The sequence below is a fragment of the Colossoma macropomum genome, unplaced genomic scaffold (genome assembly GCF_904425465.1).
Source record: "Colossoma macropomum unplaced genomic scaffold, Colossoma_macropomum, whole genome shotgun sequence".
In the NCBI taxonomy this organism is placed as follows: domain Eukaryota; kingdom Metazoa; phylum Chordata; class Actinopteri; order Characiformes; family Serrasalmidae; genus Colossoma; species Colossoma macropomum.
In genome coordinates this window covers 17,378,563-17,503,491 of record NW_023494800.1, presented here as the reverse complement: position 1 = coordinate 17,503,491, position 124,929 = coordinate 17,378,563, and the positions used below count along the sequence as shown (strand labels likewise).

The 124,929-nt window shown below is 39.5% G+C and overlaps 7 protein-coding genes across 7 annotated transcripts; 5 read left to right on the top strand and 2 right to left on the bottom strand.

Annotated features, from left to right (window-relative positions):
- The first annotated feature begins 14,324 nt into the window (after positions 1-14,324).
- On the top strand, positions 14,325-18,906 carry npas4b (neuronal PAS domain protein 4b). Its single transcript, XM_036588396.1, has 8 exons — positions 14,325-14,575; positions 15,004-15,167; positions 15,338-15,440; positions 15,619-15,910; positions 16,025-16,134; positions 16,262-16,397; positions 16,731-18,292; positions 18,402-18,906. The coding sequence occupies exons 1-8, from the start codon at positions 14,401-14,403 to the stop codon at positions 18,425-18,427; spliced, it is 2,568 nt and encodes an 855-aa protein (XP_036444289.1). The 5' UTR covers positions 14,325-14,400; the 3' UTR covers positions 18,428-18,906.
- Positions 18,907-21,793: 2,887 nt separating this feature from the next.
- Positions 21,794-23,056, top strand: mrps12 (mitochondrial ribosomal protein S12). Its single transcript, XM_036589101.1, has 3 exons — positions 21,794-21,959; positions 22,166-22,224; positions 22,461-23,056. The coding sequence occupies exons 2-3, from the start codon at positions 22,176-22,178 to the stop codon at positions 22,850-22,852; spliced, it is 441 nt and encodes a 146-aa protein (XP_036444994.1). The 5' UTR covers positions 21,794-21,959; positions 22,166-22,175; the 3' UTR covers positions 22,853-23,056.
- A 2,956-nt stretch (positions 23,057-26,012) lies between these two features.
- On the bottom strand, positions 26,013-32,099 carry nlrc3l1 (NLR family, CARD domain containing 3-like 1). The gene is made up of 7 exons (XM_036588594.1): positions 31,820-32,099; positions 31,223-31,403; positions 29,812-29,931; positions 29,498-29,590; positions 29,264-29,381; positions 28,814-29,054; positions 26,013-28,730 (listed from the first exon to the last, which is right to left on the bottom strand). Exons 2-7 carry the CDS (start codon positions 31,357-31,359, stop codon positions 27,142-27,144), a joined length of 2,298 nt encoding a protein of 765 aa, XP_036444487.1. The 5' UTR covers positions 31,360-31,403; positions 31,820-32,099; the 3' UTR covers positions 26,013-27,141.
- A 3,620-nt stretch (positions 32,100-35,719) lies between these two features.
- Positions 35,720-85,547, top strand: cnksr2b (connector enhancer of kinase suppressor of Ras 2b). The gene is made up of 22 exons (XM_036588812.1): positions 35,720-36,194; positions 49,469-49,632; positions 53,165-53,367; positions 57,345-57,432; positions 60,061-60,102; positions 62,403-62,522; positions 64,579-64,638; positions 64,841-64,909; positions 66,622-66,768; positions 68,539-68,672; positions 69,774-69,967; positions 72,256-72,345; positions 73,772-73,977; positions 74,080-74,128; positions 74,693-74,868; positions 75,176-75,249; positions 75,348-75,419; positions 76,212-76,279; positions 76,663-76,766; positions 79,991-80,516; positions 83,476-83,675; positions 84,680-85,547. Exons 1-22 carry the CDS (start codon positions 36,131-36,133, stop codon positions 84,728-84,730), a joined length of 2,901 nt encoding a protein of 966 aa, XP_036444705.1. The 5' UTR covers positions 35,720-36,130; the 3' UTR covers positions 84,731-85,547.
- A 13,463-nt stretch (positions 85,548-99,010) lies between these two features.
- On the top strand, positions 99,011-111,071 carry sms (spermine synthase). Its single transcript, XM_036588664.1, has 11 exons — positions 99,011-99,183; positions 100,484-100,604; positions 102,863-102,950; positions 103,383-103,447; positions 103,544-103,719; positions 103,815-103,969; positions 105,338-105,427; positions 105,934-106,048; positions 106,231-106,310; positions 106,412-106,527; positions 110,117-111,071. Exons 1-11 carry the CDS (start codon positions 99,138-99,140, stop codon positions 110,145-110,147), a joined length of 1,083 nt encoding a protein of 360 aa, XP_036444557.1. The 5' UTR covers positions 99,011-99,137; the 3' UTR covers positions 110,148-111,071.
- A 4,967-nt stretch (positions 111,072-116,038) lies between these two features.
- ppme1 (protein phosphatase methylesterase 1) lies at positions 116,039-120,921 on the top strand. Its single transcript, XM_036588598.1, has 14 exons — positions 116,039-116,335; positions 116,926-117,019; positions 117,198-117,290; positions 117,445-117,502; positions 117,646-117,697; positions 117,781-117,935; positions 118,644-118,734; positions 118,967-119,032; positions 119,137-119,263; positions 119,684-119,813; positions 119,912-119,956; positions 120,066-120,130; positions 120,285-120,352; positions 120,462-120,921. Coding segments are annotated over exons 1-14 (1,131 nt in total). The 5' UTR covers positions 116,039-116,249; the 3' UTR covers positions 120,463-120,921.
- Positions 120,922-122,202: 1,281 nt separating this feature from the next.
- Positions 122,203-123,153, bottom strand: LOC118820560 (odorant receptor 131-2-like). Its single transcript, XM_036588919.1, has one exon. The coding sequence runs from the start codon at positions 123,151-123,153 to the stop codon at positions 122,203-122,205; it is 951 nt and encodes a 316-aa protein (XP_036444812.1).
- Between the last annotated feature and the right edge of the window lie 1,776 nt (positions 123,154-124,929).

Sequence of the window (124,929 nt, the reverse complement as noted above, 5' to 3'; positions counted from 1 at the left end):
AATGATCCAAACTGCCCCAATGATCATAGTCAGCAACCATATTTGCCAAGTACAAAATGTTATTTGCCTAGTACAAAGAGTTTCTGTTACTACAGGTGTCAAAACAAATTCCAATAAAAATACAGAACATATATAAAATACTCAATACACTAAATAAAATACAAACAAAATAAACAGATGTGCAGCCTGCCAATACATGCTGACGTTGTCTACAGAGAAGAAATAAAGTAAGGTAGATTTGTGTACAGTACTGTGCAAAAGTCTGAGACTATCCCTTAAACTATTATTCCGAGTCAAAATGACCCTTAACTTCAAGCTTTTCATTGTTCAGTGTTACAAAAAAAGCAGAAAACAAATACTACAGCTTCTTAACAGCTACACATCCTTTCAGACCCATAGCATTGCGTTGTCTTCTCACAGTGGAAGGATGGACAGAAACACCTGTGGAGTTTTCAGATCTGAATGAAGAGTGAAGCTTGGTTTTCTCCTCTCTCTTAAAGACGAAAATTCTGTGTATCTGATGGTGACATTTTTGGTGGTCTTCAAGGTTTTGCCAGTTGTCAGGAGTTTCAGCTTCTCTGTTTTGTTTCAAGTCTAGTTTTGGAAACTTCTTTACTGTTTTTTCACTTACTTTGACTTTCATTACGCAGGTAGATTTCTTATATGTGATCTGAGAAATTTCTTCTTTAGCCTTTTTAGAGAAAGAAGTTTGTAAGGCAGCTAAGGTGTGTTTGGGTAGTTGCTTGTGTGAATGACAGTGTCTGTTTGAAGGGGAACATAATATCAGTGACAGTTCTGAGAACAGCTTTTATTGGGAGAGCACAGATTTAAAGTTGTAGTAGGTGCAAAAATAGTGGACAAAGTAAATACTGCAAGATTTGATAAACCTGAAAAATATCCCGCTGGTCAAAAGCAATAAATACTAAAAAAAATATTTAGTTGTTGAGGCTTCTGTGTAATTTTCTATTAAATATGTTTCCTGCTTCTGTTTCTGACACGGAATAACTTGTACTTAATGGCTGTTTTTACTGGAAATTGAATAAACAAATGTGTTTTCTCTGACTTTTGCACTGCATTGTGTGTCCATATTCATATATATATTTAGGAGGATTACAGCCCGGGACATACAGAGATGGTCTGGAATATAATGACCCCCACTGCTTGATGCTTGTGAAACAGTACCCTAGCCTTTTTTTTTGTTCTATTTTTTGTTCTAAATCGTATTTAGGGTGAGCAAATCTCTTGACTGCATTAATCAAATACTTCCACAGGGTGACAGTGTAACACAGACACATAAACTGCTGGAGATATGTGAGAGGCGTAGTTTTCAGAGAGATGGCACGAGTGCAGTACAGCTAGCTTAGAAAAGTCCAACTTTGTTGCCAGATTGAAAAAAGAATAATGTAAGTGAAGACTGAGTGAATCTGTCACTCAGTATAGTATAGAAATATGAAGAGCAAAATGATAGATTCTCACATTTACTGCTAATTGTCTTCAATGGGCTATAATACAGAAATGTTGAAGAGGTGAAATTAATATTTATTTTGTTAGTTCATGTCTGAATAAAGAAGGAAAGGAAAAGAAAAGATGAAAGAGACCTTTGAGTGTGTTTGGATGTATTTAGCTAGCTGTGGGGATCAAATGTCCCCATGATGATGAAAAATCATAAAAAAATTTGACGTTATGAGGAAAAAGAAGGGGGAAATGTTTTTTGTATGAAAATGTTGATGGTTTTGTGGGGACAAGGACAAAATTATGCATTTTATTTCATTTGAAAGAGACAAAGGCCTCCCTTTTGGTTATTATATGTATGTTGGGGGTGTGGGTGTGTGTGAATGAGTGAGTGTGTGTAATATTACACTGCTGCTTATGATCTGCGGTGTGGATGTCCAGCAGGGTGTAGATGAGCTCATTGATGGCTGGTGTTGGCACAGAGGGCTGGTGGGTAGAGCAGCAGATGGGAGTAGGCGGGACATAGTGTAGAGTGAAACCCGGGCCATCACAGCCTAATGGACATGTGACTTACGGGGTATGAAACACATGCTCAGACTGTCTCGTTAACTGCCCTTTCAGGCGTTTGATTGAGGTCTATCTGTTAAGGTACCTACTATCTTTAGATTCACATTTGCTGGGTATTTTTCAACAGGAGAATCCCATAAACCAGTACTTGCAGGGTCTCATGGCAATACATAGACATGCCAGTAGATGCTAATTTGAACCCAATTTGGTTTAGCGTAACAGTAATTACATAAACACAATCAGCTCGGGGTCATTAGTATGTTTATTGTTATTTATCATTAAAAACAATAACAAGAATAACAAACAAACACGGAGAATGTCACAAACAGAGGAAATGTCCCATTTGACTCCAAATTTAGAAGTAAGGCCTTGTTATTTTTACCAGCTAAATGTTAATAAAGGTCTCTGTGTCTATTTCTGTGGGTGTAGAGGGGTAAAGTAGAGCTGGGTCAGGGACGCACTAATTTCCTCTCTGCCCCCTCCTCGCACACGTCACAATCAGGCTTTTAGCGGTATTATCAACAAATTATCACTGACAATCATGAATGGACGAATCGACAGATGAACAGATCTCTCCCTGTGATTGTCAATGAGGAATTGGAGCATGGCTGGAGAAAAACTGTGTCACAAATTACCTTCTTCTGAACCTTTCACCTAAATTATCACATTCTTTCTGTCCTCATCTCAGAACATATAGTACAGTAATGTACAGACCTATAGCAGATGCAGAAAGGAGCTGGCTGGGGTGAGGGGGTGGCGGTTATGTAAACATTCAAATCTTCAGGTTATGCAAACATACACCCGCTGCAAGTGTCCGATCCTTAAATCATAATAAGAGTATTTCTGTCTTCCCACCTTCCGATCATTTCTTAACACTCAGCCACAATGTCACATCCTGCTCCATTATTAATAAAAAGGTTAAATGTTGCTGAGGATTTGATGCGCAGGATTCATGCTGCGTCATTATAAAGAATCTTGCCTCGCATCACTCACAATGAATGAATTTTGTTACTAAGATACCGAATATCTGTTGCCATGGCGGCACAGACATTCAAGCATCAACTTCAAGTGTACACTAACAAAACAAAAAAATGAAAATAATGGAAGGAAAACAAACAAAAAAAAACCAGGTAATTTTGAGGTTTTTAACATGAGTTAATATGTTCTTGTGCCACTAATTGGGACCATTTTTGTCAACAAGCAACTTAACACAGACAGACATGAAAATACATCTAATCAGTGCTGTACCTGAGAATGCACTGAGGCTGTTGTTTTAGAAAGGTGAAAGTTCAGGAATGTGTTGCCTCCCAGGCCAGTAGCCACCACCCATGCTTTGGCTAAATAACTCACAAGGAAAATGTTGCTGTTATAAGAAAACCTTGTATCTCCATAATCTCTGAAGAAACGTTCACACTGTAGTGTACTGCTACACTCTCAGAAATAAAGGTACGAAACTATCACTCTTGTTACTGGGGTGGTACTCTCAAGGGTACAGCTCAGTACCTTTAGACAGAGAACTTAAGTGTACCATAATCCATTGAAATTATATTTTCTATATTGTACTCCAAACACCCTGTCTCACTTTCAGGGTGTTTTTTGTTATTCTATTTTAAAACATCAGGTTATGAAAAGGTACAAATACATATGTTTTACCTTGGAAAAACACATTTAAGGTACACAATTGGACCTTAAAACCACTGTTGTAACTTTGAGGGAATATTTACATTGTTTGTACCTTAGTGAACAAAAAATGTACCTGCACAGTACCTTAATTTCTAACAGTGTACTGGCTCGCACTGCTGTAGAGGCTCGGGAGGCATGGTCATGTGAAAGGCTATGCGAGTAGGCTCTTGGGAGGCATTCACCATCTGAAAATGGGAATTGTTGTTTATTTTTCTGACTGTTATTTTAAAGATGTGTCATGTGTTACCTGTGTTATTGTATGTCGGGACGCAGGTTTAGGTAGGTTGAGTGTCTACCTTGAAGACATGTATAGCAGTTTATGACCTCCCCACTGTGTTATTATGTGCCTTTTCAGCTGGTGTTTAATAAAAGAGCACTTTGACACGCCCTGTGTCTAACTCTACGCCAATGCCACAATAACTCAAAAGGGCCTATATCCTGCATTTTTCTAGCTTGTAATTCATTCCCCCTGAGGTCCATTTATAAAGTTTCTGTGGTTTTACGTACTAAAAACAGCCATAATAAAATTTTAAATGACGATTTTCCAACCTCTTATCCCTTTAAATAAAAACAGGCCCTTTTTTTTCTTACTGTGCCTTTAAGGCTAATGTGTAAGTGAGCTCTATTCTGACTGGCTGGCCTGTGCCTCAGTCTGGGCTGAAACACCCCTTATAACTTCAGAGGGAAAGGCCAGAGCTGAACTGCTGTAGGCTGAATAGGTGACTATCTGTAAATGTGTAAATGTGTTTCTTGAATGTACACTGGAACAAGATTTTATTCGGAGTGTTCCGGACCATTTCTATTTCTACTGACTATTCTATTTCTACCACGAAATGTTTACACAATGTAAGGGCAAAATACAATAAATAAATAAATAAGATCTTGATACAGCAGCATAAATAAGCTTAGAAGAGGCGATGCCTGGCCATATGTATTTATATTTGAGAACAGACATAAATATCAGACTCCAATACATTCAACTTCTGGGAAAGACAGCTTTTTCTCAGTATGCTGTAGATTGCCTTCAGCTCAGGCAATTGCACTGAACATATTTATGTACTTATGTAACAATGTAATTAATCATAGGAATTCATTGAAATGAAAGGTTCTGTGCAGACCCATTTTTCATTTATCAAGGTAGAAAACAATGTAAATGTTCCCTCAAAGGTACAACAGTGGTTTTAAATTCCAATTGCGAACCTCGACCTTTTCTAGGTGAAAAGTACGTATCTATACCTTTTCACAACCTAATGTTTTAAAACAGAACAATAAAATAAAAAGCCTGGAGACGAGACAGGGTGTGTGGAGTCAATACAACTTGGAAAATATAATTTCAATGGATTATGATACATTTATGTTCCCTGACCAAAGGTACTGAGATATACCCTTGAGGGTACCACCCCAGTGACAAGAGGGGTACTGCTCCAGTGATAGTTTCGTACCTTTATTTCTGAGAGTGTAGCAGGACGCTACATTGTGAAGGTTTCTTCAGAGATTATGGAGATACAAGGCTTTCTTATAACAGCAACATTTTCCTTGTGAGTTATTTATCCAAAGCATACTGCCCAAGTGACAGTTTCATACCTATTTCTGAGTGTAGCAAAGCAACAGCTATAAATTACCAGTAATACTTCATGATCTCTCAGTCCTTTAGTCACTCAACAACACGTCTAACAGTAACAGCAGCAGAACAACATTCAAAATCATCTTGCTGGTTAGTGTTAGCAAGCTAACTAAAATTAGCTAGCTAACTATGTATTATTATGTATTAGCTTTAGGAGTTTGCTAGCTAGCTGATTTAGAACTTTTGAATATCTATCTCAATTGTGAGGCTGCGATCTTCTAAGGTCTTATTTCCTGGCCACATACTTTATAAGCACTGTCCTATTTCAAGAGAACGTAGAGGATCCCTAAAATGGGGCAGAGAAACGTGACCGTAGCTTCATTCCATTCCAGAGAGAATTCCAGTGCCGCTTTACCCACACACTTAAGTATGGGATGTCAATTCAGGGAACTGCAGTTGATAAATACCTTAATTCGGAACGTCCTACAGTGTCATAATCAAAAACGCATCTTCAAGAGACCTGCAGTGACTGATGGATAATTTTTCCTGCAACTTCCTGTGAAGTGATAAACTGATGTTCATTACTCCATGTGCAGTTTGAAGTTCGTTTCCAAGGGAATTTTACACTCCATGTGGTTTGGATTCACCCTTAAGGCTCATTTATGCTCAAAGTTAAATACGGATACGGACAGAGCCTTCTGTATTTACTCTGTGTTCATTTCATCCGTATTTGTGCATGTTCTCTGAAAGCTTACAGATACGGACAAAACAGAGCAGTACCACTGGAGGCCATGAGGGCAGTGTAGCCAATAGTTCATGCGAGACACCATGCAAATTTCTTTTATCGGTAATATAAGTGAAAACAATTATCTGTCCGCATGTCACAAAGTATTTAATGGCCTTACAGACCACCACAGTGTACACTGGTGCCTCTTTTGTAGTTGGTACTGTTTCTACCTGATCTGAATCGGAAACCCAATTTGGACCACACACGTGAAAACGTATGTAATTTCCTCCCCTGTTTTATGGCTGCTGCCTGAGGTTTCGTCTAATAAATGTTGCCTATTCATACAGTGTTCTGAGGCACTAAGGCAGCCAGTCATGCCCGAATTGAATGTTTATGTAAAATTCTGCCTGGGTTTCCTCAGTTTGGTTGCTTTTTTGAAGGCAGCATAGATGTATCCTAGCCTTCTTAAAAGACTGGAAAAAAGGTAACACCAACAGCTAGTGGTGAGATGTCATCTTGGCAACAGCATGACGTATTGCTACCTTTCAAAGTGCGTCTTAAACATGATTTGGTTGCAGGTACATTCATAACAAGACTGCCTTCTGAGACACCGACTTTGGAGACGATAAGGCATCAAGACAGCTGCATTCAGTTTTGGGCACAGCCTTAGACAATGCATGATGACATGCCTTTGCTGCACACGTGTGGTCCAAATCGGGTTTCCAGTTCAAACTGGATAGTGACAAGAACATTATTATGACCTCCTCCACCGTTGCCATGTTTATTGTCAAACTTTTTACTCTGGACTGCCCTCTAGTGGATGTACTGCTTAACATCCATGCCAACATAAGGGATGTATGGAAGTACGTGGGCAGTAACGGTACATCGGTAACAGTAACAGTAACGGTAACAGTTTCATCGTTTGAAAGAGACGTGTTCTTTTTCGTACGTGAAGGGAGTATAAATAAACCTTTAAGATGTCTGAATACCCTGTGCACTTTGCTGGGAACTACAAGGGCAACTGGAATGCACCTCTTCTTTCAGCCAAACTTTGAGGATGCATAGATATATATATCTCCTTCTCAGCCCTGAGTTCTCATGAGTATCTATGCCACAAGCTACTACAAAAAAAGAGCAGAGCCAGTTTGGAGGTATGGCGGGATAATTTGTTTTTAAATATATTTTGTCATCATTTGTTCATGAATGTCAGTACCGGTACTAGATATGTATCTTGTCGTTATATGGATGACCAGCTATTATCAGTATACAGTTTCACTCGCAATAATTAAAATATGGTAAAGGGCTCAAATTTTTACATGGACGACAAACAGCGAGGGATTCAAAGCTACAGCTGAAGCCAAAATGGAGCTTTTAGTTAAAATAAAACATGCGAAGACGTGCTAGTGTTACTAGACAAAGCTAATTCTTAACTTACACGAAGCAGCAGATGGGAAAGTCACGTTAAATAATAATATTTATTCTGCTGTACACTTATAATAATATGCTGTAAATTAAATACAGTAATCTCCTGTATTTTTACATAACAACTGTAAAAGTAATGCAACTCTAGCCAATAAGTAACTGTAAGTTGTTTTCACAATAAAATTATGAATGCAGTTTTTGCCGTGAAAAATTATGCTAAATATTGTGAAACATTGGCAATAACTAACATAGAAGACAAACAACCATTTAAAAAATTTTTAACACAAAAAATATCAAACTGGCTGTCACAACTATTTTTGATTAATCCATGGAAATATCAATGAATACAACACTCCTATAGACAAAACCTATTAAAACATACCATTGTGAATCAAAATTTCACAGTAAATGTATAGGGGTTATTTTGACCCCCTTTAAGAAGGGAATGTGATACAACAATGTTGTTTTGTCAGAACCTATGATCAAAAAAAATAGAAATGACATTTGCGAGGCTCACAAGCAAGATTTTCAGAATACTATGGAATTCAACGCTTTTATCAGTAAGTTATTATAAAAATCACGCCCTGTCAGATCAAATTGACCCTCTTTATGCATTCCAGGGTCAGGAACACAGGTCTGCAAAGCCCTGCAGTGTTTGTAGAGCGAGCAGACTGGCAAGTGCACAGATGATGTGTTAAGGACATTACTCATTTTGTGTGATCCGAAGTGCTGCATCAATCAGCAGCTGAGGGAGCCCATCCCCCGCCATTTTGTTTTCAGCAGATGGCCGCACCACCCACGTAATAAACAAAAAAACTCCGGAGGGAGCTCAGGGGTTAGGGCGACAGCTCCCTCTCTGCAGCGCGCTCCCCTGGGCCAAGTCCTCTGAGCTTGCAGCAAAACTTTTCAGCTAAAGCTGAAAGGCCTACCATATGTCCTGACTTACGTCAAGCTACAACTTTTTACGCACATCTTCTCACCTCTATCCCTGTTTCTTTCTCCGAGCCTTCTATTTTCTTCCATTTTATTCATTATCGGCTCACTATTGTTCATAAGGTCAAACGCGCTGTTATTTGATCAGTAATGGCCATAATTGCAGAGCCTGGCGAGGAAAAAATTCTATTAGTGGCATTAGCAGTCATAATGGTAACTGAGAAGCAAACATAAAGTTGGAGGGTACAAACAGGGAGACTTAACCTTAGTGCAAACTGGTATACCTTCAAAAAAAAACAGAAGCAAAATCACCAGCAGCGTAGAGAGCAAATGCATGTACACCTGATACTCATGAGCTTAAATTGCATGCTTGACCCTTTGTCTTGAAGCAGTGGAGGTGCTATTCTATAGATGTCAATCTCCCCACGCTTATAGACTTTATTCAGCTCATTTTATAAAAACACAAATTGATTGAAAAGGAATGAGCTCAAATTCTAAAAATAGCCTGAACAAGCAAGGAGGAAAAAAAGAAAGTACAGTTACAAGGTTGCCGTGTGTATGAGCTTTGTCAACGAAAGGATGGAGGAGGAGGGAAATGTGGAGGCGTTCACTCTGCTCACCTAATCGTTGCTTTTGTGTTTTAAACTTTTGCACACACATACATATGTGCACACAAACACACACATGCACAAACACTGAACACATACACACGTGGCACACGTGTGCTCATACATTCACTTATACAGACACGTTTCCCACGTTCCTCCTTGCTTTATTTTCTTTCACATCTTTGTACAATTAAAGACTTGAGGTTTACAGTAGAGAGAGTGAAGCCAATTGTGTGGCAGAAGTGCACAAAATCCTGTAGATGAGGGCCAGCAGCTTCAGGTAATGTCCATGTCAAATATCAGAATGGGGAAAAAGTGTGATCTCAGTGATTTTGACCATGCCATGATTGTTGTTGCCAGACAGGATGGATGAGTATTTCTAAAACTGTTGATCTCCTGGGATTTACACACAAAAAAGTTTCTAGAATTTACTCAGAATTGTGTAATGAAGAAAGAACATCCAGGGAGTGGCAGTTCTGAGTTGAAGAGAGGTGTCAACAGAGAAAGACCTGACTAGTTTAAGCTGACAGAAAGGCTACAGTAACTCAGATACCACTCACCAATTGTGGTGAGCAGAAAAGCATCTCAGAATATACAACACGTCAAACCTTGAGGCGGATGGGCTACAACAGCAGAAGACCGTGTTGGGATCCACTTCTGTCAGCCAAGAACAGAAAGCTAAGGCTGCTGTGGGCACAGACTCACCAAAACTGGACAGCTGAAGACTGGAAACACATAGCCTGGTCTGACGATTCTCTATTTCTGACATACAGATGGTACGGTCAGAATTTCGCACGGACAGCATGTATCCATGGACCCAGTCTGGCTTATGTCAACAGTCCAGGACGGTGGAGGTGGTGTAATGGTGTGGGGAATGTTTTCTTGGCACATTTTTAGCCTGTTCATATAATCAATCATTACTGGAATGCCACAGCTTATTTGAGTATTGTTGCTGATGTGCATTCCTTTATGGCCACAATTTACTTATCTTCTTATCGATACTTCCAGCATGATAATGCACCATGTCACAAAGCAAAAGTTGCCTCAAACTGGTTTAATGAACATGGCAATGAGTTCAGTGTTCGTCAGTGGCCTTCCCAGTCTCTGCATCTTAATCTAATAGAACACCTTTGAGATGTGGTTGAATAAGAGATTCATAGCATGAAGGTGTACCTGAATTGCATTACGCAATCTCATCAACATGGACCATAATCTCAAAGGAATGTTTCCAACATCTTGTGGAGTCCATGCTATGAAGACTTTGGTCTGTTTAGAGAGGAAAGGGAGGCCTTACCCAGTATTAGTATATTATTCCTAATAAAATGCTTGCCGAGTGTACGTATCATATACTGTATACTCACTGGTCACTATATCGGAAACAACCCTAGGCCCACTTTTCTGGTGGGCAGTGAGAGAATGAAGCCCATCTGTTGCCATTCACAATTTGTGTTAGTCACCCTCTAGCCATTGGTCAGTTTCTCACCACAGAATCACTGGACATTTTTGAAAGGTAGGCCACTTTCAAGCTAGCAGTGACAATGATGTGTAAAAACCTCAGCAACACTGCAGTGACTGATACACTCATACCAGTGCAACACATACTACCACACCACTGTCGTGTTAGTGTTACTGTAGGGCTAAAAATGGTCCACCACCCAAATAGCATCTGGTCAACAGCAGTGATGAATGGGGTAGAGCAGGACTGCCCAAAGTGTGGCCTGCAGATCAAGTTGGAACATGAGGAACTTTGATTTACCATATACTTACACAAACCCAGGGCTTGGTAGTAACAGAATATATATAACTGCGTAATGTAATCAGAATACAGTCTGATACAGTAAAAAAGACAGTAATCAGATAACAGGTACATTATAAAAACAGAATGATTTGTAGCAGGTTTACATTTAAATGCAAATTTATCATCTTTCACCAAAATTCGCTGTTTTAATGATAAATATATCGCATGTGTAGTGTAGATTTGAAGAGTTTTTAATTTGGGGGAAGGGGGTGGGCTACTGCCTGCCAGGACAGAATAATGAAGACCTCCCCACACAGCAGCAGTTACGTTTTTTTATTCAGCCACTCTATAAAATTTTATGAAGTATTTTATTTTTATAGACAGGACTGAGATCTGCATCATTTTCCTGAAGATATTTGAATCAGGTGTTCAATCTGGATTTCCATACCGACAGATTCTACAGCAGCAGACTGATCTGATCAGAAACTCTTTATTCTTGTTTTTTGCTGTGTAAGATTCTACAGTTTGACAGGCTACAAATCAAACTTTTAAAAACCTTTACTTGACAGGTTTAACTAACAGTCTGAAATGTGAAGAGAGAGCGAATTAAGTCTCGTGAGCGGCAAAATTAGTTTCGTTTTTTACTTGTATGATTTCTTTCTTCAGTAGTTTTCAAATGAAAAATATTAATAGGAGTAAATGATCATTATTTGTAACTAAGATGATCAGCTCCCACTTAATGCCTATTTAAACTCGTAGGATTTCTGTGGACTGAAACCACTGACAGCTGATGAGGAAGCATCTAACAAGTACGATCATCAAAGTCCGAGCAGAACGCACCAACATTAAACCTGATGGGCCAGTTCAGCCTTTTAGCAGATAGAACACACGATGGTCAGTGAGAGTTTTAGAATGGCCTCTGTTTATGATTATAGTTAATGAGGAGTCTCAAAAAAAGATTTCGACCAGATTGATCTTTTGACTTTGGCATAATAAACAACAGATTTTTAATAAATAAATCAAAAAAGGAAAGGTCTCGGGACAGCAGTATAGTTTTTAACTATTTTGTATTTGATCCAGTGTACTGGATCATTCTTCCCCTTGTGTTTTAGTGTCAAAGCTTTCAGGCTCAATGTACTGACCTTTTTTCCATTTCCTATTAAAATCACACAAATCAAACAAATTACACTGTTATAAAAATATGTAATCTGTCAACTTAAGAATAATATTCAAAAGTAAGATCAGTGGCTGTTTCTATGGAGCACAATATTTAAGTCAGCTATAATCTCTCACTCTGTTTCATAAACAGTGCAATTTAATGTGTGTTAAGTTACATTCTTGATAAAAAGTCTTGTTAGAATTATTGTTCTCTTTTCTTTACTTAACTAAACATCTTTAATTAAAGACAAGTAATCCAAAAGTAACAGAAAGTAATTAGACTACTTTTTCAATACAGTGATCCATTGGATTAGGTTACATTTACATTTTTGAACAGGTAACCTGTAATCAGTAACCTGGAATGGAATACACTGGGTAAAAGGTGGCAATAAAGTGTGGTGGCCTACGGTCTACAATCCTGCACTTATAAGGTAGGACAAGCTGTTAGGTAGGAGGAGCTCATCAAGTGGGCAGTGAGTCTAAGTAGTATGTAGGTGTTTCTAAGAAGACGATTGTATGTTAAAATGACAAGCTAACAATAACCTCTCTGAATTAGCAAATTGTTGAGGTAATTGGGATACAAACGCAGCCTTAAATGAGACACTGGAAATCTAAATAGCATGAGAGAGTACACAGGTCCATCATGAGAACTTATTTCACCAACATCTTCCATCTCCTCCTGCCTGAATGTTTGAGTGGGAGAGTTGCCAAGCAACAGATTGTCTTTCTTTCAAGGAATGAAGTGAGGACCTTGATGCTCCTGGTTTAAAAATATACAGGAACAAAAAGAAAGAGAAACTATAAAACCAGACAAGTGTCCTTCATTTGGTGCACACATGTCTTTCTCGTGCATCCACGCGTGCTCTAAGCACTCATACCTGGTTGTATAAGAAAACATCTCACATCAATTTTTACAAAGTGCTCTGCTCATCTTTATGTGTGCAGTCTATTCGTGTACAAATATGCAATGGATTTCAGACAAAAGAAGCTTGTGTCCTCAAAGTTATTTATATCACTGATGACCTGTCCACTTCTACATGAGATTGCCTCAGACCATCTATGATCAGCTTGCACCTTGAAGATACAGTCCTGCCTGAGTAACCACAAGCATGATCTTGTTCATTCAAAATTTGAAGCTATTTTAAGAGCACAAACCAATAGGTGTATAACTAGTTTACATTGTTTGCCGCATTGTGTTTGATGAGAGAACAACTGTCTTTGCATGTCACTTTCAGTCATGATAAGATATATATGGATAGTTAGAAGCTTAGTTCGCCCATCAATAAAATGCAGTAGTAGAGAATATTTAACAGAAGGGCTGCAGTACTGCTGTATTCCTTATGCGCAGAGTCTAGTTTAGATGCATGAGGTCACAGGTTTTGGGGTAAGTCTGTCACTTGTGGTGATAGACAGGCTTTTGTCGTGATCCTTGCTTATTTGTGGTGAGCTGAGGAAAAAATGCAGCGGGCTGCAGCTGATCATGGTGTGTGTGGGGGTACAATCGTGGGATAAAATCACTTGTTTGCTTTCACGTCGTGGTTTATTGTTTATTTTCTTTCTTTCTGTGTATGTGTGGTAGAAGTGGTGGGTAGATACGGTGGATGCGACATCGTGAGATACCAGCCTCCTACTGGCACCACTACCTGCAGGCTAAGCACAGCACTGACTGCTGCAGCTTCATGGAGAACTCAATTCAGGGGAGAGGGTGATAAATTAAGAAATAGATAGATAGATAGATAGATAGATAGATAGATAGATAGATAGATAGATAGATAGATAGATAGATAGATAGGCAGGCAGGCAGGCAGGCAGACAGACAGACAGACAGACAGACAGACAGACAGACAGATAGATAGAGAGATAGATAGATAGATAGATAGAAGGATACACAGATAGATAGATAGATAGATTTTGTCTTACTTGGGTTAATTATTTACATACATACCTCAGCCTGGGGTAGGAAGGAAGGAACAAAGCAAGAAAGAAAGCAAGAAAGAAAGAAAGAAAGAAAGCAAGAAAGAAAGAAAGAAAGAAAGAAAGAAAATGGATAATAAGGGCTATTAGGAGAATTTGAGGACCCAAAATGGACCAGTGCTGCTGCAGCTGTCTGACAGAGCTGAAGCCTCTTATGGCTGTATTAGTCCATCATCTTCATCTTCATCATCATCATCATCATCATCATCATCGCGGAGTGAAGGCAGTAACGCAGCCTCTCCTGTAGCAGTGCACGCCCCCTTCTTCAGCATCTTTCTCTATATAAAGGGCCTGAACGCAGCATTTCCAGCAGAACCAGCACACCAAGCAGAAGAAGTGTTCTGATTCAGACAGTGTGTTGTCGTCAGAGAAAGAGGGGCGCAGAAAAACGACTGTGTGAGGAGGAAAATGATTCTTCCTTAAAGTTTTTTTTTCTTTATCTCGCCAGTTTTTCACAACAGTTGTCCCAATGATCAGATCGCCGCCGTTAGAGAGATCTAGCCCCTGAAACTGCGCGCGCTTTCTGTTGCATATCAGCAGCTACTGAGGCCACCTGTAGGCTACAGAGGAGAAGATGTATCGCTCCACCAAAGGAGCTTCGAAGGCGCGGAGGGATCAGATCAACTCCGAGATCCGCAACCTGAAGGACCTGCTGCCCATCTCGGACTCGGACAAGTCGCGCCTTTCATACCTTCACATCATGTCCCTCGCCTGCATGTACACGAGGAAGTCCGTCTTCTTCTCTCAAGGTAGGCTGAGTTTGTTTACCTAGTTGAGTCGCTTTATGAGTAAAGCTCGTTACTGATAGTGATGATGAGGGTTTCACTGAGAGATGGTTACTGAAAGCTGTTGAAGAAGTTCCGGAAAGTAGCCGGTCGCTGTCCAAGGTGCTGATTCCTAGAGGCGCTCTTTTAAAAACACATGACAGACCTTTGGTATTATTCTGACTTAAAGCGAACCTCAGAACAGTCACATTAAGCTGTGGCTGCTTAATTTGAGGTTTACTTACACTTAATTGGTAACTTTACTGCTTATTAATTCAACACTTTTGACATTTATTGTGCAGATTTTTGATACATTCCTCGGTTTGGCGTTTTGAGTTGTTTACTACTTCTAAAGTTAAGCACATTTCGCTGTAATCACGATTAATTCTGTTTACACTTTTTCTCCTGTCCAGATTTAAACGAGGCAGCTCGTCATGAAGCAAGTGGGACCTTCATGTCTATGCCCGAACTCTCCGAGCTCGTGCACACATTGCCGGGCTTCCTCCTCGTGCTCACGAGTGAGGGCAAACTGCTGTACCTATCGGACAATGTCACGGACCACCTGGGTCACTCTATGGTGAGAAGACTCTAGTCATTACATTGACTGTTTATTTTTTTTATTTATTTTTTTTTATTTCTAATGCAACTACAATGCATGATCACTATATCCTAACACTGACCAGCAAACTGAGTTTACTTTAAAGCTCTTGCTTAGTGCCTGACCATGAATTCTCTTGGATGATGCAGGTGGATCTGGTTGCTCAGAGCGACAGCGTGTACGACATAATAGATCCCTCTGACCACTTTATTATGAGGAGCAATCTTGTGCCAGTGACCACACCTGAGACAGGTAACTATAAGCACTGTTGATTCAGTCCAGCTTTCTTTGAATTTTACATCCCACCAAGGCCATTTCTAAACATTTGAGTATGAAGTCCTATTGCATGACCCTGCATCCCATCCAAAGACTTGAATTTCCCTCAAAATCTGAACAAACTTATATTCAGTTCCTGATCTTGTTTTCCTAGAGCGGCTCTTTCGCTGTCGCTTCAACACTTCAAAGTTTGTGAGGAGGCAAGGTTCTGGAAACAAGGTGACTCTGGTACGAGCACGCTGCTTGCCATCACCTTACCACTCATCCTCCTACTGGACGTCCAACCCTGTGTGGGTGTGTTTCTGCTCACCTCTGGAGCCCCAGGTATCACAGTCTTCAACCACCATGAACCCCCTGCCCACTCCACCTCTGGAACAGGCCTTCCTGTTAGCCTGCTTCCAGTCCCAGCACAGCCGGGACATGAGGATTCAGTCTGCCCAGGAGTGGTAAGAGAACCAAGCTCTAAAAAATGCACATGCTAGTCTAGTGATTATTAGCAATATTGGCATTAAAGACAAATGGAAGTAAACTGTTGTCTTTCCTTTCTGGTTCCCTTGCAGTGTGAGTGTGTATCTGGGCTATGATGTGGACACGCTGCGCTCTCGCTCCTGGTACAGCCTGTTGCATCCTCGTGATCTCTCTCATGCCTCAGCACAGCACTGCACCCTGTGTGAGTTTAGTATAGCCATATGACTATGTTGCTATGACTTCAAGCCAACCAAACAGGAAATTTCTAAATATGGTGTAGTGTAAGATTGCAGTGAGCTTTATGAATTAAGGATTATATTCCTCTGCAGTGCGTGAAGGAGGAGAGAGGCAGGTAGAGATGGTGGTTCAGGTGGAGGCAGCTGACCACTCGTGGGTGTGGCTTTATATGGTTCTTCAGCTCCAGACTGGAGAACATCCCATCAGCTCCCAGAACTACGTCATTAGGTACTACAGCTATGCTCTCATCAGCTACGCTCTTAAAAATAAAAGTGCCAGAAATGGTTCAATGCCATAGAAGAATCACCTTTGGTTCACTGATGTTTTTTAAGGCTCTTAAAAATAAAGGCACCAAAAATCCTTCTTTGGAGCAAGAAGAGCCACTTTTCATTCCCTAAAGAAATTTTCAGTGTACATATTCATGCTAGAATGATACATCCAAGCCAATTACTGTTTAGGAACATTCATATCTAAAGGTGAATCTGCTGTAAAAACAGCACTGCTTATCACTATGATACTCTGAATGACACTGACACATCTTTCTCTTCTTTCGTCCCACAGTGAATCTGAAGCATGGTCAGTGCGTCAGCAGCTCTACTCTGAGCAAAACCAGTTAGCCCTCCTGTACCAGGAGGGGTTGGCTCAGCAGTGCTCAGAGCCATCCTTGTCCAGCCCAGAGCAGGTCTTCACACCCAGCAGCAGCGGCCTATCCACCCAGTCCTTTGACTTCAGCTTCACTGCCTCTGGTCGCAGCTCCTCTGAGGAACTGCCCGGCAGCACCTCCCAGTCCGGCTTGTCAATGGGCTCTGCCCCCTGCCCTAGCTTCTCTTTGGATGAAGACAACTTCTCCCAACAGTATGGAAGCCACCAGATGTGGTTACCAGAAGCAACAAAGTTCTCCACAGCATTGGCTCCTCCCTCTCGGCTGAGCCACATAACTAGTAAGGCAGGTCTTTCACATACAGCTAGTCAACCCCCTGTTCCTCCTGCACATCTCCCCAGTTCAAATATGCCCAAACCACCCAGCACGGTGGAGTTGGTTTCTACCCCCCCTTATACCCCAAGATTTGGAGGAGGCCATTTCATGTTTGGTGAGGAGCCCTTTAAACCAGACTCTGCAAGTGCCCCAAGTCAAATAACCCAAGCCATGCCTTCAGCAACTCACCCAACATCCCTCTCAACAGGCATTGGGCTAGTGCTCTCTGTACAGCATTGCCATAGGCATCTGTATGAGAAGTTGCCTCCTACCCCAGATAGTCCAGGCACTGAAAAGTACAACCTCATGGCATTGCCAGAGATAAGAGGGCCCCTGTATGTTGATGTTCCTCATTCAGTCAATCATGGTCCCCCAGAGGGTCTCCTGACCCCAGAGGCTTCTCCTACAGAACAGCCCTGCACAGGTTTCTTTACCCAGCAAGTTGACGATGAAAGAGAGCAACTGGAAATCTCCCTCTTGGCTCAGTATCTCAGTTCTGTAGCTGATGGCTTCTTTCACGACCACCCACCAGCCACAAACTCCCCATCCTCTGTTCTCCAACAGCCTTTACCCACCCAGGACCACCCTGAGCTGCCTTCTTGTGAATTTCCACCCACCACATGCTGGACAGAAGCTCACTCATCAATAGCTCAAGATGAAATCTCTTTATTTGAAGAAGGACTTCTACCAGTTGTCCCCTCCTCCTCCTCCACCCCTTCCCCACAACCCCACTCTCCTCCTCCTCCTGCCCCAATGAGCAGCTGCTCTCCTGGGCACTCACAGGAGGAGGCTTTAGTTGGTGTGCACCACCTCTGTAGCGTCCAGTCGACGCACCGTAACAGCACGGCTGGGGGCAGGCTGCTGGAGCCAGAGTTGACCAATGAGGGTGCTTTAACAGAGAGCATGATGGATGTGGAGCTTTTGCCTCCAGGATTAACCTCCACTCTCTCAGCTTCCCCAGAGACAACACCTGGCCCAGCACTTCCTGACCACACCCCCAGCCTAGCCTGTGCCCAGTCCCTCCTGGAGGAGCTGGTTACCATGGAACCTGTGTTCGAGGCAACCGCCCCGATTACTCCTGCCCTGAGGCAACAACCTGAGTTGTATCAACTCCCTCTTCAGGAGTCACCACAGCACTTCTATCAAGGTGAGAATCAAAAATGTGAGGATTTTTGGGGGGGTTTTTGGCATTTGTTCAGTGTAAAGATTCAATTGTAATTTTCTAACCTCTCTTTTCTTCTCTTTTTCTCTTTCAGATGGAACCGGTGATCACATGTTCTAAAATAAGTCTGTGACTTAATTGATAAAGTATGGCATATTGTCAAGATTTTCTTCTTAGATTATATTAATAACTATAAAACATGAGAGAAATATATTCATTTAATGTTTATACTTCAACAGAATGAATGTCACATGAGCACTTGTATTCATAATGGACTGTCATTTTGGGGAAAAAAAAGATAATACTTAAGAGTATTCTTGTTATGGCAGTTTCACAAAGTGCCACTTTTTGTATTCACTTATAGTGAAGATTGTGTTTTACACGAAGATTCTTCTGAAGATGGACGAAACACGTTTGTATTGGTTCTATTGCACCCTAATGTAGAGTTGTCTACAGTAAAAGTAGAGGATTGATTCCTGAACTCTGTTTATTCACATTGTTTACAAGGAATTCTGTTTGTGTCTGTGCAATTCTATATGAAAAAGCCATGAACAAATCTTTATTTTCTTCTATCAAAAATGATATAAGTATATGTCTAGTGATAATAAATATGTTTATTAAAGATGGTTGCTTTGGTTGATGCTTTTATGCTGTCTTGTAAAAGAAAAAAGTACGTATATGACAATCAATTAAATGCATCATTATCACAGCATAGAGAATCAGCGTCCATATGCATTCATTAATGCTGCCCCCCCAACCCCCAGGAAGTCTATTGTTCTTTACACTTCCACGCTTTCATTCAGTGCCTTTTCAGAGGGTCTCCATGGTTTCGTGGAAGTGAGAGGTACGGACTGACGCACATGATGAGGCGCAAGCTATTTTTCCTGACGCATGCTCTTGACTCAGAGGCATGGTGGAGACAATCAGCTTCCCACTCCTACGCCCACTCACGCACAGCGAACATTCACTCAGCCCACACTCGCTCATTATACCAGGTACTGCATGATGATACCCTATAAGGCCTTTCCTGCCTCTCTCTCAGCTTTCCTCTTAGCCTATGCTATTCGCCCAACTGGCGCAATTTTCTCCGCTGTTGCTGAGGGACTACAAATCCTCCACGCTTTAAGCTCCGCCTCCGCGGCTCTGCTCGCATTATAGTTCCGGTCAAGTTTACTCAGTTTGGTTCCTTTTCATTGACGCTGTCCGATACAGCAGTGACCCACCTACTCTCCCCCAGAGGTCAACGCATCCCCGCATATCCAAAAATATCCCCCCTCCTGTCCACTCTCCTATTGGCCACCGCCACTGCATGCGTGAACGAGCCTCATCTCGCGCTCTCCGTCTCTTCTTCCTGTCCTTGTGCGCGCGGCGGCCTTTCAGCGCTGAAGAGGAACGAAAATAGACGCGGAGGAAGAAAACAAGGGGGAGAGAGAGAGCGAGTGAAAGAGAGGGATGGAGGGTGTACAAGGTTTTTGAAGGTACACGAGGACTTTAGGTGCGCTTTCCACCCACTCCTCCAATCAGTCCGCCGCGCTTTCCTTTCATCCTCCCTCTCTCACACATCTGTGCGCGCTCATTCATTAGTCCTCTCTCTCCTCTCCTTTCTCCCTCTTCTTCTTTTGACTCACCCTCCTCGCCCCTCGCGCCCATCCCTCGCTCCTCCGCTCCCTTCACTCTTTCCCTCCATCCCTCTGCTTGATCATCGTCCAGCCCCAAAACTCACGAACAGCCCCGTGCCCACTTACACGGTAATGCAAAGGCGAAGGATAGACGCTTCGAACGTCCTGTATGCCGAACAACGCCATAAACACAACTTCCCACGTGTTTTGTTTGAGAGCAGATGAGCAAATGTCGTGCCAGCGCCACATCAGTGCAATAGTGAGACTAAAACACAGTGTTCATAAAATTATGCAATGAATCGAAATTAAATCATCTTGTTATAGATAGTCCGTGAATATCCATAGGCTTTAAATGTATAGATGATCTGTCCTTAAGTGTTTGTGATTAAAATGCCAACAGCGGCGCGCTAAATCCAGGCCTTACTCCAGATCGACATCTAGTGGTGAACAAAATTAACTGCACATTTGCAGCGCACTTATAACTTAGTTAAAGGCTTAACGCCCAGATTCCCAACTGCAGTGCCCCCTGTCTTTGGGGACGGGTCAAGGTCTTGTGAGGCCGTGCGAGACCACAAGTCTTTCGACGCACGCTACACTCTAATAATGATAAATATTAAAATATATAATTTGATCAACAGTGGAAATTTGGAAATGTATTTATTTTTTGTTGAGAATAAACAAAATGAGGTATTCTGGCCAAAAAATGGAATTTAATGTTTTTTGTCATGTTATATGATATTCTGTAGCGCAGTTTTGAACTCATCTGCTTCAGTGGTGTGACTGAATTCATGATTTTGCATCGTTTTTATCCGTCATTTTTCTCTCACTACAGTACCCAGAATGCATTACGCAAATACATCATATAGTTATTGGGAATTCCCTATAGCGCTCAACAAATCCTGACTGCGAGCCTAATAAATACATCTGTGGTGCTAGCTAGCATTATAACACTAACTTTAATTGGTTCTCAAAATATCCACCCCAGAGCACTTGGAGTCTTTCACAACTCCCCTTCACCTGTGTGAGGCATCATCAGAAAGATGCTTTCCTCTATAAACCAGGAAAACTCGCTCGAGACCGCTGCAGCATTGCTGTAATAGGCCTTTTGGCCCGAGTGTCCCTATAAGAAGTTCATTAGGTGGATCAGGTGTGTTTGGAGCGGGTTAAACACTAAGGACCGCTGGTTTAACGTGACCTATCTGGCCTGTACGTGCCCCATCCAGCCAGTCCAGACTAATGTGGCTTTACACACTGCAAGGCGCATCGCAGTGTATCTACAGCGGTGTTTAAACTTCACCGTGTTTACCACGCCAAGCTGTTTTAGCTGATCTGCAAATTGTTGATTACAGAAAGTCTAAAATGAATTATAGTAAGATTTACTAGTTAGAATTATACTTTAGCTTGTAAGAATGTAGTAAGAATGTATTGCTTTTCTCGATTATTTTATAGAGAAGTGTTTTTACTAGTGTAAATTGAATTATATTTTAATTTATTAATACAAATTTCAAAAGTAAAAAATTATTTGACATGTTGAAATTACATGTGATAATTGATTTTTAATGGGGAAAACTGAAATGTTACATGCACAATTTCGTTATACATGTCAAAGTATTGGGTTTAGATTTACAAGAAAAATGCACATTACTAAACGTCTCAGCCACTTTAGTCATTTTGTCTCATTTTCAGCTGTGATGTCTTCATTTCACTTTTTGCTATATAGGTCATATATGAGCCCACTGTAGACTGAAACTGTACATTAAAAGCTAAACGGTTTGCCTTGTTTTAGGAGAGAAGGGCGCCTCATATCTAGTTTATTATAGCCCTGCCGTGGTGAAGTCAGTGTGCAGACGAGTGTCCGCTAGATGGCAGCAGAGCTTTACTGGAACAGAAACCTCCCTGACGGAGCTTTCAACATGGCGACCTCCATGGCTAAAACATAAACGCTGCGAGAGGTCAAAATCAATCCTGCTTTTCTCTCACGAAGGAAAACTTAAAATCGAAAGGCTTGAAATCTGACCGTGAATCAGACACAGGTATAGTGTACTCTCTGAGGACTGTGTAAATAATCCTGCATATAGCTGTAGCTAACCATGTTGTTTATTAGCTGATATGCTAACATTGTGACCACGTTAGTCAGCTTTCTTTCTCCTGGCTCACTAACGTCCTGCGGTTTTGAACAAATGGATACAGTATTAGTGATTCATGTAATGTAATTCGTGTTGCTTTGCTTTGTTTACAGTGTGTTTACAATGGCTTTTCTTTCGAATTTGAGGCCGATGCTGTCTTCAGTCTTGCAAGGTGAGTCAATAAGTCATATTGCATCTAACTGTAATTTACATACTGGTTACTGTATACCGACCTATTATATCCAAATAATAAATATTGAAACGTGAGAAGGCTTTGTCAAGTACCCACAATGCTCAGTTTTCTTTTCCATTTTAAATGTATTTTACAATGCATTATATATTACATGCTTACTTTTTTGTTGAGGAGAAATACAGTCAAATAAAATACTAATTATTTCACTCTTACAGCATCTCAGTCTTCATTCCCCTGGTCTGGATCAGTTTTTGCCAGCTTTAGCAGGACCATGGCTACACTCAATCAGATGCACCGCAGAGGTAAACTTCCCCCACCACTCAAAAAGATTGGTGCCACTTTCGGCAGGCCGCAGCTGAAGGCTGTCGTCCTGAAGACCATAATCAGAAAGCCCAAAAAGCCCAACTCAGCCAACCGCAAATGTGCACGAGTCCGCCTTTCCAATGGCAAGGAAGCTGTGGCGTTCATACCTGGGGAGGGACATAACCTTCAGGAACACCATGTAGTGCTGGTTGAAGGAGGGAGAACACAGGACTTGCCAGGTGTCAAACTCACAGTAGTCAGAGGCAAATATGATTGTGCCCATGTAATTAAGAAGAAACAGTAAATTCTCTTGTTTATTACTGGAACTGTTCCAACATTGAAGACCTACAGTCGAGTGCTATGTTTGCTGATGTTTATTTTCAGAATCCTTATATTTTTTTCATTAAAATGACATCCCCATGCTTCGGGAATGTTATTTGAAGTGTATGGATATTCATGATCTTGGCTTCACAGTTGCAACAAAAATAAACCTGTTATGACCCAAACACTTGGAGCATGTGGAGGAACCGCTGTGGCTGTAGAGGCTAGTGTGATGGTTTAAATGGTTCGCTGTATATTTTTGGTGACTATAACTTCCTTCAGGAGATATGTAGAGTAGAAGGGCTCTCCAAGCTGTTATGAAAGAAACTACAACTTTAATAAAGGCTCTGCTGCAGAGCCTTCTCCACAGTCTACTTATGTTGAATTGCTGGAAGCTCAAGTACACCACCTGGTGCTCATTTACAGTCAGAGCTCATGGGAGGAAAGCTACTGAATGGCAGTTTGAACTTTAACTTTTAACAAAATTGATGCAACAAACTTCAGTGTCGGTTTCCAGACAAGGAGTAAGCCTAGTCCTGCACTAGGTTTAATTTTCAATGGGGAACATGTCTTTAGAATGTGGTTTAGTTCAAAATTTAATCCCTGTTCAGGAGACCAACCCCATGAATCTTGCCTAGTTGCATGGCAGTACTTGGTCATGCCTGAGTAATATTTTGTGGTTACTTACAAAATAGTTAATTACATGAAGTACACAGAGATTGTCTATTTATTTATTATTAGTTTGTTGTAATTTTAGAGAGTAGTGCATGACTTTGCTATTGCTGCAGGGTTAAAGGTTAAAATCTATATTATTTTTCCTCAAGAGAGCATCAACTACTTATAAAGTTTGCATAGACGAAATGATAAGTTCAACAAATATTCTGCTTTGATTAGATTAACACCCACCTCTCTAAAAGAATTTTAATCTCTTCACAATTTTAAAGGTGAGTGAGTGACTTGAGTGTGTAACTAAATGTTCAAAAATTTTATGTAAATATAAAACGAGTGGTGCCTTTGTTATTCACTACTGTATACCACATTACTGTTTCTCTGCATCAAAGAATAGGTGCCACAAAAATGGTCAGAAAATGCTTTTAATATCACTTTTTGTATTCTGATACATATTCTTCTGGTGCTACTATTTATGATGGGTGTTCCTGAGACCCAGTGATTTTACATGAAAAAAAAGTTTTTATTTAATCACTTTTGCAGATATGTACTGTTTTTTCAGTTTTCTGAAGTACTTTGGTTTGTTCCTGGAACACACCCAGCCTCCTTTGAGTTCTGAATAATATGGCACAAGCCTAAACCTAAATATAATTAGTATCTAGGACACTTTACATCAGCTTCTTACTTGGGCAATTCAACAGACATAAACCAGGAACATATTGTACTTGGACATTTTTGTAAAGAACTTTGTAACCACCCACCGGCCTTGCAGGATGATTTCCCAGCTGCTGTCTTTGTCTTTAGTCAAAAGTAGCATTCCTCTGAACACAGCCCAGGCTTTTTGTCCAGGTAGTGGCATTTGGCCAAACTGTGTGAAGGATGCAGACTTTCAGGAGCATCAAGCACTGTAGGACTGACTGCACAGATACATTACACGCCCAAATGTTTTTAGACACCTGCTTATCCATGTAAAACCTAATGAAATCAGGGGTATGAATAGGGAGCTTGTCCCCTCTTTAATGCAGTAAAAGCCTGTGTTCTTCTAGGAAGGCATTACACTATATGTTGGAACATTGCTGTGAGGATTGGATTGAATTCAGCCAGAGCGCTAGTGAGGTCAGGTACTTATGTTGGATGATTAGTTCAAACGACACTCCGACTTAACCCTTAATCTACTGAGTGATGCTCCATCACCCCAAAGAATGCAGTTCTGTGGCTCCTCAGCTCAATTCTGGGGGGGCTTTATGCGCTTCTAGCTGATGCTTGGCATTGGATTTTGTGACCACAGTGCCTGGATTGATGACAAGGGCATTATCTGACCTGATAACTTAATGTAAGGACAGTGTACAAAGCCTGGACTTCTTTGATTACTGCAGACATGATGAGCCAAACCAATCATTACTGCCAATACTAATCTTCTATCATAGGTCTAAATTAGGAGTGTAAATCTCTGATTCAAGGCATTTGACTGACTGCTTTGACTGATTGACTGACTGCTTTGACACATTGCAGCATTATTTGTAAAAAATTACAGTGAATACAGAGGATATTGCACTGAGTAGTGCAAAATTGACAATAAAAACAATACAAGTTTTTTTTACATTTGTAAATTGTCAACAGATATATTTTGGGGGGGAAATGAGCCCATAATTCATTTAATATTATTACAATGGATTCTAACCTTCCAAAATGAATGAATGATTGAATATTCACCTTTAGATAGATACATTATTATGCATCAAAGCAATTTTCCACTACTAGACCAAACTCATGACAATGACCAACCCAAAACATCATCCAACATTTTATCATGTCTTTTTTTATTTGAAACTGATTTTTCACTTTTCACTCACATTCTTAGTGAAACTGTAATTATGGTGATCACATCAACTCAACATTTTGACAGGTGAAACATAAGCCAAAATCTCACCAACATGTAGTCAGTAAGCAGTACAAAACTGTGTCAGTCTCCACATTTGATCATATGTTTGGTTAAGCTTTGTATGGTGTCTCTGACAAGAGACGTTTTGGTTGCAAGAATTTCTCAACTTCCCAAATGGACAGCTAAGTACTTCCAATGGGTTCTTCAATAGGAAACACTACCTCATACAAACACTTCTGACCTTCCAATGTACGTCCTTTGGCTTCTGGGCAAACTGTCATCTGTCATTGTCACAAGACTGTCACAAGATGTGTCACAACTTCATTAAGAGACATTTATGGTCATCCAGTTTAAATTTAAGTTAGGCCCATACCATTCTCTAAGTGTACATATGCACTCACCTGCTAGTGGAGAATGTGCTAAAATGTATGTGACTCATCTGACATTGTTTTTTTTCATGAGCATGACTTGCTACCTACAAACCATGTTCTGCAGGCAATCAACACTACATATTCTTAGTGATCCCACTAAACAGGCCTATAAACAAAAGTGGCCATATTTTGAAAGAGAAAAAGAAAAATGCAGAAGCTTCTATATTAAGAAAAGGCTTTATTGTCTTGAAAATGACATAAGCTCAAGCATGCCATACTTAAAGCAACTTGTGTTTCTATATAGAATAGCAGCATACACTAACAGTGCATCCTTCAGCATTTCACACTTTAAGGCAAACAGTTCTCTATGGATTAAGTAGTCAAACACCACACATGAAGTAACATACTGGGAATTTTTGAAGCAAGGAGGAATAAAAGCAGTTCTCTAGAAACCAGACTATCAGTACTGTCTGAACTGCAATATAACTGGCTTATCCCCTCTTGAAAGGAATGAGCTATAGAGTTATACTGAACACCAGTCTATTTCTCTTCCCAATTAGCTAGCGATTTACACTGCTGTTGGTGAGCAAATTCCTGATGCACTATAGAGTGACAGAAAACCAAGAAGTAGGAAAAAGACTGCAACAGAACAAGTTTTAAAGGACTAGAATGTAGACTGTTTCCCGAATGTCTTGAACAAAAAAAGAAGTATTATGTAGACATCCTCAAACAAGAGTGATCTAAGAAGGTCCTGACCAAGAATAGAAGCTGAAAAATATGGTGGTGTCCCTCTTCATCCTGTTATTATCTCACCCATACATGTATGACTGGATATGTCAGTGTTGGGTACATAGCCTTGACTTCTATGCACTTCAAGATGCTTAAAATCACACTCTGTGGCAATCAGATTACACATGTGATAAGATGCCTACAGATTAGAGGAAGCATGTGCTAGGCTCTGGCCTCAAAGATGTATGGTACAGTCATGCAAGTATGGTGGGAACTGGCTATGACAAGTTGACATGTTGACAGAAAATTTCTGCAGATATGTAACATATCAAAACAGTAAGAAAATAAGCAAATGCTATAGTGGCCGAGCTTGGATGAAAATGTAGCACTTAACATACAGCTTGCGCCATAAGAACTAATCAGGAACACTACTGAAGATAATTCTTCTTACACTGAAGTCACATCAGCAAATACACATTCACAGTTACAAAAGCAAAGGATGCTAAGGCTATCTAAGGATCCTATGCTACTAAACAGCAGTCAATAATAAATATGAAGCAATCAACAAGGCACAGAGCCATGGCAAACAACGGTATCCCTTTTGCAATCTACAGAACAAGTTCAGTGGCGTTGAGGCTGAGGAAAAAGTTCATCTAAGCAACACTGAAGGTTTTCATTCTTTTCAGGATAGTGATTCTCCTTAATCTTCTTTCTGATGTAGCGTGCGGTTTCATCTCGGACTTGCATGCTAGGGCCTGTGCTGGAAAGGACGCTCCTAAGCAAGTCCTGATTGGCCTCCACTGACATACCCAGGAGGAAACGCAGGAAGATGTCATAGTTAGCATTTTTGGCGTGCAGTGCTTTGTCTATAGCACTTTTATGCAGCTCCACCAGAGAGGCCTCCTTTGAAGAGAACATTTTGAACTTGTGACCTTCTAGAACGTTCTTCCCATGGTTCTTGAAAGAAAGGAAAACATAAAGAGCAGCTATGTATTCCTGCAAAGTCGGATGAATGAAGCAGTCTACTTTCTCTTGATACATCACAAACTTCTCTCTGTAGAATTGCGTGCAGAGGCCTGCAATGACCACAGCGTCTCGGACGTGCAAACCATATTCTGTCCAGTGCTCTTTCTCGATCCTGAACACATTCTTCTCCAGTAACTGGAAGGCCATCTTCCCAAGCTTCATGAGGAAATCCTGATCACTAAGAACAGGCTCTTCTTTTGAGTTGTTTTGCATTCTCTGGCTGCGCATGCCAATGTGCATCAGCAGCAGGTTGGTGTAGAAATGAGTAATTGCCTTGGGGAGCTCTGTCCCTGCTGGCAGGTTTTGGAGATCTCTCTGAAGCACGTTGTGCACCACCCAGCAGAACTGTGGCATGTGGCACATCAAGTAGAGCGTCTTGCAGGACTTGATATGAGCAATCACTCTCTCTGCAAGCTCTTTGTTTGTGATTACCTTCCTGAAATAAGCTTCCCTCTGTTCATTTGTAAACCCACGAACCTCATGTAACTGGTGGATGCATTCCGCAGGGATGAGGTTGATTGACACAGGTCGTGTGGTGACCCAAACATAGGCAGAGTACATTAGATTTCCCCTGATCAGATTGGTGATTAAAATTTTTAGTGTCGTTGGTTGATTGAGATCACACCAGTATGCAGTTCTGCGAAAGTCAATGGGAACCGTGCAGTCGTCCAGGCCATCACAGATGAACATCACACGGCAGTCGTCAAAGTCAAGGGTATCTACTTCCTTCATTTCTGGGTAGAGCCTGCAGATTAAATCCATGAAGCCTATTGTGTCATCTGCCATCTGGTTCAACTCCTTGAACGGCAAAGGGATTAGAAAGAACACGTCATGGTGCGCTTTCCCTTCTACCCAGTCTAGAATAAACCTCTGAACTACAGATGATTTCCCAATCCCTGGACTGCCTTTAGTTAACAATGTCCTCACATGCCTTGACTTCACAACCTCAGGGCTGAAGATGTCCTTGCAAAAAACCACCTCTTTCTGGCCACGGCCACACTCCTGGAGCTCCTCTATCTGCCTATACTCGTGCTCACTGTTTATTGCAGCATTTGCACCATCTGTAATGTGGATGTCTGTGTAAACAGAGTCAAAAAGGGTCTGTTGTCCTTGCTGGGCCAGACTTTCATAAATGTTCTCGTATTTCCTTTTCAGAGTCACTTTCAACTCATAACGGACTTCATCTGGATAGGAGAAAGAGAAGTACCATTAAGCATTTATACTCTATGAGAAACAAGAACAGAGTAGTATATTATTTGACACTTACTTCTTTTACACAGCCCTTGCAGGTAGTCAGCCACCTTCTTTAAGTTCATTTCTCTCAGGACTATCTGTGTGATCTTCAGGGACACTTCAATGTCACAGATCTCTAGCATTTTATCTACCACGTCAACTATATCCAAGCCATCTAGTGGATCTCGAAAGCACTCTGGGTAGCGCTCCCATAAGTTTCGTTTGAAGATTTTTAACTCATCTGCAGTGAGTTTCTGCAGGCAGCTTTGAAGGGCCTAAAAATGAACAACAGAATTCATTTACCTGGCAAGACTTGAAGCATAGTAATGCAAGAAACTCTCAAGGCAAATGTTATTCAAACATCTAAGCACCGTGTGTTAGACTGTGTCTGCAGAATTTAACATTTTTATCTATTCTTAAGAACTGAAAACTCATGGGGAACCTCATGCAACAATACAACAAAGCAAAAACAAATGTTTCTCACCTTGAAAGTGAAATCAACAGTAAGTGCAGGGTGCCGCTTCTCATTAGGATCTTTTTGTAACTCTGGTTTTGGAAGAGGAGGAGCAGCACTTGGTTGGCTGCAAGATTTTTTCCGTGACCTATATTTTAAAAAGTTTCATCAGACATTAGACAGTTTCATATAGGGGAGTGATCAAGTTTTGAGAGCATGACAAACAGTGAAATTGGATGCACAAATGCTGACACCTGCACTCACTTTCGTTCAGGTTTGCTCTCGCCTTCCACTCCCTCATCGCTGTTAAATGAGAAGCTGCTTGATGCTGAAGAGTTTGCTCTCTCCAGTTGGACCCTGAAGAAAAAGGTTTCAATGGTTTTCAAAAGCTTAAAACATTAAACTGAAAAAAAAAACACTGAAAGCATCTGAGAATTATAGCAGAAAGTCCATAAGCTTTTCCTCTCTCCTGAAAAGTTGATCATGCATTCCCCATTTGTGTTTAGCACATGCTGCAAATACTGCACATAGAAATAGCTGCATGATAACCTAGCCACAACACTGCGCAAATGACTCACCGTGTAGCAACACCAAGTGGAGCTTCTTCATCAGCCTCCTCCAACATGTTGAAGGACCAGTCATCACTGTGCATTGACACATAACTTGGGGCAGGTGATGCAGCTCTTTCTACATCATATCTGAGAAAAATATTTATCAAAAGAGGAAGAAAACATGAGGGACACTTGGTACCCAGGGAATGGTTACAACTCTCTATTGTTAATCATTTAAACCCCAAGACCAATTTCTCACTTTCATAACTATATAGTTTACATATAACGTTCATAGTAATTACTGAGTAATTCAAACTAGTTACTAAATAAGTCTTAGGATAAGTACTTGTGTAATAATCAGCATTGAATCAAGAGTTGCCTAATGTGTTTTAAGAATGCAAAATTCAAGATTAGTGTTTCCTAGCTCCAGTCTTGTACACTGGACAAAGTAATGCATTGATTTTACTTGATTCAAATGTGTAAATTAATAAAATATGAATGCACCAATAAGAGAAATGTGAGCCAATAACAATATCCAATATTCTTCACATATTTCCTGATGCTGATTCCAATGTTGATAGCAGTATAATTAACAGAATGCTCACAGTTTAATAATGTAGTCCAGTATTGCCAAAATATTCTGCTCCTCCAAAGTACAATAAATATATCATCAAATATCAGTTTGAAATATTGGTCAAATCTAAACATCTGTCCATTTTTTAATATCTGCAAATATCAATATCATTCCGATATCATTGTACATCCCTATAAAATATATCATATCAGCACAGTTTTTGCCAAGGGTAAGTGCACCAAAAGACAAACCTGTGTTGGTGAAATATTATTTTATTAATGAGGAATCAAATGGAGTGAAATCAATGCATACAATTTTCAGCGTAGTTTCAGCTTTGTTTTCCCACTTTTATTTCTTAGTCTTTACTACATCTAAATATAATACATATTAATGATGTGTAATACTCCTACTAATAATAAATATTCATATTATATAATATCTATTCATAATTACTTCATATTGTAAGGCCTTCTTGGGATGAATTGGTGTGTTAGAGCAGGAAAACACAAATGTGTGCAGTGTAAGTGGTCTACAGCTGGCCTGTCCTGGTGACCCAACACTATGCACTTTTTTGTGCTTTGTCTCATTGAGCTCATCTGATTCAACTCATTAACTAATTAACAAGTGCCTTGTTTGCTGGGTCTGGTAGGCAAAAATGTGCAGAGCGCAGGGTCACCAGGACTGGGATTTGGGAACCCTGGTCTACAGAACTGTTGCTGGGACATTGCTGTAGGTTTCCTGGTTTGTCCAGCAGGTGTCACATTTGCATGGCCAGTGAAACCATTTCCACTTGTGCACTGGTATTAGATATTACCTGCTGCAGGTAATCATGATTTCACTCACCGCGCATGTGAATAAGTTTACCTGTCTGTTGGTTCCCAGTGTCTCAGATCAAGAGACAGTCTTCTTTCTGGAATAACATCCTCCACGTCCCCGTCCTCGCTGCCGAAAGCGGAAGCACCCTGTCCAAACGGCAGGCTGTTGTCGGATCCAGTCTCCATCTCCGATTATTAGCCTTCCTTCGGCTGCTGTCGTGTGTTGGTGCCTTTGTGAATAAGAAATGCGACAAACCCAAACAGTGTCAGAATCGTCGGTTTTCTGCAGAAACCAGCTGCAACTTGCCACCACCAGAGCGACCAGATTCCTTGTCGTTTTCACTTCCGCATGAAAGAATTAGGCTGAAGCTAGCTTCTTTTTCTTTTTCGAATTTTCAGTTCCACCTTAAATGGCACAGCAGCTACACTCTGGTGCTGCACCGCTTAAGGTGGAACGGGCAAATCGAACCAGAAGCTGGCGAACAGGAAGCTAACTTGAGTTTCTTCTTGAGCGAACGCCATGGTACGAATAAACAGCACACAGATACACATTCATACACGTTATAGAGTAAATTATCGCACACAAACGTGTTTAAAGCACGCCTTTGTTATGTTATGTAGGTTTTAGAAGTATGAATTTACTTACTTTTTCAGAAATGTTTAGTCCTCCATGAGGCGCACGGTAGCTAAAGAGCTCGTTGTCAGAACTCCGAGCTACTGAAGTCCAATAACTTCACTTTGTTTTGAGATTTCCTACAAAGACGTTGTTAATCCTGCTGCTCCAGAAGCGCTCAGTCAGTCTTCATCTTAGCCAGACATGGCCATTAGGTCTAAGACTATATGAGCAAGACAGAGTTAATAAAACTCTGGTAAAACGTTTCAAAATACAAACATCGATTGGACCTAACTGATCCGCAGTCTAGGCCGCAAACTTTACTTTCGTTTCTGTGCGTGTTTCCTGTTTCTCTTAAAGAGACCCCGGTGAAATAACACGCCAGCACAGTATAGTGTTTACCGACTACATCTAGCTTAAACAGTTTCTCAGTCGCGTAAAGCAGCGACCCGACCTAAGCTCAGTCTAGTGCTGCTCTTCTTTAACACTGACTTTCTGTTTACATTGTACTGAACGAGAGGAAGTTGGCACTAGATCAAGGCAAACGTTTTGTAAAACAGTATAGAAATACAGAAGTTAGATTTCAAATCCAGTCTTTAAAAATGTGTTTTGTAACATCATATATTTGTAACTAAAATACTTCAAAATTTAAAACATGAATAAATAAATAAGAATTTTATTTAAAGCATTTAATCATTTATTTTATAATGAATTCATAACCATTTAATTTAAAGTGTGACGTTATGATGAATTGCATTATTTTAAGGTATGATGTGTAGGTGAGAGAGGGTCACTAATGTGCATTTAGTGATTGCTTGTGATTGCTTACTTGGTCATGCATTGTAAGCTAAATTTCTCAGCATGTGCTCCTCTGATGTTCACTTCACTTTATACGTATACAAAAGTTTGTAGACACCAACATATTCAACATTTCTTCCAAATTTATAGTATTAATAGGGAGTTTGTCCCACTTTTCTGCAGTCTCTACAGCCTCTATACTCTTTTAGAAAGGCATTACACTAGATGCTGGAACTTTGCTGGGAGGATTTGATTGAATTCAATCACAACAGCACTAGTGAGGCCAAGTATCTGATCATATCTGTAGACGAACCTAAAGCTGTTGAGGCAGGACTAAAAGCTATACTGTAATTGTTTTAAAGGGCCATATCTTACATTTTCTTGTATTTAATTTTTCTCCCTGAAGTCCACTTGAAATGTCTGGGTTCTATATACCAAACCCACTCATAATTAGTTTTACATTTACATCGTTTTTCAACCTATATATATATATATATATATATATATATATATATATATATATATATATATATGTGTGTGTGTGTGTATGTGTGTGTGGAATTGTGTAAATTGTGTAAATGAGCTCTGTTCCGATTGGTTGCCTTATGTTGTGCCTCAATGGACGTTACTTATAATACTTCAGTGTGAATGGGTGGGGCTTAACTGCTGTGGGCTTTTGTGAGGTCACAAAAGCAATACATGTAAAAAGAGCAGCTTAGTTTTATATATATACTCTTTTTTAAATAAAAAAAATGAGGAAAATGTAATTTTTCATTGGCCCTTTAAAGACATGATGGGTTGAGAGTGGAGAATTTAGTGAATGTGGACATTGTGAGTCTGAATCACTTTCAGCTCTGCCTTTACACACACACACACAGATGCCGAGAGAGCCAAGGGTGAATGGTCAAAGACTGATTAGGGCCACAGATCTTGAACCTGTTCTCCCCCCTCCTCCTCAAGAGCCTCTCTTCAGTGTTCCCAGGCCAGTAAGAATAAAAACATCTGTTGGCAAAACAGACCTTTCTTAACCTCTCACAACAGTGAATATCCCGCATATGTGATTCTGGTGCAAAGCCCAGCACCCCCTGTTTGTTTCCTTTGAGAGCTGAAGTGGATAACTGAATGTGAATAAGGGTTTCTTTCAGGAGCGACATTTAATATTAAACAAGTAGACTTACTGGGCCTTTTGATTCTTTGTTAATGGCAATATGTAAATACAAATTCATCACAGCATTTGTTTTCTGTGCCAATAAATAAAAACAAACAAACAAACTGACCCAATGAAAATGACCCAGATCTAGACTATCCAGGACAAAGGTGCAAAATACAGGGGTTCTCAGGGGGTCCAGGACTTCCGAATTAACCCATTGGACCCCCTGAATGTCTCAAAATCAAAATTCTGAGAGTCCCTGAAAATAAACATGTTGTGACATTTGGGAAAATTAGATGCTCAAATACAGATTCAGGCAAAGGCCATTGTTTAGCTGCTTCTCCCACAATCAGCGAGCTGTATTTGGTATTCTTAACAAACTAGATATGCAGCACTGGTCTGCCTCAGGGTGATGCTGTAGCAAACTGGTTCACCCAGTTAGGTCTTCATAGCCTAGCAACTGTGACTATGCCCAGGATACCTCTGAAAACTTTACAATATGCCATAGCATGTGTAAATCTGAAAACTTATTTCCCCAAGAGACTGATGGAAAGAGTGAATTGTTACTCATTTCACAAACTGAGAACAAAAGAGATGTGTAGGATCTTAATTGATGTGTGCAAGAGCACATTAACAACCTAAAAAAAGAGCATTTCCAAAAGGAGAATTGTTAAACCAAACATTTTGTTGCCATTGAAGCTAGCATCAGCTATGGTGAGTGAGTCAGCAGCCAGCCAACGCTGGAGCAGCAAGCCGACATGGGACCCCTGAATACCAGGGGGCTTTTTGCATACTGTCCAGAACTATCCTAAAACATCCATATAAACTGTAGACATATATTTTCTAATAAGGCTTATTTTATGTTTAAAACTGATCAATGATGATATGATTGTTATTAAATGATGTTTAAGGGTACCTTTGTAATAGCCTCCACCACACTCCTTTTGACCTGTTTGGAAGTGTAGCACACATACTTGTAGGTAAGTTGATCGACTGTAGCATGTATTATATTCTTTATTTTCTATCACCTTCCATTAGTCTATATATACAAATTATATATATATATATATATATATATAAATGGAGACCTGATAAGCCACCAAAACTGTCATCATCAGTTAAGCAGTACTTAACACTTTCATGTTTGAGGGTTCATCAATCTCCACTCTAAAAAAACAATATGGGTGCTAAGGGTCTGAAAGGATGTGTAGCTGTAAAGATGCTATCACTGAGAAAAGGAAATAAACAGAGATAAAAATTTGCTAAGAGGCTGCTGGTGTTCTCAGAACAATGTACTGACCACCACAGAGTCCAGACCTCAGCACCACTGAATGTGTTTGGGATTACTGGGATTTTGCAAAGCAGAAAATGCAACTTCTAGGCCTGAACTTTGGAGGTGTGGAAAAATATCCCTGCAGATTTCTTTGAAAATATGAAAGTAAGTTTCCTGAGAAGAACAGAAGCTGTACAGAAGAACAGAAGTGTGGACACACTAAAAACTAAAATATTTGTTAGAGTTTTTTTTTTTTTTTTCATTAAACATGTGTTTTCTGATTTTCACAAAAACATGAAAAAGTTGTAATTAATTGTACTTAATTAAATGAAAGTGAATTAAATGATCTCTGACTTAACCATATAAAAACAATGAAATGCTTTTCCAATGATAGGTCTTGGTCAAGAACAATTTAAAAGAACCATCTTTATTTTTTCCATTAATACGTAAAGAATGAATTATTTCATGCAGAAATAACTTCAAAAAACCTTCTTTCCAAATAAAGTTCAGTAAAACAGCACATTTTGGTCCTGAAGCCTCCATTACCCGAGGCTGTTTGAATGGTTAAATGGGACTGCATGGCTCAGTGGGCTGCAGTGATTGGACTGCTCAGAATTCGCTCAGAGGTCTCCAATGATGAGAAGAGGGGAGTGTCTCCTTTATCCTGAGCTGCATCGTTCAGATCCAGCCTCGCGGTTCTCCAGCACGGAGCTGTCCATTGAGAGTCTGTCTGAGCGGAGAGAGACAGAGCAGAGCTGCTGTTTACTCCTGACGTAGCGGCTCGCCTCGGACACCACCGTGGAGGGGATCGCGATGTGAATGAAGCCTAGAAAGAGAGAGGAGGAGAAGGAGGAGGAGAGAATGCGGAGAGCTCGCGAGGAACCTAGCGGTGATCATGTGGGCGCCCTCAGCACGAGCAGCCAGGTGAACGTGGGCGCTTTCAGCCAGACACAGGCTGCTCACGCGCCTTCCCCAGGAACCACGCGATGGATGTGGAAGAAGCTCGTTTAAGTCGCGCGCTGTTTTGCAGCTGAGTGTTTGCAGCGAATCTTTTTCTCGCGCACCTTTGTTGTTGGGCACTGACCATAAACAGAATAAGAAGGAGGAAAAAAAAACTTCCACGATGGCTTTGGTCATGGAACCTGTAAGCAAGTGGACAACGAGCCAGGTGGTGGACTGGATGAAAGGTAAGGGGAGTGGGAGATGCCTCAAAATCGAATAAGACCACTGGAGGAATTCGTTTCGTGCTTGTGTGTTTTTCTGTAGTATAGTGGGCCACATATATGTATTTTTCACGCATGATCGCGTGCGTTGGCAATGTTGCTGAGAAACAACAGTTTTCGTGCAGTGACTGTGGTGGGGGGGTGGGGGGGCGGGGGGCACCTAGGCTATCACCTGAGCAGTTATTGCAATGAACGTGTTTTCTGCTGTTGGTATTATAGAGTCTACCCTAGCTGTCAAAACAATGCCGAGACAGCGTCATAAGGCAGCATCGCCCTAAAAGAGCCTTTACTGTTATTGTATTAATGAACAGGGGTGGGCGAGTGGTCACGTGCTCCCATCAACCACAATGAGTTGTGACGGGTCACGTGTAGAGTGAGTAATCAGCTGGGCCTCCCTCACAGGCAGGGGCTCTCCTACCCCCCTATAGAAGGGTTTCCCAGGCCTGGTCCGTTTTAGTGCTTTTCCCTGTTTAAACAATCTTGACTGAACTCTGCTCATTAACAAACATTTGATAAGCTTCACCCCTCGAACCCTAGCCCTGTGTTTCAGTAACGTTTTCTTAAAAAGAAGGTTCTTGGTTGTAGGAAAACCTTTAAACTTATGTAGAACTTTTATATTGTGTTCTTTAAACTTAAAAACTGATCTAATTTACAAAGATGGTTCTTTAAAGAATCATCCATTGAAAGGTCCTTTAACAGTGTAAAATCCCAGGCTTATTATATACTAAAGCTTATTATTTAGTAACTACAGGGACTTCAGTGCAAACTGGCTGAGCTATTCTTAGGTTATAGAAGTGTGTAATAAAACCTTGGCCATTTAAAGCGTTAAGGAACCTAAAGTGATGCTCCAACTCATTTTGAAACCTTTATTTTTAAGAGTAGACGATACATTATTCAGTAACTATGAGAAGGAAGTGTAAGTTATGTGGTTATGAGAGTGAGGAGCTGAAGTGTGGGCTGTACAGGCCTTTGAGGTTTAAAGGGTTAAACTGAGCATGGTAGTCCATGAAAACACTGAAGGGCCAGTGCCAGGATTGAGAAGCCCTGCCTCATAGTCAAAGAGCTGTCCTAACCCATCAATAGCATTATGTCTGTGAAGATTTTCAGTCATCTATGCCATTAATTGTTTGGTAGCAGTAAATCAGTGTTTCTAGGCGTGTGATATTGAGATTATAAGACTCATATAAAAAGTCAGGAGTACAAGGTTCGCTTACTCACTGCTACTAGAGATCCTCTTGACTGTTGGAAGAAGGTTACTGTCCAGGTTTTGGTCTTCCAAGTACCATTCAAAGAAGTACAAAAATAGAGAGTGCTACTGGTAGAGAAATTCTGTTGAATTACAGTAAAAGGCAGTATTTCTAAAATATTAAATAACTTTAATTTTACCATCATTGAGAAAGCACACTTTTACTGTTAATTAATGAGTGTTTTTGGCACCCTTGCTGCTGGACATACTGTTTTTTTGCAGTGTACATTTGCTTTTCCATGGGAAAGGTACATATTTGTAGGAAATAGTTGTAAGTACGAAATTCAAACAAAATGCTTTAACAGGGTGTCAAGATGGCTTAAATGAAGTGAAATACAACTGCAAGTGAATCTAGTACAATCATGTTCCCTAACTAAAGGTACCGAAGACCTATCCTTAAACATTCTAATCCCAGTGACAGTATTTGTACCCTGAAAGGTAGTTTTAGTGATAGTGTATAGTGGTGGAGTCCCTCTGTTCCCTGTCCTTACATCCATTTTAACTGCTCATTAATGAGCTCTTGAGTCTCTCTCTTCACTCTTTACTGCTACTGCTGGCAGAATGGAGATATAAACTGTAGATATAAACTGGACAATAAGAGATATAAACTGGACAGTAGTCATTTTATAGCAGAGATTCTCACAATTGGAGTCCTAAAGCTGGACAGCTGTTGCAGCATGATGGTCGTCTTTCTATTCTTTTCCTCTGAGTCATAATTACAACAGTAACAGTGCCTGTTGCTTTCAAGTAATTTACTCCCTTGTGTGAATGAAGTGGATCGATACCTCATTCCTCTCAGAGACAGTTCAGGCATTAAGCTCCTCCTGCCACAGCCTGCCTGTGCTCTGTGTGTGTGTGTGTGTGTGTGTGTGTACGTGCATACAAATATACAATACTGTGAAAAAGTCAGAGACCACCCTTTTTTTTATTTAATTTCCAGTCAAAATGTCCATTAAGTACAAGTTATTCATTTTTTCTAAAGATATTTCTAAGTAGATTTGATATAAGATAATCCACTTGCATAAACAAAGGGAAAGTCAAAGAAAGATAAGTGAAAAAAGTTCAAAATCATAAAAAATTGCAATAAAAGATAAACCATAAGATAAACAGAGCATAAAGCTTTCTTCTTTGAGAGAAAGGAAAATATCAAGCTCCACTCTTGCTTCAGATCTGTAAAAAATCCACAGGTGTTTCTGTACATCCTTCCATTGTGAGACGACAACTCAACACTATGGATCTGAAAGGATGTGTAGCTGTCAAGAAGCTGTTACTGAAAAAAGAAAACAGACAGAAAAAAGAAGCAAAAGACAATGAAGTGGCTTGTTTTCCCAGAACTGGAGAGTATTTCGTGTGCCAAGCAGAATCCAGACCTCAACGTCATTGAATGTGTTTGGAATTATTTGGATTGTGAGAAGCAGAAAATGCAACCAACTTCTGAGACTGAACTTTGGAGATGCGGGAAATTATCCCTGCAGATTTCTATGTTAAACTGAAAGCAGGTCTCCTCAAAAGAATGAAAGCTGTAATAAAGGTGAAGCGTGGACACACTTAATATTGAAATAAGTTATATTCAGTTTTTGAAGCTTCTGTGTAATTTTCTGTTAAAATATATGTTTTCTGCTATTTTTATTAATAGCTTATTGACTGTTTTGACTGGAAATTAAATCTGTATGGGTGTGTATGTGGTGTGTGCAGTCATATCTTAATACAATCACTCAGCTATGAGAGAGAGAGAGAGAGAGAGACAACGAAGGTCTATTTGCTTCTTTCCGTGTTGTTGTATCCGAAGCTATGCTTGTGTCACATTCAGCATGCAGTGTTTGAGTGGATAAACAGTGTGCCGGGTCTTGATTACAGCTTTACTCCATGCCTTAATGTGTTTATTCACTTACTCATGCCTGTGCTGCTCACACACACACATGTACAGAGCTGATGTGATGGCCGCCTTCGGATTTCAAGTCATGCTTCTCCTATAGAGGACACCCATATGCAGTGACTCATTAGGCGTGAAGAATCTGCACGCCAGCCTGTTTGCTGCTTCAAATCTTTTTCTTTGCTTTAGTTTGTGCTTCTGTTGCTTAAACACATAAAACAGAGGCTGAACATGGTAAACAGTAAAAAAGAAATGGAGGGAAGGTAGAGAGGTATATGTGGAGCTGAACTCTGTCTGTTGCGGAGCAGATGTATGTGTTCCCATGTTCCCATGCATCCTTATTGACAGCTAAGAGAGAGAGATTTAAGAAGGTCCCTGACTCTTGCACACTTTGCCTCTGTCCCAGGCTGATTCTTGGAGTCTGTTGTGCGTTCACAGAAGCTGGCTCAAAGTTTATGCGTTGCTCTACATTATACATCATGCAACCATGCAGTGTGCTGTGGCCTGACCTTTTTTTATGTGGTCTAATTAAATACATATATGTGGTATCTGACAATTACTATATCATCAAGCGATAACTAGGGTGAGTTACGCATTTTGTAGAGCACTTATTCATCATAACCCTCTGCACAACCCTTACCTGATTGTTGGCCTGCATGTATCATCTCAGAGTAAGAGCGCTGATCTAAGATCAAGTCTGATCGTTTCATGGAATTTTATTCAGTGTTAGATAAAAAGCATAAGCTGATCCTAGATCAGTTTGATTACTCCAAGAAGTCTGATAAATGTGAGCCATTGGCTCTTTAATGTGGTTATTTTGTTTTGATTTCTGTCAATAACTCAGTAAACCACTTTAAACAATTTTATTTACAAGAATTGAATTTTTCAGAATTCCCCTTTACTTTACTATTTGCTATAGAACTTTACTATTGGATGTCTGGTGTTTGACATTACTCTCAGGGCCCTGTGTTGAGGCAGGCTACTGGTAGGTGCTTGGTGCTTGTGGCTGTGTGCTTCTCAGAGCCTTATAGTCAGTGGTGTGTATAAGAACTCACAGATACACAGTCCACATGCATGCTTGGTCACGTTGCCGTACATTCTTACACATGTCCTCAAATGTATGAACGTAGCCTACTATCGCTGACATTTCTGCTTGTTTCAGCCTCAGGCTCGCGCATAGTGGTATATATGAAAAGCTCCCATACAGCATGCCCCTGCATACAGTAATCCTAATCCATACTGCATGTGGAGTATGACTTCTGACAGCTGTCTAGGTTTTGCCGCCATGCTCGTTGAGCGCAGCATCTGTTCTTGCATTTTTTACATCTATTTCTTCAGCCATGCCCAGAGGGTGTGTTTTAAGGCTGCTGTCATGCCTTTAATATCTGAAATATTTTGTGTCGCAGAGGCAAATAGATGCTTGACATCTTTGGGTATTTTGCACGGTGCTGTTAGGGTTCATGGTCCATTGCAGCAGTTATTCAGATGTTTTTAGCCTGAATGTGAATGGCTTGGAAGGCGTGGGAGAGGTTTGACCAGCAACTGCCAATGTGCCACCCTGCTCAGCACTTTCTGTGCCTGGCTTCATGGACTACAGAACTGGGAGGAGACCACTTAGGCTGTGGCCTATTTTTTGAACGTGGATCAAAGTGGTCACTAGCCTGTCGTTGATTAAAATCCTGATCTGCGTATTTTTGTTATAAATTTATTATCAGATCATTTCTGTTGCATGGATGCTTAATGTAACTTATCAACTTACTGGGTCTACCTGTATCACAGTATGATAAATATCAATACAATAAACACAAACTTACCTTCAGCTCTTCCTCTTAATGATTTGTGGGTTTCCATCTCTGCTATAGATAGCACAGATCTGATATCCGGCATCAAGAGAAAATGCTGAATCGGATATCAGAGGAACAACAAACAAATCCAGTCCAATTCTGGAACAAATCTAGCCTGAAGTATCACAGAATTCCTTGTATTGTGACATATTAACCTCTTAAATACCATGACCTGCTATCAGGTCCACATTTTCATTTCTCCCCTCTTATAATTTAAGAAAAACTGCATTGTTTTCAATGTATTTACTGAACATTAAGCTTTAGGATGTAGTAGACCTAGGAATTGAAGTGAAGCTGGTTATATGAAAACAGTAGCCACATGCAGTGTAACATTACATCTGAAGTTAAATGTCTTAGTGAAAAATTGCTTATTTTAAGTGTTAGTAGCTTAAAAAAAAACAAAGTTAGAATTCACAATCGCAATTTTTCGACAGATTTTTGCTCTAAACACATGACCAGGTGAACATGCAGCCAGTTTATTATTTTGATTCTGGCTGACCTGTGTTGCTCTTGTGCTGTATTTGAATGCTGCTATACATGTACCAAAATGTAATAGCGTATTTATGCATGCTTCTTTGTGATAAATGTCCAGTTGCCTCTTTCTGTATAACTCTTTATTTGATCTATGTTGCATTCACAGTCAACCGACTGTAAATTTTTGTGTTCTTTGTTTAAGAATTTAGAATGGCAGTTTGGCCCATCAAATAATGCTATTTATATCGTTATATTGTAACTTTAGCTAATAAGCTTTGAAAGTACTGGAAATATATACATAGACCATCTGTAAAACCTGAAATAATTAGTTGAAGGTTGAGGTGTCAAGACAGATTTCACAGTAGTTTTTCAAACCACATTATACGTTGTCACATGCACAGACTCCAAAAGAAGGTCCGGCTCAATGTTTATGTCTCAAATACAAAATCAATGTTATACTGATGAAGATATGATGACAATAGAGGATTTTTCACTTACATCCTTAGAAGAAATGTCCTGCTCCATGTTTTAAAAGAGTTTTCTTTGAATACTCTTTCAACTCATACACAATCATCAGATTCATCTGCTCATGGGGGTCCGAAGCACAGTTGACATTACAAAATGTTCCTCCACACTTTGCATGCAATTACGTATTTCCATCAGGAGGTCTGCAAATTCCCAAATGTTGCATAGAGCTACTTTAACTGTACAATTCGGGCCTTCAATCAAATCGCCATTACATGGACAGCAGGCCGACCATGTTGGCCTCTATATCATTTTTTCCATCGTGGTCTTTTTTAATTGGTCTGTTGCAAACTAACTGAAGGGCAAACCAATTTTCTCCTGTGACCTTAGTAGACAGGTGAAGAAGAGATTAAAGTGACAGAGAAATCGGATATGGAGGCAGCAAGGGAGGAAGAGATTAAAAGAGACTGTGATCGCTGTATACGGATATACCAACAACAACAGATTCGCTTTCATTGTTACTTCATGAAAGTTAAGCCTCGCTGTGACTCATCGCATTTCAGAAAACTCTCATTGTTGTCTGACTTGGCAGTGAATCTCTTGAGCTTCCTGCAGTGAACAGGGAAACAGAGAAATAGTAACGGGCTCAGAGGATTTTGTGCCTCAGATTAGAACACAGTCCTCACACAGATGAATGTTTGAATGGTAATTAGTGCATCATCAGTGCAGACAGAAATCTCACTGGATGCAGACTTTACTCAGTGAAAACGGTGCTTGCTGTGCTCTTACACTGCCTGGCCCCTGTCGCACCGTGATTAGCATGTCTCCACATTAGCATACAGCTTTGTGCTGGTGCCCCAAGGGCCTCTGAGGGCCACGGAGCAGCTTCTCTAAAGCAGGAGAGCCCTTGTGACCTTCCCACAATGCTCTTCTCCGCCCCGCTGTTGTTTCCTGTGACTCACTCTCCAAAACCCCCCACCGAGTGGGGCCCTTGGCATTCTGGGTAGAACAAAGATGATAAATTTAGGAAAAGCAGCACAGTGGCGTTCAAGTATGGCCGTGATTAAATACATGTTTTACTAATCTGTTTTATGATAATGATCAGTTGTCCCATGTGTATTCACTATGTCCATGTAACGCCTAGTCATTGTATAATAATAATCAGTGTAGAACTGCTGATTCCTGCGTGTTTCTTTTTATGTATTTGTTCTTCTTGTCTCCAGTGCTCTGCCTTGTATGAGTAGTATTTGTTCTACATTTCAAAATAAATTTAGATGAGTTCATATTATTCATTGGTAGCATATCTATTGTATTAGGTCATTGATATATGACATCTTGGCATGAATATATTTATGGCTTGACCTGTAACAGGACATGGCATGAAACTAACTGCAGTTAAAACTGTATTTATGACTGTAAATATTGCAGATATATTGTACTCTGTGCAATGTTGTATAGTTTCATGAAAGCAATTTGATCAAATCAAGTTCTGGAACTGTTGTCAGTCAGGGTTAGACTATACTCTTGGCATACTTGATATCGGTATTAATCTTCAAAAGTGTTTTTGGTTAAACTACGAGGCATACTGGTATAAAAGTGAAAAAAAAAACAGAAAACATATTTTAACAGACAATTACACAGAAGCCTCAACAACTAAATGTAATATTTTTTTCTGTGTTTAGTGTATCCATCCTTTGCTTTTAGTACAGCTTCCATTCTCTTGAGGAGACTTACTTCATCAGAAATGTTTTACCATGCCTCTTTTAATCACTTCTAGGTTCAGTCTTAGAAGTTGGTTGCATTTTCTGCTTTTCACAATCAAAGTAATCCCAAACACATTCAGTGATGTTGAGGTCTGGAGGTCTGGAGGTCTAGGCTTCTGTGCTTGACTTGCAAATCATCTTAGTTTATGTCTATTTCCTTTTCTCTGTAACATCTTCTCATCAGCTACACCTCCTTTCAGATATAGTGTTCAGATAGTGTTCAGTTGTCCTCTCACAGTGGAAGGATGAACAGAAGCTCCTGTGATTTTTTCAGATCTGAATCAAGAGTGGAGCCCCATTTTCTCCTCTTTCTAAGTTAAGAGCTTTAAATACTGTAATTAGATGGTGACAGTTTTGGTGGTCTACCAGGTCTTGCACATCTTTTATCATAAATCTTTATCTTTTCCTTTTCCTTATGCACATTGATTATCTCATTTCTAATCTCCTCAGAAATATAGTAAATTTATACACCTAGTATATATACCCATAGTATTTGTGTGTCCCCTTTTAAAAATCTTAATGCCCTTTTTTCCCTGCCTGGTTGTAAATATCCATCTCACTGAGCAGTCCTAAGCTTCCAATCCCTCTTTCAGTTCTGGGTCACTGTAGATGCCAGATATGAGATTCAGGACAGCTCTGGTTTTTTGGGTTAAGGGCTCAAATGGACCATATCCTAATCTGCCTTGGACTGCTATCCATACTAATATTAAACACGCCTCCTTTAACTCGTCACTCACTCACTCACTCACTCACTCACTCACTGAGTCCTCTTTGACTCTGGATGGGTGACCAGTCCATGTCTTTTGAAGGAGATTTGCGACCCAAATTAACATGCCGCACTCTTCTGCGTGACTTTTAGCGCAGCTTAATCACAGTAGCTACAATTACCAGCAGCGTGATGCCCTCCTAATCAGTGAGCTCCCTGTTTGTGTACACTGGCTCTCTGTGAGGGGCCCTGTCTCTCTCCAGAGATTAGCTCATCTGCTTCTCAAGTGCTTGGTAATGAACTGCTTAATGTAAGAATGTCTGAGCCTTATTCTTGGGAGTATTCTTATAAGAAAGATAAGAAACGTCATTTCATGACAAGTAATTTTGGGCACATCGCTATTTTATTCTGAGAAATATTTAGTTTTTTCTATAAGATTCTGCGCAGGTATGGAATTTTGTGCGTTTGTCTAAAAGCACACAGTTAACTGAGGTTTAGTTTTTTGAACCTGTACTACAGTCGTCAAGCATTTCTGCATGAGCAATCCAGCACAAACAGCACAAATCCATCTGTGAATAGTGCTTTGATGCAAGTCTTTGATGCTGCCAAAAGCTCTGATTGTTTGTTGACTTATTCGTCTATTCAGGCATAAATCATACATATACGCCTCTTTTCTTCAGTTTATAATGAGGTCCTAATCAAAGTTCCTTGTCCCGGTGTTGTTTCTATAGCAACACAGAGTGGCAGACTGTGATGATTTCTTTCGTTTCGGACCTGGTTAAGATAAGCCCTGGTGAACGGGCTGATTTGTTAAGCCCCTCAATCGGATGCGAAGCCACGAAACCTCCCTTTCAGCTTCTTATCGTGTTGTTACTGACCCAACTTTTTCTTCACGCTCCATTAGGCTTACGTCTCGGCTACAAACTGCAAGAGATTAAGCACCTGATCTGAGCTCTGATTCCAGCGATCCATGCCTTGTTCTACAGCTTCCCCCTTTTGTTAGGAAGTTTAGGGGGAGATAAGAGGAAGAAAGGAGGAAGAGAGCCTGGGGGAGAAGGCATATGAAGGGTTTGGGATGGAGAAGAGGGGGAGATGGACAGATAAGAAGGCGGAAGGAGTAGGAAGGAATAGTGGGTAAATAATGATGAGAGGAAGAGTGACAGACAGTGTTCTGGCTGAAATTCACTTTCCAGTGTGCCAAACAGCGGTGGGCGGATTGTTGCTATTGATAGTATTGGTCCTAGCGTTTGCTTTGGCGAGTCTCACCTAAAAAATATCAATGGCAGGTGTTTTCTTTTTTTTGTTTTTAAAGGTCTGGAGTTATTATCATCATTTTGCTAAACTATGTAAATGTAATTGCACAATAACATGATTAATTACATAGTTGGTACATTTACATTTATATTTGCTTTTCATTCTGTATTGACAGGTTCAAGTCTGCGCTTCTGACTTTCTCTGTTTGTCATAATAAAATATCATAATAAAAGTAATTGGACAGAATTTTCCTGAGCAACGGGTGAGAAATAATTGACATCAAGTTTACATGCAGGTCAACTTCCTTTTGTTATCACTGACAATTATGACTTTTTAGTGTCAACCAGTAATGTTAATATATATTTTCTATTGACAATTTTAATGAATGTGCATTTGAAACTGAAATGTAAAAAAAATAAATTATTGTAGTGAATGAATTTCAGTCACTTATAAAGTGAACTGTTTGCCCCTCTACTGTCAGTGGAAGTTTTTAGTCTATAAAAGTTTTGACAAGTAGGTTTAATAAATGCCTTTATCCAATTGCAGTATGCATTCTTAATGCAACTTCCAGCTAATGAGATGTTTATGCACTGGCCATGCAGTATTTTGGGGGAATATGTAATATAAAATTTAATTTCTGTTTCTGCCAGACTTACTTGACTCAGTTGTGCGATATGCAGATTTTTCTTGGTCCTCCAGATCTTGTCTTGTCTTTCAGACAGTAAAAATTACAAGCAGAAAGTGTTTACATATCTTTTATAGTTTTATTCTGCTGTGTAAGAGTCAATAATCTTTAGTTTCAAATCTGTGACTTTCTTACCAAAAAAAAAAACCTTCCACCCTATCCCTCCATGCCTCATACAGGGCTGAACGATTTCGGGAAAATATCTAATTGCCATTTTTCTGACTAGTATTGCGATTTAAATCCAGCAATTTTCTATCAATTAATTTTCAGGCCTGTTTTTTGCCAAGAAGAGCGGAATATACACTTTTTCTGGCAGGCAGTTTGAATGCTGAGTGCGTCAGACTACCAGGTAGTTGTGATGGTTGTGATGTCACATATACAGAACATGGGTGTTTTGTAGCTTCTGATTGGTCCAGCTCATCTACAAGCAGTTCACAACCTCTGTGTTATTGTCAACATTGTTGATAGTGTCATATATAATAAAAATTGCAGCTCTTGCAATTTGAAAACTGTAGTCTTTCAAATTGCAATTTCAATAAAAAAACAATCTTTCAGCCCCAGCCTCATACTTATAAAGTCATTATCCAGATATATAATAGCAGGTTAATTTAGTCATGTGATAGACATTATTTCTTGAACCTATTTATTGATGAGCACAATTTTGCAATAGTAGGTTGGTGAACAGGCACGTACAGATTTACATTGTGCAATTTAGTTAAGCCAGATGCAAAGAATATCAAATATATTCTATGGATGCTTGTATTTACAAATGTGGATCATAGAAATTATGCCAAATTCCTCAGTATATGTGCATATGAAGACAATACAGGTATCAGCATTAGTATCACAAGGCTATTCATATTACTGGTATCTCATCTAAAAAGAAGATCTGTATTATTGCCCATCCCACGTGCCAGCATCACTAATACTAGTGTTGCACATCAGGTTTCCCTGTCTATACTGATCAGATCATCAGGACTGCTTTTCATTATCATCCTGTCTTTTGTGTACATGAATGTACGAGAATGTTGCCGCCTCGAGCAGATCACACACTTGTTCTTGCGCTTTGCTTGAATGCGGCTGCTGGCTGTGTGTGGGAACGGAGCACATGTGTGGAGCGAGTAAATATAGCTCTGTTTAGTGATGCTGTCCTTTTCATTCGTCGAGTCTATGAGGGAATGAAAAAAACACCCCAGGAGGGTCAGCGTATGGAAAGTGGGTGGTGTGTGTTTCCTTGGCAACCGTGAGCTTCTGCCAAACACTTCTACCCTTAATGATGACAATAGTCCTTCAAATCTATGGATGTGTGTCCATGACAGCAGGACATTTCTGTGCATGCGTGTGTGGAGTTGTCTATGCACTAAGTGAAGAATGTTTGAACAGCTGTGTGACAAAGCCTTCACATCTCCCCCTGCTGTGTCCACTGCAATATATGTCTCTGTGTGTGTGTGTGTGTCTGTCTGTCTGTCTGTCTGTGTAGCTGTGTGCGTTAAACGCTGTTGTGTGAAAACACCAAAGTGAACGTTCACACACACTCTCACAGCTCCCACGTGAGGAGACGTGTGTGTGTCAGGGGAGATTAGAGTTAGTCCACCTTCGTGCTTTGTATGTGTGTCCACTCTTGTTTGGTCAGAGCTGCGCGCAGCACTTCAGAACCTGCATTACTGCGCTGAATTTGTTCATATGCACATCATTTCCACATGAATGAAATATATTACATCAACACAATTATTAACAAAAGTAAGTAAACTGAAAAACTAAAAATCCATCACATTGCTTTTGTCAGCGTGAGCTTTGTGGCTCATCTGTGGAAACATATCTTCTCCTCTGTTTCTAGTAGTAGTCAAAATTTTGGCCTAGTATAAAAAAAAAAAAACTTATTTGTTTAGAAAAATTGAATTAGTATGTCAAAATTAATGACTTTTTTCAAAATATGATGGATATATTTTAGCACATTTTAGTAATTTAAGGTAATGCTTTATTTTCGTCTGACATACCATATCAAAATAATGAGTTTTTTTAGATTTCAAGGAAAGTGACTTGGAATAATAATTAATTAATCATTGCTGGTGATTATTTTGAAAAATGTAATTTTTTGATATACTATGCCAATATTTTGAGAAAATAAGTCATTGCTTTGACATAGTAGATGACTAATTTGAGAAATATTTCATATTTTTGAGATACTAAGTCAATATTTTGGGAAAGTCCATCTTTATTTTGAAATACTAAGTCAAAATTTTGTCATACTGCTGGCAGAAACAGAGTAGAAGAAAATAATGCAGGTGATTTTTTTTTCTCCTTTATCTGAAAGTAATAGACTTCCATACCTATCAGAACCTGTCAGCATTCTTTGGAAAATGAAAGAAATCCTCTCTAGGATTTGAAGTGTTTACATCATTCTACAAAATCTGTTCTTTACTGGAGCCAGTAAACATAACTAGGATTAGGCATTGTAATGAATTGTGCATTTGCCTGTACATGCTGGAAATTATCCTAAATAATTTAGGTCTGGCTAAACTCATACAGAGTGGGACTTCTTCAAAGAGACAGACAATTACAGTGTAATCCATACAACCATAAAACTATGTTTTAAAAGTATTTTTAGTTCAGAATTTTTCCTATTTTATAAATTACAACTGAAAATATTTGACATGTATTATTCAGTGTTTGATTTTTCTGCATTTTTTGAACAGGGCTGTCCAATGTGGCCCAAAGTTGGCTCTTAAGACTTATCTTATTTTGTAGAATTATTTGGAATGTATGATATTGTAGAGAAGTAGCACCATACTAAACTTATATATATATATATATATATATATATATATATATATATATATATATATAAAATAATAATAAAATAAATAAATACAATAAAATTTGTTTTATATTATTGAAAATATGTAATATGGGTATGCTCTGTCACAGGTCTGGACGACTGTCTGCAGCAGTACATCAAGAACTTTGAGCAGGAGAAGGTGGGCGGGGAGCAGCTGCTGCGCATCACGCATCAGGAGCTGGAGGACCTGGGCGTGTCCCGCATCGGCCACCAGGAGCTCATCCTGGAGGCTGTGGACCTGCTGTGTGCACTGGTGAGCACACAAACGCGCAGACAACATAGTGAACATGTTCTCTAACACACTAGTGGGCTTCATCCAGATGTTTTTGTCTTTGATCTCTAGTTCAGGGTGGTTGGGTGTGAAGTGGATTGCTGTAACTGAGTCAGAAGCTATGGGCTGCTGATCAGAGCTTTGCTCGCGGGCACAGCTTTATCTGGGACAGGGTCAGTGTCGCTCTGTCAGTGCCAAAAGCTTTTGCTGTGTTGTTAGTTGTGCGGATTTCTGTGCTTCTGTCCGCCTTAGTGCTTTCAGAAGGTTCTGAGCATCCACTTTGTTGGTGGAATTGATTTGGCTGAGGCCCCTGACCTCGTTTATTCCACACTGCCGCTCTGTTTATGTTTTTTTGATGAGTTGTAATTGATATTAGCCAAAACAAACATTTTAAATCCCTGAAAATCCCAGGGATTATCCCCCTTATTTACTCCTGTCACCCCACACACTGCCGCTTGCAGGCTGCGTCCCAGCAGAGCGTTTAGAAATAAGGACGAGAGAAAGCAACATACACAGGGAGGAAGAGAGGGAAAAAGAGAGAGAGAGAGAACAAAAGAAAGTGAGCGTGGGAGAGCGGATGGAAGGGTGACAGGAGTAGAGGCGAGGGAAGAATAACAACAAGAAACGAGCAGTGTTAGACAGAAGCTTTGAGCCGCCGGAAGATTGGGATTGAAGGAAGAGAATAAAAAGCATTGGAGGACGTGGATATGCTAGTTTGTCCCTTTTGCGTGTTCTCCAGCCCCGGCCATCAGTCAAGAGCTTAAGCCTGGCCTTCTGCGCTAAATGCCCTTATGTAATGCTACTTTAGGTGGGTCCAGTGTAAGGCCCTGCACTATTAAATATGATTACTCATCCCTCCCCCCCGCTGAGCCTTTCACATGACGCACACCCACAGGCTCTCATGTGCATCAGAGCATTGTGGTAGCGGAATGTCATGGCCTTGCTGCACTTGTACAGTGACAGCTCAGGGTTTGCCGGGGGAAGGGAGGGGGGTTGTGCTTGTGCTGGTGTTTGTGGGTCAGTTTATGTGCTGGGTGCTTTCTTACACTGGTTTTGGGAAGCATTAGTCCTCTCTGAGCCCTGCTAGTGCTGTAAATCTCTCACTTCTCAACAATTTGATTCGGTTGTGATTCTTTAGGAGACTGTTTAGTGCATCAGGAAGTTTCACGTCACTACAATTCCATACAGTTTCATTCACATTGGTTATTTTGGTACGATTCATAAGTACTGAAAAAAATGCTGAGTACATAAATATGACTGGAGGAACTAGTAATGCTGCATTGAACATGAACATTGGTGCTGTGAGCAGCCATGTTCATTTGACGTCATCTGCTGAGCTCAGTGTTGAGGACATCATCCTGACTTGCTGAGGTGGTGTTTTTGTGATTTTTCCTAGTACGAGGTGCAAAATTCGGAGTTACAAGCCCCAGTTGAGCACAGCATTAGTAGTGGAATGTAGACAGTGAAAACAATACACCCACCTTTACATTCTCAGTTCATTTCTTTTTAAGAAGTGACATGTTTCAATATAAATAACATAAAAAATTTAAAATCTCAAAAAATGAGTGCACAGTTTATTGAATATTATATCATAATATTATTATCATAATATGTTATAATCGATTTTACCATTCCAAAATCAATGCAGTCAAATCACCATCTTCATACTGACCAATTTTTGTGCCTCTATATGTTTGTGCAGGTGAGCTAGCAGCTGAAATACATTTTTGTAAACTGTCTGGTAAATTTTTTTGGCCAAAAAATTAGTGCATGTTTCACTGAATATTAGATATCACTTTATCTGAAGGCTGCCTACATAGGGACTTCATAACTCAGAAAGATTACTTTACAAATACCTTATTAAATGCTTAGGCAGGTAGTCTTTAAACAAAGTCTTAACAAATATTATTATAATTGATTGTAATCTATTCTAACATTTTAATATCTAAGCAGTTAAATCGCCACCTCCAGATCATGATGGATCAATGCATTTTACACCTCTAAGCAGCACACAAGCAGAGCTCTTCTGATCTACCAGTGTCTGAGCTCTTCCACTGTGACATCTTTCCTGGGATTTTTTACAGGCTCCTCCATTCATCAGACAGAGGAAGCACTGAGCACCATCCAGTTTGAAAGTTAATTTTGCATGATGAGCTCTTGTACTGATGTAATACAGTATGTTAAGTAGACTACAGAGAATGTGAATGGTACCCTCACTTTACATGCAGTATTTATGGAACATGATATGTGCAATATTTTGCCCAGGTTGAGTGGCACATTGTGAATGTTTCCTCAAGCATTTTATAACTTTCCTTCATACTCATGCAATGTCCCAACACATCAGCTTCAGAAGGCTCGTAATGGAGCATGTGCCTCAGTCTGACCCTCTGTCCTGCTTTATGCTTACCGCCAGCCTTTCCATTATTCACAAGCACTCTCTGGACCTCATGTATTTCTGTATACGTGCCCTTAGGTGCCTGACTAAATAAGGCTAGTAGAATCTTCTCCTTGTGGTTAAAGTGATAGTTACACAGTTTTTCTCTTTACCCCAAATGTAGTTGATTAATTAAGACATTTTCAGTGTCTGAAGTTTGCTTCTTTAGTTTTGCACTGGAGCTACAAGGCTAATGCAGCTAACAAGTACGGATATCTTATACTTTGCCCAAACTGCTTACTTAGATCATCCCATATGTGCCTCAAACTGTGTCAAGTTGTAAAAGGGGAATGCCACTCACTTTTCAGAATTTCTGCATACCCCAGTCATTAAGAATTCTGATTGGTTTGATGGGAAATGTATTCCCTTCTAGAGAAACCTACTGAGCATAGTTCACAGCAGTGGTGATAGGAACCGAAGCACTTAATACCTTTAAAGCTTGCCTGTCAGAAAGTTAATAAATGAAACAGTCACAAATATTTTACCTGGTGCCTGAGGCATTGTTTTAGGACAGTTCTCAGACAAAGTCTTTGCCTAAAATGTATTTTTTAAATCCATTTGTGATGGAAACATTGCCTAAGGCAAAACAGTACCCAAAGACAATGCATTTTTTTAGCATTACATATAAAAACTCAGGGGTTCACTGTAAGTTTACGCATTTTGGATAGTAAAAAAGTGCATTGTAGACATCATGACCCCTTGTTCCTGTCTCCACACTGTAAAGAAAATCATAGTCAATATGTTTCTCTACAATGATTTCACATCAAACTACTCTGAATAACTTTGTTTACACCTTTACAATTGAATTATGCAGAAATTATAAAAAAAAATCAGTGACAAATAGTAATAAAATATATCTTGCTTATGTGGTTTCTGGCACCGTATAGTATATTTTATCTATGCGAGTGAACACAAGTGCAGACAGAATGCGGTCTTCACAATGGCTGCTACTACTGGTTATAGCCATGTAAGATACTTTTGTCCATTGAAAATGACACTTTTATTTGCTGAACTATTGCTTTAACAAATCCGTTTGGATTTCATATTGACATGTATCTCTCTTTTCGTGGCCTCTCTCAGAACTATGGTCTGGAGACAGAACATCTGAAGACTCTATCACATAAGCTCAACGCCTCCGCAAAGAACTTGCAGAACTTCATAACGGGCCGCAGGCGAGGAGGCCACTACGACGGCCGAGCTACACGCAAGCTCCCCAACGACTTCCTCACCTCCGTGGTGGATCTTATTGCTGCTGCCAAGAGCCTTCTGGCCTGGCTAGACAGGTCAGCCCTTGCCCACACAGAAATACACACACACACACACACACACACACACACACACATAAACATGGTCCAACACTTACTAATGTTTAAACCCTTAACAACCGGTGGGCCCAAAGTTTTATTACACACTTCTATAACCTAAGAATAGCTCCATTCGTCCCTGTAGTTACTGAATTATAAACCTTTGAATGAAATAAACCTGGAATGTTAAGGGGGTAAAGATGTTTTTGGCAAAAAGTTAAATTTACACATTTTTCCTTTATCTCAAATGTGAGTGATCAGCCAAGACATGTTTGGTGTCCAAAGTTTGCTTTATTAGATTTGTGCTAAAGGCTAAAGCAGCTATACAGAAATGGAAGATTATTCACTACACCACCAATTAGCATCATGCAAGATGCGTGCCTGAAATCGGTTCACACAAAGTTCAGGTTTCAAGATAGCTTTTACTGCTCTTTTTAGCTATGCAATATACTTTTGTTCATTTTTATTAATGCCATGCAGTCAGAAATCACATAAGCAAGTCTAATTGAGATTACATAAAGGAGACATATTTTAGTCATTTTCATTCAATTATATAAAATGCCCTATGCTTGTTGAAAGAGCACTGTGAACAGTATAAGACAAATAACACCTCAATTCAGTCTTTGTATGATATATTTTACCCTATCATTTACTCCTCTGTGAACAAAAGGTAATTACCTGTGTGTTTATTTTGTATGCTAATGACCACTGCTTCCATTGGCTGGCTTAGTTGAAGGGGGTGAGTGTAAGGTTTTTACAGTGTACTGTACTTTGGTGGAAAGCTCAACAATTGCTGGACAGTATAGAGAAACATGTTCAACTTTCTTGGCTTGTTTACACTGAGAGCTAGATGCTGTCACTAAATCATGTGCATGTGCCACCCAAGCATGCACTACACAGCAGTGTTTGATGCAGAAACCTTGTATTTCATTTTGTAAGAAGCCCTTGGCTAATTTCCACTAGCCTGGAAACAAGGATTTCGGTGTTATGTTAGCTTCAAGCTGACAGTGGTAAATATGCATTTCGTAGCAGATCCATAGATTAAGAGCACATCAGGCATTACATTACTGTTTACATCACTCTCTTGTCCATCAGAGAGGTCCATTGTACCAGCGGCTGCGGTGGTCAAAGTATGAAGGCTGGTTTAGTGGGCATGATTATTTGAGCAGGACAGAACATTTGTTCAGTGTGTGGCAACAGTTCCTAACAGTCTGTAGAATCACATGTCTTCTGTAAAAGGGATGTACTCTTTTCTTGGATGTAGACACAGTGACGAGTAACATACAAGTGAAGTTTTGTTTGTTATGACTCCTTTAACAACCTGAGACTGAGGAAACTGTGTGATGATTTAGGGATGCAGTTCACACAATGCTAACTGGTGGGATGTTACTTCTGTTGCTTGTCAGCTAAGTTAGCCTCATTGCTCTAATGCAAAACTAAAGATGCAAGATTTGTTCATCAAACATGTATTACCTGATTGACTACACTCAGTACTATGGGGAAAACTGTGCAAGTTTGATTTTTCACCAAACAATCCCTTTATTCATACATATGCAAGTACAGTGTGTAACCAAAGCACTCCTTGCTATTGTCCTCTTGGGTCATGTGATTACTTACCCTGGCTAAAAGGCTCTGTTGTGAAGTGATTATCAGTGGGGTCATGCGCAGGGTCACTGAAAACACAATCATGTTGATTTTTTTACATAATGCTTCGGAGCAATCGGTTGATAAACAAAAGATGAGCAAAGCTCTTACGTAAGAGCCTTCTGTTTGGAGGAGTTGGTCCCGAAAGGAGCAAGCACACCGGCTTAGAGCTCGTGTTGATCCGTGAGGAGCGTGTTTGTGTGCATTATTCAAGCTCTCTGTATTAGACCAGTCCATTGGCTCTTCTGCCTAACAGCACATACTCATAACTCCAGAGAGCAATTAATTTCCTGTTCCATGTCCCTGTATTATGGTGGGCCTGGCGGGGCCTCATTCTCATTCAGTCTCTGAGGACAGGATGCCAGCAGGACGTGGCTCAGGGCCATCACTTAGCGCTTATTACGCCCTCATTATAAACTATGACAAGGGATCCCACAGTCATGAATATTGTATATGCCGGCTCACTGCCTCCTCTTTGTTGTCATCATGTGCTTACGTCCCTGTGTCTAGATACAGACATCTCAGACACTCTAATACTGTGCTGTTAGTAAAACAGGCTCTAAATGCATGGAAGTACACTACCATTCAAAAGTTTGGAATTACTGATTATATCTAATTGTATCATAAACAGTGTAGATTTTTTTATGTTATAACCTGAAAAGGTGTTTCATGCTTTATTCAATGTTTCACATGTTTTTATAACAACAGGATTCATTTATTAATAGTATACTATATTATTACTTTCCCTCTTTCTCTCAAAATCAAACAAACAGGCCCTAAAACACATTTTAACAGTTAAATAACAATAAATATGACAAATATTATTATAAAATTAATAATATTCAGTTCTGTCTTTCAGTTTACATTGATTTTGAGTATTAAGAATATACGATATTAATAATGCAACTCAATTTGTAGTTTAAAATAAAGCCTGTCTTGCTGTGTATCAGAGTTTCATGCACTCAGCATGAATCCAAGAGGACAGAAAATCAATAAAAACATAGCCGCCTTATGCTAATTGTTTTTGTTTACTTTTAATAACCAATAGAATGAATCACTATCACAATTTTTGCACTTTCAGCTCACAGACACTCCAGACAAATAATTTCTAAAAAGATATCTACAATATCTTAAGCAAAAAATTACAAAATTTTGAAGGCGCTAGGTAAATTTTTGATTAAAAATTAGTCAAATTCATCAAGATATAAAATATTTGTTAGGATTTACATGTCAAATAATGGTATATCTGAGTAGCCCAGGGACTCCTGAAATTAACAACATATGGCATGTGTGACCGTCTCTTGTAAGTACTTTAGAATTGCAATTGTAATTGTAATTGACCCAAAATACAAAAAAAAAAAATCCCAACAAGTTTAGGTTTCTAAGGGTTAAAGGGAAACTCACAGTGTTCACAGTGGTGGTGATAGGAACCGGACGTCTGAATAATATAATACTTCTAAAAGTTAAATCACAGTTAGTTATTACACAAAATCGTTATAGTCTCTGATGCCTGAGAGTTTGTATGTTAGGTTTTGGCCTAAAAACGTAATTTTCTAAATCCATTAATGGTGGAGAAGTACATGCAGGGCATTGTAAGACAAAAAAGTCCACAAAGGAAGCAAAAGATCTACCTCTATTTTACCACTTTCAAAACTATTTATAAAACGTATTTGTTTATTTATTTATTTATTTATAGCTTCCTAGATCCATGTAAACAAGTAAGTCACAATGATTTTACCCATTTATCTTCAACCAAATTGGATTTATATAATTGAATATATTGATCCTAAACTCCTGATGGGTAGCATAGTTTGAGTAGTGTGCAAGTCAGGAGATCCTCTGGTGACATAATGACAGTCAGTCTGAGATGGGCATGAGTGCTGCCACGCACTGAGCTCTTTTCTACTGGCCTGTCCTCAGTGAATGTGTGCAGTGAACCAAGAAATCTGCTCGCTCCTTTCTTTCTGCCTTTTCTGTCTCTCGCTCATCTTAGCCACTCTCTGTCTCCCTCAGTGCCTTTTTCCTCATCGTGCGCTCCTTCTTTTCCATGAATTTTTCTCTTTCTTTCTTATATTAACCCCTTAAGCTCTAGTGGCTCGTGGATTACCATGGACAATAATTCTAATGCCCTTCCCACTAAATCAAAAAACACTTATTAAAGCCAATTGACAGTTGCTAATGCAGTTGTTTACCAGTCCAGATCTCGCAAATGCTCAAATATACCTCAGCCATTTTCCATTTTTTTTTACAGTCAACACAGCTGTGGTTAAGAGTGATCTAATGGTTAATTCCAGGTGTTACTTCTTCCTCAGGTCTCCCTTTGCCGCAGTGGCGGACTACTCCCTGACCAGGAACAACGTCATCCAGCTGTGTCTGGAGCTGACGACAATAGTGCAGCAGGTATGCCTTCAAATTCACACCAAAACAACAGTCTTCCCACCATCCCCAATCCACTGAGCATAACCTCAATGTTGATATTTGTGCTTTCTGACCTCAAAATGCTTGCTATTTTTTCCCCTGGAGCTGACGTGGTGATGTATTTTAAGTCCGCGAGGCTACAGAGGCTTTTTAAAGGCACGCTTTTGAGAGCCGGGTGATGTTTTCAGGGCAGAGGATTCAGTAGAAGGAGGACATAGATGTTTTTTTCCTTGCTCTCAGCTCCACGCTCTGGATTGAAATAATGTTTCTGCAGCATGGGGCAGTGCGGCTGATGATGGCCTGGCTCCTGTGGGAGAGAAGAGATAGAAACTGCTGTCCCAGAACTTTGAGTCTATAGAATTAGGACATTATGGTGTGTGTGTGTGTGTGTGTGTGTGTGTGTGTATGTTTGTCCTTGTGAAGACCATATGTCCTCGAGTACAGTAAAATGTCAAAAAAAATAATCTTGTTGAGATTTATTTGAAGCTCTCTCCAGTCCATATATGTAAATTAAACTGCAAAAACAACCCATTTTCACTGTTTTAGTGATGTCATGTAAACCAACACTTTATATATACACTGCTGTTCAAAAGTTTGGAATTCTAGTTCCAAATATTGCTAATCAAAAAGCTTTTTTGGTTATTGTATATCAATATGCTACTATAAATAGATAATTACAGTTTTAATTACAGTAATATTATTTAGTAAGATTTTTAAATTACCATGGTGAAATAGTTTAAAGTATACTTTGTACAGTGGTTTGACCTGTCCATTCATATCATAAGGATTGTTTCAGCCCGGACTACTTTTTAATGAGTCACAATACAGGGCAGCCAATCAGAACAGAACTGTTTTACATAGACTTAAAGACACAGTAATAAAAACATCCTGTTTAGTTGTAAAGGACAAAGAGAGAGTGGAAAATGGATGTAAAAATGAATTTAAACTATTTTTGGTACATAAATCATCATAAGTGGACATCAGGTAAGAAATAAAAAACAATAAAAATGTATGATAAAATATTGTTTTCAAAAAATAAATGAAGAGCAACTTTTTTATTTTTCAGTGGTTGCGGTCTGGGTTAGGATTGGAAATGCTCCGTTTAGCCTGTTTTGTATCTGACTGGCATTTTAAAACTGCTTGACGTGCAAAGTGTGTAAATAGATATTATATAATAGCCCTAATTACTGTGTATGTGAGGCCTCATTGAGATGAACAGGCTGTGGGCTGAGGGAGTCTCCCAATATGTTACCTATTAGTCATAAATACAGTCCTAAAGCTGGACAGCGGAGTTCCTCCTAGAAAGCAGCCGTCTCCACCCACACGTGGTCACGGAGAGCTGATGTCTCAGAGGGATGGAGGGAAGAGCAGAGGAGAGGAGGAAATGAGCAGAGGAGAGAGAGGAAGAAGGGAAGTGTTGCAGCAGCACAATGTGGGTGGACTGACTCACCACTCACTGCTGTCTGAGAGGGAGAGATAGCTCAGCTGCCTCCAGCACTTCAGACAGGGTTTGGCTGCAGGATATGCAGCATGAGCACTACGCATACACAGCATTCCCCTGCCTCACCTGCTTCACCTGGCTGCTCCACTGACTAATTAATCTTTTCCTGTTGGCTGCAAGAGCTTCTGCTTCTTATTATATTCCTGTTACAAATGCACGTGAAATTCTCTGCACGCTGGAAAAAAGGCGTGCAATTCAATGATTCTAATGTGTACATCATTTCCAGCAGGCTTTTTTCTAGTTCATTTTGGTCCATAGAGACCATAGAGAGTCCAACAGATATGATTAAATTATGGAAAAAAATGTTTATATATATATATATATATATATATATATATATATATAGGTGTGAATTTAACGCTATTAACTAAGTAATGTTAGTAGCACTTTTAGAGGAATCTTTAATGAACTTGTCTTGGCCATGCATATTATTATATAGCAGCATTTAATGCAGAAATCTTTACTTTATAAGTAGTGTAAATACCACCTCTAAGATAATGACAGTCTAATTTCTGCTAGCTTTTCTATGGGAATTTCAACTTTATGTATCAAGCTAGCGGTAGGGTCTATTCGTTTCCCCGTGCAGAGTTTAGTACTACTCAGGCCAGCAGACATAAGCAACTTGAGCGCTCACTGCTCCCCCTTGTGGAGAATCTTCAGACTGCTAAACACAGCTTTTCAATGACCTGCAGATACCCTGGGCTTCATTCAAATGATCACTAAACTGATTCATCAAGAATTAAAATTTTAATCAATTAATTTTTAAATTGAATAATCAAGTTTTATCTGATAATTGTGACAGCTATCAGGTCTATATTACATTAACCCTATTTACGTTAAATATTATTCTTAGTGTTGTATTTATTCTCTCTAAAAATTTGATCTCCATCCAGTCAGACATTAGCATTCAGTGACGAGTTTCGTTTCATTTAAGAGGCCTAAAAACGATTCAAAGCACAAGTGTGAAATTTTGCGTGGTGGCAGGAATTCAATCCTTTATTTCTTACTTTTTTTTTTTGAGGAAATCTATGACCTGACCTACTAGGCCCTGAGGTGACAAGGAATAATCCTAATCCTAATGTAAAATGTCATCTCTCTCTCTTTTGCAGGACAGCACCGTGTATGAAGCAGAGAATAAAATCCTGCATGTGGTAAGTGAAAAATTGTGTGTGTATGTGAGTCTCTGTTTGTTTGTGTGTGTGTGTGTGTGTATCTCTGTTTGTTTGTGTGTGTGTGTACGCGTGTGTGTGTATGTGTGCGCGTGTGTAATTTATAGAGCTCTGCAGATTGTCTGTCCTACGCTGCAGTGCCCATCAGGACGCAGCTGCCCTCCTGCTATAAATACCAGGACAGGAGAAAGACAGACAGAGAGAGAGAGGGAGAGAGAAAGAGATCTTCAGCCGCAGCACTGAGAACACTCCTGATAATGACACATACAATTCATATTTCAGTCATACACAGACAAACCGAAAGCGCCAGGCTTTCACACATGGGTAACTGGATCCACACACAGAAATAGAGACAGAATGAGAGACAAGATGGGAGACAGATGAATAGGCTGATGGCAGTAGCTCATGACGGCGATCTGTCAGAGATGCTCATCTGATCACATGACTGCCTGCTCACGTGATTACATCACAAGGCATCAACAACATCCCCGCCGTCTCAGCACAGATGGTGTTTATGGGACGTCACAGTGACCACACAATCAAAAGCTCAGCATATTGCAGCCCAGCAGTGGCTCCTGCTTATGAGAGAGAGAGAGAGGGATAGAGATAGAGAGAGAGAGAGAGAGAGAGAGAGAGAGAGAGAGAGAGAGAGAAGGATAGAGAGAGAGAGAGAGAGAGAGAGAGAGAGAGAGAGAGAGAGAGAGAGCCTGCTTCATTACCTGATCCCTATGTTTGATATGAATAACTCTGTTCTCTTAGCTAGCTAGATAGCATATCATCATATACCATATACCATCATATCAAAATCTTTCCTCCGTTTTTACTTTTCAATACAACCAGCTGCTCTTTACATTGTGTGAACATTTTGTGATTAGTGGACCAAAAGAAAAATGCCTGAATTAGTTTAAATAAAATCTCTAATGACATTGACTTGGTCCCACTTTACAATAATTTCCTGCAATAACTGTATTACTCATTAAAATACATACAACAACAATGTAACTACAGTAATTAAACAAGTGTATCTTGATAATTGTAACAGCATATTTTCTCTTATGTAATTACACATTTGTAATAGGCCACTATTTTTCGAAGACCATTTCTGATTGTAACAAGTGTGTAATTACCTACTTTATAAGTACATGTGCTGTGTCTGCATTTAGCTAGCTGTAGTAGTGTGCTTGTGTTGTGATATGGTAACCTAATCAAAGATCTGGCTTTAAACCATTCTGTAATGTGATGGAATTTACACGGCAACAGCAAATATCTTTAAAAATAACTATTATGCAAGATGAAATATGAAAAGTTTTATTCCAAAATGCAACAAATTCAATTGTAACTTTTTTAAAATAATACGTTTTTGAAAAAAAATAACATCTGAAATGTATACATGAATACAGTGGAAAACACATTTTTTTTTTCTAATAAAGGTGTTATTCATCATACCATTCATATTTCTTGTATGGGTAAAGCCCACTCCTAGCAACGTATGTCATGAAAAAAATAAAAACAAAATTCTTTGAAATGGTCTATAATGCATTTTGCAACATAATCCATGCAGTGTCTGGATTACCTGTTATTATCTGTAATTTCAATGTACCCACATAACAACTACACATGAGCTGTCCACTCATGTTTAAAGTGTAACTTTTACATAATTTAATATAGTTACTGTGGAATATTTGTGTCATTAGTACAGCCAGCTAAATGTTGGGAAAGTTGGCATTCCCTATGCAGATGCTGTGGAAGTCATAATGGTGGGTAATTACACATCTCCTGAAAAACAGCAGTTCATACAATTGTAATTACTCACTCTATTATACATGTGTATTTACATAAGAAAAAAAATATGCTGCTACAACTATAAAACACACTTGAGTAATTACATGAGTAAACATTGAGACTGTGTATTTACATAAGCTGTGCTACACTAACAGTGTAACAGTGAATATATCAGCGGTAGTTTCGGTGTTGCTTTATTCATTGTTAATGTGTAACTGCACATTTATTACAGACACTTAATATAAACATAGGAACAAAATCTATGCCTGACTGTCACAATCTTTCTAGAGTATTACGCTCTTGTTTGCATTGTATTTATTCATCTGTATTCATACATTACTGCTCTGTTGATATTGCACAGTTCTCTGAGGGCATTTCATCATCAGTACATAATGCAATAAATAAAGTTTGTTTTTGCTAATGCACATTTTGTGAGTGAACTGAGACTGACCTAGAAAACCATTGGTGCTGAATCTCTTTTCTTTCCCCTCCCTCTGCAGTGTAAGACGCTGTCAGGAGTGTGTGACCACATCATCACGCTGTCCTCAGACCCCATGGTGTCACAGGCAGCTCATCTGGAGGTGGTGCATCTGGACAACATCAAATCCACAGAGGGGCTGGTGGGTGTGGCTGCATTCATGTGGCTTTGTGAATTACATGTACTGGGGTGTCCAGCTCTGGTCCTGGAGAGCTGGAGTCCAGCGAAGTTTGGTGCCCTGCTCAAACTGCCCTGAAATCATGACTGCAGGAGCTCCCCCAACATTAGCATGAGATTTATTTATCTCCTAGGATTCGCTGTTTTTACCGGACAAAACTTAAGTGGTTAAGCTTTAGTCAGAATGAGTGATAGCTGAGTTCTTTTATGGGTAAGATTTAAAGTGAATTCCATCTGCTTCATGAGGCTAACCTGAATACATTGCCACTGTATTCAGAACCTGCTCAAAGATGTTTTAAACCCCTGTTCTTCCCTCCACAGCAAGATGCAAAACAAATTCCTGCCACAGCTGAATTAGTCTTACATTCAAGACATACCATTATCTATAAAATGACTTGAATGATATGTTATGACCTTGTATGACAGTTCATTACTGTCAAAAAAAATAATAATAATTTCTCCAAAAATCTCCATTCTAGAAAAAAACTTACTGAGTCAGAATCGTTCACAGTGGTGGTGATAGGAACCAGACACCTGGAGTGATTAATACCTGTAAAAGCTCCCTCACATAAAGTTATTATATGAAATGGCTATGAATTTGTTACCTGATGCCTGATGAGACATTGTTTTATAATAGTCTTGAGATAAGATTTTGGCCTAAAAATGTTTTTTTTACAAATGCACTCATGACAGAGGGGTACAGACTAAGTTGTAAGGCAAAATAATCCCCAAAGAAACCTTTTTTTCGTTAGTAAATACTATATTTGTGTTGTAGGCATTGTGACCTCTGGTTCCTATCACCATAACTCACCTAACACCAAGTTTCTCAATAATAAACCATCTCACATCAAACCACTCTGAATGACTGTTAGTTTACATCTCAAAGACTGAATTATGCAGAAATTTAGAAAATGTGTGGAATTCCCCTTTAATGTAACTTAATGTAAAGGGATTTTATTTATTTAGATTTCTTTTTTGTATATAGTGCATTTCTATTGGTCTATTCATTATGAAATTTTCATACAATGTATAGGCCAGCTACTGTATTCAAATAATCTAGACAAATTGGAAATAACAATGTAGATACTTTTGAACTTCAACCTTTTTACATTTTCTTGCAGCAATGATTTGCAAAAATAGAAAAAATTTGAGATTTGATCTGATTTGAGGCAAGTTTGTACAATGCTAACTCCACTTCATAGCTCCAGTACAAAACTAAAGAAGCAAACTTTGCACACTAAGTTTTTACTTAGTGTAGATCAATTACATTTAGGCTAAGGGGAAAAGTATGTCAATTTTGACCAGACTATCACTTTAAACCTTAATGTATGTGGGCTCACACTTCAATCTATCACTCTCATAACTATGTAACTTAGTTTCATAGTAGTTAGCAAATAATATAGAGTATCATAATAGTTAGCAAATAATATAAATTAACTACTGAAAAAGAAGTATTAATAACAAATAGTAAGCCTAGAATTCAAAGGGCTAAACATTAGACTGTTGTGATCAGTTGATTCACAGTTGAAATGTAAGTGGAATGGATAGGGGGCGGTGTGGCCTGCTTGTAGCAGCATGTGAGGCTCTGAGAGGCTGGACGTATTTGAACAGTGACAAAAGCAGGACGAGTGTTGAGCAGCACGTGAGGAGCACAACACGCTACCGCTCCCCTGCACGTCACTGTGCACACTCATCAGCACTTAGTCAAGGATGCTAGTTGTAGTGGTCATGCAAGCTTGGGGCTGTAACGCTTCCACACATTCACACACACACATACTCACATATGCACAAACACATGCTGCAGTTCAATGGAGCCTGGACAGAGCTGGATAAAAAATTTGCTCTCTCATGCTTGCTCTTTCTTTCTCCTCTCGCTGGCTGTTCTGAAACTTGTGTGTCAAAGGCTGTTTGAGTGCATGTATCTGACAGCAGGGGGCTTTGAAATAGAGTAGGAGTGTTCAGCGTGTGTGTGACCGGGATTTTCAGGCAATGGCTCTAAAATGTTCCTCTTCTTCCCCCAGGGCATGTACATCAAGTCGACGTATGACGGCCTACATGTAATTACAGGAACTACAGAAGGGGTAAAAGGCAATTTTCATTATTTCAATAATGAAAAAACTGATGACGTGCTGGGAAATGAGGGTGTAGAGCTGCGTGTAATCCCCCCTTTTTCCACCACTGTCCTTTCTCCATCTCTCTCTCTCTCTCTCTCTCTCTCTCTCTCTCTCACGCTCTTTTTGTCTCTCTCTCTCTTTCTACTTCCTCTCTGTCTCTTTCTTGCAGTCCCCAGCTGACCGCTGTAAGAAAATCCATGCTGGCGACGAGGTCATTCAGGTCAATCATCAGACAGTGGTGCGTGCCATCTGTGTTATTATCACTCTAATTTCACCCTGCAGCCTTTGTCTCATGGCATACACACCACTTACAGACCCCCAACACACATGCAGCTAGCCTTCTGTTAATATTTACAGTGAGGGAAAAGTATTCATACACCTTTTCATTGTTTTTGTTTCATATATATATATATAATTAAGGTTAAATAAAAATTGGTAATTGATAATGGTAAGTTCATGGAACTCCAAATAGTATGACCTAAAAGCAGCAGGAACAGCAGTTACACTGAGAACAATAAGCAGTGAACTGCACCGCAATCATTTCCATTCCTACCCCACCTAAAACTCTTCTGCTGAAAAAGAACCAACACAGATGTACATCTAAAATTTGCTCATATAGAACTTTTTGGTAATAATTCTGCTCATTGTGTTTGGAGAAAGACGAGCTGCATGTATGATCCCAAGAACACCATAAGCACAGTGATGGTAAAGACAGTTTGCCAAGAGGAATGGGAGAAAAAATGAACCACAGTGCTGTAAAAAGCTCATTACACAGTGCTGTAAAAGCTTATGATGTCATGGGCATAGGTCTGTGTTTTGGAGGCCTATGTGGCTCATATGTCTCTGTCCTCACACTGATTTACTTTGATTATATTGCTAGAGGAAATGATTTAATGCATCACGAAAGATTTCACCATTAATCAATTCAATTTGGTTGTTTTGGTAAGACTGTTTTGGTAAGAAGTTTTAAAAATACACTAAAAAATACAAACTTTTACATGATAGTGGAAGCAGGGATGGATCATGGTCTTGCACGTCTTTGGAGTTTTAAGGTTATGAGTACTCCAACAGTAACAGGATGAGAATGAATAATATTTCACGTTCATGAGTTTTTTGGATTTTGAAAAAAAACAAAATTAGCCTTATTAATGTGCAGTATCCTACTGTGTCTACATCATAACTGTTCTGTAAAGAATTGAAGATTTTTGTGTAAAATTCTTCGCTTTTTCTTTCAAGCCAAATTGAGTCATAATGCAAAACAGCAGCAGTCTTACACACATGAAAGGGCAAACAGTAACATCTCATTTGAAAGACACTGAAAACAAAAAATGGGCCTGAGAAAAGATAAAATATGTATATTTTTAGATTTATTTTGTAATTTGGGCAAAATTAAGAACTGCTCATTCATTTAATGTTTACATCTGCTGTGGATTGTCCCAAGTTTTTCACCCCTCTCAAGGCATTCAAAGACACCGGGGCACTGGCCCCAATGGCCCAGTCAGTAATCCATCCCTGAATGAAGTATGGACAGAATTTTGAAGAAGTGTGATTCTTCAGTACAGTCAATCCAAAATTTCAACTTTCAAACAAACAAGCATATGACATTAATGTAATGAATTATAATGATTATAATCCTCCAAAACTGATAGGGCAGACTTGCCACATTCACATTGATGTAATATCCACCTACATTTATAATAATATAGATGCCAAAAATGGTTCTTTGGAGTAATGCCATACAAGAACTGCTTTTGGTTCAACTAAAGAACTGTTCTTTAAAGGACTGTCTTTGCAAATGAGATATGTGAGCGTGAAAAATCTTTTTAAAGTCGAAAAAATCTCCACATAATGTAAAAGTTCTACACCAATTACACATTCTACACCAAATGCATGTTCAAGAATCATTTAAGAACCTTCATTTTTAAAGTGTATATTTTTGTGCTTGTGCAGGTGGGCTGGCAGTTAAAGAACTTGGTGAACTCTTTGCGTGGCGACCCCGCTGGGGTGTCTTTGACGCTAAAGAAAAGACCCCAGAGCACTCTCACTTCCGCTCCTGCCTTACTGAAGAACATGAGATGGAAGCCCCTGGCCCTGCAGGTACAGCTGGCATCTATGTGTGTGTGTGTGTGTGTGTGTGTGTGTGTGTGTGAATAATGATCCATGATGGCCCAGCCCCCATGCTGAGGGATGCTCTGCGTTAAAAGCTGCCTCTCTGCCCTAAGGGCAATGACCAACTGGAGCGCATGGCAAATCTCAACCCATCCTCCTCATTCTCTCCCACCCCCCCACCCCCCCCACCACCATTTCTTTCTCCCCTGGCTCTAATCTGCTGCTCATCCATTTCTGCCCAATCCCTTTTCCTGCTCCTGTCTGTCAGGGATTTAATTATTGGCCAAGGAAAGTGCAGGTTTCACCTACACCATCAGTGGTACATGATGTCCAAACACCTTATTGTACTGTATGTATTCTATGTATATGTCTTGCACATACAGTACTATGTAAAAGTCAGAAACCACACTTCATTTATTTCATTTCCAGCCATTAAATACAAGTCATTCATTTTTCAGCATTAGGGAAAAAGGCATAAACGTATATTTAATAGAACATTACACAGAAGCCTCAACAGCTAAATATAATGTCATTTTTTCTGTATTTAAGTTCGTCTACTCTTTACATTTATTACATTATTTTCAAAAATCATGCTTTTGGTTTTTCAAAGAAATTTGTATTTTTCCACACCTCCAGAGTTCAGTCTCAGAAGTTGGCTGCATTTTGTGCTTCACAATTGAAGTAATCCTGTTTAAATGATGTTGAGATCTGGACTCTGGGGTGGTCAGTCCATTGTTCTGAGAACACCAGCAGCTGCTAGTTTTTTTTTTCTTTTCTATCCTTTTTCTTTTCTCAGTAACAGCTTGTTGACTGCTACACGTTCTTTCAGACTTATAGCTCACAGGGGAAGGATGGACAGAAACACCTGTGGATTTTTTTCCAGATCTAAGCAAGAGTGGAGATTGATTTTCTCCTCTCTCTCAAAGATGAAAGCTTTAAACCCATAAAATTCCAGACTTATTACATACTAAAGCGTATTATTCAGTAGCTACAGGGACTTTAATGCAAGCTGGCTGAGCTATTCTTAGGTTATAGAAGTGTGTAATAAAACTTTAGCCCCCTTTTTGGCCATTTAAGGGGTTAAGTGCTGTTTATCTGATGGTGACAGTTTTGGTGGTCTACCAGGTTTTGCACAGTTCTTAGAAGTCCCGTTTTCTCTATACCCTTCAATACTTTTTGAATATGTTTTTCACTTATTTTCCTTTGACTTTCCTCTTTCTTGTGCGGCTGAATTGTCATATCTAATCTCCTTAGAAGAATCTGAAAAATTAATTGTTTGTTCTTGATAGGCATTTCGACAGGAAAATATATAAATGAAGTGTCTCTGACTTTTGACAGACAATGAAGTCTTCTGTGAAATGAGTGCTAAAGGTTTCTGCTTGGTATCAAATTGTGTACAGTGTAGAAATGTTTCAGCCTTTTTAAAGTTTAAAGGACCTCCTCAGAATGTTCCTAGAAATGTGATTCCAAATCAAAAACACTTAAAAACCCTTTATTTCTGAGATTGTACGGTAAAACAACCTAATGAGACAGCTGCAAAAAAAGAGAGAAGAAAGAAAAGAAGAGGGGGAGAAATAAAGAGGAGTGGATAGTGAAAGCAATAATAAACTCATTTCATGATGCACTCTTTAGGACAGCTATGTTGCTATGACTACACAGATATGAATATTAGCTTTCTCACCTCACAGCTCACCTGTAGAGCAGTAATCTGTATGCTAATGATGCTAATGATTACTGCTGCTTCTGCTCTTCTCTCAGCCCATCATCCCCCCCAGCCCCAGCAGCAGTGCAGCCACGCCCTCCAGCACCCTCAGCACACCATCCAGACGGGACAGCTGCGCCCTGCAGGATCTCTACATCCCCCCACCACCAGAAGAGCCATACACGCCCAGGTAGACACACATCCACACAGAGCCCACTGTACATCACTGCTTCATCAGATGATTTATATTCAAACGTCTGGAATTACCACTACATCCTGCATGCTTCTGTGATGGATATCACAATATGGTTTTAGGAATACTTTGACAAACAGTTGTCAATAAACAAGGTTTGTCGCTACATTTATTAATAAAAGCTAAGATTATACTATGCACTACAGAAGCCATGTCAACAATGTCCAGAAATGGGCTCAAGCTTATATAAAATGTACCGATGCACAGTGGAAATATACTGTGGTCTGACAAGTCAACCATTTAGGTTTCTGGAATAATTGATATTGTAAAAGTAGAAAAGGGCTGTTCAGATTGTTACCAGCATAATGTTCAGAAGCCAGTGTTCGTCATGGTATGGGGGTGTAATAGTACTCATGGCATGGGTTACTTGCACATCTGTGAAGGCACTGTTAACACTGAAAGATGCAATATATACACATCTTAGAGCAACATATGCTGCCTTCTAGATGACGTCCTTTTCAGGGATGTCCATGTTTAATTCAGTATGACAGCACCACATTCTGCACGTGTTACAACAGCAGGCTGCATAATCAGAGTCCGGGTGCTAGACTGGCCTGACCGCAGTCCAGATCTGTCTGCGTTGAAAATGTGTGGCACATTGTGAAGCGCAAAATACAACAACAAAGACCTCTTATGATTGTGCAGCTGAAGACTGGTATAATAGAAGACTGGTAAATATTTCTGCTTTCAAAACTGGATCAACTGGCATTGTCAGTCCCCAACAGATTATCAAATGATGTTAAAGTTCATAAGGTGAAATGTCAAATAATGTGTCTTTGTACTGTTTTCAATTTAATACAGGTCAAACAGAATTTACTAATCACTGCTTTATGGTTTTTCACATATCATTCCAACCTTGGAATTGAGGAATTAATATCCAGAAGTAGTGATCAAATCTTGAAACAGAACTCAACAAAACTATTTACAGTGTAGTGGAATAAAACATCTAAAATATTTTAAAAAGTAGATATCTATACTGTATAAGTTATACAAATCTGTATCCAGGATAGAGACACCCCCAGTTTTTTTCTGTTGTAGAGAGGACACAGGAACAGCCAGTGACATGTCCCAGCATGACGTTGCTAAAGGTTCAGAGTCACCGAACTCTTTCCTGGACCAGGAGTGTCGACGGCACTTTCCTGTGCTGGACGAGGATGCGGTTCTCTACTGCTACGAATACGACCAGAACCAGGGCCCTCCTCCTGTGCGCAGGGACAACACCCCAACATATGGTACATGCTTTGAACTGCTCTCCTCAGTCCAGACTGCTATGGTTTGATGTCTACACCACAGATGCGTATTTCCTTAATCAGTCTCGCTATGGCATAGCTCTGTGGCCCATGTTATTCAGTGAAGATCTTTTCTGTCTGAGCCCTTGGACTGATCTGGGTAAGGGAAAATTGCACTGAATAAGGTGAAGGATTGAATTTACGTGATTCAAACATTTACATCATTTCCACATTTAATAAAGTATTTTATAGTACTGTGAAAAAGTCACAGACCATGCTTTTGCTTATCAAATTTCCAGTCAAAACAGCCATTAAGTAAAAGTTATGCCCCAACAAAAGCTGTTCCCAAAGCTTCCTTTAACTACTGAATAATAAGCCTTAGTGTGTAATAAGCCTGGGATTTTAAGGGGTTAACATTCACACAAGCAACTACCCAAACTCACCTTAGCTGCCTTGCAAATTTCTTTCCTATGTACATCTAAAATGAGGAGAGGAAATCCAAAGAAAAATAAGTGAAAAACTAAGAAAATGGAACTCCTAACAACTGTGCAGGACCTGATAGACCACCAAAACTGTCACCATTGAATAAGCAGTACTTAAAGCTTTCATCTTGTGTAGGGTTTCATGGACTGATGAATCTACATTTGTAATATGGATTATTTGGATCCTGAGAAGCAGAAAATGCAACACACATCTAAGACTGAACTATGGCAACGTTTATAAGAAGCACTGAAAAATATCCCTGCAAATTTTTTTTAAAAACTGAAGCAACTGAAGCATGAGCAAGTGTTATGAAATGAATGGAAGCTGTAATAGAGGCTAAGGGTGGACACACTAAATACTGAAAAAATTGACATTTTATTTAGTTGTTGAGACAAGAGTGGAGCCAGATTTTCACAAAGATGAAAGCTGCATATGCTGTTTATCTGATGGTGACATTTTTGATGGTCCACTAGATTGTACATGGTTGTTAAGAGTCTCATTTTCTCTGTTTCTTTTAATACTTTTTAAACTCCAGATTTAGAAAACTTTCATTTTTCACTTATTTGATTTTGACGTTCCCCTTCCATACAGAAGTGATTTATATTATATGGGTCATTCTGCCAAAATGGTCAGAGTTCAACAGACAATTTGGGCTTTTAACTTGGACTTTAAACTAAAATCCTTTTGCTTTGAATGACCTTATGCCTTAATTGTGTTTATTTTATTTACATAAATGATTTAAGATTCCTTTTTGTCACTACTAAAACAATCATAACAAAACTTTACCAAATGTTTCAGTAGTGCCTGTTTTGGTAGTGACAACTTTAGCTAATAGCAAAAACAGCTTTGAATAGTTGTAGACACATAAAATCACAATATTTTATGAAAACACAAACATGTTTTCTTAATTGCAGAAAATATATGTTTTGGTAGTGGCAATTCTCAAGGTTACACACTGATTTGCAGAGTTTACATTGAAAACAATGTACTTAATTTACTTCAAAACAATAGGATCCAACTGCTCAGGGATGCAGTCCCACCTCCTGGTCTAAAATGCAAGGGTGTGGTTTAAATCAGGCTCCACCTATAGACTAAAACTTTTTAGCTGTGTCAAAAACTGCATACTACTATACATAATACACTAATGGATGGACTTCTAGTGATGGTGTACTGGGTTTGACATACTATTTAGTGTGGTATTGTGTGGGTTTGGACAGCATTTTTTGAATTTTGAAAGTTTTTATGTAAAAATTAAAATCACGCTAAATCTATACCGTTTTCACAAGTTGAAAATGGGGGTTAGGGTTCAGGACAGTCTCCCAATATAAAGTATCCTATAAATTATGATTTCATATGATTTCTTATTACTATCTTAATTATTGCTTTGCATTTAAATAGACCATAACATAACCCTTCTAAGCATCTAAGGTCTGAACACTTAAATTTTTTTTTAATGTTTTTTGTGGTGGGGATCACAGTTTAAACTAATTCAGTAGAATAGTCCATATCTACCCCCTTCACAGATATCTCCTGAAAATGAATAACATAATAACTGTTTTGACTGTAAATTAAATAAAAGTGAGGTCTCTGACTTGTGCACAGTACTGTATATAAAAATAATTATTGTCAAATTTAAGCTGAAAGACCAAATTGTGTTGAAGTAATATATTTTATTCATGTGGAAATTATGAACACATTTAAATCACAGTAAAATTCAAAGTACAATCTGTAATTGGCTTTGTGAGGTTTTTTGTGTGGTGCTCTGTGTGGTGTGATTCTGACGCAATTCGTCGGTGTGTGTGAGCCAGGCAGGCTGAGGCCCATCTCCATGCCGGTGGAGTATAACTGGGTGGGAGACTATGAAGACCCAGCCAAGCTGAAGAAAGAGCTGAGGAGAGGTGGGTGAGGGAGGAGGGAGCGAGAGAGGCAGTAGGAGGGCAGGGGGTGTTTAGCCTTCTTCTTTTGGTCATGTTGAACCCATGAATACTGATTCAATTTCCATCAAGTTCCCTCTGACCCTCTTACTTCTTCTCACCACCCTTTTTAATCTGTGGCTTTTGCTCTGTGTCGATCCTCCCTCCCTCCCCTCGCCTGTTTTTTCCCCATGTTATGTTTCTCTGCGTTTGTGTCCTTCTCTTTGTCTGAGAATTTGAGATTTTGTGCTATTCCATTGCCATGGAAACTCCAAGAGGGAGGTCCTGGTAAGATGCTGACATCTGATTGGCTGCGAGCAGCTCAGTGGCAAAGAGAGTAGGAGCAGAGATAATAGTCTATTTAGTTACAGTGACAGAATGCATGTTTCTTTTTCTTGATTTATAAACCAGCATTCTGTAATCATTTCATCCTCTCCAGTATATTTTATTAACCTATTTAATCCCACATTTTTCCCAGTTTTGTGAATACATCCATTTTACTCATTAGACAGCCCCATGACACAAACTAGATGCCTTTTCATGAATAAGCTTTATTCCTGGTTACAAAAGTCAAATTGTAAAATCTACAGAGCCAAAGGTCACATCAGTGGAACAATTGAACCCAGTTATACAAGAACTAAAATAGTTTGATAACAGTAAACGAAAACAAAACAATAAATGCTATGTAGCCTTTACAGGGTCATCATATTTTAGTATGTACAAAACTTAAGTCAAGCTATATGAAATAAAACTCTCCTGTGAGCATGATATAAATGTGGCAAGTACAATCTTAATAAAATATCAATAAATGACCATTTAAAGGACCCATACCATGGAAAACCAAGTGCTCCTCGATTTTTTTAAATAAAAGTAAACAGTGTCAAAATGTCAATTCAGTCCTCAGTCCATGTTTGGAAACTAAGCTGCAAAAACAGCCTGTTTAGAATTCATTGTTTTTTATTACGTCAGCAAGACCAGCACATTTACATGCATACACCTTTTCAGCCTACAGCAGTCTAGTTCCACCTATTCATGCTGAAGTTATAAGGAGTGTCTCGGTCCGGACTGCTATTTGAATGAGGCATTAAACATGGCAGCCAGACAGAACAGAGGTCATTTACATATATCGGTCTTAAATGACACAGAAACAGAACCAGCCTGTTTAATGTAAAAGGATAAAGAAAAGCTGGAGAATGGTCATGTAAAATTAATTAAAAGATAAAAGAGATAAAAGTTTTTGAACCCCAAGTTCTTTGACTAAAGTACATTTCACATTACACTGCACTGTGTATAATGCACAGTGCAGTGTAATGAGTCATGTAGCTTTAGACAATAACCGGAGTACGTTTGACAGTGCTGTTTCTGCATAGTCCACAAATTCGTATTTATGATCATGTTATTGTGCACACAGAAAACTCCCTGCTTCGTTATGTTGGTGAAGATAAGGCGGGGCCTGACGAGTTCCTGATAGGACGCAGCAGCAGTAGGCGGAGCCGGAGGAAGAATGAGAAAGGGAGTAGCCCCTCCCATTACGCCCTGGTCCCTGCTCTTCAAATGGAGATGCTGCGACAGGACTCAGTAACCACGCCCACCTCAGACACTTCTTCCATTTATCATGTGAGTGGCGTGTTATAGCATTCGCAGAGGTTCCAGTGTTAGAGGTGATGCAGGGTTAGATGTGGACAGTGGTTTGAGTAATGGGTCTGTTATGTGTTGCAGACATTCGATCAGTCTTCAGCGCTGTCAAGGTCGAAGAAGAAGTTAAGAGGTGAGACGCTGAGCTGTTCTCTGTCATAGAATAATGCTCTTCTACACTCTTGAATGAAATGTTGTATGAATTTAATTATGCCACACGTTTTCAATCAGCATGAAAGGAGTTTGTTACCTCAACATAAAGTACAATTAAAGGGCCCATGTTGTACATTTTTCTTGTGTTTTATTTTGGAGTTTTGTAGTAAAAATAGTTTAAATTCATTATGTTACATGACTGTTTTCCATCTGCTTTTTATGCCTTAGCATTAAACAGGTTGTTTTTAAATATTGATATGTAAATGACCTCTGTTCTGATTGGCAGCACTGAATTGTGCCTCATTAAAATGGATGTGCGGTGTAATTGCAATGGTTTTCGAAACATCACAAAAAAAAAAACTATTTCAAAATCATCTATTTCCATGTAGACTGTATATGTGTATGTTTTGAACCTTTTAACAGTGTTTCCAAACAACATCAAAGTGTTTTAATTGTTTCTCATTATAAAATCTGAGCTTGGTATTGTTATTCCTGTACCCATTACCCTCTGTAAGCATATTTTTTCTCCTGTTTCTTTTCATAGCTGGCTCCCTGTCCTCCATCAGTAAGCGGCGGATTTCGTGTAAGGACTTGGGTCAGGGAGACTGTGAAGGCTGGCTGTGGAAGAAGAAAGACGCTAAGAGCTACTTTTCTCAGAAATGGAAGAAGTACTGGGTGGTGTTGAAGAATGCATGTCTGTACTGGTACATCAATGAGGAGGTGAGCCTTAACCCCTTGAACACTAGACTTATTATTTAGTTATTAAGCTTAAGACTTATTATTCAGTAATGACTATAAAAGTAAAATGTAAGTAATGTTGTATGTGAGTGTGAGGAACTGAAGTGTGGACTCATGTGGATCATTAGATCATTTTGGGAAATCAAAATTGAAGTTTTGGTTTGAAATTGGGTCTTCAAACCAGTTCATGCTTGAAAATTGAACAACTAATGTTCACTCTGTTCTTCTTTAGATCTTCTGACTGTGTACTCAGACTCAGAGCAGCAAAAGCTTTGTTTTTCTTTTGCAGGATGAGAAGGCAGAAGGTTTCGTCAGCCTGCCGGAGTTCAAAATTGATCGAGCAAATGAATGCCGCAAGAAGTTGTGAGTTTAACCTTTTATGCACAAAAATAAACAGATTTCACACCTCTGAGAGAGTGCTAATGTTTGCTAACATTCTGTTCCTATTTGTTCCACTGAAGCGCTTTTAAGGCATGTCATCCCAAGATCAAGAGCTTCTACTTTGCAGCAGATAATGTGGATGACATGAACAGGTGAGAGAGTGTTTTCAACAAGCTAAAGAGACCATTAAATTTTAAAGAAACTACACAAAATGTTCCCTGATTCACTGCATCTAGCATACATCGTAAGTATATTGAGTATATCGTCATTGAAGGAAAAACAGTGAAATAGTCCAAAACGATAATATCTTGTTACATTAACATATACTGTCTTAGATAAAGGGCCCATATCGTACATTTTTCTTATAGTTTATTTTTTTCCTCCTGATTTGTGTGCCGAAAATAGTCATCACTCATTTTTGCATGACTATTTTGCAACCTCTATTTAACCCTTTGTTACCAAGCCTGGAATATGTAATTGAGCTCTGTTGTGGTTGTCTGCCTTGTATTGTGCCTCATTTAAAAAGGCAGTCCTTATAACTTCAGTTTGAGCAGGTAGGACTAAACAGCTTTAGTCTGAATTGAACTCGAATATATGCAAATGGGATCGTTTTTGTGACATCATATAAATGATGAATTCAAAACTAGCTGTTTTTGCAGCGAAGTTTCCATGTATCGACTGTATGGCTTGGGGAGTGAATGACATCTTTTGAAACTTACTACTGTTTATGCACTACGTCAAACTCTTTCGTTTCTAAATTATGGGCTCATTAGGAATGTTCTTTCTTCTGAAAACATACTTTTTTGGAGATACAAGACTTTGTATCCCCACGCCACCGCAACTTGAGCTCTCAATTCAGCAGCACGTCCATAACATTTAAGGAGCATTATGTTAGCATTTAGCAGCTCCCCAGGTGACTGGTGTTTTTTTCCATTCACACACAGGTGGCTGAGTCGATTAAACATGGCAGCAGCGGCTCACTCGGAGCAGGAGAGGATTCGGCAGGATCATGGTGAGAAAAAAAAAGCCTTCATGCTCCGCTGATCCTGTCAAATCAATTATTCCCATACTCTGATCTTGTGTGGTCTGGCCTATAGGTTCTATAAATATAGGTAAGCCTTTTCTATATTGAGCGATTGACTTGAAAGCACTCTCGTGACAAGGTGACTTGACTGATGAGGATGGACAGACAAAAGATCAGAAAAGCCCATTTTAATATGAATCACCATTTCATGGTGTGTATAATGGTGCTGTATTGATGGAGCAGGTAACTGTCTGTTCTGATCAAAGGAACCAGGAAGCATTACTGCATGGTGTGTGTTTTCATAAATAACACTGCTAATGTCTGTTTTTTCTCTTTTTCCTCTTCTTCTTCTTCTTCTGGTTTGACCTTAGACTACTGGAGTGAGAGTGACCATGAGGATGCTGATCAGATGTCTCCGATGCCTAAACAGGACAGCCCTCCTCCACCCTATGACACCTACCCTCACTCTGCCTTAGTACGTCTCCCAATTTCCACTTCTCTGTGGGAGGAATATCCGCACTAGCACTTGAGATTTTTTGTCTGAACCTGCCAGCAATTATAGCCATTTTATTTACTATGAAAAACAACCAGTGAACCTATGCCTGTCTTCTGGGTTTATATATACTTATATCTATCTATATATCTATCTATGTATCTCTTTGACACAAATGTGCTTTAGGCCATTTATCTCAGAACTATTGTAAAACAATGTCTTGGGCACCTGGCAGCGTATTCATAATCTTTTTATGTAATAACTTTCTATGAGGGAGCTTTTAGAGGCAGACATCTGGTTCTAATCATCACCACTGTGAACAATTCTGACTCTACGTTTCTCTAGAATGGAGCATTTCACATCAAATCACTCTGAATGGCTTTCTTTGTTTTCATCTTAATAAATTAACTATGTGGGAATTTTGAGAAATTAAAGGAATTCCCCAATCCAATTTTTAATCTGGAATGTCACACATGTTAAGCATTATGTAAAGTTTATCCAGACTACCAAATGTTGAGGACACAGTTGTTAAAGTGGAATTTAAGCTTCATTTTGGATAGCTGATTATCAGGTTATTCCTGTTTTTGTTCGTTTATTTATAATCTGATAACGCAACAGACTCTATCACTGGGAATGTGGTGTTTTGTTCGATCTCTGGTGCACTTCAAAAATTGACATCTTGGCAAATTAAAGCACCATAAATATAGGGAGTATACCTAATATTTCTTGTTGTTTGAATCCCTTTCATATCAGTATTTGATGTTATTTTGTACAAATTTAACTTAAACAGTGCAGACTGAAATCCTATAAGATAGACACCAGAATGTGTGTTAAATGTATTTTAAAGTGCTCTGTTCAATACTTAAAGTGTTTTGCATCACTAAATAGTTAATATATAATAGACTGTAATTATTTATATATAGTAATTTCTTGGAAAGTTATCCAACTGCGATTTTATCACCAGTTTCAAATACTTGAAACTGTTATGGTAATTTTAGTATAACTTTATTCTCACTTCATTGTTATACAGCATTCTCAGTAATTTTAGAATCATCTACAGCATCTGTTCATCATCCATGTTCATATAATTTTTCACAGCTTCTTACAAATTTGTAAAAACCTGTGAAGTTGAGTAGAGTAGTTGCATTATAATATAATCATTTACACATGTACCTGCAAAAAAATGGTTTTATATTTATGAAAACAGTGATTCCGAACTTTAAAGTTCTTTCACCGGCGAAGATGTCATTTTTTCACTGTGGTGGACTCAATTTTGCATCCAGGGCTGATTTTCTGAAGATTAGCCTCTGTTTGAAGATAGAAGAGGCACAGGGGAAATGTTTGTCATACAGACAGTACAGAGGAGGGCTTCACACATTAAATATAATAAAGATATCAATCCTGTGAACAGATGGACAGAGAGATGAAATGGAGATGGGAGTGAGGGAGGGAGGAAAAGATGAAGAATGAGGTGTGAAAGAGAAGGAGGAAGAGAGCTGAAGGACATATTAATTATTGAAGCTCGGGAGAGCAGTTTGATGGCTGTAAATTCTCAGACAAAAGAGCTCCCGTGGCAGCTGCCCCCGCTTATCTTAATGAGAGACCCACAAACCAGAACAGTCCTGTAATCCTGCAGAAAAGCTGTGTGTGTGTGTGTGTGTGTATGTGTGTGGACGCATTACGCTTTCATATTCAAAAGCTAACTGATGGTGACAGCTCCAGGGCAGCACAGCAGCATGCCACATTTCTTACTGTGTCCTGCTGGTATCTTTTATTCCTCCGTCGTCATGCTATTTCACCCCTTTTGACTCCTATAAAAGTCAAGAGGACTACATTAAAAAACTGCAGAAGAGAAATAGGTGTGACTCTTGTAAGCTGGTAGAATTAGACAACCAGTCGAACAATCAAGCTAGAAATCCAAAAACCCTCCAAAATGGTAAATATACAGGAAAATGAATAAATGTTCTTAACCTTTAATGCAAGTGAATGAAAAAGATTTTATTCCAAGTAATTTTGAACCATTTCTATTAATTCTTTTGTCACAAAAATGTTACACAACATAAAGGACACTTGCTGTGTTCAAAATTGGAAAAAAACGTAGAAATGTGTTGTTTGGAACTGTGACGATATATAGATCATTATAGTCTGCCTTCCAAATCTTTTACATGAATACATTTATTTATTTAGCACTCTGATAGCTCACCTGACTTCAAAATATCTTGCCCTTTTTCTGTACAGGTTCATACATCACATTTAACTATATTTATGCATTTAGTGGACACTCTTGTCCAGAGTGGTTTACAGCAGTAGGCATCTTGCTCATTGCTTGACATTCTTATTGGTATAGCAGTCAGTCTTAAATGAGGCAGAACTTTGGGCCAGTTTGATCTACCCCAAAATTTATAGAATATTTAATGTTCTTTCCAAGCCTGACCTGACTCGACACACAGGATCATATTTTAAGACCGATCCTGACCTGAGCCCGATAAACTTCTATCCAAACGTGAGCTGACCTGAAGCACATCATCATGTACTGAGTCCGAAACTGACCTCAACCAGCCCGTCATCAACCAAAGTTTTTTATAAAACCTGACAGCACTGCCCTGTATACCGTGTAGTGACAGTAATAGCCTTCACTACAGTGCAGATAAATAAAATAGAAAAAATAATATGCCACAATAAAATAGTCAGCTGTCCAACATCATCTCAAACGATTTTTAGTCTGAATCATTCTTCCATGTTGTGCTGCTCTAACACTGTGCAGTAATACTAAGACTAAACCGCTATTTCTGCACACAGAACATGTTACACAGAACATATTGTTCAGAAGATAGAAAAATATTTGGTCAGACAAAACAAAAGTTTTTCTGGCTGCACTAAAAGTACTTTTCTGAATAAATTTACTGTTTATGTTTTCTAAAAAGTGTGGGCCTTGTGGATGTCAAAGCTGAGTGGTGACTCCAACTTGCTGGATTACAAAATGATTTAAGGTAGTGAAAGTAGTAAAAAATTAACAAGTGAGGAGAAATGCAGGTTAGAATCTGTTAAAAGCCCAACAAATATCATAAAGTTGGAACGTAAACAAAACCCAACAGGAGCACTTTGGTTCTGTTGGGTTCAGACAAATATTTCAAGCTCCATTGCAAGGTGATGGTGTCACCCACTATGTTATCAACCCACTCACTTCTGTCTTTCTTTATTTGCAGCAAATGAGCCCCTACTTGGAGCCCAAACATATCCGGCCGCCCTCCACCGAAACCATCCAGCCCCGTTCCCCTCATGAGGAATTCCTCCCGGAGCCTCAGCGGGGAGGCAGCACGAGCGGCTCCAGCTCCCCTGGCCGCAAGTCAGCCAACCAACGGCGTTCGTGGCAGGACCTGATTGAAACGCCACTCACCAGCTCTGGCCTGCACTATCTTCAGACTCTTCCCCTCGAGGATGCGGTCTTCCTGGACCCCAGCGGAGCTGTACCCGTGGAGTTACGACGGCAGGCCACTCTGCCTGCCCAGCGCGGTCCGCTGCCTGAGCGCTATGGGCCCCCATCGCCCAGAGAGCCAAGTCCACTCAGACAGCCAACCACCACTTCCCGTGGAGGAGGAGTGGGCAAACACCGCAGCTTCACATTGCCCCGGGACAGCGGCCTCCATGCCATCCTTGCAGCCACTGCAGGGGCACCTGAACACAGAGAAGCCCAGCACTACCAGCTAGGCCAACCATTCACCAGAGATTCAGGTAACAGTGTGTGCAAAGAACATAGAATGTCCACAACAAAATTTGACTATCGACAATTTGGTTTAAACATTTGTTGGGCAAAAAAAAGAGTTTTGCTGTTATTCAATCAAAGACGTTTCACTTCGGAAGAGAAAAGTGGACATATGAGCAGGAATGGAGTGATTTGAAGTATATTTTAGTCCACTTCGATTAGTTTTATAAACAGTTAACATACTAGAAATATTGATATAGTAAATAAAGCAATAAAGTAAATAATGTAGTTTCAGACTGTTGTATGTAGTTTCACTATTGTAACGTTTCTTTGTGATAAGATAGCAGAAGCACTTTTGTTTTGTGGGAGCCAATAACCCAGTGCCACCCCTACTCCCACCCCACTCCTCTCCATGGAGCATATGGAGATTATATGACCTTTATTCAGTGTGCGAAATACCCCCTGTTATTCGGGAAGTCCTGTGTTGGCTGGGTGCTAACTCACTCGCCATAACAGCGCTAGCTTCAATGGCAGCAAAATGTTTGGTTTAACAGTTCTTCTTTTGGAAATGCTCTTTTCTAGTTTGGTAGTGCACTCTTCCACACATTAACTGAGACCCGAGGACCCCCTGTATTTCGCACCTTTCCTTTATTGGTCCAGAAAGGCACCATGCCAGCATGCCAAGCAAAGCAGCACTGAATGGGGCAGTTGGGGTAGAGCCTTGCCCAAGGGCACATCAGGAGCCTGGTCATATCTAGCCTTGGTAACCATGGTACTCTCATGGTTACCCAAGGGTGCAGCCCTCCATTGACTAACTAGTTGGGCAAGGCCCTTACGCACTACTGCCCCAGTCAGGGCTGCTTTGCTTGGTGATGCTGTGCTCCTTGCAGTCTGGGCATTGTCTGGGCAAGCCAATTAAAATCCCACCAAAAAGTATAACTTCTTTTGTTGTGAATATTATTCCTTTGCAGAATATAATGTTTGTTAGTTGGCTTTTGCAGTACTGATATTACAAAAGGTTGCTGGTTTGTTATTTTAAACCACTAGACTACCTGCCACCCACAGATATCACAGTTATAAGATGTGAGCCACACTTAAAGCTGGATATAGAATTGTATCATGCTTTCACAACTACATGCTGTTAAAAATCACACTTAAGCTTATGAATTATTGAACATCCAGAGAATCAGACGATAAGGCTGATAAAAATGGGCCACTGTGTAGGAGAGTACAAATGGCTGTTTTTCATTTTCTGTAACCATATTTCAGTATTTTAGCAGGTACAGAACCTGAAACTGTGAAAACAGGTATCTACACTGTGAATCAGATGAAGTAGTATGTCTTGGCTGAATGCCCTTCTCTAAACCCTTCGCCTGCCCTAACATTAGATAGAGTCTTACAAGACGCATCATAATTGACCATAATTTATTCTGACAGTTCTCATCGCTCACACTTGTCATTCCTACATCCCCATATTACCCCACACACTCACACTCACATGCATGCTCATACTCACACTGCACATACAAGCACACAATTTGTCAGAGACTTCATTGTGCCCCACAGCACATCAGGACGAGTCCTTTCAGCCTGTGTTAATGTCGCCTGATGCATAGGGCAAAGGAACACGCCTCCAGGGTCTTTCTTCCCTCTCTCTCCTCTATCTCCTCGCCTTTCTTAAGCCTCTAAAAGACAAAGGCAGCAAATCCTTCTGACATATGGAATAATAGCTTTGTTCATGAGCACAGAATCTCTAATAAGCTTGCCAATATGGACCATATTTCATTAAATGAATGGAACACTGTTATCTTTGTAGGGACACTGTATGTATTGTGCATGATATAGAAATAACTTCTGAGAGCTGTCACACTGCCCCCTTGTGGTAGCCTGTAGTAGTGGAGGCTTTCATAAATGATTGTAGGGGTGAATTCCACAAATTATTCAAAATTTCTCTGTGTTTAAATCATTAAAATGTAAACAAAGATTTGATGTGAAATTCTCTAATTCTAGAAAAACTTACCAAGTCTGAACTGTTCATAGTGGTGGTGAAAGGAACTAGGCCTCTGAAGAGTTTAATGCCTCTAAAGGCTCCTTCACAGAAAGTTATTATCTGAAATGGTTACAGATACATTGCCTGAAGCTATTTTGCCTCATTCACCAACCCACTTATGCAGTTTTCACAAGGATTCTGACATTCACCAATGTTTTCTTTTTTGGGGGATTTGTTCTTAGGTGAGAACAATAGGCCTCATTCATCAATATTTTTTTTTTTCTTTCATTTGTTCTTAAAAAAGTTTCTAAGAAAAAGTCTATGTCAGATTCATGACGTGTTCTTAAACTGCAGGGCTGTTCACATCTTTGTTCTCTTGAGTGCGTTTAGATTCTATTCTTACCTAAGAACAAATCCTAAATTAGAAAACATTTATGAATGTCGGAATCTTTGTGAAAACTGTGTAAGTAGGTTTTAAGAAGAAATTTCTTCTTAGGACAGGTTGGTGAATAAGGCCCAGAATCCACCCATACAATACTGGTGAATGAGCCTTTGGTTTTTAGTTCTAGGATATATTTTTAGCCTAAAACATATTTTTCACTGTGAAATTATACTTGCAGAGCATTCTAAGGCAAATTAATCCCAGAACAAAGCTTATTTATTCAGATTTGCCACTATATTAGTTTTATCAGCATATATGATTTAGAAGACATGTGAAGGACATCATGAGCCCCTGCACCATTTTACGTCAAACCACTTGGAATGACTTTTTTTGTATCTCAACAGTTGAGCTTCTGAATTGAGTTTTGAATTCTACTTTTAATAACTCAGGTTTAACAGCTTGACTGCTGGGTGACCTGTTTTCAGTTTGCCTTTTAACTAAAGGCTGATGAGAGAACTACACTCCTCTCTTTAAATAGCCATACTTTTTATCTTTCCCTCAAGTAATGCTCAGTAATGATGGGCTCCTTACTGTAACTCTGTGATGCCCTCTGCAGGTGTGGAGCGGGAGCGCAGGCAGCAGGCTGATTCTCTGGGTGATCTGTATCGTGCTCTTGAGAGGGCCAATCTGTCCCCTGTGAACGAACACAGGCCCTCTACCCGTCTAGAGTACAAACGCTCGTTTGTCCGTCGCTGTAACGACCCCTTACTTAATGAGAAACTGCATCGTCTGCGTATTCTTCAGAACACATTCAAGGTAACAGATCCTCTGACTGCTGTTTCTGTTTGTTCTTGGTGGTGAGATTTATTCCATTTGTAGCAGGGCTGCAAGATATATTATTAATCACTATAGCAATATTGGCTTTGGCCATACTGATATAGCTATACACTCTATCTGCACATAAGCCCTTTAAGAAATGACAAAATATTTCATAGTGTGCTGTGAGCTACGTTTCTGTGGGTGTTTTGTGGGTTAATCAAGGAATTCACATGATCTAATAACGATAAATAATAATGGTCAAAAAAAAAATGCAGGGTAGTCTGTTTTTAATATATTTTCCAGCATATCACCATTGATTTGTGTAGAAATATAGTACTTCATAATATTATATACTATAATATTTTGGCCATATTGTGCAGCTTTAATTTATAGTAATATTGTGTCATCTATTTTTTTTTCAGCAGATGTATTTTGTGAGAATTCACTGCAGATACTCACTTTGTGTTTAAGAAACATTACAAGAAACATCTATTTTAAGGGCCCACATACAACATTTTTCTTGTATTTTAATATTTTACCTTGTGGTCCACTTAGAATATTCATCTGGTTTTATGTACCAAAAATGGACATTGTCCAGCCTCTCTGTATCCCTTAGAACTGAACTGTAGGCTGTTTTTGTTACTGTGACTGTAAGACTGATATATGTAAATTTGCTCTGTTCTGATTGGCCACCCTGTGTTGTGCCTCATTCAAAAAGCACTCAGGTGAAACACTGCTTAGAACTGCTGTAGGCTGAATAATTAGATATATGTAATTGAGATGGTTCAGCTGACATCACAGAAACAATGAATTTAAAGAAGGCTGTTTGTGTAACTCCAACCTTTAACCCAAAATCTAAACCTAAAACCTTTGATAAGCCACTGAGTTTCAGCAGTTTGTTAACGGTTAAAGCATCTATATAATATATAGGGGACTATCATAATGAAGTGTGACACTTTTTTGCATGATTTTGAAGCCTATCATATATCATTTTTTCATAGGATGTCCCACTTCAAGAAGCAGAGACTAAGATCATTCATCGAGATGTGTAAGGAAAGCCAACGCCAATCACCACAAGTATAGCAGGAGAGTAGCCTAAATAGCATTGGACTATACATCCATACTTCCCTCTGCCCAGTGTTCTTCCTCTTCATCTCTGCCCCCATGCTGAAAATTCCTGCCATAACTCTATACTGTCTTCCTCCTTTTCTCAGTTCGTTTCCATCAAATGCACTAGTGTTAATATGTGGATATGAAGGCATTATTTGTACATTAATATAAAGTCATGGTCTGCTGAAACTGAATTCTGTGTATTGTATGACTTGTATTGACTTAATAAGTACTGGCCTTTATGAGAAGCCAAATGACTGCTGCACTTCCTTTGAGCTCTGCTCCTCAGTCGTGACTGAAGAAGCACCTCTGAAGGGACTGAATGAACAGAACTGCTGGTATTGTTGTTATTGAGCTACTGATTCTATTGTTATTATTTTCATTTGCATGGCCACAGTCAAAAGGTATGAGTTTTGTATGTGGTGTTTATTTAAAGGTTCTTAACTGTATGTGTAAATTCTAGTTTGAATTTAACTAACTTTTCTAATGAGAATGGACTGGATGAGTGTAAGATGTGAAATGAGCTTGTGAAACTGACAGTGTGTGTGGAGAGAGAGAGAGAGAGAGTGAGAGAGAGAGATATTAGTGTATACTACTGTTCATAAGTTTGGAATCACTTGTCATATTATTAATGTTATAACAACTTATACAGTTTAGGTTGACATGTTATGAAATAGATACCAACATGTACATTTATGCATTATTCACATTTTTTTTAAAGTATTTGGGGAACAACTCAACAACCAAAAATATGCTATATTTCTGTAAAAAATCTCTTTGTGCAATTTCTTGTCACAAAATTACTATGAGCAGCTATTTGATCAGCAAGATTTGGTTACCGCTTTTCAAATATGAGGAATTCTGGAAAACTTACGGAGAAATTCATTCTTGATGCTATACAGCTTTCATAATTATGTAATCGCTCTATACAAACTGTCAGTTCTAAACTACAGTAATATACTGGCAAAAATGTACTCAATTAAAGAATAGTACTTATACTGTATTACACAATGGCAGTACTTTATCATATTTCTAAACACAGTTGATTACTGTATTGGTGCTATTTTTCCTGCACCCCAGTGTCTAATGTACAGCTCAAATGTGCTGTAGTGTGAACCCACAACAGTCTGCGAACTCTTAATTTTACCATACTATGTAGTATAACGTAAAAATATATGCAAACAGGGCAATTCTATCTAACTTTTGATGCTTGAACATTCATGCATAATTAAGAGAATTATCACGATAAACAGTAATATACTATTTTATCAATCGCACCGTGAACCGAACATCACATTACAGCAGTTACATACATTTATCTTAAGACTACAAAGATCCAAATATGCTTTGCAAATAACAGCAAATTACTGTAAACTCCAACATTTTAACTTCTTTGACAAGAAGCTGAACCTTTTCATCCCAGAATTCCCATAACACACCATTTTATAGCAGTTGGCTCTATCTACGATTCCTTTCAACCTCAAAACATTTGTAATTTTTTCACCGTCCAACAAGTTGTTTGCAACCTATAGAACATTAGCATCATATTACAATCATTTTATACATTTACCTGCAACACAGTTGGTTTTACAGTATTCAAAACAGTGATCCCAAACCTTTGAGAGTGACTCCAAACTTTTGAACGCTAGTGTAGATCTATTGTGTCGCCCTTGTCCTTGCTTCCATCTGGCTGTCTCCAGTATGGCCTTTAACCCTGAGCCCTGGAAACATCCCATGGTACAATGTTAAATACACAAGGCTGGCAATAATGCTCAAGTAAAACAGTTAACCAGTGAAACATTTGTCTATTTTTGTAAGCATGATATTTATCCAGCTGTTTGTACATGGTTTTGTATGCTGAGCTGTGTCTTATATGAAGATTACTGATGGTGTACACCCCTCTTCTAAATGTTTCCAGAAGACCTTTGACAGGATGAAACTTTCATGTGAAAGCAACTATGTTGTTGTATCTACAAGATAAAAATAATTTTTATCAATAAACTGTTTGATGTTTTGCCATATTTTAAGTCCATTGTAACTTCTGTCATCTAGACTGAACGATTTTTGATTAAAGACAATAACTTGGTATTACCAATTTGCCAATATGATCTGAAATATGTTTATAGTTCTTGTAGTTTTTTAAAACTAAGCAAGTTTGTTAAAAGTACTTCACTGACGGAATGAAGGCACACTTACATGAGCCTTTAGAAATCTCACCATGAAATATGTCTTACAAACTAGACAAGGCTGGTTAGGAGTTGTTGCAAGATGCCTGATGATTGACTAAAAGGTCCAGCCCACAACACAAGCTTCCATCAGTTAAGCAAGAACAAGCTGAACTTGCTCTGTAAAGCCATTCTTATCTGAAGAAAAGTACTTATAATGTATTAGACAACGACAGTACTTTATCGTATTTCTAAACACAGTTGATTACTGTATTGGTGCTATTTTTCCTGCACCCCAGTGTCTAATGTACAGCTCAAATGTGCTGTAGTGTGAACCCACAACAGTCTGCGAACTCTTAATTTTACCATACTATGTAGTATAACGTAAAAATATATGCAAACAGGGCAATTCTATCTAACTTTTGATGCTTGAACATTCATGCATAATTAAGAGAATTATCACGATAAACAGTAATATACTATTTTATCAATCGCACCGTGAACTGAACATCACATTACAGTGGTTACATACATTTATCTTAAGACTACAAAGATCCAAATATGCTTTGCAAATAACAGCAAATTACTGTAAACTCCAACATTTTAACTTCTTTGACAAGAAGCTGAACCTTTTCATCCCAGAATTCCCATAACACACCATTTTATAGCAGTTGGCTCTATCTACGATTCCTTTCAACCTCAAAACATTTGTAATTTTTTCACCGTCCAACAAGTTGTTTGCAACCTATAGAACATTAGCATCATATTACAATCATTTTATACATTTACCTGCAACACAGTTGGTTTTACAGTATTCAAAACAGTGATCCCAAACCTTTGAGAGTGACTCCAAACTTTTGAACGCTAGTGTAGATCTATTGTGTCGCCCTTGTCCTTGCTTCCATCTGGCTGTCTCCAGTATGGCCTTTAACCCTGAGCCCTGGAAACATCCCATGGTACAATGTTAAATACACAAGGCTGGCAATAATGCTCAAGTAAAACAGTTAACCAGTGAAACATTTGTCTATTTTTGTAAGCATGATATTTATCCAGCTGTTTGTACATGGTTTTGTATGCTGAGCTGTGTCTTATATGAAGATTACTGATGGTGTACACCCCTCTTCTAAATGTTTCCAGAAGACCTTTGACAGGATGAAACTTTCATGTAAACAACAACTATGTTGTTGTATCTACAAGATAAAAATAATTTTATCAATAAATTGTTTGATGTTTTGCCATATTTTAAGTCCATTGTAACTTCTGTCATCTAGACTGAATGACTTTTGATTAAAGACAATAACTTGGTATTTACCAGCTTCCGTCAGTTAAGCAAGAACAAGCTGAACTTGTTCTGTAAAGCCACTCTTACTTGTGTAGATCCATTCTACAGTAAGAAACTTGATAGGTTGCCTCCAGCTTCCCCACCTACCATTTGTTTCTAGGCAAACTTCTTGGCCTGATATATGGAAGACTGTACAGACAGTACTCAGACTACAGGTTATTATTCACAGTCATAATATTTTACAGAATTGGGCTGCTGAACTGTGAGTATTTTGATAAGTGTATCTTTCCTGGAATGACTACCCCGTTATAAAGGTCAGGTCAGTGGAAACATTCATTACACATACTGGCAAATGACACAGCCAGGGGCATATGAGCACTGAGAGGGCATGTGGTCCTGTTAACAGTGCTGCTGTGTATCTAGATAGATTAGCCAGGATAACTTTTTTTTCTTCATTTTCTGAATGGTTGGTCACAACACAATGCATAAAGGCATTTCTATGAGTATTTTAGGCATCAGTAATGACAAAATATTGATATTTCATTGAAAAACAGCGCTCAGGAATTTGGGTCAAAAAAGCAGAGGAAAAAGGTGTTTTTGGTTGATTAGTTCCTGTGGATGACCATAGAAACTTGATGTCCTCCAGTACAAGAAGCCCATACAAGAAATATCAATGCTACATTATGATTAATATCATCTTTATTACAGAAATAAAAATGTGTTTTTCATTACATGTCATTTGTTATCTTTTCAAAAACTCATATCCAAAGTTACATAGACAGCATTTTAGACACTTCATTTATTAAATATAGAATTAATATTTTGGCATGGGAACTGGAGTTCATTACATGCTATTCCTCACTTTGGTCTAAAGTGTATATATATATATATGTATATATATATATGTATATATATATATATATATATATATATATATATATATATATATATATATATACTAAAGCTCAAAAGCAAGGGGTGCGAGCAACAGCAAAGCAGCCCAGATGCTGAACCAACATAACAGAATTAAATTAAACATTAAAAAAAAAGATTTAGTACAAAGTGAAATGATTACAATGTCGATTCTTTTCACAAATGTACTTATGTATAAGTCTCTGAAAGTATAGAAGTACAACTTCAATAGAACTGTAATCAAATAAGTAAAAAGTAACGAAGGGGGTTTGTAGGCAGACTGCAGAGTAGCTTTATAAAGGGCAATCCAAATCTCAGTCATTACAAGCAAGGGTCACGAAACAGGCCCACAACACAACCACAGAGAAAGGAGCAACAGCTCTGGAAGCAGACCCTGGGAAAGCATGGGGAGACAGCACAGAAGCTGCATAGCAAACCAGCATCAGAGGAGCAGCTCGGGAAGCCAACATCAGAATAGGCCGGACAGCACCACAACAGGCACAGGAGCTGCACAAAGGGCTGGCACTGGAGCTCTTTGGAGAACCAGAACTGGAGCAGCATCAAGGACCATCACTTAGCTAGCACTGGAGCGCTGGTGCTGCCCAGAGCACTGGACAGCACTGTGGGACCCAGGGCTGGCTCACTTGAGCTATCCCCCACTGTAGTGGATTCCATATCTACTGCACTGCCAGCAACCTGCTCAGCAACACAGGGGCCAGAGCCACAGTGGTATAGCAACTCTCTCCCCGCCAAACCCCCTGAGGATTTTTCACCTCCTCCTCTATAAGCAAAGGATCAATTGGTGAACCAGGAGAGGCCCCTGCAATTGGCCAGTGAGTAGCCTTATCCTGAAAAACCCCACCTGTAAGTTGTCCACTCCCTGCACCTCTCCCATGAGCTGTCAAGCTTCTCAGGAAGGTGGTGAGGAGCAGGGCTTGACGGCAGCCATGTTGGGCATGCTACTTACTGCAGACTTTGTCAGCTAAGTCTTCTAGGGCTGTAGGCAGGATATATCTGCATAGTAGTTTTACTAAGAACAGTCATACGAATCACAGGCAGGGGTCAAAACAAACAAGCAGGCAGGTACACACAAGACACATCCATAGTCAAAAAAGCAAAACAAGGTACAGGTCTTAAAAAGTATTGGAGTCAGTCTCATCATCTTGGTATTAGCTTTGGCAATACTTAATATCGGATTGAAAACAAAATTAGTAGTATCGCCAGTTCCCACTCTATATTGACCACACATACGTCTTATACTGTAAAGGGACCATATCCACATTTTTATTTTTTCTCCAAAATAATGTTCATGTGGGTTTATTCACCAATCATTTTTAAACAGACTATTTTCCAAACTGTCTTTATGTTTTAGAATGAAATAGGCTGCTTTAATTACTATAACTATAAAACCAATATAAGATAAATGATCTCTGTTATGATTGGCTTCCCTGCCCTGCGCCTCATTCAAAAAGCAGTCATGGCTGAAACACTCCTTATAACTGCTGTAACAGTGTGCATAGGTGGGAATCAACTTTTGTATACTGGATATGCATATATATATAAATAGGAGGATATATGGAAATGTGAAGGTTTTTGTGACATCACAAAAACAATGAATTCAAAACAGGTTGTTCCGGTCCAGTAATGACTCATATGCTTCAAACCTTTAAAGCAGCAGAGAAGTTCACGGGGTTGCATATTAAATGGCATAAATTATCTCCAATCTGGTTCAACAACAATCTTCTAACAGGGAACAACCCGTTTATTCAAAACTCATGGGCAGAAAAAGGTATAAGGGTTCTTGAAGACATCAATGCCAGCAATTCTCTGAGCTCTTTTGAGGAACTGGTTTCACATTATGGGATACCCAAACATTCTTTGTTCTTTTATTTTAGACTCAGATCCGCATTGAAATCGCATACTGTTAAATGGGGCTCAGACTTGAAAGACCATCAAATAATTAGTTGGATCACAGAGGCTCACAAAATAATAGTATCTTTTATTTACGTCAAGTTTATGTCACATGTATCTGTAAATGTCTCTGGACAAACGGAGTGGGATAGAGTTATGCAACAGAGAGGAAGGCAGATAAACTGGGAAATGGCTTGGGCTAATGTTTTTAGGGCATCACATAACCCCAGCCATCAAATTCATTCATTTGAAAATATGCCACAGGGCTTATTTAACACCCAGGGTAAGACATTTGATGGGTTTAAGCCCTCATCCCTTTTGTAATTTCTGTCCACATGGGACTCTGGGGACTTTTATGTATATTATGTGGGACTGTCCAAAGGTTTATGCTTTTTGGGAGGAGGTTATTGATTCCATCTCTTCTCTGATCAGGACATACTTACCCATGGTCCCTGAACTTCATTTACTGAATGATAACGCTAAGTTCCCCATTACGGAAAGTTCCCGGAAAATATGGCTGGCTGGCTTGACGGTAGCGAAAAAAGTCATTGTCCAGCATTGGCTACCCCCCCATAACCTGTCTATACGTCATTGGCTCCATACCTTACTGGATATTCTATATCTGGAACTGTCATTTGCAAGAATTGGCAATGCTGGCCCTGGAACTCTTAACACATGGATACACGGAATTTCTAAAGTCAGGACCCTTGTGCTTGCTTAACTATATACTGTGTTTAAGTTGTGAATGATGTAATTCTCCCGTGTCCTGTGTTTTTTTCACCTCTTGTGAGTCCCATGTGTATGTGGGTCGGGCCTGGAATGGGGGTGTTGTTCTTTAAATGGAAAAATAAAAAATGAATCACAAAACAAGTTGTTCCAGAAAAGCAAGGGAAATTTGGTTTTCCAATCCCACTATTAATATAGTGAGTAATACACTTCACACTATTACCCTAGCGATTCTTACCAGAGCATTTACTGATAGAAGTTAAACATTTTTGTCTGTTTTGGTAACTCTATTTATTTTTCATTATTCTTGTTTTGTTGCCATCATTAGCACAATTATTGTCATAAACACTTATAGATAACATAATAACGCTGTAATTACTTTTACTGACTTTCATCCTTTAAAGGGCCCATATGTGCATTTTTCTAGCCTTTCATTTTATTTCCTTGAGTCCTCCTTATGATGCCTGTATGAATTTATTTACCAAAACAATCACTCTCTACATCCCTTAGAATTTAATCAGAACAACCTCTCTACATCCCTTAGAATTTAATCAGGTTGTTTTGTACTGTCCCTCTAAGCCTGATGTATGTTAATGACTTCTGATCTGATATTGTGCCTCAATCATAAAGCAGTCCGGGCTGAAACACTCTTTATAACTTCAACGTGAGTGGGCGGGGCTAAACCACAGAGTAGGGGGTTATATGTTGGTTTTCATGACATCAGAAACACAGTGAATTCAAAGTAAGCTGGTTTTGCTGCTGTGTGTGTATGGGCTGTAAAAAGAACTATGGGCTATAAAAACGAGGAAAATTCTATAATTCTATTATATAGACTTTGGCAACATCAATAAGAGAGAGAGAGAGAGTTATGGAGATGCCATGGTAACCAGTTCGAATGGCAGCAAAAAACATCAGCTCGTAAGTTAAACAAACTTTTACGGTATTTTCATATTGAGAAATTTCATATATGACCCGTCCTCATGATATTACAATAGAGTAAACAACACAGCGACATTTGGGAGAAAAAACGAGAGTTTTATATCAACTCTAGACGAAATACGAGGACCGCGACCTCGGCTGGAGACGCACCGGCAAAGATTCCGTTACTGATAACAAAGTAACCAACGGCCAAACAGCGCTACCTAACACAGCGACACAGCGGTGCTAACCAAACACAACAGAACAGAACCGCAGAGAACAACGACAGAAAGAAAGAAAAGAAGGCAGACAGTAAACAGTAGACTGAAGATGGAAACGGCAGATTCCTCCGCTTCTAACGGACACTCGCTACAGCTGGACGGCTGCGAAATCCGATACCCGCAACAAGCAAAATCAATAAAAGCCAAGAAAATTTTCAAAACAAAAGTTCTCCACGACAACCCAGAAACACTAGTGGGAGACTTCAGTTCAAAGGACAACCGCAAGGTAATGTGCAACCTGCTTTTTTTCACGCATCATCCTGCAGACTGGCATGCAGTGATATGTGAGACATTTCCTCACATAAAGAAAAACGGAATCAGCAAAGGAAGACAGATCAGCACATACGAGGACGCTGAATACACATCTCCCATCCTGACAGTCAATATATATCACAATGGAACAGTTATGATTCAGGGATCTGAAAACAGTCTACAAAACTTCCAAAACTGCTTCCTAAACATGAAGAGAACTGTAATGTCAAAGAGGAACATCACAGCTCCACAAACACCACTACGCAAGGACGTTCCTCAGAGCCCCACCATAACAGCACAAATGGAACACACGCCTAAGCTAGCCAGCAGCATCAGGACTCTAAAGGAGGGGCTGTCTGCCCTGGAGCAGGAGTTCACAGATTTTAAAGAGAGAACTCTGTCTGTTCTGCATCAGAACAACAACAACAGCCAGCCAGCAGGAGAACTGCACTCTCTACTACAGCAGCAGAGAGACGAGATCAGAGAACTACAGCAGGCCATGAGAGAACTAGAGGAGGACAACCAGTATCTGAGAACGGCTTTACGGAGAGTGACAGAGGAGCTGGCCACAATCACTTCGTCCCCCACCCTCACCCCCTCTAAAGCACCACCGCTGATCCAGCCCTCACATTCTACCCTTCCCACTTCTTTCTCCTCATCCTCTACAACCTCTACCCCCCCTGAAACCACTCTACCAAAACCTACACAGATGCTCACAACGGACCTCCACAACACTGTAAAACCTGCACACAACACACAGACACCACCACCCTCTGAGAAGAAACAGCACCAAATAATATTCATGAGTGACTCCAACGGGAAATATGTGGACATGAAGCGTCTTTTCCCAAACAAAAACTCAACAAAAGTCTGGACTCCAACCATATCAAAAGCCATTGATCAGCTATCAAGCATGGATCGAGAAGGAGTTCAGCACATCATCATTCATACCGGAACCAATAATCTCACTGAAAGAGACAGAAACATACCTGAAGCACTCACAAACAAACAGCCATGAGAGCCAGCAGGAGATTCCCCAAAGCTACAATCACCATCTCCACCTTACTACCACGACTGGACACACCACAACACGCGATCAACAACATCAATGCACACATCTACAGACTGTGTACACAGGTACCAAATGTTCAAGTAGTACTTCATGCACACCTGTACGATCGACTCCATCTCAACCAAAAAGGAGTGAAACTATTTGTAAAAAACATTAAAGACACAGTTCTATGCCGGAACAGACCTACAGTCCATTCCAGACTGGGACGCCCAACTGAACAGCTCTACTCATCCCAGAACCTTCACCCCAGCAGAGCAGCCAGAGACCCCAGAGAGGTTTTCAGTGCCTCCACCCCCACTCCACTGCACACCCCACATCACCAGCCTCTTCAAATCCAGAACAACTGGCCACCACAGCCTCAGACCACCCCTCATTCAGCACCACAGCCTGAGACTTACGCTGCTATAGTGGCCCGAGGAACTCCACCTGCACCCACCCAGCTACAGTCCAGTCAGATAAGAGACTTTATCACCCTGCTCTGTCACAAACTACTTAACTAGTTCTACTTACTAGTGTTTTACTTATATATGTGTATATATGTATGTATATGTATATATATATATGTATATATGTGTGTATGTGTATGTATATATATATGTATATGTACATATATGTATCTTTTTCATTTAAATTCAGATACATAAGTCATTACTATTAATTCACTTGGGATTATTCGAAAAACAGTGATTAATTCATCATATGGTTAGGTTATAGATTAGATACCTCTTTGTGAAATACCTGTAATTGACTGACAATGGCTTCTTTTTCAGTTAGTTGTTGGAATATTCAAGGTTCATTCTCATCAACATTTGGTTCAAAATTGACAAATCCAGATTTTGTAAATAGTGTATATAATAGAGATTTAATCATCTTACAAGAAACATGGGATAACCACATCAATTCTCTCTGCCCAAACCATTACATAGAATTACACGTACCTCCTACAAAGCACAATCATATCAAAACTGGTAGAAACTCTGGTGGTATACTTGTGTGGTATAAAGAAGAATACAGATCATTTATAACCCCAATAAAAAAAGGTAAAAACCATCTATGGGTCAAAATTAACATGAATCTGTTAGAAACTGACAGAGATGTCTATTTATGTGCAATTAATATACCTCCACCAAATTCTCCTTATTATTTAGAAGACACCTTTGAAAACCTTCAAAAGGAAATAAGCCATTTTCAGAACTTAGGCTACATTTTGCTCTGCGGTGATATAAATGCTAGAACTGGCAGAGAACAAGATTTTATTGATTTAGAGGAAATTACACACATACCTAAACAAATCCCTTTCTACCACACAAATATAACAACTCAGAGACAAAGTTACGACAGTGTAATTAACAAACATGGAAAACATGTTCTTCAGTTATGTAAAAGCCTCGGTCTGTACATTGTCAATGGCAGGACGAGAGGAGATTCCCTGGGCAGATTCACCTACTGCTCTGTACTGGGCAGTAGCGTAGTAGATTACGCCATCACAGACATGAATCCTGGACACATCAATGCTTTCACAGTCTTACCACAACTCCATTTATCAGATCACAGCCCAATAGTACTATACTTGAAAGAATCAACAAAAGAAAAAAACAAACAAGGCCAAAACAAAGATACCTGCCCTCTCCCAAAAAGATACAAATGGACAGAACAGAGCATCACTGATTACACAGCAGCTTTAGACTCTGATAAGATCCAGCTAATGCTGGATATGTTCCTTGAAACAAACTAGAAGACTAACAAAAAAGGCATAAACTTAGCAACAGATGATCTAAACAAAGTTTTCTACCAGCTGACAAAACTATCAAAACTAAGGACATTAAGAACCAAAAAATCGAAACAAAAACCAAAGAAAATGTGGTTTGACTCAGAATGTTTAATATCAAAGAAAGCCTTACGAAAATTGTCCAATAGAAAACACAGAAATCAAACTGACCAACAAGCTAGACTAGAATACCTCCAAGCACTTCAACAATATAAAAAATTAATTAGCACTAAAAAAAAGCAATACATGAAGTATGAATTCAGTAAAATGGAAAAAGCCATTAATGAAAATTCCTTTTGGAATCTTTGGAACAAATACAATACAGCCCATTCCAAAACTACCCCAATGAAAAATGGTAAAACGTGGAAAACATACTTTGAAGAGCTTTATAAAAATCCAGAATGCAATAATTTAAATTCAAACCAGGCCACAATCTCAGAAAAAATTACCAAATTAGAATCAGCAATAAAAAATAACCAGTGCCCTCTAGATTATCCCATCACCATAGAAGAGCTACAAGAAATACTCACAGCTCTTAAAAGTGGAAAAGCATGTGGAATCGACAATATTAAGAATGAAATGTTAAAACACAGTAGTCCTAAATTACAATTGGCCATCCTAAAACTGTACAATCTAGTGCTCAAAAGTGGAATTTTCCCTGTGCTCTGGAATAGAGGCCTCATTACACCAATATATAAAAGCGGTGATAAATTTGACCCTCATAACTACAGAGGTGTATGTGTGAACAGCAATATAGGCAAAGTCTTCTGTAGTTTACTAAACAAGAGATTATTAGCATATTTAATGGAACATAACGCACTATCAAAAGGCCAAATCGGCTTCTTACCGAAACACAGGACAACAGATCATATTTACACCTTGCATACACTCATTCAAAAACACGTCCATCGGCAAAACAAAGGAAAAATATTTGCTTGTTTCGTCGACCTTAAAAAAGCTTTTGATTCTGTTTGGCACAATGGACTATTCTTCCAATTACTCCAAACTGGTATAGGAGGAAAAGTCTACGATTTAATTAAATCCAAATATAATGATAACAAATGCGCAATTAAATTAGGGAACAAAAGAACAGAATTCTTCAAACAAGGACGTGGAGTGCATCAAGGCTGTAACTTATCCCCAACCCTCTTCAACATATACATCAACAACCTGGCCACAACCCTGGAACAATCATCAAATGTAGGATTAGAACTAAATAAGAAAGAAATAAAATTCCTTTTATACGCAGATGATTTAGTCTTGCTAGCTCCTACAGCACAAGGCTTACAAAAACACGTAAACTTATTAGAAGACTATTGTCAAAATTGGGCATTAGACATCAACATCAATAAAACCAAAATAATGATTTTTCAAAAAAAAGCCAGATCACACAAATCAAAATTCCACTTTACGTTTGGCGAGACTTTATTACAGCACACTATGGAATATAATTACTTAGGACTAATAATCAATGCATCTGGTAACTTTAACAAGACAATGAATGCACTAGTAGAAAAAGCAAGAAAAGTATATTTTACTATTAAACGATCAATAAACACACTCAACCCACCAATCCAAATTTGGCTAAAAATATTTAATTATGTAATTAAACCCATACTCTTGTATGGCAGTGAAGTATGGGGACCAATAATTTATCAAAAAGACACATTATGGGACACGACCCCTATAGAAAAATTTCATTTAGAATTTTGTAAAGAAATCTTAAAAGTACATCGCAATGCAGCCAATCTGGCGTGCAGAGCAGAGCTGGGCGAGTTTCCTCTCTCCCTCCCCATGATAAAACGAGCTTTAAAATTCCGCCATCACCTCTCACAGGCACATCCAGAGTCATACCACCACACAGCGTACCTCAGCAACCGCACACACCCAGAAACAGACCCCCTCAGACCCCTCACAGATAAATATCACCTTCAAACCACTGCCCAGTTCACCCTCTCACCATCACATACCACAGCCCAGTACACCATCTCACCATCACACACCACAGCCCAGTTCACCCTCTCACCATCACACACCACAGCCCAGTACACCATCTCACCATCACACACCACAGCCCAGTCCACCCTCTCACCAACACAGATCAGAATGATCCACAAAATATACCAAAAACAATATATCAACAATTGGACCAATGAAATTGCCACAGTTAATAAATTAGAATGCTACAGATTACTGAAGAGAGAATACAGACTAGCAGATTATCTGATCAAAATAAAAAACCCCAAAGAAAGAAATATCTTAACAATGTACAGACTGAGTGATCACAATTTAGAAATAGAAAAAGGGCGCCATAAAAAACACTGGAGGCCCAGAGAAGAACGAATATGTAATCAGTGCAGTTCAGGACAAATCGAAACTGAGCTACACTTTCTCTCCTCCTGTAACAGATATGAAGACCTCAGAGAAGATTATATCGGCTCAGTTGAAACTTATATCCCATCATTTAAAGAGAAAATGACTAAAACAGAAGATTTGTTACAAGTGTGTTTAGGAGAGACTCCAGAATGTGCTGAACTATCAGCTAAATATGTTTACAGCTGCCACAAACGCAGAGAACAGAGTGACACAGCGCCTTAAACTGATCCCATGTAAATGTATCATTTATTTATTTGATGTGTGTGTATTTTACAATGTGTATGTTTATGTATGTATATGTGTGTATGTACATATGAATATTTTATTATTTTAGTCTTTCTTTTATACATTATTTCCTTCTTCACCATTATCTTCATATTCTACTAGGATATTTTAATTGCTTTGGCAACAATTGTTCATTACAATTCATGCCAATAAAGTTATTTGAATTGAATTAAATTGAATTGAGAGAGAGAGAGAGAGAGAGAGAGAGAGAGAGAGAGAGAGAGAGAGAGAGAGAGAGAGACTCCACTGCGCTCCACTCCGCCCACTTCCTAGCCTACTGCACACACAGAGCAGCTAGGTCGCACCTTCTGTGTCCTCCTCGCTTTCTGTCACCGCGGACGCGTCCCGTTTTCCCCACACCGGCTGCCTTTTCCAGGCATGGCAGACGGCTTTACCCCATCATGGCAGTGCGACATTACACCCTCGACTTCAAGCTCTGTGGGCCAGGTAAAAGAAAGTCGTCACGGAATGAATGAACGAGGTAAAGAGGAGGCAGGCGGGCAGACTCATGCTGCTCCTCTGCAGCAGCAGAAACATGGGCCTCTGCTGGCCGTATTATATGGCGAATAACGTCTGCTGCAGCCTGGCGGCCTATTTTAGGGACAGCCGAGACAAAATAACCCGAGATATGCGTAGCGAGAGAGCGTAACCCCCCCTGTGTGTGTAGGTTTTGTGTGTTGACCTTACAGACGTAAGTTAGCATGTGTGCTAAGGCTATCCGTGCTTGTCCTCTGTCTGTCTGTCTGCTTCACTCCTTCTATCAGTTGCGGCTATGCATCATTATGCGTTGAATGGACAGACATGACTCTCGGCTAGCGGGCTAGCAAGCAAACTGTCTTCTGTATGATGTGAGGGACTTCGTCAGACTCAGCCTCCCTGCTCCAGCTGTCAAGCACTTCTCCATTTGCGGTTTCTAGGATGTGCTAATAAAGTAACCTAATTAGTGCTACCGTACTGTAAGTGCATTAAAGAAAGGAAGGCGAGAGTTGGCTTTGTGGCAACTAGCATACGAGGCTAAGCAGCTCTCTATTTTTAGATGCGAGTGTGTTGCCATAGGGATATGAGGGAAACACCTGTACAGGGCATGGTCACGGTCTGCTGTCGTATCACATTACTCTCTAAGGCTTCCTCTACTTCTTATTTCCTCAGTCTCTAGCATTTGGTTTGCCCACTAGCCCCGTTTCTTTGTGCTACCATATGCCTGGCACGTACGTGTCGAAGGGTCCTGGATGACTTCTGTTCTGGGGGACTTTGAAAGCTGCCTTAATATGGTTATCATAAACCGATATAAGATCGCACTGATTACCGGCAGTAGAGTGTAAAAGTCTATTTTAGTGATTTGACGTTAGTGATATGATGTATGAAGTGCCCAAATGCTTTAAAACCATTTCGTTTTATGAGTAGCCTAATGTTTTTAGCAAGCTTTATTTTCCTATGCAAACTGAGCCTGATGTTCTCAGAGAATGATGCAGCTTTGTGACTACCCAGTTCATCACATATGTGGTGTATTTTTATTTTATTTTATTTTATTTTTTTTGATGCAGTATTTTGTGCCACAGCTACAATGACACAGTACACAAGAGAGATTAGGCAGTATAAGATCAGAGACTGGGATTGCCATTGTGGTCAGTGAGGGAGGCAGCAGCGCTAAATCTCCCTCCTAAGAGAAACTTAAAGAGGTCACAGAATAGAAAGGCTGATTACTCTGTGGGCATGCTCTCCATCTGTTTATCATCTCTCATTCCAGCTGACCATGCTGAGACTGTGCGTGGCCTGCAGTCTATATTTCAAGAGCAGGAAATGACAGAGACTGTCCATGACACGGAGGGACATGGATACTTGGCCACCTTTGTTGGCAAGAATGGCAGGTATGTACCGTCACCCTCCAGTCAGCTGTCCATACCATGAAATCGTCTAATTTTTGGTTTAGAGTCTCAGAGGAATGAACTGAGACCTTTTTCAAAACCCAGAAGTTGTCATGATTTGTGGTCTCTGTAGATTTAAGAAAGGCAAGTCATTCAGGTCGAACTGGAACTACGCATTTGTGTAAACTTAACTGCTCATTTGTGTGACATATAAGCTCCCTCAAATCTACTTAAATATTTCATTTGGTTAAATGTTTAATTTCTCAGTGATGAGTCATGGGTCAGTGTAAAAGGTCAGGCGGAAATATTTTCAGCCATTCCACGGAGGGTTTTTCCTGTAACAGCTAAGCAAAATGTTGAAGCTAACTGTCCAGAGTTAGACAATAATGATGAGCGCATCCATGCCTGAGTGCACAAATGTCCCCCCTGGTCCCCCCACTGAAAACGCCAGGTGTGCTCCTGTGTTCAGACACCCTTTAGGATGACCATTGATTGGCCAGTTAAGTGCATCCTCTGTGCAACAATGGGCCCCGTTCGATGAGCGCAGGGCCATTTCAGTGGCTTTGTGAATCTGAGCTAAGGGCTTTGGCACACACTTCCTGTTTTGTGTGTGGCTCGTGGTAAACACAGCTGGTGGGCCTTTGTATTGGCCTAAGCTGGGATGAAGCTGGCCTGGGCAGGACCACATATCACTTTGGGGCAAAATTCTCTGTGCCCAGTACCATCTTTGCATAACAGTAGTGGTGGTTACTCTGGGTCTGATGCTCTGTCAGGACTCCAGCTTGCTACTGGCTATCGTTGTCGGAACAATATTAGCAGAAATTGCTGGATCAGATATTAGAGAGAAAAAAGGAATGAATCCTGTGGCCTCATAGAGTGTTTAAGTAGGTTAAGCATGATGCCCACTTTTAGATGCTCACCTTTAGTGAAGCGATTCAATTAAAAATAGCTTATGGTTTCAGTATTGGTATTTGTATTGGAAAAGAAAAAGTGGTATCTTATCATCTTTAGTGTGAAGAAAAGCCTAGGTCAGGTCTTTGTCTGTCTTAGGGGATATTTTACAAAGCAACAAAAGCCAGGGGTCATGGTAAATTTTATGTACTATTCTCATGGACCAGTGAATCTACATGTGCCTTCTGAGTTTCTGTATGTAATGTTGATAATGGTAAAATAGCGGAACCAAAATAGATTAAAAAATGTAGCCCAGAAACTTATGTCGAAACGGTTATAAAACAACATATTCATAACCATTTTGTGTAATAGCTTTCTTTGAGGTATGAATAGTTTGGTTGTTTGGTTCCCATCACCAATGTTTTGAACAATTTTGACTTGGCACATTTGTCTAGAATGATGCATTTCACATCAAACTGCTCTGAATGACTTTGTATACACCTTAATGACTTAATAATGCAGAAATTAAAAAAACAAAATCGGTGGAGTTCCCCTTGAAGCCAAAAATGAGGATTGTCCAACAAGAATGGCCCTTAGCTCTTCACCAATTGGACAGTCTTGACTTCTGGCTTAATTTACCTACCTGAGAAATTTTTCTTTGCAATATACCCCTGGTCTGTGATAAATGTGCTCAGCACGGTTACAGAGCCATGAATGGGCAAGCATCTTTCTTAAAAGTATATCTCTACCGCGCACTTTGGCTCAGTTTACACCTGGGATTAACATGCTTGTTGTGTGATCATAAGTGGACAGTGTTAAGTACAGGTGTAAACGAGGAGCAATGTGTCTCGGACATGCAATGTGATCCGATCACTCAAACCACCTTTGGAGGTGGTCAGGGGCGCATATTGATTATCTGTGTCATCACAGCACACGAAAGCAGCGGCGTTGTTTATTTTTTTGTCTCTTGTCCCGTTTGTTTTACAAGTTGCATTAGCAATCCATGACCTCTGAACTGTTTTAACGGTGCCTACATTTTCAAGAACAAGGACTTGTGGGACGTTTTTGTCTAACATTAAATGCAGTGAGAGACTGATGTAGTAAATGCTCACTACCCTTCCTCCAGTCATGAAATCCAATGTGGTGGCTGGAGAGGCATTTGAGAAACAGGGTAATGGCAGGTGTAAACGGCTATGCATCCCACTGTCTACTTATGAGCAGATCAATCCAGACAGATGTGAACAGGGCCATACTTATCAGAATGCTACCTCAATTGAATGTCACCTCTCAAAAAGACTTTGTATTTATATAATACTTTCAATGTTTATAATTTTTATCTTTCGAATCTGAAATATTTTGTTCTCTGCCAGGTTTGCTGTCCTGCGAGTGCACTCTCATGGTCTGGTGACTTTTGACCTGCAGTGTAGTGAAGGGGATGATATAGCACGAATGGACAATGTAAGTGATCAAGGCCAATAAGATGCTTGCTTCAGCACCTTCTCCACCTGTGTGGCTATAGTTTCCCTAGATTTTTTTTGTGTGGGAGATGGTGATGTGGGTCATACACTGGCCCTAACCTGTTGAGATTTTTCACCTTTGATGTTATTAATTGTGTTGTCATCCCAAATGCTTGTCCAAACATAATTCTAAGAAGAACATTAATAGAAAACTAATCCTAAACAACTTTCACTCCCTCTGTCTTAATAATAATTATGAGCAATCATATAGCATGAAGCTGCAGAGAGATTACGTCTCTGTTAGTGTCCTTATGTATAAATTGTTGCTGTTTGCTTTCTTTTTATCAGAGAGAATTGATTCTCTCTCTACTTGTTATTACTTATTCATCACACTGTTAATACTAATTAAGACAGAATGAATTGAACTTTATAGCTATTGAATGCACTGGAGAAGAAGCTGAAGACTGTACTGAATGGAGATATCCAAAGGGTCAAGAGGTGAGACTTGAAAGAGTTTATTTTAATTTCTATTTCTAAAGCTACATCATAAATTGCAAACTGTTGATGTGTGTCTGTATGTGTGTCTTTGGTCAGGCTCCCTGCACTTCGGCGAGGGGGAGAGGTGGACAGGTACTGGCCCACAGCTGATGGCAGGCTTGTGGAGTATGACATTGATGAAGTTGTGTATGAGAAAGATTCTCCTTACCAGAACATCAAAATCATGCACTCACAACAGTTTGGCAATATTCTCATCCTCAATGGGGACGTTAGTAAGTTGCACTGGCCGTCTTTTGCAAGTTCCTTAAATTGGTTTGTATGCAACCTATAGGAATGTGTGGACATGCTTATGTAATAACTCCTGTAGATCTGGCGGAGAGCGATTTGCCCTACACGCATGCCATCATGGGCAGCGGCAGGGAGTGCTATGCTGGGAAGGAGGTACTAATCCTGGGTGGAGGAGATGGAGGCATCCTTTGTGAAGCAGTGAAGCTCAAACCAAAGATGATCACCATGGTGGAAATATCCTTTTATACTTCCATTTACTTTAAGCAGGCAAAATACATGCAAGCACCAAGGCAGCATCTAGGGTGCTGACTTTGAGATATATAGAAGAACAACACACAACTGACATAAACTGTAACATGGACTTTTTACATAGTTTAACAGGTTTGAGTAGAACTTGATTTTGGCCATCTTCTCATGTTCCCATAGCAGCGTGTTCTGGAAATTTTGACAGCAATCGGACAGATATTTCTTAAGAATGACCCTAAAGGCTATTTTTGTACCAAGAAAGTAAATTTTTAAAAAATAATAATAAGTGTTTTTGATTGCTAAGTCGTGTACATAATCCACACTTATTTTAATCACTCTTTCGATGGCTGTAATATAGCATAATTTAAGACATGTAAGTAACTCACAGTGAGAGTTCGCCAGGCTAATATATAAATATATAAATTCTAAACAGTTCATTTTTTGAAGGTTTTATGCACAGATTAGTCAAAAACATACTATAAATATAATGTAAACAAAATATATTCATGTTCTATCACTCTAAAATTAGCTCCTCTTTTTTGGTCAAAAGAGAACATTACCAGTGTTTAACACAGCCTCTTTTGACTGTTCATGTTTATTTTGATGCATATATTTTTATGTCCAGTCATATGCAAAAGTTTGCGCACCTCTGGTGAGTTACATTTTATTGATTCTCTAAGTTAAAATAAGTTAACACATCCTCTACAGAGGACACACTTCTGCACATTTTAGTGCACAATTACTGTTCATAAATACACATAAACAAAAAATGTAGCCTGTGGAAGTTATAGCACCACTTATATTTTATTTTTCCCTAGTATGGTACTCAGCAAAAAATAGAAATTTAAGACATTTAAGTGTGTTTCCTGTAAAAGATGTGTTATTTTCTCTTTGTAAATCAACAAAATATGTAATTTGAGCGGGGTGTTCAAACTTTTGCATACAACTGTATTCAGCTCAAACCACAGAATGGTGCTGAATTAATTGTTTTTGCATTGATAATACCTGTTACATTTAACCCTGTCTGTGGGGTAAGTTGTAACATTTTCGCTTGTGTCACTTTTGGCTGAATTGTTCACGAATGATAGGCACTAAAAACAATGTTCACGTTTTTCACTTGAAGCAGTGCAGAATGTTTGTACCAAAAAATCTTGCTCTTAAAATTATGTAGCAAAAAGTAAAATGTGTTAGGTTGTGCCCCACTCTGCCCTGTATTTTTCAAAGAAGTGTAACTAGGATTTTGCTACTTTTAACATATTTCACATTCATAGATAAAGTACTTCTTCTTTTTCATCCCCTAACTCATTTGCAGTTGAAAGAATACATTATGTTTGCTTTCCTTAATGAAGCATGTACATTGACCAGCTGGTGATTGACGGATGTCGGAGGCACATGAGGAAGACTTGTGGGAATGTACTGGATAACTTGAAAGGGGACTGCTATGAGGTAAGGAGGACAGATGCTTTGAAAGATGGATTTTTTAATTCATTGTTTTTGATAATTAATTCAACTGGATGTTGTTAGAAATGTGCCATATTTATTGTGTTTGATGATAAGTAGGCAAGCGAAGTTTTCATTGTTCAGTTGCTGACCTTAAATATTAAATATTACACGGGAAGGCCTGTTTATTAAGCTCAGCTCAGGTTCTTTGTTGTATTGTTTGTATTTATCAAAATCCGCATTCTTGACACATGACCACATTCACACCTCCCCATGCCACTGTGAATATTTACTGTGTATTTGACCTTGTAAACAGAAACTTGCTTTCCTGCTTGTGAAACAGCATTCAGTCAATTTGTGGAAGTTCTTGATGTTCCAATCCTAAGGAGTGTTTCAGAACTAACAGTCGGTTGGTCTTATGCAATGTGTATTACAAAAAAGTGTTATGTTATAACTTAAACAGTCATAATTGTTTCTCTTTTTCTGTCTCGGCCACTCACTCCCAATCATAGGTTCTGGTACAGGACTGTGTTCCGGTCCTTAAAAAGTTTGGAGAAGAGGGAAGGACGTTTGATTACGTCATTAATGACCTAACAGCAGTCCCTATCTCTACAGCACCTGAAGAAGGTTGGTGTTGATATTTATGCTCTTTTTGCACATAGGCCTCATATCATCCAAGCCACAAGAACATTCAAATTGTAAAATTAAGCAATAATTTCAGCCTTGTCTGCAATACAGTTTGATGTATTCTCAGTTGTTCTCAGTGTGACGAGCATTTTATAAATTGATGAATTAAAACATCTTTTCAGAGTCAACGTGGGAATTTCTGAGGCTCATTCTTGACCTATCAATCAAAGTTCTCCGACCTAATGGGAAGTACTACACACAGGTGAGAGGCTTACTCAGAGGTTATTGTGGATGACTGCTGTTTGTGTTTTTTGTTTTTCTTTCTTCTGAAATTACTAACCTCTTCTGATGCTCTTCCGGCAGGGTAACTGTGTGAACCTCACTGAGGCGCTTAGTGAGTATGAGAAGCTGCTGGGAAGGCTTTCATGCAAAGTTGACTTCTCCAAAGAAGTGGTGTGTGTTCCTTCCTACATGGAGCTGTATCCTTTGAAATAATCTCCTATGCCACAGTCGCTTGTATTTGCCACATGAATATGAGCCGGGATGATTTCTGAACAATTATACATCAGATGGCATGCATACTGCGTCATTATTAGTCCTGCACATTAGCCTAAAGGAATTATGGGTGGGAAAATGGTTGATCCTTGGATGTATTGATTCTGTTTCGAAAGATTCTGAACCAATTTACAAAACTGCATATGTGGATTTTTATGTAGGCTCTGCATTTCCCCCTACTGTAAACTAAATTCATGTGCGGCCAGAGACTTTATAAAGTAGGATACTTTTGCGCAGCTCAGCCTGAAGTAAGTAAGTAAGTAAGTAAAGTTTATTTATATAGCGCTTTTTACAACAGGTGTTGTCACAAAGCAGCTTTACAAGGAATTCAGGGTCCAAGCCCCCATGAGCAAGCCAGTAGCGACAGTGGCAAGGAAAAACTCCCTAGGAACAGGAAGAAACCTTGAGAGGAACCAAGACTCAGAAGGGGAACCCATTCTCCTCTGGTCGACACCGGATAGTAAACATTGTTAGTACAAAAACGGAAAACAGGTGGAGCAGTGATTAATTTGATTAGTTTAGTTCATGCAGCAGCAGCAGCGGCAGCATCAGCATCATTGGGGTCAGGTTGTGAGGGTGAGGTTTGCACGGCGTAGTACAGCATGGAGCTTGATGGTGGTCAAGCCGGTCCAGAGGGCTGGCGAGCAGTGGCAGTGGATGAAGGAAGAAAAAACGTAGGGTGTCACTTATGCATGCACGTTTGCCACTATAATTTGGTGACAAATTTAACCCATATATAGGAAAAGGCTTGAAACGATAGTAAACGTTACCTACACAAGAATGCAGCCTTTTTAACAGCCAGCTCAGGAGATGCTAACCAGCTAACAAGCTAATCCAGTAATATTCAGATTTAGACTTTTTAACTAGAAATGTTTACTGAAATATTAACTGTAAAGCTGCAACATAGAAAGTAAAAAGCATGGTGTGGATTTCTAGAGTACTACTGTCTGAAGAAAATTATCAGCATTTTTCATCCTGATGGTTCAGACGAGTTATAAAATTATGAAAATATACTTAAAGGTTGTCCACGGGTATCTGTAGCTGGATTCCACAGTGACACCGCTGTAACTACAGGAAACACGTATTTTTTTTCTAAATATGTAAGCATGTGAATGCGACTCACTAGTTTACTCCAACAGATCACGTGTGGCAAGCTAAAGTTTAACTGGGGGGTGGCACTATCAGCATGCAGATTGCTTTTGTGTGTGTCATTTAAAGAGAAGAAACAGCCATGACTGCACTATAAAAATATAACATTTTGAAGTCAACATTCAAAATGTTATATTGTTTAATATGTGATTTATATGATGAAAGCCTTTCAATAAATTAGTTAGCATATGTTACAATATAAAAACAATATAATGTATGCTACAGAAATCAACAATTGAGATTCATCAAAAAATTTTTATGATCTCACCTTGGCGCCGAGAATTGAAATCAAATCGAATCATTAGGTGCTCAGAGATTCCCACCTCTAAAAGCAGTAGCAGTGGAATTAATTGATATAAAACCTTTACATCATGTGGAGGATTTTTTAATTATAAAGAGGTTCTCCACACTCACATCTCATTTACATAAATGGTTCATTAAAGAACTGTTTAGTTATCAATGGAAGTCTTTCCCAATCCTGATCTTGGAGACACACTGCTCAGGACATTTTAGTGTTTTCCCTGCTCTCAGCACAATTGGTCAACTTATCAGTTCACTACCAGCCACTTTCTAAGTTGAAGTGGAAGTGTTACAGCAGGAAGAGCATTACAATGTGCAGGGAAGGGGATTCTCCAGGACCACATTTGGGTTAGATGGCTTTATGGAACCAAAAATGGTTCTTCTGTGGCATTGCTCCAAATAATCTTTTTTGGCACCTTTTGTTTTTAAGAGTGTACATGTACTGCATGGACAGTCAGGGCGTTGTCAAGTTACCAGGTCTGAGACAAAAATACCTCACCCCTCCCACCAACATCCTCCCATAGTAACCCATACAAACATAAACGCACCTCAGCCTAGAACAATGCTCAGTTACCATGTGCAAACATTACACATGGCAGTAAATTACACATGAAATTATAGACTCATCACAATTATAAAGGGTGCTCTTCCACACAGTGACACGGCATCTGAGTTTAAGAGCAGTGTGACAGAAAAGCGTTCTGACACAGTGCCACTCAGTGGTCAAACTAGCTAACTGCACTAAATGTTGTTGGATCAGAGTGTTTCACTGAGGAACAAACTTTGTCATTACGAACAGCTACATATCTGTGATGAAATATAAACTGATTTAACTACTGAAGTTTGGTTATTATTTTATTGACTAGGCATCTGTAAATTGTAATATTAGTGTTATAGATTGATCATTAGGTGTTCAAAACATAAACCACACATTCCTCACATTTTCATGCTTTTGCTCTTTTTTATCATCTTTCTTTTGTTTAGCACCTGACATATCATGCATTCTGTATATATTCACTGGTGATGGTAGGAAATTTCTTTGATGTTCCAAATCTAGCAAAACTAAACTACTTTCGTCAAATAACAGGGAAGATGACAGTCAACCTGAAATTACAAAAAACAAGAATAAAGACAAGAATAAACAAATTTTCCTTTACTTTTTGTATCTTGGGAGGTAAATTAAAGTGGAATTTCACCAATTTTCATTTACTGATTTTTCACAAATTAAATTAAATCCCCTGTCAACATGGTTTCAAATATTACAATTTTTGCTTTAATAGTAAAGATATGCCATGGAAAAAGCATTTACCAGTGTTATATTAAAAAAATTATACATAATACAAATTAATACTAGATAAATACTCCAATTTATCTACTCTTTACACTCTTATTGTGCCCCATATTTGAAAACTTAGCAGCACTAATGTTATATCCATAACCTATTGGACACAGTGGAGAAATTTCTTGTGTGCCTTATCGTGCGCCATGCCTGTGTAGTACAGTTTAGGGGAAATGCCTCGATGTGTTTCCCAGGCCTGGTCCTGGAGATGCACTGCTCTGCATATTTTAGTTTTCCCTGCTCCCTGCTGTTTCAACTTTTTATTCTTACATGAGAAGCACTGTTAACAAGTTTAGAAAAGCTTAAATGACCTACTTGCTCTGAGTTTTGGCTGAGACTCCGGGCAGCAGGAGGGCAGTCACTTTATAAGAGGGAGAAAACGTGAGTAGCCGGTGTATACACACTGCTAACTCTGATTGATACTTTGGAAGATTTGGCATCACCTGTGCCAAATTTAGTTCTGCCCAGCTCAGATCGTTTGAGTGGGCAAGTTACTCTACAATGAACCATTTAAGATCATACTTTTTTTACATCTCAGTGACTGCATTACGCAAACATTTTGAAAATCTGTGGAATTCTGCATTAAAACCCAGTCCAGGGCCCAGAAAGCATACCTGGTTGCTCCCCTTTTTGATGGCACTGTGGTCATTTACTAAAGCACTAAATTACTCAGTACAAGTATAAGCTCTCATCTGTTGGAATTCATCCTTAATGAATTGACTCAGGTGGGTGTTCTACACCATCTGGAAGAAGTAATGCCCCTACCCCTCCGAGCCCAGCCTGCCGGAATGTGAAGACTCACCCTCCGATGCACTGAGGGGAGACATGCACGCATCTCTCCATGCACTGTTTTTACTGTCCCTCCACGCCCCAATAAACATCCCCTCCTTTTTTTTAGACACACGTTTCTTATTTTATGTGTAAAATCACACAGAGATTGTATTTTTGTTTTGTTTTGTTTTAATGGTTTGTTTGTTTGTGGGGTTGTTCTGCTTGGACCCTCCAGGGAGCGCTGTGGTGCAGTGTGTGAGTGGAACGCTGCTGATGACACTGAAGCCTGGAGGGTGACTCAGCATCCTCTCTGCCTCCTGCCTCTGAAGACGAGCTGTCTCCTAGTTGAGAAAATAGCAGACAACTAGCTTTCAGATTCTGATTTTATGATAAATTATGTATTTTACTGTAGCTCCACTGATGTTCGTGAGTTTTGATTTTTTGGCTTCCTTTTGTTACTGTGGTTTGAGTGTGATTTGACCCACGGGAAGTTTAATAACAGTGTTGCATTCTGGGTTGCTGGGATTGTACCGGGATGGTCCTACCTATCCAAATAGAAGCGTCTAAATATGTTTTAAAAGGGAAAAAAGATTCCTGCAGTGGCAGATTTCATGCTTGTTTTATTTTGCTAAACTGTGAATGGTTTTTTTTTATATAATTAGAGCCTTCAAAATATGAAAGTTTTTACATTTCTCATTTGAATTTTCTTTGACGGATGTGCTTGAAAGAAAGGTTTTTACTGAATGTAGTTCACATTTATTTGCATTCATGCCTTTGATCCATATTAAGGTGCTTCGTTGATATTATTTATTTGATTTTGTTTCACCAAATACCAGTAATCCCGCCCTGAAAATACCTTCTGTTCATGAGAGTGGTAAACAACTATTAAAGCAACTTGGAGAGAAAATGTCCTGGTCTCAGGCTTGTCTCTTCATTGAACACAGATATGATGTATATGGGGGGCATTGCAATTGCAAAAAAGTAACGATTCATTGTAGCTTCCAATGACAAAAGGGGTCCATATCAGGGAAAACCAAAATATCCAATTTTTTTTTTTTAAATAAAATTGTTAAATGTAATATGTAAACAGTGTTAAAGTTTAAAAACCTACCGTTCACAGGCCATATATGGACAGAAAGCTACCAAATCATCCTATTTTGAATTTACACATATCTGTCTATTCAGCCTACAGCACTTTAGCTCCGCCCTTACGTGACGAAGTTATAAGGAGTGTTTTAGTCCAGACAGCTTTTTGAAACAAGGCACAATGCAGGACAGCCAATCAGAACAGGGCCTGTATTGATGAAGCTTCTCAAAGTAGGAGTCATGTTCCTGTCACAAAAGTCATAGTAAATAAGAGAGGAACACAGATTAGCACAAATAACGTGCACATCTTCGACCGAAACACAACTTATTTACACATTTAAAGAGTCCGGCGCTCCCGTGGTGCTCTGCGCGTCGACGCTCTGCATGACCACACCTCCCGCACATCCACTGCGCAGTGCTCCGACCTCTTATTGATGTTTGTACAGCTGCTTTAGGTCTATGGATTATGGGTCTCGGACTAAATTGCGGTGCCAGTGGTGAATCTCCATTGGAAATTCTTTTTAGTGTAGGATTAGGATTAATCTGCAGCTGGAAATATAGCCCTTAGTGTGTTATTGTTCTGAGTACCTTCACAGCGCACGGTAACGGTCACAGCGCAGTCCCTTATATTGAAGCGTGAGTGTAGACAACTCGATGTTCATGACCATAATGCAGCTTTATTTTGACTCTTTGCTCTTATTTCTTTAATCCTAAACCATACACCACCTACTGATGGTGAACACTAAAGCATACTAACTCACCCACAACAGGGAACAATAAACACAACCAACACGTAAACACATCTCCAACTACAAACATAAACGCACCTCAGCCTAGAACAATGCACAGCTACCATGTGCAAACATTACACATGGCAGTAAATTACACATGAAATTATAGACTCATCACAATTATAAAGGGTGCTCTTCCACACAGTGACACGGCATCTGAGTTTAAGAGCAGTGTGACAGAAAAGCGTTCTGACACAGTGCCACTCAGTGGTCAAACTAGCTAACTGCACTAAATGTTGTTGGATCAGAGTGTTTCACTGAGGAACAAACTTTGTCATTACGAACAGCTACATATCTGTGATGGAATATAAACTGATTTAACTACTGAAGTTTGGTTATTATTTTATTGACTAGGCATCTGTAAATTGTAATATTAGTGTTATAGATTGATCATTAGGTTTATAAAACATAAACCACACATTCCTCACATTTTCATGCCTTTGCTCTTTTTTATCGTCTTTCTTTTGTTTAGCACCTGACATATCATGCATTCTGTATATATTCACTGGTGATGGTAGGAAATTTCTTTGATGTTCCAAATCTAGCAAAACTAAACTACTTTCGTCAAATAATAGGGAAGATGACAGTCAACCTGAAATTACAAAAAACAAGAATAAAGACAAGAATAAACAAATTTTCCTTTACTTTTTGTATCTTGGGAGGTAAATTAAAGTGGAATTTCACCAATTTTAATTTACTGAGTTTTTACAAATTCTGCTTTATTAAATCCCCTGTCAGCATGGTTTCAAATATTAAAATTGCTTTAATAGTAAAGATATGCCATGGAAAAAGCGTTTACCAGTGTTATATTAAAAAAATTATACATAATACAAATTAATACTAGATAAATACTCCAAAAATTCAGAGCTGCTGCCTGCTCTCAACTGCATGTCAGAACGCAAAATGATTGACAGTGGCGTCTCCCGGCAGCGTAAACAGCCTGGCTTCGGTTTCAGTGGCAGTGGCTTACATTGATGACAGGTATACCACAGACTTATTGTGCCCCATATTTGTAAGCTTAGCAGCACTAATGTTATATCCATAACCTATTGGACACGATGGAGAAATTTCTTGTGTGCCTTATCGTGCGCCATGCCTGTGTAGTACAGTTTAGGGGAAATACTGTGAGCCTCGATGTGTGTCCCAGGCCTGGTCCTGGAGACGCACTGCTCTGCATATTTTAGTGTTTTCCCTGCTCCCTGCTGTTTCAACTTTTTGTTCTTACATGACAGACACAACATAGCATAATAAACACAACCAACACGTAAACACATCTCCAACTAACAAACCGACTACAACAAATGTGTTTTTTAACACTAGGGGAGGGGGCGCGTGCAGTCGCTACTTTGCATGCCACACCCCTTGAGTTCTCCATGAAACACGGAGTCCGTGCTCTGACGCCACAATATTGTATGTGCCAGATGTGAGCTGTGTCCCAATTCAGGGGCTGCATCCTTCGGAGGCTGCATTTGAAGGCCAACTGCGTCACAGCGGCGCGACTAGGCTGTCCCATTTGAAAGGCTCCTTCATATGTGGCAGCAAAGGACCCATTGGGTGGATCCTATGCCAACCAACATATCCCGAGGTCCATTGCGTGCTGGCGGAGATTCAAGAACATGGCAGCATCAGCAGAGAAGCGAACGACTGCTGAAGAGTTCACTGGGTTTAAACCGAGGCGAATAGCTGGGAATACGAATGTAAAAAAAAACTCTCTCATCAGTGAAGCATCTCCAGCTCTAATAAATGTTAAAAAAATTTAAAGTTTCTGGCTTCTTTAAAAAACTTTAAAAGAACTTGAAAAGAACAGGAGCGGCGTTTCGTGACGCAGCAGTAAGGGCGGGAACAGCGGTGCTGTGACGCAAACAGAAAACCATCTCATTTCGGTTCACGCGTCTAAGCAGCCTTCAAAGGACATGCCTTCGTAGACCGTGTCCTTCAAAGGATCCAGCCCCTGAATTGGGACACACTGAGAGTCTACCACCCATCCTGGAAACATCCAAGGAAAACACAAACGTGTGACATCCATGATTACCCATAAAACAGGATTAGAGAAATGTATGTGCCGTCTTACAAACAGCCACCAGGGAAAGCTTTTTTTAAGACACAAATAGAGATAAAATAAACACTGACACATTATTGCTCTTAAAAAAATGACGCTACATAACAAAAAAATAAGACGCAGAAAACTTTACGCTTTAAAGGCGAATGTTCTTTTATTGAACAGGAAGGGATCACCGCCTCTCAGTGCTGCTCAAACAGCCGAGACAGCAGGCAGATCACTTCTAGCCATAGACTTTCACCTGATGGTAGCCCAGCACAGAACAGCACAAACAAAGCGAACACATCTTTTAGCTAACAGCAACAACTTATTTAGAATAAAAGTCTCTCCTACCATGAACACAGCGCTCCCCAAGAGCCTCCTCACACGGCCACTCTGCGTAGCCACGCCTACTGCACACCCACAGCAAACCAGTAGCTGAATGCTACATAGCTCACCTTCAAAGTGAGCCATCCCAGCAACCTCACAGAGTTCAAGAGGCCTTGGGGTGCACTGGGAGACACTGCTCCCTAGTCCATGGTCCCTTCGCAGCAGAGGTTTTGGAACGTCCACTGTCCCGGAAAACACACATGCTGCAGCAGAGACACTGAGCGCTAAGTTCTCCACCCCAAGCGAGGTTCTACTCTTATCTTGCACTATGATGGCTTAAAGGCTAGTCGGTGTGGCCAACTGCACAAGCCATCCCTGCTTCTCTGGCAGCAGCACATCCAGGGTCCGGTCTTCCTGCGCTGCCTTCTCAAATGCGAGATATGCTTGCTGAACTATTGTATTCAGCTCCAACGCCAGCTCAAAGCTATGGTCAATGTTGCCAGGGTGCTATGCTGCTTCCCTGGCAGATCCTCACCAGCCACCATCCTGCATCCTTGCTTCTGCCTCTTTTGCTGTCCTCCTACCGGGCTTTGCTGATGAGCTTTGCCGCGGTGCCTCTTCTACTACACATCCTCACCACGCTGCTTATCTTTCTGCAGTCCTTGCCCTCGTTTTATCTACCGTTCACCCTCGAGTTTGTGTAAGCACCATTCCTCTCCAGGCTGCTGTAGGGTGCTATTCCATTTTTGACACCAGTGTGGCATCAGTGAAAAAGAAGACGTAGGAAACATTGTCGTTTTAAGGCCACATGCAGCAAGGGACAACTTGTGCTTAGCACTGCTGAAATGGCCAAGATAGCAGGCAGGACACTTAGCTACACACTTTCATTTGGGAACAGGCACTAACACCGCATCAACTACCCCACAGGGGCACAGAATGGCACAAACAACATGTGCACATCTAATTTATAATAAAAGTCTCTCCAACTGCAAACGCGGTGCTTCCCAAGAGCCTCCTTGCACAGTCGCTCTGCATGGCCATGCCTCCCACGCGCCCACAGCAAAACAAGCCAGTAGCAGAATACGCTACAATATTTCATACATGTGGTGTTTTTTTTTCTTAATAAAATTCATGATAGTATTATAAACCGTGAAAAAGGGTTAGATAATAATTGCGATATTAAATTTTTATAAAAGGCACCAGTAACATAATATCTAAACATATACTATTATTTATTTGGTTGGTGTTTAGATTTGTTATTTTATGTCAGAAGAGCCCTCTGCTGATTTGTATTAAAGATTAGCTGCTATTCAGCAGTCTCATGTACGACTAATTCAGAATGTGGACCAGTATTGACCAAACGTGGCTCGAATTTGACGGAACGCTTCGCTGTGGCGGGATGGGGGAAGCCTCTGATTAAAATGGTGGGGCAAATCTGGGGGTGGCGGTGGTGGGGTTTGAGACTTTTCGCACGTCACCACACCATTACGTCATCCTTTTTCAGCGGCTGCACGTCTTTGCGGACCTAAACGAACTGCTTTATGGGAAACGTAGTTTTATTTGCTGTAGAGCGTCGTTCAGGTCCACAGTACTCCTTCAGCGATTTGCTGCGTCTACCCACAATGCAACACTGAAAAAAAAAAACATATTCGTGGGTGGAGACTTGTGTGCTTGTATGTGGATCTGGATAGATTTCCGTGGCTGTCTTGTAAACTAGCTTTTAGCTAGCTGTGATTCCGACTAGTGGCGTACAACTGAGTTAGTGATAGCAAAGTGTCGTATGGTGCAACGAAGAGGAGAGGCTTTTCGCTTTTCTAGAAAGGTCTTTGCGTTGCTGACAGAATGGAGAAGCAGTTGCATTTGAATTTGTTAGCCTCCAGACCCCCGATGGCAGGAGGTTTGCAGTCGGGGTCTAAAATGAGAATGGGGTGAGTTTACATTACACTGACGATGAATGCACCTGTCTAAATGCCCATACGTGTATATTTTTCGGCTTTTCCAGCGTTACTGTCACTGATCACACTGATGTCACGACTTTGCTTGTGTGTGTCCACAGCTCGATCTGAGCAGTGACGTTCCCGTGAGAGCTACACGATCATAGTGATGGAAGTGTTAGCTAGATGCGACATTTTTACCGTGCTGCGCACGAAATATATGCATTGGTACAAGCTAACGCTAATTAACTCAAGTTGAAAAATCTATAAGTCAAGTTAAATATTAGCAATGTCTTATGTAGCTACAATAAAAGCTGGTACCGTCTCGTCCCACACTTTCTCCAGCTCTCCGTCCAAAATGATCCCCCTCCCTCCTGCGCTCATTCAACCAAGTCTACAATTGATCACGACTCACTTTGGCTTGAACATTGCGTGAATTACCGGTCATCTCACTTATATAAAAAGGCTATACTCCAACTAAACCTACTGTTCTGTGCTAAGGCTACTGTACCAGTGAGGGATCAGTGTAATGTTTTTTTTTTTGTACTTTTCTCCCCCCTGCTTTTCTTTTCTATGGCATTTAGACCTGGAAGAAAGAGAGACTTCTCTCCCCTGCCCTGGAGTCAGTATTTTGAAACCATGGAAGACGTGGAAGTGGAAAATGACAATGGCAAAGACATATCCTTCACTTGACTATGATGTGGTCTTGATGCTTTATGGTACATTGAAGTGCTGAAGATGATGTTAAGCACGCCTCCTGCTTTGACCTTGTGCAGTTTATGTTAATAAAGCATTGTGTCTTGTAGTCTGTTTTGTCCTGTTAACCACACCACACCACACCTTGACTCCTTTGCACACATTCAGAATCTACAGCAGCGGATCTCACGGCCCTGTGCTGCTTCTGCTTCACGGAGGAGGCCACTCTGCCCTCTCCTGGGCCGTGTTCACTGTTAGTGTCATTACTGTTTCATATGAACATTGTATGCATGCACTGTAGTTGATGTGTGATTAGTGTTCAGTATTCTAACTGAGCACTCCAAAAGGTCAAACCTCATCTTAACCTTCATTCTTTTTTTTTATTTATTTATTTTTTTTTTTTTCAGGGAGTGATATGTAGCAGGATTAACTGCAGGGTTGTAGCTATAGACCTCAGGGCACATGGTGAGTGACCATTAAGCCATTTCCTCATAAAGAGGCAGTTGCCTATGTATATACCATCTATGAATTATGTCAAGATATATGTTTGCCCATAATTGTCAATGATTTTTCCTCAATGCGCGCTGCTTCTGTCTGACAATATCTAGGAGACACAAAAGTGAAAAACTCAGAAGATCTATCTGCTGAGACTATGGCCAAGTAAGTTGCTAGACTGTCTCTCAAAGAGTATCTTAAAAACCTGTGTTCTTGAAATCTGATGTTTCAACTGTATTATCATACAGGGATGTTGGGAAAGTTGTGGAAGCGCTCTATGGTGAAAACCCACCCCCAATCCTGATGATTGGACACAGCATGGGTGGAGCAATAGCAGTTCACACTGCTGCAGCCAATCATGTTCCATCATTGCTTGGGCTTTGTGTGATTGATGTGGTGGAAGGTAGGATGCCTGCTGCATCAAATTCTTGTTTTTTAGAAAAATGTATTGCTTAATGAGAGTAAACATAAAACAATTAGGTGCATACATGAAAGTCCAAGGTTTAAAGTGACCGAAATAGACAAAATAATGGAAACTTCAAATTTAAGAAAGAAAATTAGTTGGCTGGGGCTACGACACCAAACTGCTACAAGCCTTCTCAGTTCAGAGTGAATGCATTGTCACTTTCATTGAGTGGCCAGATGAAGTGTATAGACATTTTGGCCAAACCTCGGGCACTGTTTCCTGTCTTGGATTGTAAATTTCTGTCCCAAACTCTCAAACTCAAAGGTGTTCAGTGTGGCTTTGTATCCAAAAGGCATTAAAAACCATCAATTGCATACAAGGCACAATGGCACAGCTTTTTTTCCCCCCACAGCTTTAGTGGCAAGCAAGATGAAGTCCAAAATTAAAAATCCAAAATGGTGGGTTTGTTTTTCTGGAAGAACAGGCCCAGTTTCCCATTACGTAATGTTCAAAACATGATTTCTTTTCCATCTTCTTAGCAGCCCAGCTTCTCTTTGCTGATATGTCTGTGTGTCACCAGGTGTTTCTATTATTTTGTTAACCCTGTAGATACAGTAAAGTGCAATCTTATTAGCTGTGTCATGTTTGTTGTGAGCATAGTAAGTGTGTTCCTGATAGAGAATATCTGTTTTAAATAATGTTTAGGTACAGCAATGGATGCCTTGAACAGTATGCAGAACTTTTTGAGGAGTCGACCAAAAACCTTCAAATCGGTGGAGAATGCCATTGAATGGAGGTACATGGCAATATTAATATGGACTATGCAATCAGCACATATTTGCAGTTGAAACCTATTTTAAGTTTATGCCTGGTTGATTAGGAATGAGTATAACTCTATTCTAACACATTACCCTTACACCAAGCTTATGTGTTATATTATGTTTTAGGGGTAATTTTATGGCAGCCAAGTAAGTCTTGCAAACACATGATTTAGGTTTCCCACTAATTGTCCTGTGTTTTTATGTCAGTGTGAAAAGTGGGCAGATCAGGAATATTGAGTCTGCGCGTGTGTCTATGACTGGACAAGTGAAAAAGTAAGTTCTCCTTATCTAAATCAGAATTTGGACAAAAGTTCTTTTCTGTTTGAGCCCTTTTAATATTGTAGTACATGCTATGTAAAATTAATTTTCATTCTTAGATGTGAGGAGCCACTGAATAGTCCTGGCATTTCTAAGAGCATTAGTGAAGGGATCATTGAGGAAGAGGAGGAAGATGAGGAAGGAGGCGAATCCAACCACAAAAGAAAAAAGGAAGATGATCAAGAGGTAGAAACTACAACGTATTCTAAGAACTTTTTATACTGTCAGTACAGTTAGTTACTACGTGGTCACTATGTAGTCTGTGAACTTTAGGAGGGATACATGACCCCTACCCTGTCTTTGAGTAGCTTTTTTTCAGGAACAGGGTTGCCCTTTCATTGATCAGGAGTCCCTAACCAATGTTTTAAAGCAGCAGTTGAGAATCCTTGCAACTTGGACGTAATCTTTTACTTTTAAATAATGACAGTGAACACCTACTATGTTTTCTGTTAGTGAGGACACTGAACATGGGAGCAATTCTTGACTTTACAAACATATTGGTGGTTTAGTGTATATTTGTTTGGTGCTTACATGTAATTGTATTTGTAAAGCTGAAGTGTGTTTGTGTGCGGTTGTGTGTGAATGAATTGGGAATTTCGTCCACAGGTAAAGAAAGAGAGTCTGTACACTTGGCGCATTGAGCTGTCTAAGACAGAGAAGTACTGGGAGGGCTGGTTCAGAGGCCTGTCCTCTCTCTTCCTCAGCTGCCCTGTGCCAAAGTTGCTCCTGCTGGCTGGTAAGCAGACAGAGGCCCACTTAGCTTACCTTAAGGGTTCTGTAGCAGTGAAATGAAGAAGGCCTCTTATCATATGTGTATGTGTGTGTTTCCCACAGGTATTGATAGACTGGATAAAGACCTTACTATAGGACAGATGCAGGGTAAGCCATTAAGATAGAATTACCACTTTAGGCATACTGCAATATTGAATTCATATTTTATACTAACCTGGCCAAATGTGCCTCTTACCTCTGGTGGTGTTTTCTTCAGGAAAGTTCCAGATGCAGGTTCTCCCACAGTGTGGCCATGCTGTTCATGAGGATGCACCTGAAAAAGTATGCCTATATTATTGTGATTGCCATGTTGTTGCATTAGAGTGCTCAAATAAGTGTTACTTTACCTTCCTGCACGTCTGTGTTGCTAAGTTATTATTTGTACTCCTCATAACACCACTATAGCAGCTCTCACTAGCTGTCTCCTTCGTTTCAGGTAGCTGATGCTTTAGCCACCTTCATGGTCCGACATAAGTTCACTGAATTTAAGGAAGGCTTCCCCTGGTAAGTGCGGTTTGTGATGCCAAGATAACTGCATTTTTACAAAGTCAGGGAATTGTTTTATTGTGCTAACATGGACTCCTTTGTCTCTTCCTGTCTGTTTGTGCTGTAGACAATGTACAGCCTCTGCTAGCGTCATACAGCAGCTAGGTGCAGTAAGACTCATGGAAACCATTCTCTTCATCTGTCTCACTCCTTACTGGGGATTGCTATACTACCATAAACATGCCAGTGTCTCCACTGCAAGCTCTTCATAGCACTTCATTCTTTATTAATCCGTTTTTTGTATGAATTTAGGTATGATTGTTAGTGTCCTTATGATCATCATAACTATTTTAGCAGGACAAATAGATCTGATGCTACCCATGAACTGAGATTTCTGAAACCACCAGGTATTTTATTTATTGTTTTTTTGTTTTTTTTTCCCTTCCCTTTCAGAATTGTTTCCCCATCTTCTCTAATGCCTTGCTTGTTTGTTGAATTTAAGGGTGACTGCATCATGTTGTATTCAATGTGTTGCTCATTGTTGATTTTTCAAGATGGAAAATTAAAGAACAGATGTTTGAACAGTTGGTGCATTACAATTCTTGTACTGTGTATCTTAGGAAATATCATTTTTTCTTATTTCTGTGTTTGCTTAGCTTACTCACCTGAAAAGTAAAGACACACTGATGTTCTTAATGTAATGTTTATCATTTCACAGACAACTGATGAGAGAGCTTTTCTGTGCAGTGTGAGTGAGCTACAGCCTGAAAACTACTACTCTGACATGGCACATTGTAGGACAGTACCTTTTATTCATCAACAGACACCTAGCACGATAGCTTATTAATGGTCAATACAAAAACACTATATATTTCCTTTTTACTGAATTTTGAGACAGTATCTAAAAATGTGTCATAAAGAAGCAGTCGGTACAACTGACTTGGGCAGCAGGTTTTATTCGTCATTGCTGTTTGCCTACTAGGTTATCAGTTTAGAATTTAAACAGATGCATCTAATTCTGAATAGGAACAGCTTTCTATGGTCATTATTATGTGACAACACACCATCAAGAGATGACTACAATAACATGGTTGAATTGGGCACAGAGAGCTTGTACACTTTTGATCTCTAAGTATCACTCTAGTGTTGTTTTAATGGATTAGTTCAAATAAGCCACAACCTCACAAAACTCATTTTGGTTGTCTTGTGTTGCATTTACATTTGCATGAAACAAGATTAATATAAATAAAATATAACATAAAATATAACAAATTAATATAACAAAAATCTCAATGAAAATCAATCTTTAGCACCATATAAAAACCATGGTTTCATTTTTGATAGCTCATTTAATGTCCACATTTTTGCAAAGTATAACTTTATATCTGCATGCTTTAATTATGAAGGCTAGTTTCACATTTTACCCCATTTAATGGTTGTGGTTTTGTTTAAAGTAGTTTAACCAGAAAGATAAGACCATAAGTGTGAATCCCTGCACTTCTGGGGATTCTCTACAAAGCTGTCTAATTTTCTGGAAATATAATTTTCATATTTATCAAGCTGTAACGATCACTACATCAGAAAATGTTCCCAGGATCATGGAATAACATGTAATCCAAGGGTGTGCAAAACATCATACATTCACAGAAACAAAATGCCTAAACTGAAGTCCAGTTCCAATATGAAGTGTGTAAATTCTTAAGCAGTGGTAGAAAACATGAACAAATGTTGTTACATAGTGGATCAATATGAGGACAAAATTATAGTCAAAAGTGTGCAAGTGTAGAAAGTTAAAAGTTGTTATTACTTAAAATAACTGCTTAAAAGGAAAAAGGAAAAGGACAAAGTGGCCGTTACAAGTTTTCCCTCTAGCATGCTGTTTTGGTAGAGCCGAAGCAGAAATAATATTTGAATAAAGGTCTTACAGCATCATCTCTAAGCCCATAGATGAGAGGGCTCAAGCAGCGGGACAGTATCACGATGATGACAAAGCACAGATATCGTAGGTGTGTATAAAGAACAGTACCACCCATCATCAAATACAGTGCTCTCTCTATAGAGCCATATACAAAAGAGCTGAGACACAGGCCCAGCTGAATGAGGTGCAGCAGTACAGTCCTGTGGGCTTTCTTAGCAGAGTCTTTATTGGAGGACATGGACCTAGCTGTGATCATAATGCTGATGTAGGTGAAGACAATGGTCAGTGTCACTGATACAAAGAGAAACACATTGCATCCATTGAATACATCGAGTTGCCATGGTTTTATGAAGATCTGATCACGAGAGCAATACATCTGCATGTAGAAGAAGTTAGGATCCACCACTGCTGCAAACATGATGTCAATCAAAATATTTGCAGAGCCAAATAACCAAACAAAGCCAATAGCAATGTAAGTCCTTTTCTGGGTGGCTATTTCAGCATGTCTTAGTGGAAAGCGTATGGCCACATAACGCTCCAGTGACATCACAGCCAGGTTAAAAGGTGCATTTCGAAATGTTGCAGTAGAGAGAAAAATGAGGAGTGAACAGACAGCTTTAGCCAGCTTGAGGAAAGCCACGGCCAGGGCATACACCAGAGTGGTCAGAATGAGCTGAACTGAGTCATTGAAAAGCATGTGGGCAAAGAGAATGTAGCGTGGAGATTCCTTAAAAACACGCTTAGTTTTAAGAGCATAGAGCATGACACAGTTTACATATACAGATAACAGAGTGATCAGTATTACTACCATCAGCTTTGTTATAATTCCCCCATCCAGTTCCAATATGACAAAATTCTGATAAATAAATATATTCACAGCGCTGCCATTAGTGTCCACCATTGTTCTTCTCTTTTCCTGTAATCAGACAAACACTATATTGACTGAAATCTTAATCAGCTAGAAACTAACCTACTCAAAAGAACAGACATTCGAGAGCTACATGTAGCCTTGCAAGAGCTAAGTGTAAAAAAATACCCTGTTGATGTGCTGTCAGTAGTTTTGTGTGTATCCAATATTAATCAGTTTTCCTGGAATCCTTGGTCAGTTAAGGAAGAGGAGTTCACAAACTCAGAGTAGAGATGTAGATTTCTGTGGCTTTTATATTGTACAGTGACATTAGAACAGAGAGGCAGAGCAAGTGATGATGACCTGTTAGTTTTCTCTCTCTCTCTCTCTCTCTCTCTCTCTCTCTCTCTCACACACACACACACACACACACAAACACACACACACAGACCTCTTTTCTCTTTTGAGTTCTCTGACTCCTCTGATACATCCTGTTGTTGAATATTCCAAATTAGTTTAAATATTGATTTTAGCTAATTTATGGCTTAACTGATGGTTGAACTTCATGCTTGAGATGAGCACGAAGGACTTCATTCCAAAAGACATGATTTTTTTTTTACCATGATATACATTGTTGGGAGTGGGCCTTTTATGTACAAGAAATATCAATGCTGTATAATGATTAATATCAGCTTTATACAGCAGCTGTTTTATATATATATATATATATATATATATTATATATATATATATATATATATATACTTAAAGTCATCTAAATTGTCTGGATTACAAAGGACACTTTGATATTTCCTGCTGTGCTATATTTACATTTAAAGAGATTTTATGTAAGAAAATATTCTGTGACAAAAATTAATTGGAGTTTGCCAGAGAGCAATCAGAGGGACCTAGCTAAAATATGGGAAATACAGGGAAATACTGCAAGACAACCTGCTTCAGTCTGTTAAAAAATCTAAAGCTTGGGAGAATCTACACCTTTCAGCAGGACAGTGATCCCAAGCACAGAGCCAAAGCAACACAGGAGTGGTTGACCAACAAAAAGATGAATGTTCTGCCAATGTCCAAGTCAAAGTCCAGACTTAAAGCTGTTTTTGCAGCAACAAGTGGTTCTACCAAGTACTAGTCTGAAAGGGCTGACTAATCAATACAAAAATATTGTCTGGAACAAACTGTATAAGTGTAGTTTGTAGTCCAGACAAATCCAATTGACTTTTAAAGGGGTTGAATACTTTTGCAAGGCAAAAATACACAGGGTTGGGCAGAATATTCTGAAAAGTAGTGATGACTGAATACTGAATACTGAATACACTGCCTATTTTGAAAATAGTTAGTAAACAAGCATTGATGGCATTTCTTTTAAAGATAGTATATATTTTTACATTATGTGGGTAAATGTTCAAAACCAAATTCCATTCTCCTAATACTGCCTTTACAAAATGTAACTTGGACTGAAACGGATCCTTAATTTTTGTAGTTTGCAAACATATTCAAAGTAATTGTTCCTTGTTCGGCGGCACGGTGGCGCAGTGGGTAGCGCTGTCGCCTCACAGTAAGAATGGCCTGGGTTCGATTCCCGGCCGGGCGACCAGAGTCCTTTCTGTGTGGAGTTTGCATGTTCTCCCCGTGTCTGCGTGGGTTTCCTCCCACAGTCCAAAGACATGCAGTCAGGCTGATTGGACACGCTATATTGCCCCTAGGTGTGAGTGAGTGTGTGACTGTGTATGTCTGTCTGTTTGCCCTGTGATGGACTGGCGACCTGTCCAGGGTGTATCCTGCCTTCCGCCCAATGACAGCTGGGATAGGCTCCAG

Excerpts from the sequence above, each read along its gene's own strand:
- LOC118820560 (XM_036588919.1), bottom strand. The coding sequence starts at position 123,153 with ATGGTGGACACTAATGGCAGCGCTGTGAATATATTTATTTATCAGAAT.
- sms (XM_036588664.1), top strand. The coding sequence starts at position 99,138 with ATGGCAGTGCGACATTACACCCTCGACTTCAAGCTCTGTGGGCCAG. Across the intron at positions 105,428-105,933 it reads TGAAAGGGGACTGCTATGAG|GTTCTGGTACAGGACTGTGT; the intron begins GTAAGGAGGACA and ends TCCCAATCATAG. Across the intron at positions 106,049-106,230 it reads CTCTACAGCACCTGAAGAAG|AGTCAACGTGGGAATTTCTG; the intron begins GTTGGTGTTGAT and ends ACATCTTTTCAG.
- ppme1 (XM_036588598.1), top strand. The coding sequence starts at position 116,250 with ATGGAGAAGCAGTTGCATTTGAATTTGTTAGCCTCCAGACCCCCGATG. Across the intron at positions 118,735-118,966 it reads GAGAATGCCATTGAATGGAG|TGTGAAAAGTGGGCAGATCA; the intron begins GTACATGGCAAT and ends TTTTTATGTCAG. Across the intron at positions 120,131-120,284 it reads ATGAGGATGCACCTGAAAAA|GTAGCTGATGCTTTAGCCAC; the intron begins GTATGCCTATAT and ends CCTTCGTTTCAG.
- npas4b (XM_036588396.1), top strand. The coding sequence starts at position 14,401 with ATGTATCGCTCCACCAAAGGAGCTTCGAAGGCGCGGAGGGATCAGATC. Across the intron at positions 15,441-15,618 it reads AGTGACCACACCTGAGACAG|AGCGGCTCTTTCGCTGTCGC; the intron begins GTAACTATAAGC and ends TTGTTTTCCTAG. Across the intron at positions 18,293-18,401 it reads ACCACAGCACTTCTATCAAG|ATGGAACCGGTGATCACATG; the intron begins GTGAGAATCAAA and ends TTTCTCTTTCAG.
- mrps12 (XM_036589101.1), top strand. The coding sequence starts at position 22,176 with ATGGCTTTTCTTTCGAATTTGAGGCCGATGCTGTCTTCAGTCTTGCAA. Across the intron at positions 22,225-22,460 it reads GCTGTCTTCAGTCTTGCAAG|CATCTCAGTCTTCATTCCCC; the intron begins GTGAGTCAATAA and ends TCACTCTTACAG.
- cnksr2b (XM_036588812.1), top strand. The coding sequence starts at position 36,131 with ATGGCTTTGGTCATGGAACCTGTAAGCAAGTGGACAACGAGCCAGGTG. Across the intron at positions 62,523-64,578 it reads TCAAATCCACAGAGGGGCTG|GGCATGTACATCAAGTCGAC; the intron begins GTGGGTGTGGCT and ends TTCTTCCCCCAG. Across the intron at positions 64,639-64,840 it reads TTACAGGAACTACAGAAGGG|TCCCCAGCTGACCGCTGTAA; the intron begins GTAAAAGGCAAT and ends TCTTTCTTGCAG.
- nlrc3l1 (XM_036588594.1), bottom strand. The coding sequence starts at position 31,359 with ATGGAGACTGGATCCGACAACAGCCTGCCGTTTGGACAGGGTGCTTCC. Across the intron at positions 29,382-29,497 it reads GAGAGCAAACCTGAACGAAA|GTCACGGAAAAAATCTTGCA; the intron begins GTGAGTGCAGGT and ends TTTAAAATATAG. Across the intron at positions 29,055-29,263 it reads CTGTTGATTTCACTTTCAAG|GCCCTTCAAAGCTGCCTGCA; the intron begins GTGAGAAACATT and ends GTTCATTTTTAG.